Consider the following 127,258-nt stretch of genomic DNA (forward strand, 5'->3'; position numbering starts at 1 on the left):
TTCAAAACATAAAGAGTTTTATTTAAAGATGGGTTCCCTTATTTTCATTTATGAAAATGCAAATTTTAATACTTATATGAATAGAAAGTAGAGGTGTTCTTATGACTTGGAAAAATACCAGTTTGTCTCACATGTCCATAATTGATTCATAATTAGCTAAATTAGAAGAGAAATACCAGAAGAATTCCAATGAGTGACCGATCAAGAAAGATCAAAAAGATTTTTTTTTTTTTTATCCAGACTGTACACTGACATTTATGATTGGTTAAAACTCTTAATTATATGCAATAAGAACATAATGATATGATTAAGAATACATGATAATTCATTAGAAACACCAATTAATCAAATAGTTTGCTTAATTTGACACTAAAAAATAAGGAAACCCCTCTTTAATTGAAGATATTTTATGATATTATAATCAGACCACTAAGTCTTACCTAGTTTGATGTTTTTTTCTTTAATATTTTCTGGTTGGATTTTTTGTGATAGAACCTGAATATAAACAAATTGTGAAAGATCACTAAATAATACTAGGTTGAAAAAAGACATATTTTGAGTTTTCATAAAGAATCGTCTTTTTCAGCATTTTTTCTGGGGCTATTTAGGGGGATAACATCATGCAGTGTACAATGAGGGAAACAGAACCAGAATAAGTATTCTCTTTACTGTCTCCAATGTCAAAGGATCACCTTTGCTTCACTGTTGCATTATAAAACTCTTTAATACATATTATATTGCTTAGTTTTAACGGGATGAAAGAGTTGAATGATATTTGTGCAAATCAGAGTGCTAAATATCATTATTGAGTAAAGTGTTTTATAAGACAATAGTGAAGCAAAATGAGAATGAGTCGGCAATTTTTAGTTAGAAATGCCGCCATCTTGTCTTGCTGGAGCTGTGTTTCATTTCTGGTTAACTCTTTCTGGAATTGCAGGAACCAAAGGCATCAGGCGAAGAATTGGAATGTCCCAAATAGAAGTTAAATGCGTCCTCGATACACATTCAAAGACTAGAAAACCTCTTTACAATCTCTTTAATACTCCTTTAAACCAAACCAAACCAAATATGTAAATTGACTTGTTTTGTCTCTGGGACATTATCTTTAATTAATAAAAAATATTTTTCTTACAAAATCTGGTACTTTACAACCATCAACAGATGTTGAGGGGCTGGGTGTGGGGGTGGTGGGAGGTGTCGGGCTTGTTACACTTGTTGTTGATTGGTTGACATTTCTGTGAACAATCCGATTCTCAGGTGTGATCTTGTCAGCATTATGTGATGTACTGTCAGCTTTATGTGGCTTGCTGTCAGCTTTATGTGGCTTGCTGTCAGCTTTATGTGGCTGGGAATACATTGCACTTGATGGGGGTGCCGATGGTTCTATTCTTGGAGGTAGCTTTGGTTTAAGTTTTTCTGAAATGATCCAATTCGAAGTTATATTAGGGCATCTAGGAATCCTTTATTAAAAGTAACTCAATTCTGATTTTTACTGGGTTTAGTATGATTGTTTATAACATCTGATGATAAATTGTAGTTCTCATTAGGTTTTACATCATTGTTTATAATATCTGATGGTATAATGTTATAATCACCGGGTTTAGTATAATTGTTTATAATATCTGATGATATAAAGATATACCCACTGGTTTAGTATAATCATGATATAAAGATATACTCACTGGTTTAGTATAATCATTTATAATATCTGATGATATAAAGATATACTCTCTGGGTTTAGTATACTCACTGGTTTAGTATAATTGTTTATAATATCTGATGATATAAAGATATACTCACTGGTTTAGTATAATCATTTATAATATCTGATGATATAAAGATATACTCACTGGTTTAGTATAATTATTTATAATATCTAATGATATAAAGATATACTCTCTGGGTTTAGTATACTCACTGGTTTAGTATAATTGTTTATAATACCTGATGATATAAAGATATACTCTCTGGGTTTAGTATACTCACTGGTTTAGTATAATTGTTTATAATATCTGATGATATAAAGATATACTCTCTGGGTTTAGTATACTCACTGGTTTAGTATAATTGTTTATAATACCTGATGATATAAAGATATACTCTCTGGGTTTAGTATAATTGTTTATAATATCTGATGATATAAAGATATACTCACTGGTTTAGTATAATTATTTATAATATCTGATGCTATAAAGTTCTACTCACCAGGTTTGGTATAATTGTTTATAATATCTGATGATATAAAGATATACTCACTGGTTTGGTATAATTATTTATAATATCTAATGCTATAAAGTTCTACTCACCGGGTTTGGTATAATTGTTTATAATATCTGATGATATAAAGATATACTCACTGGTTTGGTATAATTATTTATAATATCTGATGCTATAAAGTTCTACTCACCGGGTTTGGTATAATTGTTTGTAGTATCTGATGATAAGTTATAATAATCATCTTCTCTAGGTACCTCATCTAATTCATTATCTGAAGTTTAAAATCATAATTTAATATTAAAAAAGGTTGATTTAACAAAAAATAATTTCTGCCCTAGGTCTGTTCTAATGACCTTATTTGTAACCAATCAAAGCATGTCATGTAAAACCTCTTTCTTGATTCCAACGACAAATTGTGGGATATAAGCCACAGGTGTAAAACTCTACTTTGGGTTTCCCTATTCCATAATTCCTCATTTGTAGAAGATTTTTCATGACAGATTCCACCTTTTTCACAAACTTCCAGGCCAGTGCATAAGCCCTAAACATATTATTAGCAAACATGCTTAAGGTAACTTACTAGTAGTAACAGCTGTTAATAAAAGACAAGGTAACCCATCAGTAGTTCTGTTATAGTGATATATCAAATGTGGTATGGATAACATATATGGCCCATCATCAATATAGTATACAAGTTTATTCATGTATGTCTGAAATATTTATTTATATAATATATAAGGGCTATCGTCAGCTATACAGAGGTTTATGACAATATTTTGGAGAAAAGAAATTAAAAAGGAAAACACAGCACATAATCAAATACAGAGCCTTTGATCAAACATAATAAATCATATAAATAACATATGTGATAATATACAGAGCGCATGATCATATAATAGCATGTATGATAATATACAGATCACATGATCAAATACAGAGCACACAATCAATTATATAGCACATATGATCAATTATATAGCACATATGATCCAATATATAGCACATATGATCAAATATATAGCGCATATGATCAAATACATAGCACGTATAATCTTATACAAAGCACATTATCAAATAGAGCGAAAAGTTGCAAAAGAATGAAAAATGTTTGCAATGTGAGAATGCATTCTTGACATATTTACCTTAGTTTTGATAACATAGTTCATGACCATCATATCATGACATAAACTTAATACATTTGAACCATCCCCTTTCCTACTATTACGAATCAAAAACAAGCCTTCACTCAAGCCGAAATACTCTAACAGCTTGGTACATCCCTGAACAACAAAAACACAGTTTCTGTTTTAAAGGGATAGTAAAGATGTTTTCTAAATTTTTTATATGTATCAGGGACACTGATAACATTACTTTCCACTATTCCTATTTTCAATCAGACGTCTGTGGTTACTGCAATTTCACTAAAACTAAGTGTTCCATGATATTAGTAATCGCGAAGGGTCTTATGTGATAAAGCATATTTTGCGGTTAGTGACGTTATAAAACACTTAGTTTTAGTGGAATTACAGGAACCACAGATGTCTGAGTGGAAGTTGGAATGGTGCAAATTGATGCTATCAGTGTTCCTGATACGTAAAATTGTAGAAAACCTCTTTACAATGAATTTATTACTAACAATTAATAACAAAAGGATATGAATTGAATATGACTAACACATTAAACACCCCTTATTTTACAAATAAGCTTTTCCAATCATTTGTATGCATTGTCATATTGATAGAAAGATTGCATGTGCAGGAGAGTTCAATCGAAAGTTGAGGGCTGTCAAGTAGATGAGTGAAATGTTACATATATTGTCTTATAATTCACGTAATCAGTTCACTTTCCATAATAAAAATCTGAAAAAATAATAATTTCTGGTTCTACTTAGAACACCTGACTCCACTATGTGACTGGGTTTGCCAAGAGTTCTTGAAGCTATATTTATTTTGTATTTTCAATGAAAAATGACAGTACAAACCTCTCTGTTTAATTCTGAATGATTCCATAGTTTAGCTTTTTTAGCAGAATCTGATAGCTTGTAATTTTCTGTAAATATTATAAATCAATGAAATTAAAGATGGGTTCCCTTATTTTTATTTATGAAAATGAAAATGCTAATACTTATATGAATAGAAAGTAGAGGTGTTCTTATGACTTGCACCATGGGGGCAAATGATGACGGACAACCCCATGCAGTGTGCAATGAGGGATAATTTGCCAGAACAGCAGCATTAGCCTACTCTTTTTCAAATTGATTTCGGGACGCCCTGCTTTGTGAACGGCTTACTACTACACTCTTCTCTGCTCTGCCTGCAGAGCTAAAAGGAATAAATGCTTTCTGAAGAGACTAAAAGGGTAACTAAGCGATTGCGACATAATATAAAAAAACAAATACCATCTCACCTAAATATTTAACACATTCATTTCGATGATATTTCAATGCTATATCATATGGTGTTTCCAAGTCTAAGGTTCTCGGGAAAGGTAAATGGCTTATATCTAATAAAATCTACAAATATACAAATTATATATTTCTTATAATAACATCTACTAATATATACAAATTTTCAATTTCTTATAATAAGATCTACAAATATATACAAAATATCATAACATCTACAAATTTCTTATAATAACATCTACAATATACAAAATATCAATTTCTTATTATAACATCTACAAATATACAAAATATCAATTTCTTATTATAACATCTACAAATATACAAAATATCAATTTCTTATTATAACATCTACAAATATACAAAATATCAATTTCTTATAACATCTACAAATATACAAAATATCAATTTCTTATAACATCTACAAATATACAAAATATCAATTTCTTGTAGTAACATCTACAATAGAGCTGCCACTTTTGCCACAACCTCGACGTTTGTCCACCCATTAAGTAAGTTTGGTTGTTATCCTTAATGATATGAGCTCTTTGTTACAAACTATTTATCAATTATTTCTACAGTAAAAGATCCACCTACCTTGAGAGAATTTATATTACCAGCCATAGCTGCTTCATGTATAGCTATCCATCCATTGACTGGACTTTTGGCTAGGGGGTCAGCTTTTCCTTCAGAAAACAGAATAGCTATTACATTTGGATGGTCTTTTAATGCTGCTCTCTGAAATAGATAAACATTACTAGCAAAACATGATTTAATGATGGTGCTCTAACATTATGGAATCTAGTCCTTGATCCAGTAGCTTGACATTTGTAATACTGACATCACAATATTCTGGCCTAGCTGTAACGCTGTGTGTCCATTGACATCTGTAATACTGACATCACAATATTCTGGCCTACCTACCTGTAACGCTGTGTGTCCATTGACATCTGTAATACTGACATCACAATATTCTGGCCTAACTACCTGTAACGCTGTGTGTCCATTGACATCTTTAATACTGACATCACAATATTCTGGCCTACCTGTAATGCTGTGTGTCCATTGACATCTTTAATACTGACATCACAATATTCTGGCCTACCTGTAATGCTGTGTGTCCATTGACATCTTTAATACTGACATCACATCCATGTTTTATCAACATATGTACAATATCATGGTAACCATTTTCTGCTGCATCATGTAAGGCTGTAGCACCTGCAACATATTTAGACCTCTTTCATTGCAAGGGCAACAAGCTAGTCACCAGACAGGTGATATTTTGATAGCTGGAGTAGAGTCAGAAAATACCAGCCCTGTTTTATGGGGATTTTCCAAACCTCCAAATATAATCTTTAATTTCCTTTACTATGACTGTAAATTAGTGTTGGGCATCACTAAAACTTTTCTTTTCATATCACTCTGTGACCCTTGCACTTTTGGATGTGTAAGCAGTTTTAAAGGGCCGACGAGAGATTAGTTTCGTTAAAAAAAAAACTTTGATAGAACCACAGACATGACATGACTACAAAAATATCAATTGTTCCAAGAACATCAGGGTTTTGCGGATTTGATGAAAATATATAGGTTAAAAACCCCTGCACCTTTTTTCAGTCTCTACACCATCCTACATCTGACCACAAATTTTGTGTTGTTCCACATTTATCTGCTTCGAATAAGTCTGGCCTTGGTAGGTGCAGAGCACTGAGCATATCTTGCTTTCTATTCCTATACGATTTTAAACTTTGAAAGGTAGGAAAATATATGTGAGATTTCTTCTTATGATTGACATGTAGGTTTAGATTGAAAATGAACATAATTCAAACTTAGAAAAACGTAGAAATTATTTCCATTTGGATGTGAAATTGACAACCATGGCCATGTATAGACCTTATTATAGCCTCGTTTTTGAGATACTGAAAGAGAGGTTCATAATGCAAATTATGTCATCCATTGTTAAGATGGTGACATCATATGAATGAATAGCCAAATTGATGTCACTGAAGACCCTATCAACAGTGAGAAAATGGGCTTAAAACTGCCTTTAAGAAATATGTGAAGGTAAAATTCATGTAAAAAGTATCATTAAATAGCTTCATCAATTCCAAATTTAATGATGTAAAAAATAATTAGTTTCAAGTTAGTGGGATTCAAGAAGGAGGCTTTAAAGACGTTAAGGTGGTGATTATATACAGTGACATATCGTTACCTTTGTTTATTTGCATTATCAGCCTATCAGTGCGAGATTCAATATGGCCGACGCGTGAATAAGGTCTATTCGGATCTGAAATTGACAACCATGTCCATGTATTGCTCATGTGCCCATACTCCCATGCTTTGTGTAAATGACTTTGTGTGGTTGTATCAAAACTACCAATACAATGAAATGAACATACCTCTGGTATTTTTGGCATCAATATTTGGACTATCAGGATGACTTAAAATTTCTTTCACAATATTTGGATTTCCTGGAGAAATAGAATAAAATATTTTAAGTGAATGGCATCAAAAAGTTAGAAACCTTAAATTGGTACACCCCATTTCTAATTAACCCTTTAAAGATGGGTTTCCTTATTTTTATTTATGAAAATGAAAATGCTAATATGACAGGAAAAAATACCACTTTATCTCACATGTCCATAATTAATTCATAATTAGCTAAATTAGAATTACCAGCAGAATTTGAGTGAGTAACCGATCAAGAAAGGTCAAAAAGTATTTCTTTGTTTATCCAGACTGTACATGCATAGACATTTATGATTGGTTAAAACTCTTAATTATATGCAATAAGAACAGAATGATATGATTAAGAATACATGATAATTCGATAGAAACACCAATTAATCAAATAGTTTGCTTAAACAAATAAATAAGGAAACCCATCTTTAAAAAAAATTCAGTTTGATCAATTAGATACATAGAAGTAAAAGGAGTACTTTTTCAGGTATAATTTACAACGTTCTGATTATGAAATCTTTGCAAACTGCCCCTTTTGATAAAGGAATATACCTTCTAATACAGATCTATGTAAAAGATTTGTAAAGCCACTTCTTCTAGCCTTTAATGGTGGTGATGAACCTTTACAGAAACTAGTCAATCTTGTTGGTAAACCATGAGCATTCTGACTGTGATATTCAACAAAACAATCTAAACCTATTAATAGAAATATCAAACAGAACCTGAAACATGTTGTTACTCAGTGTTCGTTTCATGTTTTTATAGTGTTTATTGAAACATGTTGTTACTCAGTGTTCGTTTCATATTTTCATAGTGTTTACTGAAAAATGGGGCTGACATGGAAAAAGCGTCCAGTCGTTCGGATGAGACAATAAACTGAGGCCCCGTGGGCTACAGGCTGAGCACATTAAAGATCCATCGACAGTTGGAAATCGAGAAAAGAGCAGGCTAATGCCTCTGTCCTGGCAAAATTTCCCCCATTGCACCCTGCATGGCGTTGCCCGTCTTCATTAGCCCACATGGTGCAGAAATGTAAGACGTAAAACTCCATTTCATTTTCATTTTCGTTTTTCAAACATTTGGCAAATTCAACACACCTACAAATGTGCGAAGACATTATGATAAAAACATTCAGCAAGGAACTGGATAATCTTACCATGAACAGCCTCACCGTTGTCAATTTGAAAATAACACTCTTTCTTTTCTTCTAGAATATAGTGTTTAATTTCACATTTAACTAAAAGAGATAGGGAGTAGTTTTTAGAGCCCTCTCTTATCAGAAATAAACCATCTGTATTAGCCTTTGACTTTGATAGTCTCACCATACCTGTAATAAATCAAATCAAATTTTGCCTTTAGGATACTGTCAGAGGACTAGTTTTTACAGAGCATTTCAGCTCTAATTTTTCTTTTTTGACATGACCAGCAGGGCAGCTCAAATGTCCACTTTACAACATTAAAGGGATTGTAAAGAGGGTTTTCTAAATTTTGTAATTTGCACCATTCCAATTTCAATCAGACGTCTGTGGTACCTGAAGCTCAACTAAAACTAAATGTTGAATAAACTAAATGTTGAATGCTGCCATCAAACACTTAGTTTTTTGTTGCATTGCAGGAACCACAGATGTCTGACTGAAAATTGGAATGTTGCAAATAAATTTCTATCAATGCTGTCAGTAGAGAGTTAGTTATCACACTAGAAGATAGTCTTTAGAGAGTTAGTTATCGCACTAGAAGATAGTCTTTAGAGAGTTAGTTATCACTGTAGAAGATAGTCTTTAGAGAGTTAGTTATCACTGTAGAAGATAGTCTTTAGAGAGTTAGTTATCACTGTAGAAGATAGTCTTTAGAGAGTTAGTTATCACTGTAGAAGATAGTCTTTAGAGAGTTAGTTATCACTGTAGAAGATAGTCTTTAGAAAGTTAGTTATCACTGTAGAAGATAGTCTTTAGAAAGTTAGTTATCACTGTAGAAGATAGTCTTTAGAGAGTTAGTTATCACTGTAGAAGATAGTCTTTAGAAAGTTAGTTATCACTGTAGAAGATAGTCTTTAGAAAGTTAGTTATCACACTAGAAGATAGTCTTTAGAAAGTTAGTTATCACTGTAGAAGATAGTCTTTAGAGAGTTAGTTATCACTGTAGAAGATAGTCTTTAGAAAGTTAGTTATCACTGTAGAAGATAGTCTTTAGAAAGTTAGTTATCACTGTAGAAGATAGTCTTTAGAAAGTTAGTTATCACACTAGAAAATAGTCTTTAGAATAAAACATTTTCCTCAATTTTAACCTGTGTGCTGCAAGCTGTGCACATTAAAGATCTCTCGACAATTGGAAACTGATGAAAATAGGCCAATGCAGCTGTCCTAGCAAAATTTCACACTTCATGACGTTGGCCGTCTTCCTTAACCCATTTAGGTGCAGAAGAGTAGGACGTAAAACTCCATTCATTTCAATTCCTCAATTATAACACTTGCTCACAATAGGAAAGATCAAAGGATTTCCTGCTATAAGTTTAAGGTCTTTTTATATGTTTTTTATGGATTAGATAAAAGAAAATGGTTGAATAATAAATGGTATTTGAATAGAGTAAAGTACAAGATAAAATAACTATAACAGGAAGAAACTTATATTTCACCATTAAAGTAACATAATACAACTGTGAAACAACTGGGGAAACAATGTGACAAATATCTAGTGAAGAAATCATTATCACAAATAGACCAACAAATCATGCCCAACCCAGTTCCTCAGATAACATATCATCACAAATAGGCCCAGACAACTCATGTCATTTTTGATGGAAGTTGAACCCCAGCCAATTTTTGGGTTACTAGTTTTTGTGAAGTTTCACCATGAAAAAAGCCAACTTTGTTTAAACTTATTGTTAACTGTAAACAATGAGTGAGGTCAGAACTCAGTGTTAGTGTTGGATTAGTGCATATGTGTAGCACTAGTGTAACACTAACTGCGAGTTCTGACCTTGATGCAAAGTGTTGGGTGACACTGAGATAACACTACACTTTGAGGTATTTGGGGAACAATTTAACACTAGTTTTAATCTAGTGCTACTCTAGTGTTCCACTTATTCCAACTCAGTGTTTTTTAGAACACTGGCTTAGCAAAAGTTTCCATATCCTTTTAACACTAACCCCTAGAGGTTTACACAATGAAGAGATCAGAGCTCAAGATTACATTAGTGTAGTGTTATCGTTTGGTGTTTAGCTGGTTTTTTGTACGTGTTACACTGATGCTAGTGTTATGGTGACTGGATTAGCACTAACTCAAATAATAACACTAACACTCAGTTCTGACCTCATTCATTGACAGTGCCAGTAGGGGTACAGATTACCTAGAACCACAAATTGAACCCACATTTATCCATTTTGAAAGTTGTCAGCTGGTGTAGAGACAGACAAATTAGGCCCTGTTTTTAGGGAGTTTAAACCTATATAATTCGGATCCGCCAAACCCAAATATATTCGGAAAGATCGATAGTTTTGTAATTCAGTCATACCATCATAAACCCCTGGCACCATTTATGTAATGTCTGCGGTTTCATCAAAGTTTTTTTTTGAAGACACTGGTTACAAAGTTACGTGATACTAACAAAAGAAACTTACAATGATGCCCAACCCTAATTTACAATCATCGTAAATGTAATTTAATATTATGTTACAAAAAAATACATCTTCAGTGATGTAGGAAATCCCCATAATACAGGACCTAGTTTTTCTGACTCTGTCAAATTATCAGAATAGAGGCAGATGTTTTGGACTAGTAGAAATGTAAGTTGACAGACTAGGTCTAGGTCTACTAGGTTTAGGAAATGAGGAAGCCATTTAAATATCCTGATTCAATAAGCAATGAAAATAAGGATGAAAAAAGGACCAGAAAAAGTAATCAACAAATGAGGAAGATAATGTAACAGATAGATGTATAGAACACACTAATAGACCTACCTTCCTTTAGAAGATTTTCTGCATTTTCTCTTGATACCTTTCCATGGTACCATTGAACCCGATCATCAAATTCTCCCTCTAATATCTTGTCTACTGCTAACAGTGAGTCAAGTGATGCTTCTTCCAGCAGCTTAATGACGGTTCCCTGTTCCACAGCTTCTCTGTTGGCATAATCTGGTATGTCGTCTAAATAGCTATAATCAGGTTCTGTCATTTTGTTTAATTTTCATTCAATTTCCACCATGAAAACACTTCAGATATTTGACTGTTTCACTTCCTGAATCGTGATTCTCCATTTTCTGTTTTTGTCACGTGACGTTCCCACTAGTAATAAGTAGGTCACTATATTTTTGTAAACATAAAGTTACTGCATGAAAATATCCAAAACATTATACTGTCAGAGCAGAGGTTTACTTACCTTTACTTGTCTAACACTGCGCTGTAAACAACAACAAAACTCATACGCTTTTTGGAGGGATTTCACGAGTAAAAATAAAATAAATAAAAATAGATAAAGTGCAAGTAGAGTTTATCGTATGATGATTGGCTACTATAAATAGGTTTTCTAAATAAACTTTTAACTACCGAACACTAGCAAAACACCACCAATAGACAATCATATTACTGACTAAATTTTGCACTATGTTTCCTTTTCTAAACGTCTGTGGGACATAAGATGAAGTATTTGCTGAATAAAATTCATTTTCATAATTTCATCCTGAGTAAATTAATCACACGTAGAGTTTATGTTATTCAGTCCCACCCGTAAAATGATCCATCCTTAGAAAGACTATTTCGCATTATTGTAGTGAAAATGGCAACCACTGAAGAAATGGATATTGACAAGGAGGTCGAAAAGGATTCCAATAATAAACCAGATAAAATGTTTACATTGAAGAAATGGAATTTAGTGGCTATGTGGAGTTGGGACGTTGAGTGTGATACGTGTGCTATTTGTAGGGTGCAAGTGATGGGTAATTTCTTTTTCCTTTTGTTGCGACATTTCTAAAAAACTTAGTCCGAAATATTGCATCTTGCTTCATACTCAATAGATATAATATTTTTTTGAAAACAGTGCTAAAAATTATGCTTTTAAACAACTCTTACCTTAAAATTACGTTTCAGATGTCTATTGAAAACAAACTTATTGATTTTAACCTGTAACATATTTATCATGTATGAGGACAACAAAATATAGTTTGATTAATAAATGGATAGAAAATGTTATTGTTAAGACAGGCACGAATTAATATGGTTGCATATCTTGATGTTGACCATTATAGTAGTGGTAGGTGTGGTTCGTTAAGCAGACCAAGCTTTCTCTTTTCGAAACACCTGTTGGTACTTCTCTTTTGGAAGATTTTGCCATACTTTGGACAAGATTTATTATTGAATTGTTTTGCTTTTACGGATTTTTATGACTTAAATATAATTTTTAATTTTTAGATGCCTGTTTACGTTGTCAGTCTGAAAATAAACAAGATGATTGTGTTGGTAAGTACGAGGTTCTACTTGTTTAGTCTTAATATACACAATTAGAGTCAGGGCTGGGTATGGATTACCAAATTGAATCGATTATCGACACCATGATACCGGTCAATAATCTATTAATAATCGAAATATTTCAACCAAGAAACCCTGTAAATACTAAATTAAAAACATACCAAATTTTTTATTCCATTTATTTTCTTTTTTTTGTTATAGAAGTGCAAATACTTTTTCTGTGATCAGTTATTATAGTTATTGTGTATTAATTATGATTTGTTAATGGGTACACAGGGGAAAAATGTAACTTTGATATATGATCCATTATGAAATTTGATAATCAATTATCCAATTTATAAATTCGTAGCAGTGCTAATCGATTATTTTGATTATTTTACTCAGCCCTATACAAATAGACTAAATACTTGTCACAAAAACTGTATCAAAAGGAACACGCACTGGAGTCTGTATTATGAGAAACTGGAAGGAGATAAACATGTATATGGGAACAAGAAAATAAATATTCATGAGGTCACATGTTTTTCAATTTGACCAATCAACACGCTTGCATTTGGCCATTTTTACATTTTGTTTTGTAAATGTGAGCACATGCATGAGAGTCATGGCAGCCCGTTCTATATCTCAAATAAAGCTACTTGGATAAAGAGAACCACAGTAACATCTATTTATTGATAAGGGTGCTTGGTTTTTATGATAATTTAAATAATTATTATTTGCTTTTTATTATATTTCAGTTGTATGGGGTGAATGTAACCATTCCTTTCATAATTGCTGTATGTCTTTATGGGTGAAACAAAATAACAGATGTCCACTGTGTCAACAAGAATGGGTGGTACAGAGAATTGGTAAATAGTTTTAAAAAATTGGAAGGAGCTGACATGAATTTAATGGAGTTGGACTCTTTTTTTCTTGATGGACGGAACCAAAGGCTTGACCTATTGGTTCAAGTGGATATCACGATATATTAACCATTAATATATCAGGATATATCACGATATGGATGTATATCACGATATGGATGTTTGTCACAATATTTCCTAACTATGGTTTTCACTGATGGTTTAAAACAGAATGATGGTGTTTTTTTTTATCTACATGTAAATATTTTATATGTAAGAAAAACAATAAATATTGGTAAATTTTGTGGTGCTTAGGACATTTTGATTAAAATTAGCCAGTTAGTCTTCTTCTCTTATTATCACATCTTGTGATATCTGAATTCACTTCCTAAAGTAAAATAAAACTGATGCCATGGTTGGTGTTTATCTGATTGAACTTGATATTTAGTTGTTATATTTGGGCCATGCCCCTATTTTCCCCTGAAGAAATACAAAATGAAAAATGAATTCTACTTTCACTTCCAAAAACGTGATAGATGTATTCTCTGGCTTCTCGCATAAGAAAATTTTCACACCCCATCATGACTAGTGCCCCCAACCCCCCTCAAATCTTCTCTCTGCCATGGATGTTTGCTCTTATACATGAATATAGTTATTGATTCATGAATAGTGATAATTATATCTATTACTACAATTTCTTTCTTTTGTTGTATACATGTTTATAAAAAAAAATTTGGGAAACATTTTTTTTATTGATGTCTTTCATTATTCTCGGGGAATACTGTAAATCTTGGCCATTGCTTTTAGCTCAATGTTAGCTGTCTGTATTACTTTTCAGAAGTAAAACACAACATAGAATAAAAGTATTGCCAAATGTGACCACCATCTTTAGTCCTTATAAACATTTCCCCATGCAACTTTTAGTCTTAAAAGTCAGAAATGTCATTGCTTTCTATGATGATATACACCTTCAAAGGTTATCTGTACCGAAATAATTTTTAAGGAGGTGATGGTGTTAGATGGTGAGAACATTGTCTCTTTGTTTTTACACTCGATTCCTCACTCGATAAAACCTAACCTAGCTCTTACACAATTCCCTCACTGATAAAACCTAACCTAGCTCTTACACCATTCCTCACTCGATAAAACCTAACCTAGATCTTACACCATTCCTCACTCGATAAAACCTGTCCTAGCTCTTACACCATTCCTCACTCGATAAAACCTGTCCTAGCTCTTACACCATTCCTCACTCGATAAAACCTGTCCTAGCTCTTACACCATTCCTCACTCGATAAAACGTAACCTAGCTCTTACACCATTCCTCACTCGATAAAACCTGTCCTAGCTCTTACACCATTCCTCACTCGATAAAACCTGTCCTAGCTCTTACACCATTCCTCACTCGATAAAACCTAACCTAGCTCTTACACCATTCCTCACTCGATAAAACCTGTCCTAGCTCTTACACCATTCCTCACTCGATAAAACGTAACCTAGCTCTTGCACTTATATCTCCCTTGAAAACCGTACCTAGCTTTTACACAATATCTCCCTTGAAAACCTTGCCTAACTTTTACACTATTCCTCACTCGAAAACCTTACCTAGCTCTAATAGTTATTCCTCACTCGAAAACCTTACCTAGCTCTAATAGTTATTCCTCACTCGAAAACCTTACATAGCTCTAACAGTTATTCCTCACTCGAAAACCTTACCTAGCTCTAATAGTTATTCCTCACTCGAAAACCTTACCTAGCTCTAATAGTTATTTCTCTCTTGAAAACCTTACCTAGCTCTAACAGTTATTTCTCACTCGAAAACCTTACCTAGCTCTAACAGTTATTTCTCTCTTGAAAACCTTACCTAGCTCTAACAGTTACTTCTCACTTGAAAACTCTTACCCAGCTCTAACAGTTATTCCTCAGTTGAAAACCTTACCTAGCTCTAACAGTTATTTCTCACTTGAAAACTCTTACCCAGCTCTAACAGTTATTCCTCAGTTGAAAACCTTACCTAGCTCTAACAGTTATTTCTCAGTTGAAAACCTTACTTAGCTCTAACAGTTATTCCTCAGTTGAAAACCTTACCTAGCTCTAACAGTTATTTCTCACTTGAAAACTCTTACCCAGCTCTAACAGTTATTCCTCAGTTGAAAACTCTTACCCAGCTCTAACAGTTATTTCTCTCTTGAAAACCTTACCTAGCTCTGACAGTTATTTCTCACTTGAAAACTCTTACCCAGCTCTAACAGTTATTCCTCAGTTGAAAACCTTACCTAGCTCTAACAGTTATTTCTCACTTGAAAACTCTTACCCAGCTCTAACAGTTATTCCTCAGTTGAAAACCTTACCTAGCTCTGACAGTTATTTCTCTCTTGAAAACCTTACCTAGCTCTAACAGTTATTCCTCAGTTGAAAACCTTACCTAGCTCTGACAGTTATTTCTCTCTTGAAAACCTTACCTAGCTCTAACAGTTATTCCTCAGTTGAAAATCTTACCTAGCTCTAACAGTTATTTCTCTCTTGAAAACCTTACCTAGCTCTAACAGTTATTTCTCTCTTGAAAACCTTACCTAGCTCTAACAGTTATTTCTCTCTTGAAAACCTTACCTAGCTCTAACAGTTATTTCTCACTTGAAAACTCTTACCCAGCTCTAACAGTTATTCCTCAGTTGAAAACCTTACCTAGCTCTGAAAGTTATTTCTCTCTTGAAAACCTTACCTAGCTCTGACAGTTATTCCTCAGTTGAAAACCTTACCTAGCTCTGACAGTTATTTCTCTCTTGAAAACCCTACCTAGCTCTAACAGTTTTTCCTCACTTGAAAACCCTTACCTAGCTCTTACAGTTATTCCTCACTTGAAAACCTTACCTAGCTCTGAAAGTTATTTCTCTCTTGAAAACCTTACCTAGCTCTAACAGTTATTCAATCATAATGTCCACCAACCATGAACTTTCTTCAACCAAGTATAAAACCTACCACCTTGAAATCTGACTCAACCTTATATGGATAATGAATATACCTTCGGATTTTTTTTAACCTTGGTTCCCCCTGTCAGTATTGCTGATTGGAGGGGTAGATATGGAAGAGGAGACGCACAGAATGGCGTTGCCTGTATTATGTCTTTAGTCTTTACTAATATGAAAATCATGCAAATAGCTATCAGAGATTGGAATAAAGGCAGATGTTTTGGTCTAAAAAGGGATTTGTTGGCCAACAAATAATATCTAGGTATTCAAAACTGTGTATGTAAAACATGTATTTGTGATTTGAATGTTAGACTATCCGCCGTTGTTATTGTGTTGTTATTTTAGAACCAGGAAACACCGATCAACATGCCCCACCCCCTCACTTCCTTTGTTTTCTCCCACGTTGACCTATATTTTGAATCTGTTTGAGAGAAGATTACATACTGACAGAACAGCTTGATGCACTGCGATGTATAAATTCTGTTTTCTCTTACTCGCATAACCCTTGACAAAAGCAAAGTTATCATTATCCTTCACACCAGTGTGCACCCCTCCCCTCCTCCCCCCCCCCCTCACCTAGAAAATAGTCTTTAATCCCCGATTGCACATCCACTTAACTCTAACAATCTAAAAATATGTTTCAGAATGCACTGTGATTTAATGGGCCTCTTCATATTGAATCTTAACCTCAAAGGAGGCCCCCCAAACCCCCACCCCCTCACACCCTTCTTCCATGCGGGGGGTGTCTGATCCCTACTTGTACCTCTCCCTGCGGGAGACTGAACCCACCACTGCTTCACACGTAATTTATCTGAATCTGGAGGGATGCAATCATAGTCAGGTCTTGGCACTTAAACCTTGGTGTATAGGATATTATAGTCCATGGGAGGTAACCACTTTTTATGCACAGGATTCAGACCACATTTAATTGTAGGCATAGTAATAGTATCAGCGACTGCATCTCAAAGTTTAAAATTGTGAACAAATATAATTTTCACTTCAAATCAAAACAAAATCTAAAGTTCATTTATTTTTCTTTATTGACTGGATAACCCAGGCTACATAATTTCAATTATTTTAATGAGGATATAGACTTGATTAATTTAATGATACCCTTTCGACTGTTATTTCCTCTGAAGGTGTTTCCTTTGATAGTACGGAAATTTCATAATGTAAAAAAACTTTTGGAGATACATTTGCTTACCTTGAAAAAGTTAACTGAAACACTAAGCAAAAAGAAATATATTAAAGAGTTATTTTTGAATATGTGAAATCTGTTCACTTTTCATAGACTAAGTTCGACTAGTGACCCATATTTGCACCATAGTGCGAACTCCCATGATTATTAAGGTTTGATAAACTGCATATTTTTGGGTCATTCACAGGGCCTAGATTACATGTTGTGGCCTTTTGAGCTCAGGTGTGCTCCACCCAAAATTTTTATTATGGAACTAGTGACAATAGTTTTTAAAATTTCTACAATAATATAAAGCTTTTGGCGACTCAATCTAGCCTAGACAGTACTGTCTATTCTCAGTAATCACAATGTCAAGCTTCTAGGGTAGTAGGCCTACTAGTTTGGGATGAAGTCTGCTTAGGAGGAGAAATCCATATCGCAAACGTTGATAACGGGCGACTACGACTACGAACTTGTGTCTTATACCTTGGCTGAAATATTCGCCTATCTTGTGTCACGGCAGTTTATTAATGCCGCCATTTGATTGGACTGTACGCAAAGAAATACACCCAATCAGAGGCCTCAGCAGAAAGTATGCTGAACATAGCCTATAGGCCTAACTTTTTTTATAAGCCATAATTGTTTACAGTCTATGCAAACGGCTCTGATTGGATGTATTCGCTTGCGTATAATCCATTAAAAAAGCTACAGTCCATGATAGGAAGGTAGCTATTGCAGTCAAGGTATAAGACGAAGTGAAAATGAGTCATAAATAAGACACTTTTTCGGACTAGTAAAACTATAAGTTGAAACAAGAGTTGTCTCCCCTTATTAAAGTTTCCCACAATGCTTGAGGAATGAAAATTTTGTTTTGTTGTGGAACTAATGATTGGGAAAACGATTAAAATTAATAGCCTTTCTGAAATCATTTTAGTGTCTGGATTACTGTTTTGTGTAGAGGAATAGTTATTTTTTAAATGGGCCAAATTTTGACTCTTTCATTATTTACTAGCGGTGTAAATTAAAAACTAACTTTGCCTGTCTAAACAAAAATTCGTCTGGATGTCAAAATGGCTACTACATCGGTGAATGTCAGTCTGGATGATATAGATTTGTCTAGCCTAAGGGTACGTCATAATTTAATTTCCAGCTTTATGCTTAGCCATCAGATTTAATTGATTAGTGACTTCGACTTTGTTTTATCTTAGTGGATTTCGGTCGGGTCCAAAACGAATAATTCTTATTCCCTTTCTCGTGGGTTTGGTCTGTCAGTGTCACTAAATTTTGACCTAGTTTTTAAAAAGTTTTTTTTTCAGATTGAAGGGAGTGTTTGAGAGAAAGGATGTTGACTGTACTTTCTTGACATTCCAATCAATTATTCAGATAACTTGTCTTATTACGACTCGAATCCCTCTTAATTCGTTTAAAATGACAGACTGACTTGCTATTATCTAACAAGCTTTTGTTTAAGTTTGCTTAGTCAACTCTACATATTCTAACTAAGCCTACTAATTTGTCATCATTTTAGTAAAGTAAAGTTTTTGCTCGGCAGTCATGATCATCCAGATCGCCAATGAACAAACAGGCGTCCGCACCTTGTGACTGAACTATTCTCGGTACATGCAATAAAAATACAAAGGTCAATGAAAGTGTAAATGGAGATTTTTTTTATGAACATAAGCTTACACAGACACTAAATATGTAAAATGACTTTCTATGTACCAGTACCGTTACCTGGGATCCATAATTTTCATTCCTCTATTGTCCTTTTGTTTCTAGTCTGTTATTTATCATCTAGTGCCATTTTATAATAATGGTAAAAATGAAGGTGGGCCAATGTGAAAAAGCGTCTTGTCAATCAGATGATTACGGACATATAAACATTGCTTGAGAGTAGGCTACTGCCACCCTGGAAGAGATTTCCTCAGTGCACACTCCTTATGTTGCTCATGTTCCTTAGCTCAATCATAAACAAAATCATGTAAAACTCTATTTCATTTCTAATTTTTTGTTTTTTTTTCTAGGATCCAGCAGGCATATTTGATTTAATAGAAGTTGTAGGAAATGGGACCTATGGACAAGTCTATAAAGTAAGTAGATGAGATCTTGTGTGAAGTTCTAAAAATATGGACCTGAAATTACAAAATTTCCAACAATTTGTCTATGAGAATTTCCCTTCTTGATATTTGTAGAAATGTAACTGAATATCCTAGGATCTGCGATTCTTTCTCCCATTGAACACAAATCTACAGGTTTTTTTATCTATATGTAACATGGTGCAAATTGAGATAGTTTTAGATCTGCTGCACTGTCAATTAAAAAAAAATTTGTGTTCAATTATATTTAAACTTATTGATAGTAATTCTTAAATTGTAGGGTCGACATACGAAGACTGGCCAGCTGGCAGCCATTAAGGTTATGAATGTAACTGAGGTGAGAAATATTTTTATTATAGGTTGAGCTGGTGGTAGACATTTTTCTTACTTTCTTACGACAATGAGCTCCGAATTGAATTTTTACTGTCATATTCAAATAAAATATTGAATGGCAATTATGTTTTGGAATGACTTAGAAATAAAAGAAGTGATGTATTTATGTTTAAAAAATGGACACTTCCCTGCCAGAAATTCACTGTGAAAATGACCCACTTTTCAAAATGACAGTTCTATTCCTTAGTTTCGAAATTAACTTTGCAGGAATTTTTTTTTTTTTTATCGGTTGATATTTTCATCTTCCCGAAGACAACCCTCACCAGTATTTTAAAGTTGACATTTCAATTCTTTTAAAAAATCAATGACAAAATGCAATTCGGTAAACATTGTGGTTGTCAAAGTGGTTCAGTTCAAATCAAATCTTCCCTGGTCTACTAAAAATTTATTTTTGTGTGAATCCAGAGATTGTCAGGTGTGATTTTTCTTGGTCTGTTCTAAAAATATTTAATTCAAAATCTGCTTAAAATGATGCTGAAGATTCGAGGAACCAGAAAAGCACTAAAGTCATGTCATAAAATGCACAGAGCAAAGTTGAATGAAAAATTTTTGGCACTATCACAACCAGGACTTGAAAAAAGCGTCTAGACTCAGACATTGTCCGACACAATTTGGCAAATGTCTGGTACAATTTGGCAAATGTCTGGTACAATCAATTTTGAGCGAGACATTTTGTTATTTCACGCCTTGATTACAACATTATCTAAATCATGAAGAAATGAAAATTTATCTTTGAAGTTGTCAGCCACATTATACCTGTCTTCTATTGTGATCATTATCAGAAACATTCTACCAAAAGTTGCCTATGAGCTGATAGTAAATTGTAAAGGAAGGAAATTGTTGATTGTCTCAAAATTGATAATTCAAAGAGTTTTCCTTGTGTTTTATAGGAAGAAGAGGAAGAGATTAAACTAGAGATAAATGTGCTCAAAAAGGTAAGAATTGTTCTTATATTCAGACTTTGTCCCCAATGGACCTCCCGCTATTCCACTGTCATTTGTGCAAAGATATCCATGGCACTTTTCAGATTTTAACTTAAAAAACTTATGGTGCTCCAAAACCTCAAGCCTTTATATTTACCGGCATGCTTAGCTCCCAAATTGAGATAATCTAAAGCCCTGTGTATATTCTTTCAGTATTCTCATCATCGGAATATAGCTACTTACTATGGTGCTTTTATTAAAAAAGGTCCTCCTGGCAAAGATGACCAACTCTGGGTAAGCGCCTTTTGATAATGCTGGGAAAAGTGTACATAAAGAATTTTATTTGGCAATTTGTCAGCAGACACCTACCTCACTTCTATTTTGTGCTTCTCATTACATATAAAGTGCAGTCGTGGCTCATTGGGTTAGAAGCTTGAGCACTTTATAATCTTGAGGCCATTGGTCATGTTGTGGCAGAAGTTGGGATAAGGCTTTTGGGTTTTTTGACCCTGTTTTCTTATGTCAGGATCTTTGATGAAAGTAATGAAGCTTACATGGAAAATTTTTGAGTCTCTTGATATGGACAATAAATTTAGACTGCATAAATACTTATAGTTATAGTTGTAAATCGAAAAAAGAGCAGGCTATTTTGACAGAATTTCCTTAATGCACACAGCATGGTAATAATCATTTTTGTGAAATTATCAGAAAATGTAGAAAATAAATCTGTCATCATTTTAATGTCTATTTCTCTTGAAATTCTTTGTTTTGTATTGTTGCACAAAGCATCTTTCAAAATTGAAATCAAGTGCCAGGTTTGTCTGCTATTAATGAAGTACTTGACCTGCTCATTCATAAGTGACAACAGTTCTTGATATACTAAATGTAGGACTATGTGTCCTTCTTAATTATAAATAGAATACATTTACTGATTCTCAAAAATAAATTGTTTATGGTATAATTTCAGTTGGTTATGGAATTTTGTGGAGCTGGTTCTGTTACAGATTTAGTTAAAGGTAAGGCTCTTATATCTTAGAACTTCTGGTTTTCATACATATTAATGTTAATTCATTCAGTCACCTGTATTTTAACGGCATGCTTCAAGAAACGTCCAACAATTTTTACCTGTTGAAGCAGCCATTTGGTTTCTACCCTTGATTTAGATGAAATATGACACCCATTCAAGACATCTTAACTTAAGATAATTAAATCCATACAAGCAAGACAATTCAAAATCTTGTCCAAAGCAAGGCAAAATCAAGAGTTAAATTTGTATAGTTGTTGACTCCTTTAAAGAGAAGTAAATGTACCATCAGGTGTTTTGAAACGAGTAAGCTGGTCTGCTGGATGCTCAACACCCTTAATTGTCAAAATCGTGAGATAAAATCAGATCAGATACCATATAGCGACCATAAAATTTCCGAAAATGAAGTTTGATATTTCCTTGAATGCAAAATATACCTTTGAAATTATAAATTGGCAAATATGTGATAAATAAATGAAAAGGCAATGATTATTCATTATATGTAAGTGTAAACTCCTACTTCAAAATGCTGAAGGTCCAGGATTTAATCCCGGCATAGGCTGAGATCAACCCGGTTTCCCCCTGTCAGTGATGCAGGTAAGAGGGGCTGACATGGAAAAAGCGTCTAGTCATTCAGATGGGACAATAAACTGAGGCTCTGTGCTCTATAGGCTGTGCACATAAAGATCCCTTGACAGTTGGAAATCAAAAAAGAGCAGGCTAATGCCACCAAAATATCTCTCATTGCACCCTTCATGTCATCTTCATTAGCCCACATGGTGCAGAAAAGTAGGACGTAAAACTCTATTCATTTCATTTCATTTCAAAATAATGAAATAATTGTTATTGTAGCTACAAAGGGGAATTGTTTAAAAGAAGAATGGATAGCCTATGTTTGTAGAGAGATATTGAGGGTATGTGTAATTTCTTACTATTTTTTGTTTAATACAAAAACTGGCTATTTCTCTAGAATTATTTGATTGACTAAGATATAAGATAACTATAATAAGATATTACATTATGTTAATTTATAGGGTTTGGCTCATCTCCATGGTAATCATGTTATACATCGTGATATTAAGATATAAAAATCTATTATTTTATAGGGTTTGGCTCATCTCCATGGTAATCGTGTTATACATCGTGATATTAAGATATAAAGTTCTATTATTTTATAGGGTTTGGCTCATCTCCATGGTAATCGTGTTATACATCGTGATATTAAGGGTCAGAATGTTTTATTAACTGATAATGCTGAAGTTAAACTAGGTAAGTCCAGTCGAGTGCAGCTTGTTTACTGTTGCTCTTCAATCTTTTGTTAATAAACCCAGGCCCGGTGTGCTACAGGCTGTGCACGTTAAAGATCCCTAAACAGTTAGAAATCGAAAAGGAATAGGCAAATGCTGCTGTCCCTCATTGCACCCTGCATGGAATTGCCCGTCTTCATTAGCCCACATGGTGCAGAAAAGAAAGACGTAAAACTCCTTTCATTTCATTTTTCATTTTAATGTTTTGTTCAAGTCTGTGTAGTAGGGTATTATAGGCAATAATGATGGGATCTAGTATTAAGAAGTTTAAGATTAATTATTTTACTGCTCTCTCTCGGATTTAAAAAGATATTTTTCCACTAATTTAAATACTTATTTGAATATTTAAGTTGATTTTGGTGTTAGTGCCCAGTTAGATAAAACAATAGGGAGAAGAAATACTTTTATTGGGACGCCATATTGGTAAGTTACTTTTGTAATATAGACATGATAATATCAGATAAAAATAAATTGTAGTTAATGAACTCAATTTTAAATGATGTGAAATAAAAAACTGAAGGGGGAAAATACTGGGATATTCATTCAGCATCAACAAGGTAAACAATAAAACCAATTCCGTACTGTGTAAACATTAATACTTGCCTCTAACATTGTGTTGTGGCAGTGGAATCGCCCAGTCGGTAGCACGTTGTCGTCTGCTAGGTGATAGGTGCCGTGGGTTCAAATCCTCTTCAAGGTAAGAAAAATTCTGATGTCTGTGACAGTGCTTTCGAGGGTTGGCCCGGTGTCGGCTCTCACCCCTTAATACCTGACATTGCCCGTGCCAGGCTATATGAATACCTCCTTGAAGGAGTTGTCGTCTGCAAGGTAATAGGTGCCGTGGGTTCAAATCCTCCTCAAGGTAAGAAAAATTCTGATATCTGTGACAGTGCTTTCGAGGGTTGGCCCTGGTGTCGGCTTTCACCCCCTAATACCTCGATTTTTGATCTTCATAAATTTTTCTTTTGGTATAATATGTAATATTATATTTTAAGGATGGCTCCTGAAGTAATAGCTTGTGATGAAAATCCTGATGCAACATATGATAACAGAGTAAGTTTAAATTTCATGTTAAAGTACTTCTAATAAAAACCCAAAAATTTAATTCAATTATTATTTAAACTCTTTCAATTCAGCTTTGCCTGTCAATTATTAAAGGGATACTACCACTTAGAATGGACATAAAATTTAAACTCTCCAACTTGGTCAATAAGAGTTTAGATTCATCAGTTGGACTTACCATGACTAAATAATATAATTTCTATATAAGACAATATATCCATTAAACTATCCTAAGAAGTAATATAGCTTGAAGTGAGTGTGTCATAAAGTTTTAAGCGTTGATTTTGTATACAATTCAATTGTTCAGGTGTGCAAGTAACATGAAAAGTATATTAATATTAATATATACCGTACTTTCAGAGTGATCTATGGTCATTAGGTATAACTGCAATAGAAATGGCTGAAGGAAAGCCACGTAAGTTAATCAAATATATTCTTAAAATTTATTATCATCAAGAGATGAATTAAATTCCATTGCATAGAATGGCTGAACTTGTTTGAAAAATGATGAAAGTGGGAAGTCAACTTTAAAGCAATGAAGAATGTGAATCATAAAAATATCATAATGAAGTTATATCTATTGTTAATTATTAATGATTTTGTATGTTTATTTCAGCACTCTGTGATATGCACCCTATGAGGGCCCTGTTCCTTATACCTAGAAACCCACCTCCACGACTCAAAAATCCCACAAAATGGTAAGATGATTATCTTATTTGTAGGATTTCAACCGCACACTTACACGTCATAGAAACATTACTACTCCTTTCTATCTTTACATATTAAATGATGTTAACATCAAAATCTGATAAAAATTTCACAATAGTAAAAGGCTGTATGAATGTTTCAAATATCATGGTGGTGCTTGATTAAAGAGTTTTGTACTAGTTCCATCTGTTCTAATTCTGACCCCCATCGAATAGTATGAAAGCAGTTATGTCACTTTTTATTTGATCTATTTTCGGCCCATTTTGAATTCTGTCTGCATCTACTATTTTTGTCTATTCCATCTTGTTGTATTGACTGTGCTGTTGATTCCAAAAAATCCCTAACATAAACAATTCACCAGTTGAGCAGCCCCGTAGAAAGATTAAAACCTCTATCTCTTCAGCAACTAAAAATGATTTATAACTAATGTCCATTAAATGGAGATGCATATATATTGATAATTGTTTGGTTTATGATTCCTTGTTTAAACTTAAAAAGAAAGTGATTGTTGATTTTTCGTGTACAATTAAAGGATTTAAATTCAAATTGAGAATAGGTTTGTTTATGATAAACCTAGTTTTATGTTAGATTTTAGGTACTGAATCAAAACCTATTTTCGTTATTTTGCAGGTCGAGTAAGTTTCACAATTTCGTTGAATCTTGTTTAATAAAAGATTATACTCAACGCCACAACACTGAACAATTACTCAAACATCCATTCATACGTGATCAACCTACAGAACGACAAGTTCGAATTCAACTTAAAGATCATATTGATAGACATAAGAAGAATAAAAAGAGTAAGTTTTATATTTTTTAGATATTATTGCTAGAATTTTGGACGTGGATATAAATTATATCATTTCAGTTGATGATCATGATACAGAGTATAAATTATGAATATAAATTATAATATTTCAGTTGATCATGATACAGAGTATAAAATATGAATATTAATTATATCATTTCAGTTGATGATCATGATACAGAGTATAAATTATGAATATAAATTATATTATTTCAGTTGATGATCATGATACAGAGTATAAATTATGAATATAAATTATATTATTTCAGTTGATGATCATGATACAGAGTATAAATTATGAATATAAATTATATTATTTCAGTTGATGATCATGATACAGAGTATAAATTATGAATATAAATTATATTATTTCAGTTGATGATCATGATACAGAGTATGAATATGAAGGAAGTGATAATGATGAAGATGAAGAAAATACAATGCCAGGAGAACCAAGGTAATCTAATATTTCCATGTCAATGTTTGAGTTAAATATGCAGTATATATTTCTATGTAAAACATTTTGAATGTTGTCAGGGACCAACCTTATCTTAATTTAAATCCTTAATAAAATATGTAAGATGTAACCATGTGCCACTTAAGGCTCAATTGCAAATTTAAAAACCACTTGGAAAGCTTTTGACAAGTTGTAGTGAGGCCAAATGCTTTTTTACAGATAAGCTATCAATGCGAAGGTGTATTTTTAATATCATTCCAAATTTTTTTCCAATCTTTTTCAGTTCTATATTACAAATACCTGGTGAATCAACACTTAAACGAAACTTCCAACAGATTCAAGAAAGAGAGGGCAGACGTAATCAACAAGCTAAAAGTCGTCCTCTCTCACACCATCAACAACAACAACAACAGCAACATCATCAGCATCATCAACACCAACAAATCCAACATCATCTTCCACAGCCCCATCAACAACAACAACAACAACGCCCACCATCTAGTCATTTTCAACAACCATCACAAAGCCACAATTTGCCAAAGCAATTTCCCATGCAGTCACGACTCATAGGTTCGTTAGCATTTTTTTTTATGGTTGCAAATTGTTATATGAAATTTCTGGTGAATTAATTATTGTCTGAAAAATTTCAATGTGAAGAAAAATGGCTATCTGAAAAAGAAATTGCTATCTGAAAAAGAAATTGCTATCTGAAAAAGAAATTGCTATCTAAAAAGAAAATTACCATATATGAAAGACTTTCAAAAAAAAAATTTACTTATTTTTATATACTTATATATACTTGAAAATGAGATCTTTTCACAATATAAAACTAACATTTGGTGTATCTGCAATTAAATAACACTTCTTTAAAAAAAATTCCGATTTTGTCTCAAAATGTAGACATGAGAATAAGTTCTACTTGTCCAACTTCAGTAGGGATGCAGGCTGACAATAGGTCAGTTGTCTGAAGATCGTATAACCTAAAACTCTTGCAACATGTTTCTGTTTTAATATTACTATATATGAAATGTATGCCTGGAATGTATACAATATATACTATTCATAATGCTAGTTTTAATATATTCTGATTTTAAAGCTAGTCAACCAATTAACATCCCTCAACTCTTAATGAACTCTTCCAAACATGTGCTTTTCCTAGTGATACGATTGTTCAGAAGAGTTCATTTGTTAATAAAGGTTGTTTTTTTGTCGCCAGTCAATCACAGATATAAGTGCACATCCCAGTCTGTTTCAAAACAAAAACATAAGCAGTTTACTTTATGGTTAGGTAGTATTCAACCAAGTATAATACCTCATTCGATACTTCTCATGATTACGGTGTTTACAGTTCAATGTTGTGAAATTCCGTTCTCTCTTATTTACTATTTGTAAAGTCATGAAAATGGAACTTCAAATGAGGATGACAAAAGTGTATAAAATGCAACCTCTTCGTCCACTATAACTATAAAAGTTATGAATAATGCCAGAACGGTAAACACCATTTTCACAGCAGGTATCCAATGCAGCATAAGACTAGTCTTTAAAGTTTCCATTAATATGTATACTACCAAAAAAAAAGTAGACTGACCAAATTTCTATTTGAAATCAGATCTGAATGTGCATAAATTTCTTTTCTCGACTAATAATCTTTGTCTGACTATACAGTCTAAATATAATGGGATCAAACTTTCGTTCTGTTTTTATATAGTCTTTTATTTTCAATATAACCACTTTAGTTAGGATCTAACAACTAACCTCTTGAACATTCCACAAATGAACTTTTTAATCAAACTCAATGATGACCAATCAAATTTCTTCCCTCTCAAGTTCTGGCATTTTGTGAGGTTAGATCTAAAGTTTAATTTGATGAACATTCAAGAGGACTGTCCTTAGACCCTAACTGAAGTAGCTATATTAAAAATAAAAGCTAATAAAAAAAACGGAACAAAAATTTGCTCTAATTTTATCTAGACTGTCTGACTATATAACTGGCTACGGGTTTTAACCAAAGCACAACTTTTAACCAAAATATTTAACAAAACTCATTAGTTTCTCTTCTATTTTTCTTTCATAATCTCACAATCGGCTGTATTTGTACACCACCTCTTTCTAACTGAATCTAACCAAAACTTCCACTACTAATAATACTACTGCTATATTGGACCTACCATCAACTTATATAGTTCTTCCAGATGCTAATAATCCAAGTTCTGGTGCTATACATGCTAGTGCTGTTCATTCTGATAAACCTACTGGAATGTTTTCTGGACAAGCTCACAAACCAGAGGTAGGTATACATTGTTATAAATATGGGATTGTAAACAGGTTTTCTGAAAAATTTATGTGTATCAGGGACACTGGTAAAATAAATAGCGCCATTCCAATTTTCAGACAACTGTGGTTCCTGCAATTACACTCAAACTAAGTGTTTGATAGATAATTGCACATGATTTATGTGATAAATTTCGCAATTAGAGATACCATCAAACACTTATTTTTTGCATGAATTGCAGGAACCACAGACTGATTGAAAATTGGAATGGTCCAATTTTACAAATTTAGAAAACCTCTTTACCACCCCTTTAACATCATCTTCACAATGTCATAGTATTACGAAGAACTTTATCTAATACCTTGACATAATTAGGCACCATTCTTGTACCAGGTAGTTAACCAGAGTTCCTATTGTCTGTTCCATTTTGATATAGGGCTGACCATTGTCTGTTTTAAGACTGGTTGTTTCGTCTTTGCATTTGAAGGAAGTAGGAAAAGTACTATTTCCATAGAATTGAAGCTAGTAATGAACCATTGCTGTACATAATGAGGTTAATATTATAGAACATTGAAGTCTTCGATGTCATTTGTTAAGTTACCATAATGGTAGTTGTGGGTTTTTATCTAAGTCAGCACGCAAAAATCTGTTGACCTTTAATTATCTTTTCTCATTATTCCAATCGACCTAGCTGTAAATTGGTACTGGTAATCCAGGACAGATCAATTCTGACATATTTGGCCAAATATCAGTTGGTAGACAAGATTGTCCAGACAGAAGTTGTTATTCTTATGAATTAGGAATTGTTTTGCACCTGAAATAAGTCTTGAACAACCAGGCTATTATTTTGTTGACGTTTGGTTATTCAGGATTTAGAACAGTTAGCAGCACATCTACGTAAAATGGGTGGAGAAGAACGACAAGCTAGAACTGTGTATGTTGAAGATGATGATGATGATGAAGATGATGAGGAAGATGATGATCTGATCCATAGAGATGGAACATTACCTGCTTCAGAACCTCCACGTCCATTGTATGTTCTTATTTTGTTGATTAAGATTGTCTTGTTGCTTGATAGAATTAAAAATCAAATGTATTATAGATGTGAACTCTGCGAAAGGATTTTTCTGCCCCCAAGTTGTTAGCGTTCACTTGTTTGGAAGAAGGAGGATGCGAATTCTAAAATGAAAGTAGAATTCACACAAAAAACGAAAACAAGATCTGTTAATAATGCAAAACACAATGCCACAACAGTGATCATTTGTGTTTTTCTTCAAGACTACAATATATCCAATCAGAACATGGTATTGATATTTTCTGTTTTCCAGACACCATGATATCCCACCTTGATACCCATGTAAGAGTAACAAATATGAAATTGTTTTTGTTGGCATTAAGTAATTCAAATGAATTTTTGTTCTGAGATTAATCAAGATTATGTTTTATTTTACAGACCTGTTAGCTTTAATCAAGATACTCTTCAAACTCTTTCATCCATGGTAATACATGAAGGTAAGCAACTCTGTCTTTACTTCACAGAAATGTCTGTAGAATAGTGCTCAAACGGTTACTGATTTGTACCATTCTGATATACTTAACTAGCAACTTTTAGCTGATATTTTTTAGATTTTTGAGTGTTTATATCGATCTGAACTATGAACTATATTTCTAAACTATTCTATACCTCTGAATAGAAATAGTAAAACAGAACCTTAAAAAACATGTTGTTTTTACTCAGAGTTTCTCGTTATGCGATCTTCAGTTATCTGTTTGGTCAGTTATTGAAATTTTGTACATAGCCCATGAAGAGTAGTTTTATTCTAAAAAATCATAAATAAATAATTTGATGCCTATTTTTTCCAGATATGCCTAACACCCAAGTGCCAATTAGCTCTAATCTTTCAAGACTTTCTGAAGAGGATGGTGATAGTACTCTGAAAGCTCCTAGAAAGGTAGGATCAATTAGTATTTCCTATTTACCATTGCAGGGATCCCTTGGATCTATTAAAGGAAATGACTTCCAAAGCATCTTAAAATGGTAACAGCTCTCCTGCTCTAGACTGGAGACTATGTCCCCCTATGACCTTCTATTTCCTACATATTCATTTTGTTACTTACTGGGATAACTTTTGATAACTTTCGGTTTGAAAAAATGAAATATTGTGATATAATAAAAAATAATTTACCATGAAATTTTTGTTTTGATAATGTCATCTGCACAATCCCAAGTTTATAATTGAAACATCACAAAATTGTAATTGACTATCTGTTTATTAAAATATTTAACATCAACATTTAAAAGGTTTCAAATTGTTATATTGTTTTAAGTTTGCTCGTGGAGGAATCATAATTTAATTCTTAAATATTTAGAAAGCCTAGTAGTAAAATTATGTACCACGGTTCTTACGAGTTAACATAAATGATCATCAATAAAGACACATGCTTCATTTAACATGTGATAAATATAAAATGATTGACAGATGGAACTAATTATTGAACACGTTACCGTTTTATCCAATGAAATTGAAGCTCATGCATGTCATGATTTTTTTGGACTAGTTTGTAGCATATTTAAGCTCCACCTTCTTTCCTCTAAGATTCTATTTGCCTTCAATGTTAAATTATCCAAGTATGGTACAACAACAAAATGCTGATAATAAGTCATGGTTTTCCTCAAACACATATTTTGAGCAAATTATACATTAAAGATATGGAAGGAAAAAATGCAATTAATGTTACAATAAAAAGTTGCTCAGTGTAACTAACCTTCACTGTTATCTTTAACATATTATTTGGACCAATGTATGTCTGTCTCCCCTTTCCTCTTGAATCAACAATTTTTAACCTTCTTGACCTTTGTATGGTAGCTAGACAAAGATTGCTTTGAAAGGGAAGTTTGGGTCTTGAATATATGTAAATAAACTTCAGAAGTACTAGAACTGAACAAAAATCGCATAATCCCTTCAAAAATACCTCAAACTAGGAATTTCACTTTCTCTTTCTATATATATATATGTTTTTTCTATATATGGATTTGAAGGTTCATATTTCAACGGTGAGCTATGAACACCATTACTGATTAGCTTAGCTCAAAAATTCACGCTTTTGAGTTATGATTGGTGGAAGGAATGGTGAATTGGTTGAATTTTTCAAGAATTTTAGTGCATGATTTTTTTCATTGATTATTTAAATTTGTGACATGGATATTGTTATGCTGTCTGTAGGCTTAGATAACAGATTCATTTCAACTGCTCTTCAGAAGATGAAAAAATGAACATGGCATGGCACCTGCCACAAATCATGACATTTTCAGATATTCCATCCGTATATGCTTTCCGAGAACTGATAGGGCTAGATTTATTGATAATACAGGACATGGTGTAAAGCAGTGAAATTTCACACAAAACTGTTCTGTTCTAATTTTTCTGCAAGTGTTAAGATGAAACCTTTTTATACGCCCACATCTCTCTATGTTCGGCACCACTGTCCGTCCGTCAACATTTGCTTGTAAACGCTCTAAAAACTAGATTTTTTTTATGGAATCAAATGAAATTCGGTATGTGAATACATATTCATTAAACGAAGATCAAGTTCGAATTTGAGCTATTTTCGACCGTTAGAAGCAGAGTTATTGCGCTTGCCCCAAAATCTTGAATATTTACCATCCTCATGCCATGGTGGGCATATATGGCTGTCGTCCACCATCTTTATTTTAGCTATGTAAAAACTGCATCTTTGCCTTAGTGAGAAACAGTGACATCATCTCAAATAAAAAAAATTTCCATGATTCCAACTCACTTGAAAACTAATCAATTTTTCATTAAAAATAATGAGTTAGTTTGTGACATTGATATGTAAGATAAGACGTTACTAGGTTACAGAAGCAAACATGACATCACTCTATTATATCAAGTTACAAAGGTAAACAATAAATCTGATATGTCAACATTTCTAGTTTACAATCACAAAGATTGTACAAAGACAGCCGTTGACTAATCCCCAATATATGGCACAAAGCACATTTCTAGGATTTCTAAAATGTATTAAAATTGAATTTTCAAAGTGATTTGTTTGTTCAGAATGATTGTTCTGGCTTGATACAAATACATCTGTTAATTTTGAATTTTAGATAAGCCCTCCACTTACCATTGATTTTTAAAACGTCCTTAACTTATTTATTTCTACCATGTTTCACTATAGCAAGTAATCCTTTATCAAGTTTATGAATGTTGAAATTGGACTATTAACTTAAATTGTACCCTGGTTTAGAGTATATTTTATTCTTCGCAGTGTTCAGAGGATTCAATACTCTGACTGAAAAAAGCAAAATGTTTTAGCATTTTTAGATTTTTTAACAGAATTGGAATATCAGCCTTAAAATATTACTGCCAGTCTTAAAATGTCTTTTGCATTGATAAAAATATATTTTTTGTAATTTTACAGACAAACAGTAGGGATAACATGGGTAGCTCTCTTGTCTTTGTCTTGGTCTGATTAATAAAAAATTATCATAGTAACTATGTTATGTGGTATTATTAGTAAACAGTTAGTCCAACAAACCACATCTGTCATCTCATTAACAATATACTTCAATAATATAACTACACCTGCTCATCTTTCTATAGTTCTTTTAAAGTGATACTACGTCTTAGAATGAACATAAAATTTAATTCTCAAGAATGGTCAATATGAGTATATATTCATCAATGAACTTACCTGGTGTCATAAAGTTACAACAGAATACCTGTAAAATCTAGAAAAATGGCAAATTCATAAAACAAAGTAATTATTCAAATATTCATAATATTAAGCATTTTTCAATAGTTATGGAGATTTATGGATAATTACTAAGTTTTTTGGATTTATCGGATTATATAAGGATCCTGTTATGTTATATATGACACTAGGTATAACCTCTGATGAATATATACTCTTATTGGCCAAGTTTAAATTCTTATATTTTATGTTCATTCTAAGACATAGTATTCCAGTTTAAAAACATTCTAAAGTATTAGAAATAGAAAATGTATAGAAGTTATTAATGATATAACAGGTCTAAATCATTATAGGGTGTCTATTGTTCCTGTAAATATAAAAATGTTAAACTGAATGAAATTACTATTGCATAAGCTTCCAGTAATATCTTAAGAGCCATGGCGATAGTGCTATCATCAAACACTTGCAAAACACACAGACGTTTGACTTAAATTCAGAATGGAAGTGAAGCCATTACTGTCCCTGATACATATAAAAATTGTAGAAAACCTCTTTACAATCCCTTTGATGACGTTACTACTAATCATTGATGATTGGAATTCAAAGGATTATTGCCACTCAAAGACTAATAAGGTTTCAGCCTCAGACTAATTAAAATTAGACCAAACTTTTCTTCCATTTTTATTAGCGTTTATTTTTAATATAGCCACTTCATTTAGGGTCTAAAGATGGCCTTCTTGATGATACTGCCAGCCAATCAAATTCTTGCTATCTCCAACATTGGGACTTTGTGACACAAACAAAAGGTGCATTCAGTGTCAAATGATTCTCAGAATACACATTTTGTTTGAGTTATTAAATGTTCAAGAAGGCTGTCTTTAGACCCTAACTGAAGTGGCTATATTGAATATAAAAGTTAATAAAAAAACAGAACAAAGTTTGGTCTCAGTCTTATCTTGAATGATAATATAATATATGAAGTCAGTGAGATAAAGTATTATTGATTATCAGTAATTATTAACCTACTAAAATAATAAATACAGTAATAAAACTTGTTATTAATATTTATATTGTTATTATCTAGTTAAACGGAAGTTGAATCATAACTTCGATATTATGTTAAAGGCACAGGTTTGCCTTTTTGGAGGGTTGAATTTGGTCTTGAATTTATATGTAAATAGCCTTCAGAAGTAATTGAAATGTATGAAAACTGCCTTCAAAAATCTCTTTACTAGAAATTTCACTTTCTATTTCTGTTTGTGTCTGTTTAATGCATGGCAGAGTCTCAAGAAAAGACGACTTGTCTTTTTAACTTTGAAATGTGGATAATTTATTTTGGACGCACATGAATTTGAAGGCTCAAATTTCAATTAATTACTGATTAGCTTTGACAGCTATTTTTAACTTAGTAATTTTGTAACATGCTTAGAAGCTCTGTCAATAATTACTTAGTTTAATAGATATATCATCTTATATAGAGATTTTATTCTTAAATCATGGCACCTGGTAAGTTCAACTGATGAATATATACTCTTATTGACCAAGTTTGAGACTTTAAATGTTATGTTCATTCTAAGCAGTAGTATCCCTTTAAGTAACATTTCTGAACAAAAAAATTGTAGTGGAATTACTTTAATCCATTATTCACCATTAAATGCTATATCTATTTTAAAACATTTCCAATAAAATGAAATTTTACTCTGTAGAATTAAACATTTTTAAAGATGGGTTCCCTTATTTCTATTTAAGAAAATGAAAATGCTAATACTTATATGAATAGAAAGTAGAGGTGTTCTTATGACTTGGAAAAATACCAGTTTGTCTCACATGTCCATAATTAATTCATAATTAGCTAAATTAGAAGAGAATTACCAGCAGAATTCCAATGAGTGACCTATCAAGAAAGGTCAAAAATTCTTATTTTGTGTATCCAGACTATACATACATGGACATTGGTTAAAACTTATATGAATAAGAACATAATAATATGATTAAGAATACATGAAAATTCATTAGAAACACCAATTAATCAAATAGTTTGCTTAATTTGAAACTAAAAAACACAGAAACCCATCTTTAAGTCTTTATATTTCAAATTATTGACTATTCGTGTTGATTTTTCATAAGATACAATTCGTTTTTACTAAAAATTTCTGCTAGAATTTGTCATCATCCAAGATGTCTGCGATGAAATTATAATAGTTGAATTGCCGGAAAAACCCTGCAGAATTTCAGAATAATGTCTTGATGAGTATTTAAGAGAAAATGAGACGAGGCATTATGTTGAGTAATTTGCTGAAAGTGACTAGTCAGTGAGGGGAGCTAGCCTGCAAGTGGTAGTGAAGAAGTGAAAACATTGGTCATTATAAAACAGGTCAATATGACAAATACAGATAGTGAAAATAAATCAATATTCTCCTTTCCAACATGTAGTTATCACTGCCAGTCGTGTCATACACTATTATACTGGAACTAGCTACTTGCAGAACTATTCCATTCAGCAGCAGGAATTCCTGACAATCAATATGGCGTAGTTGACTTGGGAATTACAACGCTGTTGGAATTCAAACTTGGAGTTGAATTTAAGAATGATATTGGATTTCTTTGGCATTAGTATTAAGTTTCTGAAGCGTCAGGATTGTTAGATAGTGGAATCGGAAAATATTTTGGTAAAATTCCTGGAAGTGCTAAGAAAATCAATGAGACAGACAATTGTTGATAGTAGGTTAAATTGGTGCCAGTGTAAAATAACTGTGAAACGGTACTAGTATAATGACTATGTTGCTAGGATGGTATGGATCAATAGCCAATAAGTAGCTAATAGTAATAATAAGATGATATATCATTGATATGTAATACTTGTCATAATATATACTGTTATTACCAATAGTTATTATTATGATACATCATCTTCATTATTGACAATATACTGTCCATCACTCTGGACACTGTTTATATGGTCAACGATCTCAAATATGTGTTTTTAAGATACCACAGATGTTTTAAACTTCGATTAGATTCTGTGTATTTTGTCTGATTTGATCTTTCTGTAGGATTTATCAGTGACCTTGGATAATATACGTAGTAAGGTTGAATGTTGTTATTCTACTTAAAGAGAAAATGCTATAAAGAATATCTAATGCTGAGAGTTGTTATTCTAATTTGTGTTTCCGATATTAACTAAGTCATCTGGTAGCTGTTTTGGATTTTGATTTCTTATAGACTTTGGTTCTTGGGAATGAACAAAGTATTTGTGACCTTGGCAAACCATTTTTGATATCTTGTTGCTATTATTGTTAAATTGCACACAGTAAAAAAAAAAATCACCATAAAGCAGAGAATTTTATGCGTTTCATTCTTGCTGAATTGGATAAAATTCTGTCATCAGGAAACTATTTGGATTGATATAAGATTCTGAAATATAGACTTGGAGCAAACAAGCATTGATGTAGAGGTGTTATATTTTGACTAAATTGTGTTTGGGATATTGAACCCATTATCAAGAAAGCTGATTTTGACATTGGAATCAAAAAAAAATTAGACTTCAAACCAACAACCATTAATGTAGAGTTGCAAATGCAAAAAGTGTTGTATTTTGAATTGTGTTTTGGGATATTAAACCCTTCATCAGGCAACCTAAATTTTATTTTGAGTTAAAAAAAAAAAACTTTGAACTAGCTAATTCAACCTAGTTATGACAACATGGTGTTATAAATGATATATTTGTATTAAAGAGTAATATATTAAAGTAACAATATGTTATATAATTCTATATCTAGTGATACCTCATTATTTGACTATTATAAAATCATAGATAATTATTATTATATTTTAGTAGAGGTATGCTATATTTTCATTATTAAAAGTGATAATTTTTTTTTCCATGTCATTCTTCCCCCAATCAATCAGTATGAAAACAGATTTACCCATGTTTTCCTTCTCCACCATTTTGAATTCTGTCCAACCTACAACCTACTATTTTTTCAGAATCCTGTTTTAACTTTTTTTATTGAAAGGTTCTGTTGATTCCATGAAGCCCGAATGTGCAGAACTCACAAATCCAGCAACCCTAGGGATCACTTAATATTTGGCAATTGGACACCATTATTTGGGTCTGAAACAATAGCTTTTACAATCGTGTAATCTTGATTTTTAGGTCCTTACAGGTCTTCTTCTTTTCTCCAGTCTCAAACACTTTGCAAGAACTTTAACCAGTGATTGATTTTCCATAAAGCTGTGTGTATATATCTTATTAATTGCTAAATGTATTTCAAAAGACTTAATAAGTATGTTATTGCCCCATCATTATGTTCTCTGTATTTATATTTCAGAATAAGTCTGATCCTTCGTTTCTTGATAATGGTGATAAATATCGTGATCGGCGAAATGATGGTGGCTCTAGAAATAAACCTCCAGTTGCACACATCCACAGAACACAATCAAATTCTTCTGCACCTGGTGCTCTTGGTAAGTATTTCTCTTGTTTAAAATTCCTTGTTATATGAATTATGAATTTTTTAGGTAAAGGGAATATTATCCACGAATATCTTGATGTTAATTGAAAAATCAGCTTCAGAGTAGGCCGATGAAAATATATAGGTGCATATTTTGAAAATTGTATTTAACGGAGGGCAATTTGTTGTCCATCTGTCCAAAGTTCTTGTAGCATTCGTCCAATTTGGTTTGTAGACACAATAGAGCCCCGGTTCCCAACCTGGGGTGTTTTCACCCCCTGAAGGTGTGGGACTAGGGTGTCAGGGGTGTGGCCAACTGTTTCGTAGGAGAAGAATTTTTTTTGAGTTGAGAGAGCACCTCACATCATCACATGCTGCAAATGTGGATGAAACAAATTTTTGGGGATGTGAAAGGTCCAGGTTATTGCTCCAGGGGTGTGAAGGCTGAAAAAGGCTGGGAACAACTGCAATAGAGGCTTGTTTGTATCCTAATGAAACTTGATATGCATGTATATATTGATGAGATCTCATGAGAAAATTTGTTTTTTAGTTTATAAAAACACTTGTCATTTTTGACAACTGCTAGTGGGTGTATGTTACCTTGTCTGGCAAGCTATCTTACAAAATTAGCTTGATGCTTTTCAACTCTCAGGTTTGATCCTCTACTGTGTACAGTAACCTAAAGGTTTATTTGGTAATATTTTCATTATCATCTTTAAGCTTATTTGATGTTTTCAGGTATGCAGTCTCCTAGACATAGTACTAGTAGTAATGTATTACCTGATCTTCTACCCCCTCACACGCCCCCACAGCCACGATCTCCCGCCTCTACCCCACAACGTCCTCAAGATAAAACAACATCAGACGAGGTAAATATAGTATTTCTATATATTGGTACGGCAATATTAGTTGGTTAGTAGTTGGTTTAGAATAGTTAAAGGTATACTATCTCTTAGGATGACCAAAAAATTGAAATTTTAAAACTTGGTTAAAATGAGTCTATGTTCATCAGTGGACTTACCTAGTGTCATAACTATACAAAAGAATCCTTCTATAAGCTAATAAATCCATATAACTAAGTAATAATTCATTAAACTAAGTAATTTTGAAACATGCTTAGAAGCTTTATTAATTATTGATTTTAATAGATATATCGTGTTATATAGAGATTCTATTCTTTAGTCATGGCACCTGGTAAGTTTAACTAATGAATATATACACTTATTGACCAAGTTTAAGACTTGAAATTTTATGTCCATTCTAAGAGGTAGTATCCTTTTAAAATGGTTTATCAAATAGTTTCTGAGATATTGTTAATGATGTGACTCTGAACAATCAAGCTTGTCTCTTGTGATATTATTCCTCATTGTGGTTGGCCTGACTTCATGAAATTTAGAATAGAAATGAAATGAGTTTTTATCCTAAATTACCCTAACCTTAGTCATGCATGGAGTTTCTCTACAACATAAATGTCATGGAAACATTGACTAATTATTCTCGCTCCTGTTCAATGAGTTAACCCCCAATTTGCTACACTTCCTGATGAAAATTGTGTATCAAAAACATGTCCTGGCAGCATGATTTGAGCTCTTATTATCAAAAAGTTATGCTAAGTTGTGTCATTTTCCTCTTAAAATTTATTGTATGTGATAAGTTGACTAAAAATACAAATGTGAACTCAGCATTGTGTAAAGTAGTGTCAGATTTTAGCATTATGAGTAAACTGATAGAAAAAAAGGAGAATTTAGAATCAGATTTGCTATTATTGTGAAAGATGCTTTAGCACTTTGAATGTAATTATATTAATGAATTTGTTGTTTGAATTTTCACAGCACTCAATAACCTAGAGATTTTAAACAATATTCTAATATATTAACATTTATTGACCACTTTGAATATAACCAATTTAAACCATATAACATTAATAATAACAATATAACATTAATAACATTAATAATAACAATATAACATTTATGAGCATGAATTGATGAATACTGCATCATTTTAACTGGCTTACTTTGATTCTCTTTTTACTTCAAAAAAATACTAGAAAACTGATTTGATGTTCGTGGGTTTGCTGTTAGAAATATCAATATCATAACCTTGGTTAATAATAAAAATAAAAAGGTAGAAATATGATTGGTTGATTTTATCAAGATGACAAAATTGTATCCAATCAGATTCCTTGATATTATATTGTTAAAGCGAGAATGTGCAGATAATTGGAATAAAGATCAAGCAAATTAAATTCATTAAAACTAGAATTACTCCCTTTATTTGCATTAAAGAGATTGTAAAGAGGTTTTCTAAATTTTGTTAGTGTATCTGGAACACCGATAGCATCAATTTGTACCATTCCTATTTTTAATCAGACATATGTGGTTCCTGCAATTCCACTAAAACGAAGTGTTTGACGATGTCACTAATTGCAAAATATGCTTTATCACACATTCGCGATTAGTGACGTCATAAAATGCTTAGTTTCAGTGAAATTGCAGGAACCACAGATGTCTGATTGTAAATTGGAATGGTGCAAATTGATGCTATCAGTGTCCCTGATACATATAAAAAATTTAGAAAAACCTCTTTACAATCCGTTTAATGAAAAAACCCAAGAATTAATTTACAATGTTTACAAAAATTGATAAATTTGTGTTCAATGGGAGACTTAAGTTCATTCAATAATTCTTGATAATCTGGCACATACTTCCCCTTTAACAGAACCAAAAGTTTTATGACCTTTTTTGACATCAGGCCCATGAGCATGATGTGAATTGAATTGTTTTTATTGATTTCCCTTTTTATGAATATTTACATTGTTTTTTAACAGGTTTTGAATTGTATTATGGTTTGCTAAATACTAACATAGCTTGCTTAAACTAACCTTCTAATATTAATTTAGTTCTATGTTGCTCTTAGAATTATATTCTATGCGTTTCTGGCTTCTATTGTATATAAGTTTATAAAATTTGAAAGGAGGGTTTCTGCAAATCTTTGCCGTGTATAAGAGCCTTGGGAAACTGCTAAGAATAATCAGTTGCCTTTAAAAAGCATTTTTTTTCATTATTTAATCAACCAAAACTTCCATCCTCAGATGATATAGATAATACCTTGAGTCTGTTTTCCTAATAATGGTGATTAGCTTATATATCAGATGGACTGAAATAGAAAGATCTTCTAGTCGTTTCTGTGGCACTTTTAACCTAGGCACTTTGGGCGTTTTATGGAAGTTTAAATCTCCCTCATTGCACACTCTTATTAAGATATCAAAAACAAGTAGGCAAGTGCCACTGTCCTGCTAAAATCTTCCTTTTTATTACTAACTGCATCATTAAGATTTTCTTTTGTGAATAACAGATAAATCTGAATAATATTTTCATATCCCAAGGAATATAACTCTTATACCATATTTGTTAATGTAAGTTTATTGTTGATATTAGGACAACAGTTGGCATTTTCAGAGGTTGCTAGGGGCATTAAATAAATAAATTAGTATTCGTATAATCCCTTAAAAATTACTCTTACGTCTTGACGACAAGGTCTATAATAGAAAATAGGATGGGAAATGCCCCTTTGAAAGATGATAATTAATGGAAGCCTAAAAGCCTATATAATTCTAAGAGCAATATTTGGGGATTAGTTTTATGTTATTATACTGGTTTCACTGTGACAACACACCTGCTTACGATTCCAACACAATACTCCAAAATATCATGTTTCTCTACTTTATTGGTCAAATAGCCACTGTCATTTCATTACACGATCATTATGCTTGCAGCCAATCTGTTTATCATATAGCATAATTTATATCAAGCTTTGTATAAGTATATATATATCTGCTTCAAATTGCCTAAGTCATGTTTTTTTGTCGTTATCCATAATGGACATTATGTTGACACCCTAAAAGCAGACTGTTATCAAGTGCGCTATTCTGCGTTAAATGAATGGTACCTTTGTAATGTAAATTTTCTCTTTTGGGAAGTCAGTTCAAAATTTCTAATTTTGTATTTTTTTGGTTAAAATCAATTCACTCTGTTTGCGATGGAAGTTTTTTTATTTTTTGAAAATTTTGGTTTTTTTTTTCGAACATGATAGGTCACAAATTTGATCAGTATTCAATTTTTCATCAGTTTTCAATTTACAAATTTCCAACATCTTCTTCCAAAGTCATTTCACAATATTTCTTGATGTTTTAGTTAAAATTTTTTTTGTTTCTTGGGAAGGCAGTTTTTTTTTCAAACTATTTGTGCACTACTTTATAAGGGGATTAGATTTGGAGGCACGTTATTTTATTGTTGAAGGGTATCATTTGGACGTTTGGGTATATCATCAATTGAATATATGTACGTGTATATCAACAATTGAATATATATACTGGTATATGGACAATTGTATTAAATCATACCAATATTTCATGGCTTCATTATAACTATATATAGCCTATATATGACCAATAAACTCTGAGAAACATGATAATAATGGAGGCTTAAACAAATGACCTTTTATTTTTATTCATTTTCCTTTGAATTTTGGAATTTTTGATTTGGTTTATTCTAACATTTCAAGTATCGACAGGCTGTCGGTAAACAGTCCTCGATGCGGCATCAGAGGTCCTTCTCTGCGTTTGGATTCGGAGCAGGTGGTTCAACTGTTGGTTCAATTTCCCAGCAATCCCGTCGAGGTTCACAGATCAACGTTAATGTCACGCCATCACAAACAGTTGTCGAGGGGACAGACACGCCTGAGATTAGAAAATACAAGAAGCGTTTTGGTTCAGACATTTTGTGTGCTGCATTATGGGGTAAGTTTGATCGTTTAAATAGTAAAAATATAGTAAAATGAATTTTTTAGTATTTCGTAGAAATGAATGAAATTGGCGGGAAAAGTTGGTCAGATATACGTATCTGCAATTATCTGTGTATCCCTTACATGAAAAAAAAGAAATTAAAGATTGTTATTTCCAAACTGACTTATTGATTTTGCAAATTGAGAAAGATTTTAGAACTATTTCTGATGGTTTAATTCCTATTTATAATTTTACAGGTGTTAACTTGTTGATTGGAACAGAAAATGGCTTGATGTTGTTAGATAGAAGTGGGCAAGGAAAAGGTAGTTATTTTCATTAAAAATTTCAAAATTATTACATATTGTATTAGAGACTGAGGTTATGAATATTCATGATGTCACATGATTTTCAAGCTGACCAATCTACTGCTTCTACATAGAGTTTGTTTTATAATTATGAACACACAAAATATTATGAATATTATATGAGTTTTGGCTACTCCTCTCAAATGATAATGGTCAATTTGATGGGTTAAAATTCCACTTCATACAAAGCTATTTGGATAAAGTGAATCTCATCTTGATAAAGGGGCCTCTGATGCCAAGTTATCAAGTCATCGAAGATAAAGTGAACACTCTGTTTTATTTCAGTGTATACCTTGATATCTCGAAGACGATTCCATCAAATGGAAGTTTTAGAAGGTCAAAATATATTGGTGACTATATCTGGCAAGAAAAATAAGATTCGTGTATATTATTTATCATGGTTAAAAAGCAAGATCTTTAAGAGTGAAGGGGTGAGTAAACATTTGTAATTTAGAAAAATATTCCACATAGCTATGAACTGGCTTCCATTGATTGATTTCTACCTGTGAAGTGCATCTTTTACTAGTATTATTATTAGATATGGTTATTTTTCAGAATGATAAGAAAAATGGTTGGGTAAATGTTGGTGAACTGGAAAATTGTGTGCATTTTAAAATAGGTGAGATAAATACACATTGTCGTCATAATTTACTTTTCGAATCCAGCCATCCATAGCACTTTTCAAAAATCAAAGATAATATCTGGTTGAACTATTGACAAAAAATTATTGTCTGTTAATCCAAAAATTTACAATCTTTTGTCTCCATATTGAAAAACATATTATATATCCAAAGGTATGATATTTTGGCATGAATTGCATATGTTAACCATTGTAAATTAGGGCACTGTGTACAATTCAGTATATTCTAAAGTCACCACAGTGTAAAAAGGAAAACAATTTGAATTTGAATTTCAAACTATCATTTTATCTTTTTTCCAGTGAAATATGAAAGAATCAAGTTTTTGGTAATAGCTTTACAAGAGAGTATTGAAATATATGCTTGGGCTCCCAAACCATACCATAAATTTATGGCATTTAAGGTAATATAGAGTGTCTTCTTCAATTGAGAACTTCAAAACATCCAATCAATCACCTGTTTCTAAATGAAGATCTTTACCATCCTAGGCCTGTACATTTGGGAGCACTATGCGTTCGATACCTCTCGTGATTACCATGTTCACAGGGTTAATGTTGTGAACTTCCATTCGATAGTAGGTTTTTCTCGTATTTACTACTTTAGGAAGTCGTGATAGAAAAATTTACCACCCATTTTCACAATTTCTACGGCCTTCACCTGGACCTCATGGAAAAATGACTAACATTATTTCGTCGTCCATCTTTAGTTACAAAGTCGTCAACATCGTCCGAACAGTCTCCAGTTTTGCGCACGATGTTCGCACTTCGAGAAAGTCGTAAACACGAGTGGTATCGAAGGTAGCATAAAACTCTCCTTCAGATCTTAATTTTGTTTGTGCCATGTCTCTGGACCAGAATGCTCCTTTTCCACTTTCCAAATGAAGATCTGTACCAACCTAGGCTTGTACATTCAGGAGAAGTCAAACTTTGTGGGATACTTTTAGCAATTGTATATCTTACTGCCTGGAATGATGAGGCAAGAGAAGTTGTTAAATTTTCGCAATGAATCCACCATTTTTTTTATCCAATATACTGACATCATGTTTGATTTTAATTATTTTTATCTTGTATTTCAGTCTTTCCCCGAATTAACATATAAACCAATCGTGGTTGATTTGACAGTGGAGGAAGGTCAAAGGTTAAAGGTTATTTATGGTTCATTAAAAGGTTTCCATGCTATTGACCTTGACAGTTCACAGGTGTTTGACCTCTACATTCCTTCCCATGTAAGTATATGAATATTTCGTTGAATATGATTTTTTACAAAATGATGTATTCGTAATGTGATATATCACATTTCTCTGTTATTATTGGCACTACATGAAACTGTGGATATTTTTGACTACCAATGACTTTCTTTTTGTCTGATGGAATTGAGAGCGCTTTGGAATTTCACTGAGCTTCTTTAATTGTGCAAGCTATAACATATTTAAGGACAGGTTACCTGAAGTCATTTACTTGGTTTTGTCAAAACAATGGTAGTTGTGGGTTTTAATTTTAGTTGGTGTGGAGAAATCTGGTGGCCCTGAATAAGTCACCTTTGCCCATAATTCTAGTTGACTTAGCAGTAAATATGGGAAAGAGGTTTGGCCAAAGAACAGCTGGTAGAAAGGATATAATTTGTTATCGTTTATAAGAACAGCTGATAGGGAAATGGATAATGCTTTTTATCAGCCATATATAAGTATTCATAAAAGAAATAACTAAATGTTGGATGTGAAAATTTTCAAACTGTTATTCTCTGTTTCAGACACAAGGAAATATTATACCACATACTGTAGTTATATTACCAAATACTAATGGTCTTCATTTATTACTCTGTTATGATAGTAAGTATAGTACCATTAACTTATTGTATCATACAGTCTCTTGACTTAGACAGTCTTAAAACAACTATTTTAATTCAACTTTAGTTTAGTGGCTTTAAATGTGATTTGAACGCTTCGTTGAAATAAAATTAGTGGACCTATTAAGTCAAGGAAGTGATTTAAAATGTTTGTGTGTGTCATTTCCATGTAAAAATCATATGTTGTTGTAGATGCTGCAATCAACTTGCGGAATATGGATAAGTCTCAGTCCAACTGAGAGCACAAACAATTAAAAAATCACAAACACCTTCTATTACAAGTAAAATTGGCTATAATGGTCAGTCTATGTGCAATTATCCAGTCTAACGTAGGGCTTTGTTCTCTAAAACTTAAATTAGATAAAATACGGTAATGTGATTGGATAACAAAACTAAAACTTAAAATCAACCCACGTGACACTTGACAGGTGTCAATATAGGAAGGAACATAACTCAAGTTATGAGATTTAGGGTACTATTACTAGTTACTATTCAATATAAGGCACTGGCACAGGGTTAAAGTTATGTTTACAATAATTGTGATGCTAATATGCAATGGTATGACGTGGTTCAACTATCTGGAAATTCATAAAACAGCACGACTTTATTGGGAACAGAAATGTGAATGACTATATAATATAAATACTAACTGTAGTTTATTATATTTTTTAGATGAAGGTGTTTATGTTGATACCAATGGTAAAGTAACTAAGAATGTGGTATTACAGTGGGGTGAATTACCTACATCTGTTGGTAAGTAAACTGTTTGCTGCTCACCAGGTATTCTGCCCTTTTAGGCAGGCGACATCATCGTTTGTAAGATCTATGATGAAACTATGAATTGAGACAAGTCTGCTACAGACTACTTACATAAAGAGTCCCTCAAAATTTTCAAAGAATAAAGAGTAGGCAAATGCTCTTATCCTATCGAAATTTCACCATTGCACACTGCATGGCATTGCAAATTTGTGTTCTACCCTTTCTGGAGCAAATAGTAAGATGTCATTCCAGTTTATTAGTAATAATAAGTCTGCTTCATGTGCTCAAAACTTTCAAAAAATAAAGTGAATGCTAAATGGAAGCTGTTGAAATTTCCCCTATTGCACACTGCATGACATTGGAAATTTTTAATTTACCCTATCTGGAGCAAAAAGTAAATTCCAGTTTATTTCAGTAAAGCAATAATAAGTCTGCTTCATGTGCTCAAAACTATCAAAAAAATGGAGTATACTAAAGCCAAAGCTGTTGAAATTTTCCTCATTGCACATTGCATGGCAATGCATATTTTGATTAACTCAGAAGTAGAAAGTAGGCGAGATAACTCCATATTATATAAGTAAAGTATATTGTATATTTCAGCTTATATTAGTACTGGTCAGATAATGGGCTGGGGTAATAAAGCTATTGAAATAAGATCTGCTGAAACAGGACATTTAGATGGAGTTTTTATGCATAAAAAGGCACAGAAATTGAAATTTTTGTGTGAACGAAATGATAAGGTAAGATTTTGACATTAAAGAGTTTTATGGTAATTTCTAGAAAGGTCCAGGGTTCAATCCTGGGTCGAGAAGATACCTTCGGATTTCTCCACCTGATTTCCCCGTCAATGATGTAGGTGATAGGGGCTGACATGGAAAAAGTGTTGTTCAGATGGGACAATAATTTGAGGCCCTTTGTGCTACATGCTATGCATGTTAAATATCTCTCAGCAGTTGGAATTCGGAAAGAGTAGACAAATGCTCCTGTCCTGGCAAAATTTCCCTCAGTCCGTAGCTTATGGCATTGCCTTTTTCATTAGCCAATAAGGTGCTGAAAAGTTGTACATAAAATTTCGTTTGTATTTTTGGATGGAAACAAAAAAAAAATATCAGAATCAAAGTTAAAAATTGTATACTGGTTTTAATTAAATTGGAAAATAAAATGAAATGAATTTTACGTCCTACTTGTGGGCTAATGAAGACGGGCAACGCCATGCAAGGTGCAATGAGGGAAATTTTGCCATGACAGCGGCATTAGCCTGTTCTTTTTCGATTTTCAACTGTCGAGGGATCTTTAACGTGCATAGCCTGTAGCACACGGGGCCTCAGTTTATTGTCCCATCCAAACGACTATACACTTTTTCCATGTCACCCCCTCTTACCTGCATCACTGACAGGGGGAAACCAGGTTGAAAAATTCGAAAGTATTATCTCGACCTATGCCGGGATTTAACCCTGGACCTTCAGGTTACCGAGGAAGCGTCTAACTCACTGAGCCAACGTGGCTCCCTTAATTAAGTTGGAGAGAAAAGTTCTGATCCTCTTGTGCCATTACTTTTTAAAAATTATTTATTTATTATTTATTTTTCAGGTGTTTTTCTCATCTGTAAGATCTGGATCATCATGTCAAATCTATTTCATGACCTTAAGTAAGCCAGGATTAGCTAATTGGTGATGTCTTAATCCAGCGTTAGCTAATCGGTGATTGTCCTAATTTATCATTTATACAGTGTATTATAGACCTATTTTAACCCTGGCTGTCACAATACTCATATCTGCTGCTATAGTTACACTGCTTCCTTATAATCTCATCATTATGTACAGTTCTTATTGAAGGTGGTCAACTGGTCAAAACACCCGACTTTTATATCGAATCTGGATAACCCTTTGATAGTCATGTTTATACTGTGTAATGTCATGTCCTGTCAGCCCTAGAAGGTCATGTCATTCCTATGAGGTTATGTAAGTCCTATAAGTTAATGTCATGTCAGTCCTATGAGGTTATGTTTTGTCATGTCAGTCCTATGAGGTTATGTTTTGTCATGTCAGTCCTATGAGGTCATGTTTTGTCATGTCTTTCCTATGAGTTCATGTCATGTCATTCCTATGAGGTCATGTCATGTTAGTCTTATGAGGTGATGCCATATCATTTTAGCCCTTTTGTTGACAAAAGATGAGATCAAAGGACTTGTAGTTAAAATAATGGAAAAATACGACATATCAAAATTCAAAAGAAACTTTTTTTATGAAATAATGAAATAAAAATAAAATAGAATACATTGAAAGGGGTTGAAAGCTGAAAGCTGGCCTCTCTTGAAAGCATTTGTTGTAAAATCCTCATTGAGGCTCATACTTGCATTACAAATCCAACCCTATCATTGACTGACTATCAAGGGGTGCATATGGAAAACTCCTGCTACTTTCATTAATCCAGATTCAGATCAACTGAAAATATCATTGACTGTCTATAGTAGTGTATCTATTTATACAGCATTGGGTAACTGCTAGCTATTGTGTGCTTCAAATTAAATTATAGCATTGTTTTGTTAGGACTGAAAATCAAGTCTGTAAAATTATTATTATTGTAATTAACAAATACTGGATTTTATATTTTAAAACAGTTGTTTTATAGGAATGTTGTGGTCTACTTATCAGTTTGGCTCAATTTCAGCCTACTGTAACACTTATCAAAATTTAAATCTGATGTTTGCTTTGTCTACAAATATATGAGTTTAATAACAAAGGGGTTATTGTATTTTACCCATGCACATATTAATGAAAATATGACATCATGAATGTCTTCAGGTATATGATTGTAGGTAAACTATAAGTCAGATTGGCAAGTTGAAAAGTGATACAGGTAGCTGAGATAAAGGGCTATCAGATGATAAAGCTGATATTTAGACCACTATGTTCTCTGTACACAGTTATTATATTGATAAAAATGTACTTGATCAAAAGTATGTCATACCCAAACAATTTTCGAATTGTCAATTTTTTTATGTACATTAATATCAATTTTATTTAAGATTTTTCTACTTTTGATCAAAAATAAATTTGACTCTAATTTTAGCTTGAGTTGACCAAATACTAATGAAAACTAATTTTAACATTTAGCTAGTCAATTTTAATGTTATTTTATCTAGTTGTCTTCTTTGGATAATATACTTCTTTAAAAATGAAATCAAAATTTGTTGTAAAAGTTTCTGTGTCCACTGTTATAAACTCCTTGTCAATGGCTGAACAACATGTTTGTCTTTTTGGTGCCATGTAAACAAAGATTTCAATTTGGTCACATTCATAGATATTTTTGTTAATTAATTTTATCATAATTAAGCTGGAATGTCTGATTTCAGGATGGAATGTCTGATTTCAGGATGGAACGTCTGATTTCATCATGGAATGTCAGATTTCGTTAGGGAATGTCAGATTTCATTATGGAATGTCAGATTTCACGACGGAATGTCAGATTTCACGACGGAATGTCAGATTTCATGACGGTATGTCTGATTTCACGACGTAATGTCTGATTTCACGACGGAATGTCTGATTTCACGATGGAATGTCTGATTTCATGACGGAATTTCAGATTTCATGATGGACTGTCAGATTTCATGATTGAATGTCAGATTTCATTTTGAAATTTAGAAGACTATGTCCTTTGATTGTTTTATCTATTCTGATCAGAAAAAGTTCAGCAAAAATATTTATGTACCTACAGGTCAAGCTCCAAACAGTTATACAATTAGTCCACTTTATTTCTAGGAATTGGACTGTGTGTGTTTGTTTGGAATTGGACCTCTATGAGTACAAATGTCTTTGCCTCTACTATAGATTTTTTCAGTGTATTTGTAAACATACCTTTTAAGTCATGAGTCAGCACTTTGTAACATGGCTTGTGTTGAATACTTTCAAAGAAATTTAAAAGCCTTCAAATGATTTGGAAAAAGGTTTCCAAGATGTACGCTGATTCAGGTACAGAGTGTTCATATGGTTTAATAGCATTCCCCATTTGTATCTTGCAAGGCTTCTGTTGTAATGTCATGTATAGTTAAACTTCTGATGGAAAATTAAAATGAGGCAAAAAAAAAAAACCATATATGGGCCTGATACACATAAAATATAAATGACAAAACCCCTATAATTGTCAATCTTAAAGAAACAATTTTTAAATTTTCAGTCTTATTTTCATCACAAGTATTCTATATAAGCCATGTTTCACGAATGCTGAATTCTACGTGTAATTATTTTAAAACAGAACAGCTGTGATCATTATTATATCATTTCTCTCCAATATTTTTTATTTATAGCTTGTATTTTTTTATTATTATTATTATTATAATTTGGATATCATCAAAAGTGTTCTGCTGTCTAAATAAGTAATATTTTTGGCTATGTTTCTTATTCTGTTGTCTAAACCTAGTTCCCTGACAGTGATGTCAAATATATCATAGCAAAGAAAGAAATTTTGATGGTTACACGTTGATGTTGAATCAGGGCTGTTGATTTGGCTCTATTTGCTGGTCATGACCGACAGGGTTGCTCAAACGACTGACGATCAATATCCTCTATCGGACATCAAGTATGGGTTATGACATTCAATGTCAGTCAAATGCAAAATTTAATGACAACTCTCTAATGAAATACGAAGCCATCAATCACTGCTTGGCATTACAACTTGTAATCAATTGAGATCATCTGTCAATAAACCGAGGCCCTGTGTGCTACAGGCTGTGCACATTAAAAATCCCTCGACAGTTGGAAATCGAAAAAGATCAGGTGAATACCACTGTCCTGGCAGAATTTCCCTCTTTGTGCCCTGCATGGCATTGCCCATCTTCATTAGACCACATGGTACAGAAAAGTAAGACGTAAAACACCATTTCATTTCATTTTTTTGTGTTCTATGCTAGTTAGACATCAGTGAAAGTCCATAGATTTAGGTCAAGCAAAATGTTTCTTGAATTTGCTATGATTTACTTGATACATTAATGGTTACATTGTCAGTTATAAAAATAACATATTTTCTGTGTATAACATTGTAAATGGAATAGTCAAGGTGACAAAAGCATTTTAAAATATCTTTTTATACTAATTTTTATGCAAAAAAAACCCCAAAAGGTCATTGATTTCCTTTGATATTTATTTGGTCTTTTTTTTGAAGTTGATAATTATGTCAAAGTCTGTTTGGTCTGTAAACAAAGACTTAGTTTGTATTAAGTCTGGAAACATAGACTTTGTTTGTATTAAGTCTAGAAATAAGGACTTAGTTTGTATTAAGTCTAGAAATAAGGACTTAGTTTGTATTAAGTCTGGAAATAAGGACTTAGTTTGTATAAAGTCTGGAAATAAGGACTTAGTTTGTATTAAGTCTGGAAACATGGACTTAGTTTGTCTTAATTTATAAATAATACAATTATTTCATAAATTTTTCTTTTGTTTTATTACATTTCTCATTTCCCTGTTTGTGACTGTATATTGTTGACTTTGTAGTCATTTTGTTTCTAATAGTTTGTATATTGGACAGAATCCACAGTTTTCAGTTCATTTTTAATGAATCTTAGAATGCTTCTTAGGTGGCAATTTACAATATCAAGCTATTACCAACTTCATACTTATGCCTTGACTGCAATAGCCACTATTCTTGGATCAAGGAATGCAGTAATTTGATTGGATTGTATGCCAGCGAATACAGCCAATCAGAGCCCATGACAGAAAAGGTGTGAATATTATGTATTTGTGTTCACAAACTTTCTGTCAAGGTCTCTGATTGGCTGGTAAAATTAAGCCTCACAGGTTGTATTACCCATTATTACCTTGAACAAACCCTGGAAAGTTCATATAAAAAACACCCTCCCCTCAATCACCAAACCTAGACCAAAATGGACTACTGTTTGGGATTGGAATAGGGAGAACATATAATTTCGCAGAAGAGGAATTAAGGACAGGATAGTAGAAAAAAAACCATCAGTAACATTCTGGAGAAAAATACTATTGGGCTTATTTAGATTATAGCAGACTGTGTAAGTATTCCAATATTAATCCTGATCTGATATTTCTTCCTCATCTTTTAATAATCTTGATCTCTTCCATCCCCAATACTAATCCTGATCTAATATCTTTTATCTGTATTCCTGGATCTAATATTTCTCTAATCTCGTTTAATAATCCTGATCTATTAGCTCTCTAAGCTCGTTTATTAATCCTGATCTATTAACTCTCTAAGCTCGTTTAATAATCCTGATCTATTAACTCTCTAAGCTCGTTTAATAATCCTGATCTATTAACTCTCTAAGCTCGTTTAATAATCCTGATCTATTAACTCTCTAAGCTCGTTTAATAATCCTGATCTAATATCTATTTTTTTATTCCTGTTCCTGATTCAATATCTATTATCTGTATGTCTGATCTAATATCTCTGTAATTTATATTCCTGATCCTGATCCAATATCTCTTATCTGTATTCCTGATCCTGATCTAATATTATTAATCCTGATCTTATGTATCTCTTTCATCTCAATTTCTAATCTTCATCTTATATCTATTCTGTCATTAATATTCTGATCTAATATATCTCCAATCTTTTTAACTGATCCTGATCTGATATATCTCCTATCTCTATAACTGATCCTGCTCTGACATATCTCCTATCTCTATAACCGATCCTGATCTGATATATCTCCTATCTCTATGACTGATCCTGATCTGATATATCTCCCGTCTCTATTACTGATCCTGATCTGATATATCTCTATGACTGATCCTGATCTGATATATCTATCTCTATAACCGATCCTGATCTGATATATCTCCTATCTCTATGACTGATCCTGATCTGATATATCTCCTATCTCTATAACTGATCCTGATCTGATATATCTATCTCTATAACTGATCCTGATCTGATATATCTCCCGATCTGTATGCCTGATTCTGATTTAATATTCCGATCTCTTTTGCTGATCCCGATGTTATAATTCTTCCCATCTCTATTACTGATTCTAATTTAATATTCCGAAATTTATTATTTAACCTGGTCTAATCTAATATTCCCGTCCATCTGTATTATCTCCTGATTTAACGCCACTCTTATATCTCTATTAGGCTATTAATCTTGACCTATGCCTTCCCATCTCTATCCCCTAAGTAGTAGGACTACTGATCGACCTGAACGGGAACATCTCTTCTATCATTATGACTGATCCTTTTCAGTGATCAATTGTGCGGCACCTTTTAAAGTGAAAGGTAGTGGTTGGAAAAGGTTTGGGCGAAACACTGGTATTTTTCAGATTCCAGGACTAACATGAGATTGTGCATACATGCTTTCTTAGGGCCAATTACTTTACTATGCAGTTTCCTGGTTGGCAATCAATCTTTGAGATCCCTGGTAATTGACACAATATTGATTAATAATGATAACGCATCTTATTTTAGCTGGAAAATTCCACAATCTACTTCACTAAGATAGCAGGCCTAAATTTATTCACCCTAAACAAATATTGGATATAATATCCTGTTTGATTCAGTATGGTTTGTCTTCGGGTTAAAAAAAAAATAGGCCAATGAATTCTGTTTCAGCGGATAACGTTCAACCAGGGACACTTTTGTATATAAAAACTCAAATGTATTGTCTTGAAACAAGTAACATTTTATCGTAGAGCAGTTGGAATTTCCTGATATACATTCTTAATCTACGTAGAAATTAAGCGAACTTTGACAGGTCACTACAGGCTATAAAAACCTACATGTACTATAGTACAAGATAAGCCGCCATCAGGGTCATTTTGATAATGAAAGAAACACGACCTTATCACTGCAGTGTTGGTATCTAATCTGTTCGGTTCTTAGAGTTCAGAATATAGGCTATGTTTCATTCAGACGAGTTTTAGAATCTGACAAAGATTTGCATTAACAGAGGTTAGTAGTAAATGTGTTAAAATAATAATCGTAGCGAATAATGTTATATTATATATAGGCCACAAGCTGATCTGTCAAGTTCTATTTTTAGTGTACAATAGTATATAATCACGGTGCGACTAATGACTCTACTGAGTATTAATACATCACATTTGACCATCCCGTTTCTGTAGGCCCCATGAAACACTGCAGAGCATTCATATCGAAACATGCTGACTGCATTTTGGGCACCGTTACGAACTGTCTTTTAAGAGCACTTGTTCTTTTATTTGTAGCCAAAGATGAGTTCTGGAAAGAAAAGGATTGCTGTAATTGGTAGTGGGGCTAGTGGTCTCACTGCTATCAAGTGTTGTCTTGATGAAGGTTTAGAACCAGTTTGTTTTGAGGTGGCTGATAATATCGGCGGTCTGTGGAGATTTAATACCAATATTAAAGATGGATTGGGTTGTGTGATGAAATCCACTGTCATTAACACCAGTAAGGAAATGATGTGCTACAGTGATTTTCCCATACCGAAAGAGTACCCCATCTTTATGCATAATCGCGACGTATTTGCATACTTTAACCAATATGCTGATGCTTTTGATTTAAAGAAATATATCAAATTTCAAACGGAGGTGATCAGTGTAAAGAAATCAGACGATTTTGAGAAGACTGGTCGATGGGACGTGAGCTATAAAGATGTTAACACTGGTTCTACAGATATTGATGTCTTTGACGGAGTTTTAATTTGTACCGGACACCATGCTACGAAAAATGAACCCAAATTTTCTGGATTAGAAGAATTTAAAGGAAAAGTACTTCATACACACGACTATCGTGATTTCCATGGTTTTGAAGAAAAGAAAGTTGTTATCGTTGGAATTGGTAATTCTGGAGGCGATGCTGCTGTTGAACTCAGTAGAATTTGTAAACAGGTAAATATTTGAATCTGTAAACATGTAAACAATAGTACAGGTAAACATAATCATAAGGGGTACCCTCATCAAATTTCGGTTCGCAGAATCTTATAGCTACTGGATGTTAAAAACGGTCGAATTTATAATGTGGACATTCTTCGTCTTGCTGCATGTGGTAGGCCTACATTAAAACCTTATTGCAGGCAAACCTGAAGTACTTTTTCTTTCTCAAAAGTAATGCAGATATCCGTATATATATATATTAATTGTTATAATGAATAATCTAGAGGTTAGAAATATTTTCAGGTATATTTGAGTACCAGGCGTGGGAGTTGGGTGATCAACAGAATAGTTGACAATGGAATGCCTGCAGATATGGCAATATCCAGTAGATTGGCTGCAAAGATATTTAACACTCTACCAAAATCTGTGGTTGATAGCCTATTCGCTAAGCACCTAAACAAACGTTTCGATCATGTTGCTTATAGTCTGAAACCAGATTATGGTGCGACTTCTCAACATCCTATGGTCAATGATGAATTACCCAACCGCATTATATCGGGTTCTATTAAGATTAAAACGGACATTAAAAGATTCACAGAACGCGGAGTGGAATTCTTAGATGGTACAATTGAAGACGATATAGACATCGTGGTACTGGCAACTGGCTATATTTTTGGTTTCCCATTCGTGGAGAAATCCGTAATAGACGTTAAAGACAACCGTGTCGAGCTTTATAAATATATGTTTCCACCGGAACTAAGCCATCATACTTTAGCAGTTATTGGGTGTATACAGCCCTTGGGTGCCGTCATGCCAATATCTGAAATGCAGTGCCGACTAGCTACGAGAGTGTTTAAAGTAAGGATGATTTCTCATGCGTGTTCGAATATTTTCAACTTCTTACCTTTGATCTAGCTGATCGATATAAAAAACCACTTTGTAGTAATAATTTTCTTTTTCACTGATACGCCAGTGTTCAATTTGAACAATCACGAATCGCGTTGCAAATTTTTTGTTAAGAATTTCGCCTTTTTTAGCGCCAAATAAAATTTCATTGAATCTAATTGGTCCAGAATTAAATATTCGACCAATCAAAGGTATCGAAGAGTCGTCTTGCTTGTTAGATATATATATTATGTTATATTCCAGGGGGACGTAAAGCTACCATCTAAAGGTGATATGTGGGAAGATATCAGAAATAAACAAGTTGCTATGATGAGAAGATATGTTAAATCATTACGACATACCATACAAGTTGATTATGCGCCGTTTATGGATGAATTGGCCGAGCTGAATGGTAATAGCGTGCAATTGAGTAAGTCGTATTTTCTTTATGACATAGAAATGGAGTTACGTCGCACTGGTTTGCTCGTCTGCGGACGAACATGTGGAGATCTTGAACGTACATTGTCTGCAGCACACGGGTATGCCATCCGAGCGCATCTGCTTCTCCTGTCGCTCCCTTTCAGTGGCGCAGATACCATAAGGACTGGTTGAACCAAGTCCACTGGTTCCCAAAGCCAATGTCCCCTGTGTCTTGCATAAATAAATAAAATCTCTTCTTTTACATTTCAGTGGAATTGATGAAAACCGACCCCAAGTTGGGATTGACCTGTTTCTTCGGACCATGCACACCATACCAATACCGACTGTTCGGACCAGGGAAATGGGACAAGGCACGTGAATGTATCATGACACAATGGGATAGAACTCTATTTCCACTCAAGACCCGATCCATTCCACCAGCCAAGAAATCAAATACCTTTTTCTACATAAAGCTGGCCTTTATATTTCTATTTTTAGCATTTATATTAAATCAACTAGATTTATTGTAATATTAATGACCAATGCCGTATTATTTACCATCCAAAAGAGTTTCCAGCGACCCGTATACCTTCTCAGAATAGTTGTCTGACGTCAGATACTTTACAATTAGATGGAATCATACCCGACATCACATTGATCTAGGAATATTTTCTTTGTTATTTGGCTAGTCCCAATTGTCTAAAGCCTTACAAATTCCATCTTTGGGTATATTTTGACTGTACTTTGTTATGTATCTACGCGTCGTACGTAAAGATATCATTATGGACTTATGCTTATGTTGGTAAATCGAATTTCTCGATTATTTTTATGTGAATGGGAAATCCCGCATCAAAATGCTAACGATAGTCCAGGCAATGCTAGTATACACTATATTATCATCCTTATGAAATATAGTTTTAACTGGGGGTTATTTTCTTGCAATTCTGAAAAAAGTGATTCTAAGACTATCATTAATATTTTAAGACGATATTCAAAATCACAAAAAAATAATCAGTCAATTTCTATTTAAGCAACGAGAGAGAAAGTCTTATAATCTTATCATTGTCTATATTTTTGTATTTTTGTATTCATTTACCATATTTGTTAATGTCAATGAAGATAAATCAATATCCTACTCTAAAGCATTTAGGATTTATTAGCGATAAGAGGAGACAATACATAGGTTATACCTCGACATCTCGTTTTCGTTCGTTTCATGAAATTTTCACCATTCCAAATTTAAGTATCATGTTAAAAATCAAAGAAATTTCAAGATGAATGCAGGCAAATTGCAATATTAAACGTTTGTAAAGAAGTTTATAAAAAAAAAATTTCATTTGCATCCTAAACACTTGGTTTTACTGGAATTGCAAGAACCACAGAGGTCTGACTGAAATTTGAAATGATGCAATTCGATGATATTGGTGTCCTAGATACGCTTAATTTGTTAGAAAATCTCTTTACAATACCTTTAATGTCAACTGATTTGAGGAGTGGTTTCAACTACGATCTATCTTAATTTTCATCAGATTTGTGAGTCTGTAAAACTGTCCCACCGCTGAATATTGATTTATTGAAGAGTAATAGTGTTATATGTATCAATTAGATAAATAATTTAATAGAAATGACAGATGCAAGTGATCGTTGTTATACAATCATTTCAATCAGAATACACCTGTTATCGCTTCAGTGAGATTGTGTGTGGCTGACCCACCTTCTAAGAGGCCTAGATACTAAAAGCTATTCTTCTGTTATTTCAAACGATTTTGATTCCATTATTTGTCATGTCTTTTAACGACAACAATGCCAGAAAAGGTGCACCGGCATACAATCTTCTAATTATCTTGTGTGATTTACTGGATTTACTGCTCCTTTCCCTCATTTCATACTGCATGGCGTTGTCTTTAATCATTATCGAAATCAAGAGCAGCTCGTAAGACGTAACACTCCATTTTTAGTTCAATTTGGGTTCTTTTCTTTCCTACACTTGATTGTGATTTCATAGGTAGCATAGATAAATTGAATGCCCTTATTTCAACCCTCCTCCTCTAGTGCTTTCGCGAGCCCGCCAATCAGTATCGCCTGCCGTCCCAGTCCGAAAGATGCTCTAACATAGATCTTTGCCAAAGTTTCCCAATAACCATCAACAACAACTATCAGAGGCCTGAGAAGATAGTAAGTTTCGGACTACTTCCACCAAATATTAACACTAAACAATTAAGATCACGTGCAGAAATGCACGGACAGAGAAATCGAACAGACTTAGTACAAGGCCGAATATTGGTTCGTGCGTGTTGTCTATTAACCAATCGGAAGTGTAGTATTAAAAATTTTATGAATTCATTTGTAGAAGACTGAAAACATCCGGTTAGAAAAAAGTATGAAATTATCTGATAAATTTATTTTCAATATGTGTAAAATGACAAAAGAAAAGTCCGTACCTAGATGGTTGAGATTTGAGAATAGTGAATCCACTGTTACAGGCAGGTAAGTGAATGTTTTATTGGCATTTAACTGCATGGGCGATCAGGCTGTTGCATAACACATACTGGTAGCATGTTTATAATTACTGTGATGTTTGACTGGTATCAATTTATTATTACTCTGATGTTTGACTGGTATCAATTTATAATTACTCTGATGTTTGACTGGTATCAATTTATTATTACTCTGATGTTTGACTGGTATCAATTTATTATCACTTTATTATTACTGTGATGTTTGACTGGTATCAAATTATTATCACTTTATTATTACTGTGATGTTTGACTGGTATCAATTTATTATTACTCTGATGTTTGACTGTATCAATTTATAATTACTGTGATGTTTGACTGGTATCAATTTATTATTACTCTGATGTTTGACTGGTATCAATTTATTATTACTCTGATGTTTGACTGGTATCAATTTATTATTACTGTGATGTTTGACTGGTATCAATTTATTATTACTGTGATGTTTGACTGGTATCAATTTATTATTACTCTGATGTTTGACTGGTATCAATTTATTATTACTCTGATGTTTGACTGGTATCAATTTATTATTACTCTGATGTTTGACTGTATCAATTTATAATTACTGTGATGTTTGACTGGTATCAATTTATTTTTACTCTGATGTTTGACTGGTATCAATTTATTATTACTCTGATGTTTGACTGGTATCAATTTATTATTTCTCTGATGTTTGACTGGTATCAATTTATTATTACTCTGATGTTTGACTGGTATCAATTTATTATTACTATGATGTTTGACTGGTATCAATTTATAATTACTCTGATGTTTGACTGGTATCAATTTATTATTACTGTGATGTTTGACTGGTATCAATTTATTATTACTATGATGTGTTACTGGTATCAATTTATTATTACTCTGATGTTTGACTGGTATCAATTTATTTTTTTTTTTTACTACTATGATGTTTGGCTGTTATCAATTTTATTAGTTCGTCAACTTGGCCTTTCGAATAATCAACATGGATAATGCTGTTTATTTGGTATATTTATTATTTATTCAAAAGATAAACATAAAGAGATAATATTGATCATCGTCTAGCTTGAAGTAATTTTCTTTTTTAAAATGAAACTGTTGGGACCAGCTGCAGTATTAGATAAAATACTATTATTGTATGGAATTTTAACGACACGCGGTTTTTATCCTGAGCTCACGTACGTGTAGCCATTTAGGAAGTTTCAACTAAATCTTTAGTGCGAAGGGGCTCGGAACGCCAAAATTTTCAAAAAAGCTTACGCTATCTACCATTCTTCTTTTAAGGTAGTTATCTCGAAGTAAGGTGGCACAATTATATACATGTAAACCAAATTTGATATACCTCACTTAATAACTGAGACTCTTCTCTTATTTAGGTTTTATGGAAAGGGGGCGGGGGGGGGGGGGGGATTGATTCTTCCAAATGTACAGGCCTAGGATGAAACAAATACTTTTAAAAATGGAAAAATGGGTCTGGAATTGTTTTTTTCTTCTAATCTGATCTGAAATTAGATAGAATAATATATCGCCCAAAGGCGCTTAAGTTTGCTATGAACCACATTATAAAGTGGTTGTATATTGTCGTCGCCCCTGTCCGTCTGTCTGTCGGTTCGTCCGTCCCTCAGTCCACAATTTGGTTGTGAACACAATAGAAGCTAAAGTTTTTATCTGATAGTTCATGAAGTTCTTGGTCAAGTTCGAATTTGATAAATTTTCGGTGAACGTTTTTTGATTCATTGCCTTTGGATCTTGTTAGAGATAAGTCACTCCTTGGCAGGATTCTTATGGATCTTAGATAAAGTATAGACCTATTAATGTCTCTCGCGACAATAAGGTTTTGGCAGATTGGTAGTCATATTGCTTTTGTTTATGATAATTGGCCTTGACCAGATTGCCAAGAATTGTGTTGATCATAGAAGGTAATCCTCCCAATTCAAAATAGCACTAAATGAACCCATATCAATCTGTTTGATAACAATGGTATCATACTTCTTGAATTGGTTCAAGGCTTCACGCTCCAATCTAGTGCGATTAGGCATTTAATGCGTGAACTATTAAAACAAGATTTTCTCATCCCTTCTTTCATTTCATACTGCAAGGTTCTATGTAGACCGAAACATCTGCTTGTATTCCAGCCTCTGATAGCTATTTTTAAAGTTGTCGGCTGGTGTAGAGACAGAAAGAAATAAGTCCTGTTTATTGGAAATTGCCCCAATTAAGAACAAAAAATAAGATGTAAAACTTCATTTTGGTTCTTTTCTTTTCAAGCGTGATAAAATTTATTCAGATGCAGCATAGCCAATTTGAATACCCGACCGTCCTCCTTCAGTGCTTTCGATAAGCTGTCCACCAGTGTCGCCTCTTTCCGTTTTATTCCTCAACGTGTTCATTTTACCCGCCGCCAACAAAGATCGTTGCCAAGAACAGCTACCAGAGACCTGAATAGATAGTAAGTTTCGGACTACTTCCACCTAACATGAACTCTTATCAATTGCGTTCACGTGCAGAAATGCAGAGACAGAGTGCAGAGTACAAGGCTGAAGATTGGCACGTGCTAAAAAAAAAATATAAAACTCATTAGAAGAAGCCTCAAAACACCCAGTTAAAAAAACATTTACATACGAAGAATGCAAGAAAAAATTCTATGATAAATTATTTTTTTCAGAATTGCATGTTCACTATTTGTGAATAACAAAAAACAAAAAAAAAATCCGCTCTATGTTCACCTTTGTTGGAGAATATTGAATCCATTGTAAGAAGCAGGTAAGTGGCTGGTAACATTTTTTCTTTTACTGTGATGTTTGACTGGTATCAATTTATTATTACTGTGATGTTTGACTGGTATAAGTTTATTATTACTCTGATGTTTGACTGGTGTCAATTTATTATTACTCTGATATTTGACTGGTATCAATTTATTATTACTCTGATGTTTGACTGGTATCAATTTATTATTACTGTGATGTTTGACTGGTATAAGTTTATTATTACTGTGATGTTTGACTGGTATCAATTTATTATTACTATGATGTTTGACTGGTATCAATTTATTATTACTCTGATGTTTGACTGGTATCAATTTATTATTACTGTGATGTTTGACTGGTTTCAATTTATTATTACTCTGATGTTTGACTGGTATCAATTTATTATTACTCTGATGTTTGACTGGTATCAATTTATTATTACTGTGATGTTTGACTGGTATCAATTTATTATTACTCTGATGTTGACGGGTATCAATTTATAATTACTCTGATGTTTGACTGGTATCAAGGTTATTGTGGTATTTGACTTATGAGTTGCCATAGAGACAGGGCAAGTTCACTTTTAGGGAAACCTGATTCTACTCTGCGACTGAGCTTGTCAAATTGGCCTTTCAAATAATCGGCATGGCTAATGCTGTTTCTTTTTGTATACATATATTTATTATTTATTGAACAGATTAACATGTCCTCAATTTTATTAAAGAGATAATATTGATCATCGTCTAGCTTGAAGTAATTTTCTTTTTTAAAATGAAACTGTTGGGACCAGCTGCAGTATTAGATAAAATACTATTATTGTATGGAATTTTAACGACACGCGGTTTTTATCTGAGCTCACGTACGTGTAGCTAATTAGAAAGTTTTTTCAGCTTTTGCTTTGAGAATCGTTGACATTTTTTCTATTTTCAATTGACATCTTCTGTAACGCCAACGCCCAGACTTCTCCTTATATCTTTCGTCGACGCGGTGCATGGACAATGAGGGTCTGGATGATAGAGGCTAATCCCGACACAAAGTGCCATTGTTTCTTTGTCTGCCTGGAAATAGTTCTTGAAGTTGTGGGGCACAGAGCGCGCAAGTGTTAAAAATAACTTTAAGATATGCACCATTCCTTTTCCGACAAATTGAGTTTTACGATAGTTAGCGCGAAGGAAAGGTGGCATAATTATAATATAATTTGGTATACCCTACTTAATGACCATAAACACTTTTTAATGCAACCTATGGGGTTTAGAGTTCGGCTGGATTTCATGATGCAGGTCGAAAGAGATGGAAAGGTGCTTGTAGTTGGGGTTTGACAACAATCCAAGTCCCCATGTGCTACAGGCTATGCACATTCAAGAAATCGAAAAGGTGTAATTTGGTTAATGCTAGCCTGGGGCAATCTACATATTAGCACACTGACAATCTGAATTTGTGGTATAAAAGTAGAGCGTTAACGTTCAATACTTCAGTTCAATTCTGTATATTGTTGATTTTTAGCTTATATAAGCACGTCAAGGGCGTAGAACTCAATTAATATTCCAATTTCCGCATCATTTCTACTATATAATGTCACTGTCCTCCAGAGTAATTGTCTTTAATTCCCTAGAATTAATCCTATAGAGTTTGTTATAAAACCACGTAAACATGTCACGACAGTAATTCTGTGTAGATTCAGTCATTGGTACGTTATACGGCCGATATTTTACAGCAGCTGATGATGCTAATCAAGACAAGCAGCACATGCAGTGTACAGTGAAGGGAATTTTAACAGGGCAGCGTTATAACCCTACTTTCTTAAATTATTAACTCATTTTAGTGTCTTTTCCACTTCAAATAGGCTTGTCAGAAAAATAGGACGTAAAATTTCATTTCATTATCGATAAGGCCTACATATCCGTGACAGGGAAACTTGGTTGGAAGTCGCTTAACGCCTGTGTAACGTTCTGAGTTTCCATGGTTATCAGTAATTTCTTAGAATTAATCCCGGAGTTGATGTTATAAAACCATGTTGATTGGAATCAAGGACAGTCGACATGGATGCCGTCAGTTCTCCTGGCAATCAATCATGGCTTAAAAGGTCATTCATCGATCAAAACTGGTCATTTTGGTTAGAGAGAAATGACAGGCGGGTATTAAGATATTCATAATCATTAGTAAACAAACCTCTGCTGTCTAATTAATCACAGCGTCTCATTTTGATTAGAGCATCTGCTAGAGTAGGGGAAAGGACATCTGGGCATATCTGCTCATTAGGCCTATGAAATCTATGAAATTAATGGATAGTGGTTCTACGAAATATCATTATTTTACTCCAAATATTAAACATTCCATTTGGAACCGGACGTAGGTGTTAATTCTGAAAAATGGCCTCACCCGTTCCTCAACAGAATATATCGGCACTATCCCATGCGTATATAATCACGTCCGAGGAACGGTTAGGGTTAGATTTATCGGGCTAAGAAGAAATATATGATCTCAAATTATGCTTTATTAATCTGTTATAACTTGTTATGCACTATGTAGTTCAATGCACTTTTCTCACAATGCAACTCATGATACATTTCTATTCACTGATAATCAATACGGTACCGCGGTATAATAGAAACCCATTTCATTTATATTCTATGGTGTATTGTTTTCATCATATTGAATCTCAGCTGACCTTTTGTGAGTCCGTTATACAACATGTTTCATTAATTCTTCCAGTCTATTTTTAAACTGTAATATGCTCGCCGTGTTCTATAATAAACGGACCTTCTATTTGCTGTGATCGCTTCTTCAACTCGCCAGCATCATTGCATTGATTCTGTAGAAGATTGTAATGATAATTCCATGATTATTGACCAAGTTTTGTAGCACGCCAAAGTTTCCCCTCTTTTCTATTGATTTTACGCTGAGAAGAGATACTTAAATTTTCGCCGGCCAGCGTTATATATTATATTATATTATACAGACGAAGACTTGGATCTTAGGAATCACTTTACGGTAAGAATGGGAATTGTTTAATTTTGTTAGTCAATAGTAGGTCATGTTACCTTATTTTCTTAAATTTCATTGCATGTTTTATTGACGGCTCAATTACCATATTTACCATATAAAATTCGAAACGTCTGTTGGAAATTTTCTGCAAGACGAGCCCGGTATACCGGTTACTAATTTTTACATGACAAGGTCAAATTGGATTTACAATAATCGTTATATTATCCATATAACAATATAGAGTACGTGACCTTAAATTCACTTATAAATGTAATAATTAGAAATGAGTTTTACGTCCTACTCTTCTCCTCTAGATTGAGCTTCGGGACTGCAATGGCCCAATAGTGTGCATTACATGCAGTTTTAAGTTTTTAAGGCCTTTGTCTAGAATTCATGACATAGAGCCTACAGATTTAAAATTCACGACATATAGATTCATGTCATACACATTCATGCAGGCTCTAACTATCTCAAATTCATGACATACAGATAAAGACTTTATCTAGAATTCATGACATATAGATTGAAGCTTTATCTAGAATTCATAACAAACAGATTGAAGCTTTATCTAGAATTCATGACAAACAGATTGAAGCTTTATCTAGAATTCATGACATATAGATTGAAGCTTTATCTAGAATTCATAACATACAGATAAAGACTTTATCTAGAATTCATGACATATAGATTGAAGCTTTATCTAGAATTCATGACAAACAGATTGAAGCATTATCTAGAATTCATGACAAACAGATTGAAGCATTATCTAGAATTCATGACATATAGATTGAAGCTTTATCTAGAATTCATGACAAACATATTGAAGCTTTATCTAGAATTCATGACATACAGACTCAGGCTATATTCCTTACACATCTAGGCCTATGAATCATGCTATCATTTTCAAAATGAATTCAGATTATAGCAATAAGGCACGAAATCGTACAAAGTTGCATTGTGCTCTAAGGAATCTCTTGACTAAATTATTGTAGGCTATGTTAGTATTTGGATTAGAAAAAAAATGTCTTTTAAATTGTGGCTGTTTTTATTTATTTTCGTATTACATCTAAAAGTCGATCGGTCCTATTCGTTGTTAAAGAAAATTGGTCTATTTAGTCGACTGGATCCCGATAATTAACAGCTCTCACGCCCAGCTTGGCATTTCCTTTTTGCTTTGAAGGTGTGGAAAAATAATTGATCTCCGTATAATCAAGGGAATCGAAAGGGCGTTCCCTGAACAATGGCGGACTTGATGATTTGTTATAAGCTTAATCATTTTCTCTGGATTAGTCCTACTACTCAGGAGAAATTCATCAATGATTACAGTTTTTAATGACCCTTGTCTGTGGACATCTGTCATGTCAAAATAAAGCTATAATATGACTTAAAGTATCCACAGTTAATGCCTTTGGCTTTCTATTGGCTTTGTAAAACGGTTTTCTAAATTTGTTTTTGTGTATCGGGGACACTGATAGCATTTTAGGCTACTTAGTTTTGGTAGAATTTCAGAAACCACAGACGTCTGATAAATTGTCCCCGATACACTTTTCACAACCCCTTAAAAGCCTAACCATAGAGTTATAGTTAATATTTAACTCTATGGGCCTAACTTATGCCCGTGAATTGTAGGCCTACTTCCGTCACTATGTAAGAGTTATCTGCCCTTGTAAGTAAAATGTCAACATTATTTGCTCTACTTTTAAAAGTGCAAATAATCTGATAAGATAAGACTTTATCCAGAATAGATCTATGCTATCACACAGAAAGCGTATCATTCAGACTGAGAAAATGAATTATGAAATGAACTGTAGGCCTACCTTGCTTTCTCTGTGCATGACTCTGCCTTGACGACGACATCCTGTCGTCACTGACGTCTTAAAATGTTAAAATAGTTAAAAGCAGGTTTCGAACTAAGAATATCGCGTGAGTCTTGAAATAGAATCTTCTTACATGTTTATTTGGGCATTATTTACTATCCTGTTTCATTATAGCCTTTCTTTCACAGTATTGATTGATTCAAGTTCATTTCTAGTCTTATACAACATGCCACCTGATTAAAATAAGTCTTATATACCGGTAACGTCTAAGTAGCGTAATATTTTCATAACACGAAGGAAGGCTTGGTTAATTTCCGTATAGCATGCAAGCAACGCATATCGAGAAGTTAACCCGAGTCCATAGATAGTGATTTGTGTAGATACCAATATTATTAAAGGGATTTTAAGAAGGTTTTTCTAAACTCAAACGCCTGACTGAAAATCAGAATGATGCAAATCTTAATCGATGTTATCAGTGTTTGCAATGCACAAATGATTTTAGAAAACATCTTAACAATCCCTTCAATTACTTCAGGTAAACAAACTAAACGAAACGCAATCTTGTAGTTATCCTTAAATAAGTCAATAATCAATTCGACTTTGTATAAGAGGTTTATTTTTGTCTCCATTGTGAAATTCATTAAAGTTGGATTCCTTTTTAGGCCATTAGTCTCGAAACGGGAAGATAAGTTAATCAATGATAGTGTTCACAGTACATCGACGAAATTTGAGCCTTCAAATCCATGTGTGTCCAGGATAATTATCCTCGTTTGAACGTTAAAAGACAGGTCGTCTTTTTAACTCACCATCATTATATGTCAAACTGTAGTGAAACTCTTAGTTTGAGGTATTTTTGAAAGAATTATGCGATTTTTTACATTTCCAAGACCAAAATGAACCCCGAAAATGGTCCATAACTTTAACACTGCTTTAAACCTGTGCCAGTGCCAGTGCCTTCTGTTTAATAGTAGCTTATTATCTTTAACCCACCCTTACCTCAAGCTAGACGTATTGAATAGGCTACATGAAATTATGTTAGAAATATTTTAACAGAACCCAAAAAAAAGTTTCACGCTCTGCGATCTTCAGACAGCTGACCTATTTTGATGTAGTTAGGAAATAGATATTGAAATCAGTAATACTTTGACTTATCATAGTGTTTGTTACGACAATAGTTTGGAGAGGTTCGATTTTTCCACTTTCTATAGGGTTCGTTTTGACTTTATTATAGAGTGAATTAAAAAAAAAAAACACTGTAAAAACTTGAAATCCAACGCTTTTGCAATACATTAGTATAGCAGCAAGTGAACAATTCATATTAGAGTTTGTTTTGACCAAAATTTTGGTCTGATTTTTTCTTTAAGATAGGTCCGTTATGACCAAAATTGTTGGGTCTATTGTGCCATGGATCCGTTTTGACGATAACCGGTGTTTATGGACTTATTTTGAGCCATCCAGTTGGTTCTCCGAATTTTAATTGGCTCGTGCTGTGATTGAAGCATCCTTCCAAAAAGATCATATAACAGAATATCGATTTTTCATTCTTGCATATTTATACTTTAATGATAGCCTATTTTATTTATATTTCAGATATTGGATTTCGGCACGTTTCTTTCTGTTACCCGCGCGGTCTTGGTGAAAGATCGTCAACAGAATAGAAGTGACTGTGTCAACAAAGAGACAACCACCTCGGCATTGATTGATCGCATCCATTGTTTGGGAATGATGATGTACTATTAGTGATATTGTGATATTGATCTCATTCAAATAAAATTCTGTTTTATACCAAAGAAAAGCGGCAGTACTCTTGTCCATATTCGTCGTCAATAACCAAAAGTTTCTGTTTTTAATTAATCCAAACAACGAATTGCACAAATGGCCATTGAAAGAAATGTCAAAGTAAATGGCTCAATGGATATCTTACAGACCAGTGAAGATATTGGAAATGGTCTGTCTACTGCAAAGAATGGGCATATAAGTAATGATATGAATGAAGCCAATAACCACGTGTTCGACACAACGACTGGCGAGGAACAACATCTATCCAAACGAAACGGTTCTTCCAACGGTACAAGCAAGAACGGGGTTGCCAACAAAATACCCAGTATTTCAGAAATCAAGGCAGCTATCCCCAACCATTGTTTTAAATCAACTATCAAACAGTCTATGTATTACGTTTTCAAAGACATTATCCTTATAATAGCGTTATACTGTTTTGGACATTGGGTCTTACAGTGCAATTCCATAATACTCAAGACGGCACTGTCGCCAGTATATTGGTTCTTACAAGGTACGCTGTTATTCGCGGTATTTGTATTGGGACATGATTGTAATCATGGCTCGTTTTCTAGCTATGCATTATTGAACGATTGCCTTGGTACTGTTCTACATTCATTTGTAATGACGCCGTATTACCCCTGGAAAATTTCGCATCGTCATCACCACAACAATACTGGTAATATGGACAAAGATGAGATATTTTATCCCATTAGGAAGAAAGACAACAATAAGAACTCTTTTGCATTATTTTTTGGTCTTGGATTCGGCTGGTTGGCGTATCTGTGGCGCGGATTCGGACCACGGCAAATGAATCATTGGATACCACGACATGCGATCTTCGCTAAACATGTCGTAGGGTGTATATTGTCTATAGGCGTTGTGGGTATATGGGTCGGTATATTAGGATATTATGTGCAACTGATGGGTATGGTGAGTTTGGTATACCATTATATGATACCGGTCTTTATATGTGGATGTTATATCGTCATGGTAACGTTTCTACACCATAGTGATATCAACCTTCCATGGTACAGCGACGACAACTGGGACAGTGTTAAAGGCAAACTAAGCTCAGTCGACAGAGACTATGGGATTTTTCACGACGTTATCCATACTATAGGAACGCACCAAGTTCACCATTTGTTTCCCATAATTCCTCATTATAATCTACGCGAAGCAACGACGCACTTCCGGAAGGCATTCCCGCAATTAGTGCATATCAACGATAAAAGCATTTTTCCAGCATTTACTGAAATGTTCTTTAAATATTCCAGTCAGTGTATAGTAGAAAATGATGCCAAAATTCATTACTATAAATAATTAAATATGGCATTAAGTATATGGAGTAGGGCATAAAAAATATTAAAACAGAACCTGAAACATGTTGTTACTCAGAGTAACATGATATTTATTTCTTTTCATTCTTGTTTCATATTTATTCTTTTAAACGATCGTATATTTTTAGCATCTATTTGCAATATTTTCAAATTCAAAAATGGCTTTTTGTGCAACATAATCTATTGCAGTCGTTATAGAGACAATTTAAGATCGGCCTAGGTCGATGTAATTACTGACGATAAATCGGAAAGCATCTGGAATTGCACTAACTAATGGCTAACAATGGCACCGGGAAATAGATGCAATGCAATTTTACGTCATACTTTTCTGCTTGAAAACAATCTGGTTATTCGTTTGATTTGGTCATTTAATGGCGAGTCACGTCAAACACTTAGTCCTTAGTGGAATTGCAGGAACCACAGACGTCTGATTAACAATTGGAATGTTACAAATTGATGCTACCAGCGACCTCAAAACATATAATAACAAATTGAGAAAAACCTCTTTACAATCCCTTTAAGTTCACATCTGAGATGTCTGCAATAAACAGACATGGTTAAAAAGCAACGAAATTTGTGCTCATCTGTCATTTGATTATCTGTGTCATTTATGAGCATGAATGCAGCGTCCTGTTCGTGTTCAATTGAAATAAATGTCATAATACGAGTGTTCAATGGTCGGACCATTAACTGTTATCAATGACGCAATTAACTATATTCCTTTTTAAAATATGTAATATTCTTAAGATTTTTTCTTTACTGAAAGTATACAGAAAAGTAGGACCTAAAACTCCATTCATTTCATTTCATTGTTACTGAAAGTATAATATTATTGACAGTTTTATGACCCAACCTTGGTTTTACAATGTTCTGGGTTAGAAAAAATTGATGAAAAAAATAAAATTTCTCACACGTTTCGATAATTGATTTTTTTTCAAAAGTTTTATTTAATTAATGTTTTTATTAATTAATATTTTTGTGTTTTGGACGGAATTGGACGGAATACAACGTATTCCACAGTTGTTATCATTTTTTAAATTACTGGACTTTCGTCCTTTAAGTTGTTAATTATTTCTTATTCCACTTCTTTGCACTTTTCTTTAGAACTTACATTTTCTCTTGAATAAAATAGTTAAAAGATTGCTATTTGTTTTCTCTTATATTGATATATTAGTTAGGCGTATCTATAAAATGGGAGATGTCTCATCGAGCCCCCATGATATATAGGATCCGGGGGCTGCCAGAGGTACCCCAAAAGCCAACGGATTTCAGATGGCCCTAGACGAATTTTGATCATTTAGAGGGCTTAATTTTCACTTCAAATTAAAACCTTTCACAGGCCCGAGGGGGTGGGGTAGGCATGGTCCATTGGCCCTCCGTCTAAATACGCTATTAGTCTCATTTATGACGACGAACAATTTTGTTGAAAGTCCTTTAGTCAAACAAAAAATGGCACCGAAAAAAAGAGAAGATACACAAATGGGGAGGAGGGGGTAATATAGCATAAAACTCTATCCCAAATCTAGAGTGACAGGAGGTTTTCCGTAAGAGTAAGCAATTTCAAAATTGTTTGTAAACTGGTTTCAAGGGAGGCAATCTTTATTCATAGTAATAATAGAAGTGCTATATTTTAACAAACAATATCACACAGGGCTTATCTTTATAAGACACTATATTTTGTCCGCTAACAATTTCTTGTATTGGGTGGTGGGGAGGGGGGAGACCTTAACCTTCGTCAATTAATCATGAAGATTGATTTTAAATATCAGCTTTAAAACAACCATCCTTGGATCCTAAGCTGGTATAGTGCATAGAAATATAATTGTTACCAAAATTATTGGTTATATAATGTTTGAACATTTCGTAAGCGTACTTATTCCACCTTACCCTGTCTCGTTTTGATTTGTATTAATTTCGGTACATTTGGTATATCTTTGTTTTTCTCGGTGTTTAGTCAAACCTAGCTATACCGGAAGTAGCCGAATGTTGTTTACCTTGGAATGTCAACACTTGTTAGAGGAAAGGAATATACATGTTTTCACTCTAAAATCTTATTATTATAAGCTTCAAGACACCGGTACGAATAATTTTAGATATCTGTAGTGAGATAGAACATATTTTTATTATGATCACGGACATGGCAAGATTTAGTCAGAGAAAACCCTGATCTTTGATTTTATCCCTGGCCTATCTCTACACAGTTGTGACAGGGACTGGGACTACAGGACAGGCTCCGACAGCTGATGACTTTGAAGCCTTACAGGAGATGACCTCTTTTGTTGCAGATAACACACTCCTTGAGAGTTTTGAACCTCTCGTCATTTTAATTCTTTACTTTTGTATTGGAGAACTTGAGAAAAAAAAACCATATAGATTGATAGCAGTCATGTTATTGTCTTTGAATGGTAGATCTGGATGATATACTGGGAAATTTAATCTTCTTCTGCATGCTTATAACCTCAAGCATACATAGTGGGTCACCCTTCTCCAAGCCTTAAATAAATATACCAAATGCTATAAAACATTTATGATATCTAATATATTCAGTACTAATAGGAATTCACACACAAATGACACCTGGATATTAATTGCTTATATCATAGTCTAAAGCTTGGAATGATTTTTTTAATCTTGCTACTGTCCACAATGGTCCTGGTCGATGTTCAACATAAATTCTTGTCTATTTTTCAGATATAATTATGATGATGGGTTGAATGAAATTAAAATGATGGAAGATTCTATCTCAGCAGAACCTGATTCAGGGACAAAACCTTTGAAAGTGAAAAAGAAGGCATTTACTGCAAAACTTGCCGAAAAGAAGAAAGGCTCACAAGTATCCATTGGAAACCAAAGTTTTGTCAAAGAAGCAGACACAGCAGTAGGCCAAATAAAGGAAGATGCGCAAGAAAAACTTGGTCAACTCAAGGTTGACGCAGAACCTGATAAAGGAGTTATTCACGTATCGACTAAAGAAAGACGTAGGGTACCCACACCAAAAGATAGACTCAAAAAATCTCCTGACGCTCGTGAAAATGATTCCAAAATACCAGATCAGAAAAATGAGCCCATATCTATAGATACTTTACAAAATGGTGTCAAATTAAAATATAATGGCACTAAGCCATTGAAACTGGACACAGAGAAACCCTTTTCACTGAAGTCTATTCAAGACATGCCTTTTATACCACAGCCACCTAGCACTCCATGTAAAACTCCTAGGAAATCAGACTTTAACCATTCATTTGATGAAACTGTGATACATAAACGAACTGTGATAGGACCTAGTGACAGTGCAGAAGAGGAACGTCATCAAAGCAAAGTGCTACATCAGAGATCTGATTCTTTACCAGAAGTCTCATCTGAATGTAAATCTCATGTCTCATATAAATCATCTCCACCATTCCCAGTACTGTCTATAAAGGAAGCTAGATCGAGGTTAGTAAGTCTTTGATTTCTTCTGGTTTTTATACGCCCACATCTCTCTATGTGGACGTATATTGTCCGCGCCCCTGTCCGTCTGTCCATCCGTCAACATTTGCTTGTTAACGCTCTAAAAACTAGATTTTTTGATGGAATCAAATGAAATTCGGTATGTGTATACATATATAACACTAAGATCAATTTCGAATTTGAGCTATTTTCGACCGTTAGAAGCAGGGTTATGAAAAAAATTTGCATGTGATACAGACTGTTTGTATAGTCGGCTGCACTAGTTCATTAAATCTGAAAAGGAGAGTATGCATACCAGAACACAGAATTGCGAAGCTCCTGCAAATTATTGGATTTTCAAAAATTGTTTTCATTATATTCGTTTGTAAGTATGCTTTTAGAGTACCGGTATACAAACGCACTTCAAAATATTCCCAGTGGGTAAAAGAACAGTTATACAAAACAGCTTTGTCTTCATTAAAGCACAGGACAAGTTGATACAATTGTTAAAACTAACAAAACATTACTAAGCTAACCAACACTTGTAAATGAATAGTCCTTGCTTCTGACCTAGGCCCGTGCTTTTTATGAGTTAAATTCTCATTTCACTTGTGCATAAGCTTACTCTCCCTTTTGATTTAACCAAACAGTCGTCTCATGTAAGATGAATTCATATTGATTTCAGAAGTTTAAGTATAGGAAAAGTTGACAATGCTGTTTTATTTATGGGTGCTGAAGAATTAGAACGTTATTTTCCTAATAGACAACTTCATGTATGGATTGGTTCCTGGAACATGGGAGAACATAAGGTGAGTAAATTGTAAATAACATTCATTTTTTTGGAACATGGGAGAAACTAAGGTGTTGAGCATTTCTATTTTTTCTATGTGAACATAAGAGAAAACTGTGTAATCAATTTAATTTTCATGAGAACATGAGAGAAACTAAGGTGTTGAGTATTTCTATTTTTTCTATGTGAACATATGAGAAAACTGTAATCAATTTAATTTTGAAGAGAACATGAGATATGTTAAGGTATAAATTTCAATTACTCTAGTTATGACAACATGAGATATGTATTTAACTTACTTTATTTGGAACATCTGAGAAATTTAATGTGTTGAATTAATTTATTTTGTTAAACATTAGAGGAATGTAAATGTTTATTTTTATGAGAACATGAGAGAAATCAAGGTGTGTTTTTAAATCGGTTTTAAGGAGCACAGGGGAAATTTATGTCTGACTGAATTTAAGGGATTATTTTTTTGGGAACATAAGTGAAAGGAAAAACATACAAAAACTATCACTTGTGTTAAAAAATGTATGGTTTTCATATTATGATGTTGATTTTTTTTTCCATTAATGTTATCTTTCTTTGTTGTTATTGGAAAACCAATGATTTATGCAAATAAAAAAATCAAGTTGTAGAGAATTTTATGCTGTGCTCCAAAAAATCTTCATCAAACCTACTCAAAAAATGTCTTAGCAAAGTCGTTTTCTTTCTTCAATGTGATACAAGTCTTGAAGTGTAAATTTTGTATATTTTCAGACATTATCATCACCAATGACAGATTTTCTATTACCAGAATCATGTAAATATGTACAGAATATGTATGTTGTTGGTACACAAGAGAACGCTATGAATAGGTTAGTATATTAATAATTGTATTTAAAAGTGTGAAGTTTAATCTCATTCTCATGTGTATGTATTACTAATTATGTCATATTGTTAGTGTTTTTTACACTGTACAATGTTTATGACTACCTCAACAGTTAGTTAATTGTTTGTTTTATGCTGATGATTTTCAAGGAAAGCTGAAAAATAGCTCTAGCAGGTGTTAATGTAAATATTTATAGAAACTCATTGGAATTCTTTTGGGATACAAAAATTATCAACTTTACAAATAATTAACACTCACGAAAGAGAAAAACAGAAAATAAAAAAACATAGATTATTCAAATTCTCAAGATTGATAAAAAAAAATATTTTGAAATTGTGTAAATTTCGGCAAAAACTAAGAACTTGAAGACTGAAATTGTGACAATTACATTTTCATTTTTCAGAAAAGAGTGGGAGGTGTTACTACAAGATACATTAGGTCCAATGTTTGTATTATTTCATTCTGTATCTCATGGTTCTCTTCATTTAGCAGTATTTATTCATCGTGATCTCATCTGGTTTTGTTCAGGTAAATTTCTCATATCTTCATAATTCTATTTTAGCCCTAAGCTCATAAGAGTCTAAAGACTATGTTGAATCAAAGTTCCATTAAAATAAGTAATATGATTTATATTGCTAGCGAAGTAGGGCATGTTTACCCTTCCACTGTGTGTTTTGAACTGTCCACCCATCATCCGTTCAGCGACTTCACATATAATTATTTGCAACTAGAATACGTGCCAATTGTAATTAGTTGCGATGAAGATTAGTGAATGCATCTAAGACAGACATTTCTGACAAAGTTTTATGTCGAAAATCAATATGAAATATTAGACAATGAAAAAAAACAAATATTTTTTTTTTTTTCTATTATTTCTTCTATTTTGTATCATTACTTCTATTTTTTATAATTTCTTCTATTTTATATAATTTCTTCTATTTTGTTTCTTCTATTATGTATAATTACTTCTGTTATGTATAATTTCTTCTATTATGTATAATTTCTTCTATTTTGTATAATTTCTTCTATTATGTATAATTCCTTCTATTTTGTATAATTTCTTCTATTTTGTATAATTTCTTCTATTATGTATTATTTCTTCTATTTTGTATAATTACTTCTATTTTGTATAATTTCTTCTATTTTTTTTATAATTACTTCTATTTTGTATAATTACTTCTATTTTGTATAATTTCTTCTATTTTGTACCAAGTAGAACAGATGAAAGTTATTGATGAAGTCTTTTATTTGGTGCCTAAAATCATGCATTTTTACAATTTAAAACTTTAAATACTACTCCATATGTTTTCTTTTCTTTCTAGTGCCAGAAGAAGATCTTGTATCAACTAGAGCAATGACTATGGTTAAAACGAAAGGAGCTATTGCCATTTCTTTGTCATTTTTTGGTACTTCTATGTTGTTTATTAATTGTCATCTTACATGTAAGTATCTTATGATAATAATATTACAAAAAGTAAGCTTAACCAGTAACAGCATACTAGGAAATGTAGTCTCTGGATATCTTCATGACTAGTCTTCGACCTTTGAATCTTATGTTAGTATCATTTCTACCTGGTTTTAGAAGGATACAAACATATATGATGTATTTTCATCAATATACAATAATACATCTGTACTATGCTTGTGAAGGATGCTGGGAGAGATTGATTATTCTATGTTCATCTTCACGCTAAGCTTGCAAAATTGCTACCTGTAAAATCTCGATAATACTATTTCATTAAAAAAAAATTCTGGCAAGAAACTAATTTCATTAATTGTACTTTAGCTTTTTTTCAACTGAAATGGAATTTGAGTTGCTGTTATTTTTCTTAGGATATTGTTGTTTTATTTCTATTATATCTTAGATTTTTCTGGAATTACGGAATCTCCATTTATCAAACACAAAATTTTTTTTCTTCTTAATTCAGGAGTGATTTCCCTTTAGTCAATAAATTATCTGTTAAAGCGCTTGTAAGTCTTTGAGAAAAAATTTATTTGGTTTTACCCATGTTTTCTAAGAAAATTCCATATTTAGTTTCAGGATATCTCTATGTAAATTTGAAGACGTCTGGCTATCTTTGTTTTTATTTTCAGCTGATCAGTCGAAGAAAAGAGACAGAATATTAGATTATGAGAAGATTATATCTGGACTAAAACTACCCAAATCATCTCGATCATCTAAAGGTTGGTATTGAGTTATTTTCCATAAAGCACTGAATTTATTTATTAAACGCCTAATTTTGACTGTGTTTATTTAAGTTACAGATGTAACAGCTAATTTCGACTGTGTTTATTTAAGTTATAGATGTAACAGCTAATTTTGACTATGTTTATTTATATTATAGATGTAACAGCTAATTTTAACTGTGTTTATTTATAGTAATTTTGACTGTGTTTATTTATATTATAGATGTAACAGCTAATTTCAACTGTGTTTATTTATGTTATAGATGTAACAGGTACGGAGTAATTTTAACTGTGTTTATTTATATTACAGATGTAACAGCTAATTTTGACTGTGTTTATTTATATTCTAGATGTAACAGCTAATTTTGACTGTGTTTCTTTATATTATATATGTAACAGCTAATTTTGACTGTGTTTATTTATATTATAGATGTAACAGCTAATTTTGACTGTTTATTGCATATTATATAGATTTACCAGCTACAGAATGACTGTGTTAATCTATATTATAGATGTAACAGCTAATTTTGACTGTGTTTATTTATAGTAATTTTGACTGTGTTTATTTATATTATAGATGTAACATCTAATTTTGACTGTGTTTATCTATATTATAGATGTAACAGCTACAGAATGACTGTGTTTATCTATATTACAGATGTAACAGCTACAGAGTAATTTTGACTGTGTTTATTTATATTATAGATGTAACAGCTACAGAATGATTGTGTTTATCTATATTATAGATGTAACAGCTACAGAGTAATTTTGACTGTGTTTATTTATATTATAGATGTAACAGCTAATTTCGACTGTGTTTGATTAATATTATAGATGTAACGGCTAATTTCGACTGTGTTTGATTAATATTATAGATGTAACAGCTAATTTCAACTGTGTTTGATTAATATTATAGATGTAACGGCTAATTTCGACTGTGTTTGATTAATATTATAGATGTAACAGCTAATTTCGACTGTGTTTGATTAATATTATAGATGTAACGGCTAATTTCGACTGTGTTTATTGGTGTGGTGATTTAAATTTCCGTATTGAAAGAAAGAAGATAACAGTTGAACAGAAGGTATCTGAGATAACAGAAAGAAGTATACAGAATTATGATGACTTGATTAAAGCTGATCAACTAACTCATATATTAACTGAGGGTAAGCGCATCTCATGTTTAACCCTTCGAACCCTGAGTGCAAATGAAATATAACGTCATATACCCTGAACTCCAAGTAATGAAAGTAAAAGCGTATGACGTTAACGGTGTATGACGTCACTTAGCAACGGCCGGTATACTGGCTGCTCGGGTATACATTGCGTTAGTGTTTGGCCGGTAAACCAGCGGCTAGGGTTGAAAGGGTTAAAGGGATAAACTTGTCTAATATTTAGCTGACTTGTAAAAAATGTTCAGTTTTAGTTACCCTACATTTGCGTGGTCCAGTTAGTTAATGTGCTAGAATTTAAAGTCATGAGGATGGTTTTGCTTAAATGGTGGTTGTCTGATCTCAGTCGACATGTGAAAATCGGGTGATCTCCCTTTCTTTATTCCAATCTTCTCAGTTGTAAATTGATACCATTAACTAAATCTACTTAAAATAAAATTAGGAATTTGTTTCTTTTTTGTTTTCTTTCATTCGTCTCCATTGTAATTCAAATAAGTTTCCTACCCTGGTACTGTTCAAATAACATGACTTTTAACCAATCATGTAGATAGCATTATCAATTGTGGGATGTAGGCTCTACATGATATATTTTATGGTAAGTTTGTGAATTAAAATAAGTTTTGCACAGGTTGGAATTTTGGATGGATGAAATTTGATGTGAAATAAATTTGGTTACCTTATGTATTTAAAGACACTAAGTGTATGGTATACCAATGTATCTTATAGGTAGAATATTTCATGGTTTTCAAGAAGGAAGAATAACATTTCCACCAACTTATAAATATGATGTCAGTAGTAATCAGTTTGATACTTCTAATAAAAGTAGAATTCCTTCTTATACGGTAAGAATATTATCTTATATTCTGTTTCTATTCATATTTCACCTATCATTATGAATCTATCAATCAATCAGAAGTTATATAGGAATTTATTTTATATTTTTCTGAATTTGAATTTTATTTCAAATTATTAGGAATTTTATTATCACCTGTATTATTATGAATTTGATTTTAATTGAAATTATCCCATATATTTATGGATCCATCTCATTTTATTATGAAGCTTTCTCATACCTTATGAATTATCCCATACCATTATAGATTTATCTGAATCCATTATGGATTGATCTGAATCCATTATGGATTTATCTAAATCCATTATGAATTTATCTGCAACCATTATTGATTTATCTGAAACCATTATGGTGATATCTTTGTTATTATAAACTCCTCTGAATTTATCCCATACCATTATAGATTTATCTGAAACCATCATGGATTTATCTGAATCCATTATGGATTTATCTGAAACCATCATGGATTTATCTGAAACCATTATGGATTTATCTAAAATTATTATGGTGATATCTTTGTTATTATAAACTCCTCTGAATTTATCCCATACCATTATAGATTTATCTGAAACCATCATGGATTTATCTGAAACCATTATGGATTTATCTGAAACCATTATGGTGATATCTTTGTTATTATAAACTCCTTTGAATTTACCTCATACCATTATTATGGTTTTCTCATGGTTGCTATTAATATTTATTTATCTCATACCATTATAAGATTTATCTTTATTGTTACAGGATAGAATACTGTTCAGATCTAAGAAGAGAAATCATATATCCTGTTTAGATTATAATTCAGTTATGTCTGTAAAAGTATCTGATCATAAACCAGTGTATGGTATTTACCAAATGGCGCTGAAACCAAGCAAAGAAATGTAAGTATATTATCTGTAATAGTTATCTTAATGACTATATATATCCTGGTCAATTCTGAGCTGCTTTGAAAAGGACCTGTTATTTATTTGTCATGTTTTTTTAAACAAAATTATCCTGCTCTAAATGAATATATTTCATAAAAAACATTTGCATTACCAGTAAATAGAGCTTTTTCTTAGCTATCTGTAGTACCTTTCAAAAGGAAAATCTGACATGTGGTTTATCTAAGTTAAATTTACTAGTTGAAGTGTAGAGAGTGATAACTTTCAAGGCCGTTTTGAAAATTATATACAGTTAAACCAGGGTGTCATGGGAAAATAAACACACTTGGCATATTTAAACAGCCATTATGTCTGCCAGCGCATATTTATTTAATTGCAGACTAACCATAGGTCAGATTAATGAAAAAATAATGAAAAGTATTACTGATATCTGAAATTTGCTACCAGTATATATTAGCTAGTAAAGCAAATATTTAGACAAATATATTTTCAAAGTTGTTCAACCTATAAAGCTGTTATTTAGTGAATTGATGTCAAAATTTCTACATTTATGAGGTCATAATATTGTAGTCATAGCTTTGATACTTTTGGAAAAATCCTGAATTGAAAGTGTTATCGATTTGTTTGGAACACCCGATATACATTTAAATCTAAAATATTTCACTCAAGTCCAATGGAATTGTCAAATACTTGATAATAGTTAAATATTTTCTTTAGTAGACCATCCGCTGCCGGCCATTTTGATAAAGAGGTGTATTTAAAAGGTAAGTTATTTCAGTTATGCGTTCTTAAGTTCTATAAGTTTTCATAAATAAATACACTTTAGCATACATAGTCATGTCAATATTTGCATAACTAGCTGATGATATTCATTAATATATTATAGCTATCTACGGTGACTCACATACAACATATTTCACTTTTGATTTTGAATTAAAAATGTTAATTTTCACCTAGATGATAATTATTTTCACCTAGGTGATAATTCCTGTAATTTTTAATTAAAAACTTAAATTTTCACCTAGAAGATAATTATTTTCACCAAGGTGATAATTCATAGAATCTTGTAAAGAATGGCGAAAAAAGTTTTTAATTCAAAATTCTGGAATTATCACCTAGGTGAAATTTAAAGTTTTTAATTCAAAATAAAAAGTAGAAAATGTTGCATGTGAGCCACTGTAGCTTTCTGTGTCAAATTCCAATTATCATATGAAATTGTATTAAATGCAACAGTTTGATTTGAATTGTTCATAGAAAAATTATAGCTCTCGACTAGAATATAATCATACACAAGAATGTAGATAATATACATGTATACATGTTGAACAATATAAGCTGGGTTGCCCCAATTGTAGAATGGCACTAGGTGTTTAGAAAAGTGAACACTGGCTGCCTCACTAGTGACATCTTTCTATAACTGTTTGATAAATCTTTAATACATTAAGGACATTTCTAACTTAAATGGGCCCAGACCATTATATAGCATCAATATAATGTTTGGATTTCTTTTACTAAGAGTCAAATATTCTTTAATAAATTTATAGACTAAAAATGGTTTCGTTTCTCAAAATAACCATATATCAAGCATGTTAAAGGGACAGGTGCGCCATTCTTTTTGACCAATTATACTTCAGTCTCAGAAACAGGGAATTTTTTAGCTGAGTTAATCTGTAATAGTGTTCACAGCTCACTGTTGAAATTTGAGCCTTCAAATCCATGTGTGTCCAAAATTATCCGCATTTGAAACTTAAAATGATGACTCGTCAAGATAAGGTACTCTGTGATATATAGAAAAGATATATATAGAAATAGTGAGTAAAATTCCTAGTTCGAAGTATTTTTAAAGGAATTATGTGATTTTCGTACATTTCTAGTACTTCTGAAGACTATTTACATATATTCAACACTCAAATCAACCCCCTAAAATGGCGCAACCATCCCTTTAATATCTGTTCACTTAGCTAGAAACAGCAATTGAAGTAGTGGCTTCAAATACTTTTTATTACAGTTGACTGTAAAATAGATTGAAACAAGTGTTTCTGAATTCAAAGTGTTTGATTTTTGAAACATTTTTTTGAAACAAAAACAATCTTTTGACTGAAGCAGCATACAACGGACTATATTTTTAAATATCAAAATAATATTTTCATGGAAAACCGTTTTACCCATCTAGGATGCCCCCTTCAATACCCCTAGATTTCCACAGTGAGTGATTATTGATTATTGTTACTTTGCAGCAAACCAGAAGTTAGCGTCACAACAAAATCATACAGGAAATCAGAAAAATAGCTCTATATGTTCCATCCAGTAAACTTTTATTGTACCAATAGTGTTTTTAACTCTATAACCAATGTTTCAATTTGAAATATACTGAGTCACTTTTTTTTTGTGAATCTCTCTTGTCAATCATTATCATACATCTCCATTTAATAAGATACACCGTCTTGTATTTGATACATTTATAATGATACATATTGTTGTGATACTTCTACTTACTGTATAATTGTGAATATAATGCGCATCCCTTCTTACTCCCAAGTATTTCTGGAAAAATTTAATATTCAGATACTTCTCTTTGTATTTAGATACATCATGTATTTAGATATATTTCCTCGTAATCAGAAACATTGAGTATTTAGATGCATTTCGGCATAATCAGATACATCATGTATTCAGATACATTGTGTATTTAGATACATTTCCTCGTAATCAGATACATCGTGTATTCATATACATCTCCTCATATTTAGATACACGTTCTTGTATTTAGATACACTTCTTTGTATTTAAATACATTTCTTATTGTTACAATAACTAAAACAATAAACAATGTCCCACTCTATTTATGAAATATTAGGAATAATTGTGTGGATTATTTATGATATGCACTGGCTATTTTGCATTATCACGATGCGTGTTCCCTATGGCTGCTAACAACGGTAAGGATAAGATAAGACACAATAGGCGAGCTAGTTTTTTTTCTTTTGTTAAGAATGATATTAAGTAATTTAGGTAGGGATGGTGATATGTTTTTTAATGCCCATTTTTGTACCGCCGCAGTGAGAAACAGCCACGGCCTTAGGGATAAGTTTAAAGGTATCTAATATGATTAGGTTTTATTTGCTCAAGTTAGAATACCAGGGAAATATTTAATTAGTAGTAATACTTGTACCTGAATAAGAAAGATAGTGAACCATTTACAGACCAAGTTTTATGAACTTCAATTGAAGATGTAAGGCCCACAAGATTTACAAAACGTTCTCTTGAAAAAGGTCAAAAATTGTTCCAAAAATGTTACGAAATGTTATTGAAAATCGGTAGGAAACTTACAACAAAATCATTTGACTGTGATAACAGTTGTTTACTCTTAAACTAGAAAATGGAATCTGTCATTGTTTTAAACATAGAACTATATACATTAATGAAATTATAGGGTCAAAGTAAAAATGAAGTTAAAGAGCCAGTTGTCTATATTGATGCCGTCCATAAATATTTATATTTCCTTGTTGAAATTGTGCCAATTGGAGTGATATAGTCATCTTGATATTTGCTTTATCAGCTGACAGAAATCAACTTCATCTATATGTGGCACTTTCTATAATTTATATCCAATGTCAATATCCAATGTTACGTAGTACCTTTACTACCAATAACAGCAATACGACAAATCAATGATTTGAAAAATAGAGAACTAGACAAATGGGCAATACAACAAATAGACAATATGACAAATAGACAATATGACAAATCAGCAATACAACAAATAGACAATATGACAAATCGACAATATGACAAATCAGCAATACAACAAATAGACAATATGACAAATCGACAAAATGACAAATCAGCAATACAACAAATAGACAATATGACAAATAGACAATATGACAAATCAGCAATACGACAAATCAGCAATACAACAAATAGACAATATGACAAATCGACAATATGACAAATCAGCAATACAACAAATAGACAATATGACAAATAGACAATATGACAAATCGACAATACCACAAATAGACAATACAACAAATAGACAATATGACAAATCGACAGTGTGACAAATCAACAATACCACAAATAGACAATACAACAAATAGACAATGTGACAAATTGACAATATGACAAATCGACAATAGGACAAATCGTCAATACACTTTGGAAGTATGAACAGTAAAAACAATTTCACAAGAAAATTTCATTTAACTGTATCAGCTGGAAAAGCAAATATTTAGGTGAATATATCCTTTCAAACAGAAGTAACTTTTATTTTTAGTAGGAAATAAAGCAGCAAATTTGTTTTTAGCTCTGTTTATTTATTTGTTTGTGCTCTAGATATTCTAGATATATTGGATTTAGTTTGTTATTTTATGAATTTGTTGAAAATGAAGGTTATTTATTAAGTATATTATTTATATTGTATATTATCATGTAATAAATACAGATGTTCTCAAAACAGTATGTTTTCTAAACAAATAATGAGTTTTAAATTGTGTTATTTTAGGGTTGTTAATGGATATGGAAGTAAAACAAATGAAATGCATTATACCCCAATCTGATTCAGTAATGTATGACACACCAATTTGATTCAGGAATACTTGATACACCAATCTGATTCAGCAATACTTATTACACCAATCTGATTCAACAATACATGATACACCAATTTGATTCAGCAATACTTGATATACCAATCTGATTCAACAATACATGATACACCAATCTGATTCAACAATACATGATATACCAATCTGATTCAGCAATACATAATACACCAATCCGATTCAACAATACATGATACACCAATCTGATTCAACAATACATGATATACCAATCTGATTCAACAATACTTGATACACCAATCTGATTCAACAATACATGATATACCAATCTGATTCAACAATACATGATATACCAATCTGATTCAACAATACATGATATACCAATCTGATTCAACAATACATGATACACGAATCTGATTCAACAATACATAATATACCAATCTGATTCAACAATACATGATACACCAATCTGATTCAGCAATACATGATATACCAATCTGATTCAACAATACATGATACACGAATCTGATTGACCAATACATGATATACCAATTTGATTCAACAATACATGATATACCAATCTGATTCAACAATACATGATACACCAATCTGATTCAACAAAACATGATATACCAATCTGATTCAACAATACATGATATACGAATCTGATTCACCAATACATGCAAAAATTACATCTAGTGTGATTATTGAAGAGGAAGTTTGGAAAATATGCAAGCTAGACAATTATAAATGAAAACAAATTTATTTATAATGGATCTAGGAATAAATAAATAATTTACAATAAATAATATTCGACTTGGAATTCGGCGATTCAGTGTAAATTCGATGTTTATTTTCGATCGAATTCAATGGGCTGACACAAATCGTTGGCAGATCTGGCTTTGACATTTTCAATCATCTGTTTGAAATCACCAAATTTTTCCAATGAAAATATGTGTTTGTCGTCTTTGCCGGTAACAACTGATTCTACTTCCCGTCTGGCTGACAGTGATGATTTCAGGCCAATACCCAGGGCCCATACATTGGTTTTTGGTTGCAGCCACCTAGCAACGGTGTATCTCAGATCCAGTCCACAGTTGGATTGTCCGTCAGTGACCAACAGGGTGTCTTTAACGGTATAATCTCTCATACCTAAAATATATAAAATACTTTGGTGAAAAATCTGCTTTGGACTTTATTGCGGTTTATGTAGACGGGCAACGGCATTTGGTACGGTTCCAATTGTTGTATGATCTTTAACATACGCAGAGTGCAGCACCTGCTGTGTGTACAGTTGTTTTGTTCCGACCTAAACGAAACTGACGTGCTTAACTGATATGCTTGACCTTTGGACTCTTTACTCATCAAACAATGCTTCCAATGTGACTGAAAGCTGCAATCTTGCCGGTCATAGATACATCACGGTGGATAAAAATATGATCAAATCTAGAAAATAACTATCGTCTGGACAATCGGGTTCTTAAGTTCTTGTACCTACCATTTTCAGGAACAAAAACTTCATCTGCGGCTACTTTAGTTGCGTTACCAGTACATGTGTTACCAGCGTAATGACGTAAGTCGGTAACCTTCTGTTTCAAACTGGTTGGATCTTGAGAATCACTAAATTTGTGGATAATGGTGACATTGGTAGCAAACTGGATGATGGCAAGACGGTTGTTGGCCTCGGCATATCCAAATCCTCCACAGAAAAGATCTATCATCACTTTCAGACCATCCTTCATGAACTCAAAATCTTCATCAAGTATACTTCCACTTGAGTCCAAGATGATCAAAATGTCCCTTGGTTTGTTGGGGTTACTACCGTTGGTAAGGAATCCATTTTGAAATTGTTCTTCAACGCTAGAATTAACCTTTACTGAAATTAGAATACGAAGCAGCCAATACAGTTGAAGAAGTGTTCTAGTTATTTATGGATAATACCACCATACCGCCATTGGGTATTTGCGATAATACTGTCATAATCTGATCAATTTTTCGAAAATATGAAGAAGCTCAGGCGTTGGACCATTCGGCAATCCTCTGAAGTTTTCAAAGCTCTGAATTAGAGCGCTAGCACAACTTTCGCGGCAGACCGTTTGGGGTTGGGCGGAATGGAATGGTCTTTTGAACCCCATTTAAGGATATACCAGATTCAGTAATGTAGCATTTGTTACATCGTGTATTACTTTTCTTGAACGTTATGTGGATCGTTCATATTTCAAAAAGAAAAGTTCACTTACTAGAATATTTACTGACATCAATAGTTTGTTTCAGCTCATCTTCTCCTGGGCAACCACAACCACTCTCCAGTATGGTTCGTGTTCGCTGAATTTTACCAAATCCAATCGGTTTCGACCATTCAGACCATTCTGATACCACGCACTTTTTAACATCTTCGGGTCTGATCAGTGGATTTTCTAAGCTCAGTTTGCTACACAAGGGGTTAAGTTGCTTCTCTGCAGCGTTGTTGACCTACAAAATGTTTAATCGACAAGATAACATTGTAGGTTATGCTGATAAACACAGTCGCAAAATGGCGAACGATATTGTCGAAGAGTGTTTCAGCTATGAATGGAGAGATATTTTCCGATTTGATTTTAACCTACATGTATCTATTGAAAAATCGACGCCACTTTTGTCTGCAATTTAAGTCCAACGAGGAAGGGTTTGCATTGAGGGCATTGCTTCCGCATTGCTTTTCGTCAAACGACTAGTGGCTCAACAAGAAGTTTGAGGGCCCGTGAACTTTAGTCGGCTGTAGCCCTTCCCCCGGGAATTTGTTTTAAATAAATGCTCTCTTGCATTTCTTTCTGAGGACGGAGGCCTCAGCATGGATGGGCCTCGTGGACTTCGTTCAACTATTCCCTATCGTAGTTGGGTCACTGCACACGACCAGCTCCCAAACACAATGCATCCCTTTAAGGTCAAAGCAGTAGTCAACACAAACCTCATCAATGGTCTTTGCTAAAACTTCTTGTAAGTTACTCAGTGCGTCTCGGTACTGGTTCCTCAAATCCTCCATAGCATTTTTGCACGATATAGATTTCATTATCTGATCACCACGACAATAACTGGTTTGCCTTTTAGATATTGATTTTAAATCTATGGCCGTGACTAGGTATAACAAACAGGACCATAGTACTAATTTATATATCTTCTCCATTATCATCTGCAAATACAAAATGTACATATTACCGTGTCATCTATTCTTTTTGTTTGTTTTTGTCGTGTCATCTATTCTATTATTTTGATATTACCGTGTCATCTATTATTTTTGTTTGTTTTTGTCGTGTCATCAATTCTATTATTTTGATATTACTGTGTCATCTATTCTATTTGTTTGTTTTTGTCGTGTCATCTATTCTATTATTTTGATATTACCGTGTCATCTATTCTATTATTTTGATATGACTGTATCATCTATTTTATTGTTTTCGCATTACCGTGTCATTTATTCTCTTATTTTTCATATCACCGTGTCTTCTATTCTATTGTTATGATAGAATGATATATGCCGAGTCCGTTATTTAAATGTAAAGAGTCGTTGATCATTTTGCCATCTATTCTGTTATATTTGATCATGATCTCTGTCATCTGCTTCATTGATATGAAGAGACTTTAACTTCCGCCTATACGTTATCTATTCTATGATGTTTTAGTTCGACCCGTTATTGTGGATCAATGATATCATTGTTTATATAATCTATGTCATCTATTCCGTTGATATGACGAGTCACTCATCTTGATCTATGCCATCTATTCATTGCTGTCTTTTCCATTGTTTTGCTAATGACGGGTCATAGACCTTGGCCTGTGTCATAAATTCCCGATTCATAAGTCATCTATTCCATAGTTATGAAATGAGACATTGGTCTTAAATATTGTGGCTATTGTGGACAGATTGTAACGAACGACGAAAGGCAGCGCTATAGGTTTATCTTTTTTTCATTTCTGGTAGTATCTGCAATACCTGTTGCTGAAAACGCCTCGGTTGATATTCGAAATCTATATGTCACAGTTATTCTATATGAAACAAACATAGTAATCATGTCAGCGTGACCCTACATCCCAATTAAAACATACGAATAATTCACTCCAACGGTAATCAGAGCTGCTTAGAATTAAAGTTGGTTTCAATTTGTTTTTTTAATCCTCAACGCAAACAAGCCAAGTATTATTGAAGTCATTGACGTTGCAATTACCATTTTACGTAACTTTTCAATTTTTGACTAGAGTCTGCAATCTGCAACTTTCAGGGTCCGAAATTCGATTCAAGCATTTGCATTCATGTTGACTTAAAAAGCACTTATATGGCTAAATCTCAGCCTGTCATAAAATGAGTCAAATCATGATAGCCAACAATCTAAACGATATTTCAAAATTTTGATAAAAAAAGATATTACAGATAGTCAAGAATATAACAATATTTAAAAATTGTGATATTAAGAGTTATAACACGATAGTCAAGAATATAAACGATTTTTACGAATTATGATAAATAACATGATAGTCAATAATTTAGAAAAATTATTTAAGAATTATAAATATAAAGAGCTATAACATGATAGTCAAGAATATAAACGATATTTACGAATTATGATAAATAACATGATAGTCAAGAATATAAACGATATTTACGATATCTGATAAATAACATGATAGTCAAGAATTTTAAAAACGATATTTGTGATATTAAGACAATTGATATTAAAAGCTATGTTTGACAATTATTCTAACATGATATAACAAAATTCAAAAATAGAAACGATATTTTACAATTGTGATGTAAGGAATCACAACGTTATATGAAAAAAATAACAAAAATAATGTAGCATGGAATATTCATTAGAGAAAACCACTTACGTTAGACAGAGATACGATTAGGTCCAACTTACGACACCTTCAAAGACCGAATAAGTGAAGAAGTTCTTATATATTCAGAAAGCATATAACATGCCACCCTTTATACCACAATGATGTCATTTTTACAGGTGTAGTTTGTTGAATTTCTAATTTGTAGACATAGATAGACTCGATTAACTTTTAAGAAAATTAAGAAGGAAGTGGCCTGTTAATCAAGGTAGATAAAGGCAAAAATGTACAAAACAAATAAAAAAGAAGCCTTTGTACCTGTGTGTTTGGTTTATGTCATTGAAGAAGTGGGCGCGTGCACCCTTTTCTACAATACCGTGAAAGAGAAAAAGATTTCTATGTTTTTATTGTAAGTTAAGATGAGTGTTAGAAGGATAAAAGAATATATTAAAACTATATATCCTATTCTTAATCTTTTTTTTTTTCCTCAACAAATACCTTTTACAGATTTATAAACTAAAATGGAATTAAATAAGCATCGTGTCAAACTATCTCTTTAAGATTCTGATAAGATGCATTAAGAAGACACCCACATAATCCAACTGGAATAAGACGGGATATAAAACCCTGATTAAAAAAACAACACCACAGGGACATATGCCCACATTATTAAATGAATACGTCTCTGATCTTAACCACAGTCAAAATTAGGCAAATTATCATTTACTCTCCTGCAATTCGACAGTAAAGCGGCGGTTCTATCCATACGGTCCAAATGACCTTATTTGGTTATAACTAATAGTTACCTAGATTAGAAAGTAATATTTTGTCGGGAAAGTCAACATTTTGTTCTATTTAAGTCGATTTATTTGTGTGGATCATGCCAGTCTTTGCACATGTGTAGATCATGTTGCTCTATTTGTGTATATGATGCCAGTCGTTCTATTTGTGTGGGTTATGTCAGTCATTCTTTTTGTACATCAAGTCAGTCGTTCTATTTGAGTAGATCATGCCAGTCGTTAGTTTTGTACATCAAGTCGTTCTATTTGTGTAGATCATGTCAGGCGTTCTAATTGTACATTACTTCCGTTGTTCTATTTGTACACTATATCCGTCGGTTCTATTTGTGCATCATGTCAGTCGTTCTAGATCATGCCGATCGTTGCATTCCATGTCAGTTCTTTTTGTGTAGATCAAGCCAGTTCTGTAAGTGTAGATCATACCAATTGTTCTACATTTTTAGATCATGTCGGTAGATCTTGTTAGTCGGTCTACATGTACTTGTGCGCCATGCCACCCATTCTGTTTGTATAGCTGTTTTAGGTGTCAGTATATCTACAACCAACTGAAGTAGATTCTGGTGTGTCTTATTAACTTTTCAAAGTGTTGTTATACTCGTTGACATTCCTTACAGACTCGGTCATTGGAATAGGTTTTAGATACCTCTGAAATCACAATGCAAATATTATATATACCAACATCAATACGGACGTCCGAACCTACTCCTTAAGTCACGAAGTTCCGTTATCAACTCGTAACATAACTTAAATTTATTAAATTTGGAAATTTCACCGCCCTTGTTTCACAAATTTTGGAAAGAACTAAGATCCGCCCAGCTTAAGACCAGTCTACGCTTATATTCTTACTGTATACGGTCATCTGAAATAGTTCAAATTCATGTCTTCCTTTATTCTTAGTGTTACGGTTGGGGGGGGGGGGGGGGAGTTTCGACGTATATCCTCGTCATCGACAGGTATAGTCTGGGCGTCAGAGCAATATAACAGTAAGTTATTAGAATAACTATATCCCTTTAAAGAAACAGATGCGCCATTTTTTTTTTATCAATTATACTTTAATTGTTTTTAGCTAAACCAGTCAGTAATAGTGTTCACAGCTCACCGTAGAAATTTGAGTCTTCAAATCCATGTGTCCAGAATTATCCGCGTTTGAAAGTTAAAATGACGACTCGCCATTTTAAGATACTCTGTGATACATGGAAAAGACAAATATAGCTATAGAACGTTAAATTTCTAGTTTGAGGTATTTTGACAGAATTATGCGATTTTCGTACATTTCAAGTGCTTCCTAAGGCTATTTACATATATTTCAAACCCATATCAAACCCCTGCTAATGGCCTTTCGGTCCCTTTAAAGACACCGATAAACACACTTATTTAAACTTTCTTCCGATCCGAAAGTGCATCAGTTTTGTCTTGCTTAATACAGCAAATCTTGGGATTCTTTCTCAAAGAAAGTTTAAGTCGGAATTTAATCTGTTGGATAGGGTGTGAAGGAGGCATTTTTTAACATCACAATCCGCAATCCTTACAGCCTTTTGTAAACAGGGTAAAAGAAATGGGATAAAGACTTAAATTGTCACGAAACTTTTTTTCTTTTATGACTCAGCAATGAGAAGTATTTTTGTTATGTAAATAGAGTGTTATTACTATCACCAAAACAAAGTGTTTTTCTACCTTTTTAAAACCATAGAATAGAGTTGGCATGTTTAATATACCTTTTTTCAAGTAGGAATTAATATTTTCAAGGAATTTAAAAGACGTTTTATGACTTCGTGTGTGTATTGACGACATTTAAAAATTTTGTTATTATACATGTAGGCCTACTCATTGGATTTCCCGTCCGACGCCTGATCAAGATAGAACCAAAGCCTACACATACATAAACACTGAAAAAATACATTTTTATTTCTTAAAGGGACAGGTGCGCCATTTTTTTGCCAATCACACTTAAGTCTCAGCAACTGGAATTTTTTTAGTTATGCCAATCAGAAATAGTGTTCACAACTCACCGTTGAAATTTGAGCCTTCAAATCCAAGTGTGTCCAGAATTATCCGCGTTTGAATGTTAATTAATGACGACTTGTCAATTTAAGATACTCTGTGATATATAGAAAAGACGTATATAGAAATAGTGAGTAAAATTCATATTTGAAGTATTTTTGAAAGAATTATGCGATTTTTGTACATTTCTAGTACTTCTGAAGACTATTTACATATGTTCAAAGACTCAAATCAACCCCCCAAAATGGCGCATCTGTCCCTTTGAACATTTTCCATTACTAGTATGGTTTTTATGACCCGAGATTTCTTCACTCTCAGATTGGTTTCCCATTTATATTTGATACTTGGGTAGGCCTACACAAATATCCTTACTTATTACAGATACGTCTAAACGAAACGAAGAGAAAAGAAAACTCCTTCAGCTTCACCCTCAGATCTGGAATTCTGATCCATTTTTTTCTACTTTGAGATATTGGCCGTTCGTCTCATTTTGGTACTGGCCATTCAGCATTTCATCCCGATTAAAATTTTGTTCCTTGCATAACATATTGTTAGTATTAATCTTTTTCAATGTATGCCTAACATTACCTATTGGCGTGGAAGACGTTTATGTGTGTTATATAGTAGGACAGATGTTTGTGCTTCTTTCATAGAATTCCGTGGGCGTTTTTTATTTTACCTTGCTTAGTAAGTTATCGATTACTATACTTTAGATTGCTGATGTGTCAATCTATAAGCAATTCATTTTGGTATCATTTAGTTGTGGACGTGTCATGACTGTAGAATGATAAGGCCTGTATCGTATGTATTACAACACATTGCGGTATTTAGACAAACCCTTTCCTTCAGGAAATAGCTTTTACCTACACATTCAAACTATGCCCGCTGTTGGTACCGTGTTATTAATTTATTTAAGCTTGCCCTTCGACTACCTCGAACGGCAGTAACATTATAAGTAAATCAATCTTCGATACTTCTTGGATATATTTCGAGTCAGTGGACTTTTTTTTCGGAAAACTGCATTCCACAATAATGTCAATCATTTGTCTTTAAACCACGCCCCTTACATCTGCAAAGTAGAGATATCGAGTGCCAGTTTTAAAGATGGCCGACATTAACAACATGGCAAGTGGTTCCAATAAACTTTCTTTGAAAACTCGAGGAATATTATATCTGTGCTGTGTTGTTGTTAGTTTAATGGTGATTGAACAGATATTTCAAGGATGTCACTCGTTAGAAGACAAAGAAGTTCATCCACCAACCGTGCTTATTGCCTTTTTAGTCCGAAATAAGGCTCATACTTTGCCATGGTTTTTGGGTCATATTGAAAAGCTCGACTATCCAAAGAACAGAATTACACTGTGGTAAGTACGATTAAAAGTACACATGTGTCTAGATGTCAATTAGTTAATACAGCTAATTTTCAGTAATGTGTCTCTTTTCAGAATGAAATTTTGACAACTGGTGCTGTACGATTAAATAAGATATTGTCAATATTAATGATGACAATAATAGCATTCGTCTGGACAGTCTGATATGTTATGCAGATATTACATAATTATGATAGTTTCATTTTAATATCGGCAAGGTCTGCATGAAATTTGATGAAAAGTTCTATTGAAAATGCCTGATTCAGTGGAGATAAAATAATTGTTGTCATTGAATCCATTTTCATCAATGTTATTCAAGGAGATTTTCTATATCTTGAAATTCTAAGGGACACTTTTTGGCACTTATTTCTCGTACCTGAAATTTGCGAAAATTTGATCAGAACACTTACTTTCCCACCAATGTGAAATCAGAATCAGGAATGGTTGAATAGAAGTCATTGGTTTTTAAATTAGTAAAGTACCATACCAGTGATGTATTTACTATCTGGATCTTGACTTTTCTCATCAGACAGTCAGTAAATTAGGCAAATGTCAAAAAGAGGGTCATACTTCAACTTAATGAATATGAGCTTGATTTAATGCCAATAGCTGGAGAAAATGAATTTTTGAAGAGCTTTTTTTGCAATTATGCCTTGTAAAAATTTTTTTATTTTTGCATAATTAAGCTGATTTCACTAATAACTTATTATCGTTACTGTATCTTTCTGTCAAAGTATAAGCTAATTGAAAATGATATGCACTTATAGGCCTTGCTGTTACTTTTATTTTGGATGATTGTAAAGAAATTTTCTAAACTTTTTATGTGCATCAGAGACATTGATTGCATTGATTACCACCATTCCAATTATCAGTCGGACGTCTTTGGGACTTGCAATTCCACTCAACTAAGCATTTCATGATGTAGCTATCACAAAGGCTTTTAGAATTTATTAGCAACTTTTGCTATAGTGATGTTATATACTTTTAAACATTTTAAGCTTAATGACAGAATATTGAAATGATGCAAATAGAGGCCATAAATGACCCTGATACACATAAAAATGCTTTAAAACTTCTCTCTTCTTTAATAAGCTTATGCATATTGTAGGTGACCTCTTGAAATCGCATATAACGATATATGATTCAAAATTACTTTTCAAGAAAAATGCAAAAAGACTATTTAACCGTATTTTGCTAAAATACGTTTTTTACCATTTCTTTTACCGCTATACGTGGTTTTCATTCCTTGAAAATTTAAACCTCGTAAAACACTTTGAGTTCTTCGACCTATTAAACCAATAACTCGTATAATAGTACAGTATATGAGGTTTTTCATTCTCATCCCAGAAAAAGGAATATTGAACCTCGTACAATATAATATTTTACACTGTTTTTATACGTGTTAGTTGGTTGTTTTTGGGGTATTTACAATCAAGCTAAGAATAAGAGGTTTTGATCATAAGATCCACGCTTTTACAAGCGTTTGAATGGTACCAAAATGTCAAAATGACCAAATATGGCATATACGAGGTTTCAAGCGGTTACCCATGATATATTCTCATAGGCAAGTTTATTTTTTCTTTTTACAAAATGCAATGTGTTACTACTACATATATTGTTAAAAATATGGTTATAATTTTTATTTTCTAGGATAAGAAGTGATCATAATAAAGATAATTCATCAGAGATTTTAGAGGAATGGTTGGCTGGGGTTCAACATCAATATCATAATGTTGATGTCATTATTAATAGTAAGAGAAAAGGTAAGGAGTATCCATACTTCTATTATTTCTGTGAAAATGATCCTCGAAATTTTACCATAGCTCCCCCGTGGATTTGACCTCAGTCAAAAGTCTTTTAAACTTAGCCATTTTATAGCAACAATTTGCACCTTTTCTATTATTATTCAGGCGTCTGTGGTTCCTGTAATTCCACTAAAACTAGGTGTTTGATAAAGTCACTAATCGCAAAGTCCTTATGTGATAAGCATATTTTGCGATTGGGGACGTCATCAGATAACTTATTTTTTGTGGAATTGCAGGAACCATAGATGTTTGACTGAAAATTGGAATGGTGCAAATTGATGCTATCAGTACATACAACATTTAGAAAACCTCTTGACACTCCATTTAAAGCCAGTCGTGATAAGTTTTGCCATGGCTTTAGCAAGATCATTGTTAGTGAAACAATCGGCATTCCTTAAGATATAAAATGTCTTCTTGAAGGAAGTGATTAACTGAAGGAAAGTTGCTGTTATGATAAAATTTATTGTAATAATGGCAGGAAGACAATATCTGAGTATGACTTCTGGTCCTTGTAATCAGGAAATGTGGGGTAAATACACTAAATATGGATTCAAATAAACAACACTGATTGGTTTGTTTACTGCGAGTACCGGTAGTAATAGGGGATAGTACCAAGAAACTTGGGGTTCCAAGTGAACCAATTCAGATCCAGAGTGGCAGCAGATGTTACAGAAAAGTTATTAAGCCTTGCCTCAACAAGCTAACACCTAATTTAGTCAGTGAAACTCTGACCAAATCTGCAGGCTCTTGTATTTCCCTGTATTTACCTGTCAGATAGAAGTTGATCATTAAGATTCACAACCTTTACAAGTTATTATTTTTGTAACAATACCCCAAAGCCCCACATATTTTAGAAAAAAAATATGCTGTCCCAATGTCAGAATTAAAATTACAATTTTGGGCTATGCTTTCAATAATGTGACTAACAGAGAAGTTAAAATCCTTTAATCAAAATTGATTCATAGAATTTTTTTTTTCAAACTCATTTTTTCAATTTGAAAGGCTACTCTGATGAAAGATCTACTAATGATTGGACGAAGAAAAGATTTAAACATGTTATTAAGTTGAGACAACAAGCTTTAGAAATGGCCAGACAAAAATGGGCAGATTATTTTATGGTAAGTTGAATACTGAAAATTATTTCTTCTTCCATTCAGTTATTTTGATTATTCATACAGAGCAGATCAGCTTGTACAATATTAGCTACAGAATAAAGTGCCTTATTCAAAGATTTTTCTCTTTCGCGATTCATATTGTTTTGTAAGTTTTCATTTAGATTTTTTATTTATTTCAGATGTTAGATTCTGATGTTATTATAGAAAATAACAGAACGCTTCATTTACTTATGCAACAAGAAAAGTAAGTTGTATTTTGATACAGATATGACTTATGCCACTTGATTATCAATGATAGGTTTTGTGAGTGTTTTGAACCATAAAATATAGAGTTTCTTTTTAGTTGAGGGAAATGATCAAAATAAAAAATTCTTAGATCTTAAAGAGCAACAAATAGCCATTCATTGAGCAGTGTTTTAAATGGTGGCATCTCAGATAAATGGATACATTAAAAAGAAACAACTCTATTTTACAAGGATAACACTTAGGTTCACAAAGGATCCTTTTGACCTGCTGGTCCTTGGTCACACGTCTTGGCATTATCTTCCCTGGATTATCAGTACACATTTACAGCTGGGTTGACTAGAATTATGAGTGCAGATGACTCTTTCATACCAAGATTCGAACATAAGACAATACACTTGAAGCTATTTTAGTTCTGATAGTGATTATCTCTGTGCTGTATACAAATATATTTGTTTCAGAACCATCATAGCACCAATGATGAATGCCAGTATTATTGGTTACTATTCTAACTTCTGGGGTGGCATGGATAAAAAGGTATGTATTGTTGGACAAATAAAATAAATGGATACGCCACAGTGCTCAGTTACCTCCTGGTAGTGTTGTTCTCAGGAGAGGAAAAGCAATTAGGCTTTTTTTTTCATGGGACAAAAAGTATTATAAGTGTGCATTTTGAAAATTCCACAGAAGTTAAAGGGACAGATGCACCATTTTTTTGACCAATGGTAACTTAGTCTCAAAAATGGGAATTATTTTAGCTTAGCCAATCAGTAATAGTGTTTCACCATTGAAATTTGAGCCTTGAAATCCATGTGTGTTGGATTTATCTGTGTTTGAATGTTAAAAATGACGACTTTTAAAGGAATTATGCGGTTTTCTTACACTTCTAGTACTTTTGAAGACTATATACATATAATCAACACTCAAATCAATTCCCCAAATGGTGCAACTGTCCCTTAAAAATAGACAAATTTGTTGTTTGTTTTAGGGTTACTATGTTAGAACTAAAGAATATATACAGATGGTAGATTTAAAGATCAGAGGGTGTTATAAAGTACCAATGGTTCATTCCATATTTTTAGTAGACTTAAGACGAAGTGCTACAGATTTTCTAGCCTATTCCCCATCACCACCTAAATATAAGGGACCTTATGACGACATTATCATATTCGCTCATTCTGTTAAAGCAGCAGGTAAGTCTTAAAGCTAATCTGATGAAAATGCAGATTTGATGTTTAGTTTCATGTTTTTTCCTCATTTTACTGCACTTGCCATCAATAATCTTACCAGATTCTTTTTTAAATCGTGTTCTGTAGAATTTTGATACCATGAATTATATTAGAAGTCTGTGGTTCTTGCAACTCCAATAAAACTAATCATTTTATGACATAACTATGGCAAAAGTTGCCTTTGCAATAGTAACATCATAAGAATCTCAGTTTTAGTGCAAAGCAAGATCTATAGACCTGTGACTGAAAATAGGAATGGTGCCTTAGGATTTTCAAATTCGTTTCTCCATGTCATTTAGGCTGATTGAAATGGCTGATCAAGGCCCTGTGTGTTTTTCCCAAGCAGAATAGTAGAGCCTAAAAGCCTATTTTATTTTTCGAATCTCACTGAATTGACATCTCTTGTATCTAAACTTTCTCTCTATTTGTAGGTATATCAATGTTTGTTTTAAATACACAGTATTTCGGTAAAGTTATGGTACCATTAGACTGGCAGTACTCACTAAGTGATGAAAGAGATCAGTTTACTTATGTTAAATTAGAAGCAATGGGTAAGTCATCTTGAATTACTGACCAATAATACCTTTGTCTCAGAAACGGAAATTTTTTAGCTAAACCAATCAGTAAGAGTGTTCACAGCACATTATCGAAATTTGAGCCTTCAAATCAATGTGTATCCAGAATTATCCGCATTTAAAAGTTAAAAAGACAAGTCATCCTTTTTATGAGAATGCCATGTATAGAAAAGACATCTATAGAAGTAGGAAAAGAAAATTCCTAGTTTGAGATATTTTTGTAAGAATTATGTGATTTTCGTACATTTCTAGTACTTCTGAAGACTATTTACATATACTCAAGACTCAAATCAACCCTCTAAAATGGCGCACCCATCCATTTAAATCATTCCTGGTGTTTTTAAGCTGATGATTTTTTTAACTTCATTTGCCAGTTTTTGAAGAACAGTCTGATTTTTAATTAAATATTTCAGTTGATGGTCCACAATTATACAGATCTCCACATGTTTATGTACCACCTACACCACAGAGTAAACTAGGCTTTGATGAGGTAGGTTATCTTATATTTTGTAGATTTATATAGTTAAATTATTATATAGACAATATTTTTTGTAGATTTACATGTTAATTTATTATCTAACAATAACAATAAATAGTCCTGCACTCTCAAAATATATTTTGCAACTTCAATTGAAAAATAATAACTACAAAATATCCAGCAGAGATTTATGTAATTACTTATTTTATAGATTTATATGATTAATTTATTTTAGATTTATATTATTCATTTATTCTAGATTTATATGATTAATTTATTCTAGATTTATATGATTAATTTATTCTAGATTTATATGATTAATTTATTATAGATTTTTATTATTAATTTATTATAGATTTATATGATTAATTTATTCTAGATTTTTATTATTAATTTATTTTAGATTTATATTATTAATTTATTATAGATTTATATGATTAATTTATTCTAGATTTTTATTATTAATTTATTATAGATTTATATGATTAATTTATTCTAGATTTTTATTATTAATTTATTTTAGATTTATATTATTAATTTATTATAGATTTATATGATTAATTTATTCTAGATTTATATGATTAATTTATTCTAGATTTATATGATTAATTTATTCTAGATTTATATGATTAATTTATTCTAGATTTATATGATTAATTTATTCTAGATTTATATGATTAATTTATTCTAGATTTATATGATTAATTTATTCTAGATTTATATGATTAATTTATTCCAGATTTATATGATTAATTTATTCTAGATTTATATGATTAATTTATTCTAGATTTATATGATTAATTTATTCTAGATTTATATGATTAATTTATTCTAGATTTATATGATTAATTTATTAAGAAGACCAGAAAGAAGAGAGAGAATGGTACATAGTTTATATGATTTGGGTATTGACGCCAAATTATTTGATGCAATAGATGGAAAGTGAGTAGTGTAATATATAAACTAGAAAAAATGTCCATGAATATAATTTGGGGACTAAACTATTCTTTTGGCACTTGGTGACTGACCTCAAGAATCAATTCAAGCTTTTAAGTCCAGGTAATATCTTTGGATTTTTCAACCTGGTGTTCGTTCTCAGTTATGCAGGTCAGAGGATCTGACTGGGAAACATTTTTTTTTTTATTATTGTTATTTTGTCTGGAATGCTCAGTTGTTTTTTTGATTTTGGTAGAAAATTAACTTATTTTATTTATTTTAATGGAAGTTGTTTTTGATTCAAACCTTAATTTAAGTTTTTTTATTTTGACAGAAATCTAAATGATACGTTTTTAGATGAATTAGGTATTGATATGTTACCAGGATTTGCTGATCCTTATCAGGGAAGGTTAGTATCATCAAAACCACATCAACTCAGAAAGGGGTCAAAAGTTGGCAAACCAGTGTAAAGTGACCTAAGGTGCCTTGAAATTGAAATGAAAGAACAAAAAATAATTTACAAGATGTCCCCCAAATAATATTAGTTAGTTTGGTTCTGAAAAAGCACAAGAAATCATGCAGGATAAAAACCTGTGGACATTTAAGGGAATGACATATGGATTGTCCTGATGAGAGTTTCATATCTGAAACGCATAGCAGCAGCATGACATAAAAATAAAAAGTTTTAAGTGATTCCACATCCTTGTGTTAATTTTCTGAATTTTTTTTTTTGATTTTAGGGCCTTAACTATGGGTGAGATTGGCTGTTTTCTAAGCCATTATACCATTTGGGAAGAGGTTAGTATTCTTTAATGTTGTATCAAAGTTAAAAGTAAAGCTTTTGTGTTGCAAAGATTAATTAAAGGGACAGTCGGGCCATTTTTGGACGTTCCTTTAAAAATGTTGAATATATGTATTCAGAAATACTTGAAATATATGAAAATTGCATAATCTTATAAAAATACTTCGAACTAGGAATTTTACTCACTATTTCTATATATATCTTTTCTATATATCACAGAGTATCTTAAACTGACAAGTCGTCATTCTAGATACACATGGCTTTGAAGGCTCAAATTTTGATGGTGAGCTGTGAAAACTATTACTGATTGGCTAAGCTAAAGAATTCCTGTATCTGAGACTAAGGTACAATTGATCCAAAAAAATGGGGCATTTGTCCCTTTAAATCAAAGAAGAGTGAGAGAGATGATGCATTTACCAAATTTTCTTCATTGAAAACTTCCAAAATTTTTGTTTTGAAATTCTCAATAAGGATTTGTGCAGGATGTAATACTCCACTTCATTTCAGGTTATAGCCAAGAAATATGAGAAGATTCTGATATTTGAAGATGATGTGAGATTTGAGCCATATTTTAAAAGAAAACTTTATCATTTAATGGATGAAGTAGATAAATTAGTACCCAATTGGGATCTAGTGTAAGTATTATATTGAATAACTGTTATTAATTTTATTTATTTGAAGGGACAGATGCGCCATTTTTGGGGTTGATTAATGTCTTGAAAATATGTACATGTATATAGTCTTCAGAAGTACTAGAAATGTACGAAAATCACATAATTCCTTTAAAAATATCTCGAATTAGGAATTTATTTTCTTATTTCTAATGCGTTTTTAGACTCATCTTTTAAACTCTCAAATCTGGACACACATGGATTTGAATGCTGAAATTTTGGCCGTGAGCTGTGAACACTATTACTGATAAGCTTAACTAAATATTCCCGTTTCTGAAACTAGGTACAATTGATTAAAGAAATAGCGCATCTGTCCCCTCAATTATATAATAAAGTATTTTGGTCTAGATTTTCTAAACATTTACTTTTACCGTACAATTATTAAGAAATGATATCAAATTTAATTTGTATAATGGATAGTGAAAAACTTTCAGGCATTCTTGTCCAATGTCCGTGGTTTCTGAATTGCTGTTCCAGTCAATTTTCCTAGACTTATCTCAAAAGTTAGACAATAAACCAAATTGGTTCCAATAAAAGTAATAAATGTGTTGACCCTTACTTAAGTTACTTATTTTCCCTTGTAGATATCTAGGTCGAAAGCGGCTAGATAGAGATAGTGAAAAAATGGTAGAGAATAGTGAAACCTTGATATGGCCGAGTTATTCTTACTGGACTTTAAGTTATATGTTATCTCATAGAGGGGCTGTTAAGTTAATGTCTCATAAACCATTACATAGGATGATACCAGTAGATGAATATTTACCTATATTATTTAATAAACATCCCACGTAAGTTAAATATTTATTTATATTATTTAATTAACACCCAACCAATGTTTAATATTTATACTTATATTATTTGATAAACATCCCACGTGAGATAAATATTTATTTATATTATTTAATTAACAACCAACCAATGTTTAATACGTACCTATATTATTTAATAAACATCCCACGTGAGATAAATATTTATTTATATTATTTAATTAACACCCAACCAATGTTTAATACGTACCTATATTATTTAATAAACATCCCACGTAAGTTAAATATTTATTTATATTATTTAATTAACAACCAGCCAATGTTTAATAATTACCTATATTATTTAATAAACATCCAACATAAGTTAAATATTTATTTATATTATTTAATTAACAACCAGCCAATGTTTAATATTTACCTATATTATTTAATAAACATCCAACATAAGTTAAATATTTATTTATATTATTTAATTAACAACCAGCCAATGTTTAATATTTACCTATATTATTTAATAAACATCCAACGTAAGTTAAATATTTATTTATATTATTTAATTAACACCCAACCAATGTTTAATATTTATACTTATATTATTTATTAAACATCCCAACTAATTGAAATATTTATTTTTATTATTTGATTAATTGAAGTTCAGTATTTTTCAATATCATTATGTAAGTTCAATGCATGTTAGAGATGAATAATCAAAATACATAAAAACAACGTAAGTTAAATATTAAGTTCTGTTATTAATAAACTCTCCAGTCCCAAATAAGCAATATTATAATCTAAGTCAATGTAAGTTTGATGTTCGATATTTACTTATATTATTTAACGTACATTAAATCTAAGTTGAATATTTGTTTGTTTTGAATTCCATATTATTTAATGAACACCTGTCAGTTTAACACCTGAATAAGTATTTATCAAATATCAAACATAAGTTTTTTGTCTATTTTATGAAATATTACCCAACAGAATTTATAAATTTTTCTAATATTTTATGGTAGATATTTTACCTATTACTTTACACCACATGTATGTTATATCCATGTTTGTTTTTTGTTAAACATCCAACAGAATGATTTAAAAATGATTCAAACTAGGAATTTTACTCACTATTTCTATATATCACAGAGTATCTTAAAATGACGAGTCGTCATTTTAACATTCAAACGCTGATAATTCTGGACACATGGATTTGAAGGCTCAAATTTCCACAGTGAGCTATGAACACTATTACTCATCTACAAAATTCCTGTTTCTGAGACTAAAGAATGATTGGCCCAAATAATGACGCATCTGTTCCTGTAAGCTAAAAAAAATCAATTTATATACCCGTTGATTCTTGGTATGCGATGGCATATAATAGAATTTTAAAATAACAATAAATCATTATTTTAGGAAAGACTGGATGATACAATTTGAACCAAGAAATTTAGTTGGTTTATCAGCAGAACCATTGCTACTTTATCCTACCCATTATACTGGTGAAACTAACTATTTCTCTGATACTGAAGAATCCACAGTCATAGAGACTGAAGAAATTGAAGATGTCGTCCCTAAAAAAGAAAAGTTACATACAAATGTTGAGTTTGCTTCCAAAGACGAGTTATAAATGTACAAATTTTTAGAGATTTCTGGCGTGTGTTTGTGTCTGGGACACTTTCAGCTCTTTTTGCAGCCCTCTGTATTTTTGGTCCGACATTTGAGGTTTCTGCAATTCCAGAAAAAAGTGACAAGGTTTTAGTGTTTGCAATAGTGACATCATTTTGGTTCAATACCTTGGTTTAACAGAGACAAAAATTGGGTAAAAAAATTAGAATGGCGCTTATAGAATCGTTTATTGTTCCTGATACACATATCAAGACTGGAAACCACTTTTGAAACCTTGAACAATAATATACACTAATTTTTACAGTTGGTGAAAGTGATTCTTAGATCGTTTTTGATTAAGGTTTAGGGCAATTGTTTGTTTTGATAATTTTTGGGGGAAATGTGCATCTTTTTGTCTGTTTGCAAGTTTGTAAAATTATTTTGGGGTTTATATTTTGAAAAGTTCCAGGGGAATTTTCTGGGATTTTTTCTTTTTTTTACACAAATAACCACATACTAACGCATTTTTTCTCTTTTGTTAGTTTATGCTGTAAAATGTCCCTTAATGCAAGACATATAAATATTCCTATGCCCTTAGTTGGGCAATAGAAGCACAATTTTAAAGTCGTTCAATAGTAAGAACACTATTTTGTTTATGCTTGATGAAAGATTCCTGTACGTGAATTGAAACATTGCTGAAAATTAATGGTAATATTTCTACAATTACATCTTCTTCTTAATAACAATTAAATCTTAATTTCACAGTTGTTTGATTTTAACTAACTGTGACAAAAGCATAGTACTTGCTAGTTGATTATATGTATATGGGTGTATGTTTGTGATTTGAGGGTAGGTCTATAGTGAAGCAAGTATTAAGTCAAAGAGCAAGACAGATATATTTACAGTATTATCCCTTATTGTGTTCCAATTTGAATTCCTATCAAACTATTTATATAGCCAATCTATTAGACCTGTTAGAGTTAACATAAATTAACTTATAAAGTATATAACTTATAAAGTATAACATTTATAAAGTATATAACTTATAAAGTATAACATTTATAAAGTATATAACTTATAAAGTTACTTTTATAAAGTATATAACTTATAAAGTATAACATTTATAAAGTATATAACTTATATAGTTACTTTTAAAAAGCAATAACTTATGAAGTTGCATTTATAAAGTATATAACTTATAAAATTGCATTTATTAAGTATATAACTTATAAAGTTACTTTTATAAAGTATATAACTTATAAAGTTACTTTTATAAAGTATATAACTTATAAAGTTACTTTTATAAAGTGTATAACTTATAAAGTTACTTTTATAAAGTATATAACTTATAAAGTTACTTTTATAAAGCAATAAAGTATATAACTTATATAAAGTTACTTTTATAAATATTTGTGATTTTGTTAAAATGTCGTGTGCCAAACTTTGATATTTGTATATTTTTTTATACGCCCTCGTGAAATTAGCGTATATTGACGATTTCCATGTCCATCCGTCAGTCTACAATTGCTCATTAACACTCTAAAACGCACAATTCTTGATGAAGTTTAGTGTGAGTGTTTGTTACTGTACTGCTAAATATTTTTATTCAAAATCAAAGCTGCCAGTGGGCATATAATACTTTGCCTGGCAAGCTATCTTTTTCATTATGCAATATTACTGCTTTATATAGATTTATTTAATTTCCATATGTTCCAGCCTATTTTACCAGGTATTTCCTAGAACCATTGATGTAGTGCATAATATTCCCTTAGCATTTATCTTAGTGAAACTTCTATCTTTAGTTATAACCTTAGTCATTGGCACTTTTGTGTCTATAGTATCCTTATCATTATGTTAATTGTTTGATCTCATGCTATTAAAGATTTGACCAAAATCTTATTTATTGTGTTCATGTTGAATGGGTTTTTGGGGACAAAAGTTGAAGGTTTTAAGCACAAGCACTGTTTGTTTTTAGCACAAAGTTAGCATTGTTTCGTTTTTTTCGGCACCAGCAAACCAATTTTTTCTGTAACTTGTCCATATATAAGTTACTTGCCAACTGCAAATATATTTTAGAATACACTTTGTTTACAAATGTTTGAACTAACAAAACTAATGTAATCTTGTCACAATCTGCATATACTAATCAATATGACCACCATATGTAATATGTCAATGGATACAGTAGAAAATGTAAGTAGCAAATACACAAGGTATATGGGTCTAATGGAACTTTTCAGTGGATAGTTTGGCTGTTACTTGATAATCTAGATGAATTGATGAGACCTTGGGACAAGTTGGAAGTTACATACACAATACTGTGAGTTGAAAGTTTCCATCCCATTTATTGATTGATCTAAAACTTAAAGCTTATGAATTTTTATTAAAGGGACAGATGTGCCTTTTTTGGTGTTGATTTGAGTCTTGAATATATGTAAATAGTACTAAAAATGTACAAAAATCACAAATCTTTTTAAGAATCTCAAGCTAGGAATTTCGGTTCGTTTTTCTATAGATGTCTTTTCTATATATTTCTATATGTAGCCCTGTCTCAAGGATAGACGACTCTCAAATGCAGATAATTCTGGACACATGGAATAAAAGGGTCAAATTTCAACTGTGAATACTGTTACTGTTTGGCTAAGCTAAAAAAATCCCTGAGACCTTGTGTGTTGGCATCGATTATCCCCCTACTAAACCGGACAAGTCAACACCTCATCAATTTGCATACACACATAGGAAAGAAATCCCAAAAAGAATAAGAACAAATTTGAAAATAACAATTTCATTTTTATTAAATTCTTTTTTTTCGTCTTAATTTAGCTCTTCTCAACAAGTTATCTCTTAATAAAACCTGTTTTTCTCTAAATGATCTCTTATTTCTCCTCTGATTGGCTTTAGGACGCAACATCAAAAAGTTCTTAGACTTTCTCTTTTCTTTATTAGTCGTGCTGGCGTATGGGTTTGATCTTTCTTTGTGGTATGTTGCCTTTTCTTTCTCTTCTTTGTTAGCCTAAAATTATAAGAATATGTTAATGAGGTTATTTACAATTTTACTTGTTCATGAGAGCTCCATCTTAGTAGATTTTGCCTTCTTTGCTTAGTCAGTCCAAACATTAGCCCCATTTCCAAATAAGTTGTGCTTAGAACCTGAAGATATGCATGACATCTTTATATGACAACTATTTTTACCTATTCTAGGTGCCATCTTGAATGAAAAATCTGTTGTGTTTGTCATTTTGCTACTTTGAAATAAATGAAATGAAATGGAGTTTTACATCCTACTTTTCTGCACCATGTGCGCTTATGTAGACGGGAAATTTTGCCAGGACAGCGGCATTAGCCTGCTCTTTTATGATTTCCAACAGTCGAGGGATCTTTAACGTGCACAGACTGTAGCACATAGGGCCTCGATTTATTGTCCCATCCAAACGACCTTACGCTTTTCCGTGTCAGCCCTTCTTGTCTGCATCACTGACAGGGGGAAAACTTTTCTACTTTGAAGTGGGAAATGAAAAAAATTCAATTCAAATTCGAAAACACTATTTGAAAAAAAATAGAAATAACTCTGAAATATCCATACATTTTGAGACTCAATTTCATCTTTTCTCTCATATTTCTGTCGTTTGCCTCTCTGTAAATTTTCAATGGCTGACAGATTAGGTAATTCTCCATTTGATGTTGTCAATTTTCGTTTCTTGCCAGGTCTGTCACGTAACTGCTTCATCATTTGACGTTTGTGAATTTGTTTGAATTCTGCCTGAGTTAAGATTCGAGTCGCCATTATTTCTTGTGCTTTTAATCTGGGAGCTTGATCCATCTCTGTTCCTTCATCTTTAATGTCATCATCTTCATCATTTTTAGCAGTTGATTTAGCTTCATCATCCTCAGCAACATCATCATCATTGACACTATCAATATCTTCATTGACATCATCGTCATCATCTGATTCACTCTCATCATCATCAGCATCTTTGTAACTTAAAGCTTCAACACCAGGGATGTAATCCAAAGTTTGGACTTCTCCATATACCTTTGTAGTCACTTCTCTGATGGCTTCATTAGGTTTTCCTCGATCTTTCCTTCTTAGTTTTTCTGGATCTGATTCCCTAAAGAGCTGTAGCAACGATCTAGCAGCACTGACCACTGATTTGATTTTATGTGATTTATACTGGACCAAATCTTGCAACAACTCTTCTGTCATTGACAGAGGACATCTTGAACATATTTCTCTGGTTGCGTTCAAACCCACAGCAATGGCATCACTCAGATTGCGTTCAGTTATGAAATTATTAGCAATGGTCTTTAAGAGATCCTCCATTATATCAGGCGGTACCAAAGGATGACTGGACTGGGCAGCAAATAACAACAATTTGGTGACTTCTTTCTGCCGAGGGTTGAGAAATTTTTGAAGAAAGGAATAAAAGTTGCAAATGATTAATTGATGGATGCCAATGAGCCTGGAAATCAAATCTATCATCATTAACTTTACCTCAAACCTCTCATTTGTTGTTTGTAATTTACTAAATAATTTCTCTGCAAATTCTTGGGGATCATGTAATAAATGTAAGGCAGAAAAGTTGAAATTTTCAGCCTTGCTGCTTTGTCTGCTTTTCTTAGCAAGTTTAAGTTGTTTGTCAATCTTTCGCAATCGTTTGCGAGTCTTTTTACCAATTTTCAAATTTGCTTTGGCCTTTTTGATGTCTGGCTTAATAGCTCGTGTTTCTGCACCTTCAGCATCACTGCCATCTTCATCATCTTCTTCATCATCATCTTCATTATGGCCGATAAAAAAATTCAAAGCTGGGACAAGAATTTTAGTAACTTTCGACAAACATCCATTGGAAATGACATTTACTACTTTTGGAGTGTTCCATATATTTCTCTTGTATAAATCTATCATAACATCTAAAGACATTTTGGCAGCCGTATGATTGTTGTCACGTAACATGGTGTACATGAAATTTTGAAGTGTCGAGTTCAGTTTGGCATCTCTGTGCTTCAAATTCACAGTTTTAATGTCAGTTATGATATAATTATACAACGTTTTCCTAAGAACTTTATCCTGGCACCGAAAAAGTTTGAAAAATAGTTCCAAAATCTTGGTGGCAGGTATCAAATTTTTACTTCGCATCAGAATAAGAGCTTTGACAATTGTCATTCGCATGCCAGGTTCCAGGGCAACGCCTTGACTTTGTAAGAGTTCACATAGTTCTTGTGGATACGATTCCAAATCTTGTCTATAGCACTGTGCAACTTGGGCCAGAAATGTTATCAAATCATTCAGTGTTTTCACAAATTTAGATGGCTGAAGACGAAAAACTTCCATATGAGATTGATAATGCCGATATTGCTGAAGAAATTCATCCCTGTACGAATCACTATCACGTTTTATCAAATTCTGAAGCTGTGGCAAATTTGACGGCAGTTTATTATTTGATGTCTTCCGAGACATTTTGAAAATTTAATAGGCAGAGATCATAAACTGACTTATTTCTGTCAAAATGTAAACACGTTTTTCTGAACACGTGAGATAACTCACTGAAGAATATCTTGCAAAAACGTAACCAATGAATTTCGATTTAGATGCCATTTTGTAACCATAAATGATCCGAAATATTAATATAATCATCAGACTGGTCCTAATTCGTCTGTTGTCACATTCAAAGCAAAGTATAAGTGAGATATTTATAATGAAGGATTTACATACTAATTACATTATATACATGAAAATACTGAAATTCTCTTTCCATAATATTGTAGTTTTTTGCCAAATTTACATAATTAGGCGCACCCGTTTTCAAAAAGGTCACAGTAGTTTCGATTGGTGAGTCGATAAATTCTACAATACCTACATAACATCTGGATGATAGAGAATAAAGGTCAAGGTTGATGCATAGAGGTTATGGTTATATTATTCCGTTTTCATTCACACGTCTATCAACATGCCAGTTATTGAAAAGATACTGCAAGGAATTGTCAGGTACAACAATGTCACTAAACCTGCAGCTCTAAAACAGCTCATAGAGGTCAACAAGAATGTCCAGGTAAGATTTAGTTGTTCAGCACTAGTCTGTCAGTAAGTCGGTGTCTAGGAACTGGTGCTACTCTTTATTCAATTTCGGTCAAATAGTAAATACACAACATAGCATTATTATGCCCGTTTCAGAAATGTTTTTTTAATTATCCTTATGCAATTTCTTGGTCATTAAATATAGCTTAATTCCTTACTAAAGGGTAATTGCATAAAAATGGAACTTGATAAAATTGTATTAACAAATAAAATTCATTTGATTAATACCAGATAATATGCACTTGTCATTTTTTTTTTGGGATCCAAAGTCCAAAATCTTATTATTTGTAGTACATTAAAGGGATTCTAAAGAGGTAGTCTTAGTTTTGTTTGTATATCAGGGACACTGATAGTATCCATTTGCACCATTCCAATTTTCAATCAGACATCTGTGGTTCCTGTAATTCCAGTAAAACTAAGTGCATGATGAAATCACTGATCGCCAAATATGCTTTACCACATAAGACTCTTAACTTTTAGTGAAGTCTTTTTTCATAGTTTTAGTGGAATTGGAGGAACCAAAGTCTGCTTAAAATTGGAATGGTGCAAATTGATACTATCAGTGTTACTGATAACTGGTACACATGAAAGATTTAGACATACTCTTGACAATCCCTTTAATGTTGAGTCATTTTCAACTCTTTGCCAAGAGTGTGCTGTGCTTAAATGATAAAGTGACATCTCTCCTTTATGACTACTCTCAAAGTAGGCTACTATGTGGTGTTGTTCATTTTAGGGCTTGATCAAAGTCATTATAATGCACAGGTTTTGAAACTTTTTTTTCATTTTTCAATCTCATTTTCACAGATGAAAATACAGACTAATCAATGATGTTTTTTTCAATATATATCAGTAAGAAACTAGCAAAAAAAAAAAAAAAAACTATCTTGGCAGGCTACATAATTGCGCTTGATACAAAAATTAAATCCAATCCAAATACAATCCAATCATTCATTTACAAACTTTCATGATAAAAGAAAAGTATAAGTACAAAGTTTGTACAAGCTTGATAATGTAAAGATGCCTAGGGATTCGAAGCGATGAAAATTGACCGGCTATTTTATGATCTACAATTTATGAATTGTGATTAACAAAAACTCGTTTGACACACTGTAAATGTTTGAGTGATAATCTTTGGGTTTTGTCTTTGCTGTTTCCCTTTAATCATGTACAACATTTTGTACAATTCATTGCACTAATGTATTCATAAAGATAATATTGTTATAGCCTATTAATGGATGGCTTCATGATGAATATTACTATATTATCAATTTCAACGACTAATTAATGCAAATATTAGATCCACCACATTTCAATAGGGTATGATTTGATCTATTATTAAGGAAATTCAAATTATTATTTGAATGTGATCCATTCTAATTTGTTGCTATTACCATGTGTTAATTTGATTAGTCTGTAGACTAAGTACTGTACTATCAATATCAATTGATGTTGATGTGATAAAATAACTTATTAATTTGAAATTTAAATTCAGAAGATCACACAGCGTGAAACTCTGAGTAACAACATGTTTCCAGTTATGTTTTAATATTTTTGATTTGAAAATTAATCAAAAATACAGGTCAAATGATAATTATATGGTTAAAATACTTTGAGAAGATATCTTTTCATTTTGCATTGCTAATGTTATGATAATAAGCATATAATCTGTACATACTAGAAAATTGAGAAATGCAAACACTTCTGGAAGACAATTTTGACTGTTTGTTCAATTAAAGATGTAAGTGAAATAACACTGAATTTTGAAAAATGTTTCTACCAATGAAGCTAATTTTTTTTTTATGAAAAAATATCTAAAACTAGATATCATACTTGTAGTTTGATATCAGTATGGTCCTATATGTCAATTTTCTTTCAGCCAAAAGCCATTGTCATATCCTGCATTGATGCCCGTGTATTGCCAGCAAAGTTCTTAGACAATGAAATTGGGGATCATTTTATGGTGCGTAATGTTGGGAACATGATTCCAGATGCTGATACATTAAATACAGATACAGTCTCTACTGAAGCTGGAGCGCTAGAATTCTGCTGTGTTCAAAAAAATGTCAAACATGTCATTGTCTGTGGTCATTCTGATTGTAAAGTAAGTATTTTATTACTTCTTAAAGTAATCCTAGTCCAGATATCCAGGCCACACTTTGTGTGACATACATGCCAGAAGGCATCTATTCATGTTCACACTGGTGCAATAAGAAACTACGTATGGTTCTTACATGGAACAAGCTGCTAGTGATGAACGAGTGAATAGTGTGTACTTGATCTTGGTACATGTATTTTCTATGCAGCATTCAACCTTATCAAATTTCTTCAGTTGAACCAATAAACTGAGGCCCTGCATGCTACAGGCTGTGCGTGCTCTCCTGGCTAAATTTCCCTCATTGCACACTGCATGATGTTGCCCGTCTTCATTAGCCCACATTATTGCATTATTGCATCTATTTCAGACAGTGAGTATGTTATATGAAAAATGTGTCGCTGAAGAATTCTCAAAATCTCCTACAACTTTTCTAGAAATGTGGCTGAAACTTCATGGTAGAAACACATTAAAGGCATTTAACCAGTTACAGGAACATAATAATTTCATGGGACCACTCAAATTTGACATTGAAAATTATAAAAGCTTTGAAGCTTATATTGACCCAGAAAATAAATTCAGTATCGTAGATAAATTTTCTCAGGTAAGAGATTTTTTATTGTGTTTGGTAATTTCATGTATGCCTTACTTATGTGTTGATAGTGGTCCTGGATTTCTGAAGCCATGGGTGGTGCTTCTGGCCATTCAGTTCAGTGTATTTAAGAGTTGAGGAAAACCTGTTAGTAGTATTTTTTCTTATATCAATGCCTAGTTACAATCTTTGAAACTTCTGATGTTATCATGTAAAACAGATCCAGCTACTTTTCGATTTGATTAAGATGCATATCTAGATGTATTGTTTCTTGTTTCAACAAAAAAAACCCAAGATCTGTGTTTTAATCAGTTTGGTTACTTATTCAAAGTCAATTATTTTTTTTATATTCTTCAGGTGAATTGTCTTCAACAATTACATCACATATCCACTTATCCTTTCTTAAAGTTAAAACTAATGACAGGGCAGTTGTTTTTACATGCATTCTGGTTTGATGTACACTCTGCTGATGTTTATATGTTTAGTCGCAGCAGGAAACAGTTTATACCAGTATCTGACGATACCTATGACCATTTATTAGAAGACTGTCATAAACAGAAATAACCAGATCTTAATAGTTAGAGCTACAATTATTGATAATTTTATTTTTCAAATGGACGAGATATTTGTCATTAAAGCAGGATTCCAATTAACAAGAATTGTGTCAAATTCTTTCTCCTTTTGTACACAAATTTATCAATTTTGTTAACATTGTGAAATAAATTCTGGCTTTTCATTAAAGGGATTGTAAAGAGGTTTTCTAAAATTATTGTGTATCACCGACACTGATAGCATCAATTTACACAATTTATTTTTTTTAGAAAAACTCTTTACAATCCCTTTAATGTCAATGCAGGGAGTAATTCTTGCTTTTGTGAATGCATTTGCTTGTTATGTTTTTGAAAACTATCAGATTACGATAAGTTTTCGTCCCATGACATTCTATTTCAAAATATGCACATACTGCCACTTTAATTTTGAGATTGTGTAGATATGTATTTCAGACCAAACTTGGGCAGTAAGCTAATATTATCCAGCCCTTGTTTTTGATATAGATTGTGTTTTTTTAGTCTCAGTCACTGTGATTTTCAGATTTGAAGTTTCTTTCACAAAAACAGAATTTTAAAGCTTGTGATTGTCTGTGAGCTGTGCATATGGCTTATATTGTTTATTTGTTTTATGTATCAAAAGCAAATAGACCAATTACTCTTCAGTTGGAAAACTTGCTAAAAGCTATGTTGGGTGCTACTTGTTTTGTCAACAAAATATCTTTGTTTGGTTTGGCCCTAATTATTCATGATAACATAGAGTAAGTTAGCACAATTTCTTTCCAGAAATTGTGACTCTAAATGACCTATTTTCTAGGTTGAATTTGTTGGAATTTGCATCAACCCAATTGTGGTCAGTCCAAGATTATCACTTTATTAATTGGGCTTTAAAATTTCTAATCAGACTTTGACTCGGAAACCACAATGGCAGTTAGCATAATGGATTCTCAAGTATCAATTTTTCTTCATTGAACACTGCATGGTATTGCCCAATGAGTTCGTAAATGAAAACTTTGATTATAAGGATATAATTGTTGTCGCTTCTTGCCTTATTTCAATAAAAAGTGAAGAGTGTAGAGAAATCCTAAACTGCCAAACTGAAATCAACAAGTGTTATGGTAGCTAAAAATGTGTTCTAATGGTCCAAAGACTATGTACCTCTATCAGATTATTTTATTTCTGTCTGTTTTTCTTGTATGTGATATAATTATATTAAACCTATGAGATTTCTGTTGGCTGTTTTATAAGTTCTCAGAAATTGTGAATCTCTTTGGAAATATTCAGGCATGAATTCAATGTTATTTGTACATGTATATGTTCAAGCTATTTCAAACTTCGTACCTATGCTTTGACTGCAATAGCCACTTTTCTTGTATCACGAGATTCAGCGAATTGATTGGATTGTTCACAGGCCAAAGTAGCCAATCAGAGCCCTCGATAGAAAAGTTGTCGACATTGTGGCTTTGTGATCACAGACTTTTAGTCGAGGCCTCTGATTGGCTGTATTCGCTAGCGTACAATCAAATCGCATCATTTACAGACTTGCATGATACAAGAATGGTGACTATTGCAGTCAAGGTATAATACGAAGTTCGTAATAGCTTTGTAAGATGCTGTAAGTACTGCAAAAAGAATTTATTGGCAAGATTCATATAGGCCTCTATCGCTAACCTTAAAAGGTCCGCTAACACTTTATAGATTCAGCTTTTTTTTAAACTTTTGTATACGCTCATAATTAAGAATATTGTCGTCATACTTACTGTCTTAATGGACATTTTGCGACAATGGGATATAGAGTTATTGCCCTTGACATTAAACATTATACATGTACCTACTTCAAGGATATTGCAATATATAGTTTTATAGAAACAACTGTTAATCAAACTAGCATCTCGATGTTGAAAAGGGCCAAAACCTAACAGATTTTCTCTTATTAGCCAAGAAGTAATACATAAAACTCCATTTCATGTCTGATATGATCACTACGTCTATCACCAAGTCTTGCTATGTGATTTATCTTTAAGTAATATTAATGAAGCGTAAAAAAATCGCATATCTTACGATTAACTAACTGGGGATTATGTTATATATGACTGTATATATAAATAAGGGTAAAACCTGCACCGACTTGAATACTTTAAAGATGGGCTCATAGGCTATAATTTTCTTTTCGAGATTTTAGGCTTATCTAAAAATAAAAATCAAGCAATGAGATCACTCCAAATACTTCTTCTGTCAATGTGGACAAGCTTAAATACCTACTTTCCCAGCAGATAAAGATCAATTCTTTGTATAACTTTGAGAATCTAAATTTGGCAACTAATTTGTCTGCAGTCAACTTGATGATAACTATGGGATAATGTCAACGACGCCTCTGAAAGTTTTATTGTCAGTATTTCGATTTTGTAAAGAAATCGGAAATTTAATTCTTTCTCCCATTTATTTTTTTTAACTAATCATATCTTCAGGTCCATATCAGTTTTAAATATTGTCATGATTTATTAGAGTTATTTAAATTCATGTTATATACAACATACTCAACAAATGCCCATTCACCAAGCAAATCCCTACTATGTCAACAGGTGTATATCACTTTAAACTATGTAATATTATTGACCCAATAATCACTGTGATCATACTGATTAACATATAAATCATAGGTAATATGAACCTGTTCAAGTACGGTCATAGTTTTAAACGTGAAAAATGGCGGATACATTGGAAAATATTCACTATAATGCTAATTTAGAACATCAAATCAAAAAGATTCTGAACGCTACAGATGACGAATTTATCTATCGCGACTTTATAGATGGTAAAATAAGTAAGAAATTCAAAAGTTCAAAGAAGAAATCGAAAAAGGAGGATGCGTTCGATATGTGTGGATGGATACCACACGGGGCAGTGACTCTGAGAAAAATTGAACGATCTAATACTGACAGTGCTAGGGATCTGAACAGAGAGTTGATATCGTGGAAAGAACAATGTGGAATAAATCCATCAGATCGACATTATTTTCATTTTAAACATTATAAAGATACGAAAAAGTATATAGAACAGTATAGAAGGGAATGTGTTTGTTTACGAAATACGGTCATTCCGAAAAATAATGAATGTTTAGACATTAAAAGGATCCGCAAAGTGAATAAAAACAAGCATCTACGAACGACCACTACGTCTTCACCTACAAGGAATGGCGAATCGAAACCGGCCACGTTTAGTTACACCAATAGAGGTGCGTCCCTGTTGACCAAGCTATCGGATACGGTGTATAATAATGATTATAATGCCGATGAAGGTAAACATATGGACACACAAACCAACAAGCAGGTAGCCCAAAACACACCTCCAGAAAACCGGTAAGATTATTTACTTTTCTGAAAGTGATTCAACAGATGTTTGCTGACTTCTATTTGGGGATATTCCAGATTTGTACCATTTCAATACAGCTGAATGATAGTGACGTCATGATCTCTCAAAATTTCGTACAGGAAATTGGAATAGCATATAGAACCAAACTTATATACATTAAAAATCAAGAAAATCTCAGTTTAATCCCATTAAGGCCTACAAAATTCTAATTTTTATATAGCACTCTGAAGAGCAACAATCGTAAGTGATAAGAATCCCTCTGCGCACAAATTTGTCCTAATTCAGCCACCATATTGCCGTCTCTAAGAGTTGTGTATTGTATCTTAAACTTCTTGTTATAGTTATGCTCTAATTCAGAATACTAAGTCCAGTTAAAGGTATCAACTCTCCAAGAACAATAGATAAGTTAAAGGCATCAGTTCAATATTTAGAAAAGGTAAATGGATTTTTTTTTAAGTTAATTGATCATCCGTCGTGAAGTTCCTATTATTTAATAATAGTGAATTTTGATCGTTGTGTGTTCTTTGCAAAGAGATCAATAGTTTATAAAAAAAAGCTCTCAACAGTCTTTCGCTAAAAATGGCTGATAGGCAAATTGGTTACTGCACGTGACGCGTTTGTATGTCCACAAGCTACCAAGTATATATACGCCTATATAACTATTAGAAAGTCATTGTTCTCCGCACACCCATCTTTAACTCTCATGTGTCACGTACCGTTGAAATGAATCTGCCATATATCTATTCAGATATCAGACCGGTATTATTTTTAATTGGTCGAAGGCGTGGTTGGAAATATTGGTTGTATGGCGGATTCATTTCAAAGGCTCGTGAGCCTCCGGAGCTGAAGAAGCTGTTCATCAAGACAAAGCTTTGAACATTGGTATCTGTATTTCTGGAGCAAATCATATATTTTTACATTTACAGAGGAAGAAAGGGTAATTATGATGATGCTAATGCTATATTAGTTTATGCTATATTGATTAATGCTATATTGATTATTGTTAATGCTATATTGATATACTTTATTTACTTTAATGCTTTATCTTGCAGTAGTTTTATCTGATGCTGGTAATATTAATGCTAGTTATATTGATCCAATGCTGGAATATCCATTTAATGCTAGTTATATATTGATCTAATGCTAGTAATATTCATGTAATGCCAGTTATATTCATCTTATGCTAGTAGTTTTTATTTAATGCTAGTTATAGTGATCTAATGCTAGTAAAATTTATTTATTGCTGGTTATATTGATCTAATGCTAGTAAAATTTATTTATTGCTGGTTATATTGATCTAATGCTAGTTATATTTATTTAATGCTAGTTATATTTAATGTTATGTTCACCCAGTGCTATGAATAGGTGTTCTCTTAATTTCCAGTGTGATACTTCTATAAACGAATCGGAATATAGTGATGCATCCGAACAAAGCGATGACAACGCAGAGATTGCGATGCCTATGCTCTGCTTATCCGATTCCAATGAAGGCTCGACTAACGTTACCAGCAAAGAAGATGCAGCTTTGGCAACATTTAGCCCACAGAATGATCATTTGGATAACGAACTTAGTGATTCTTATAGTGACCCAATTAGTGATTCGTCTTGTGCTAAAGATAGTCCCAAACCCGACCTTTCCGTGAGCACAAGGCCAGAAAATGGTTTCCACAAACCTTTCTATCCGGATACTCGATTTGGTGACAAGAAAATTATAACATCTCCCGAATTTCCTGTGGTCAAATCCGTACCCTCTTTACCAATATCTGAAGTTAACAACAGTGGTGAAAAAGTTTGGAAACCGACGACCAGAAAAAGTCCGTTAAATAGAATGAATGAATTAGAAAAAGAACGACAAGTAGGCATCAACCACCCTTTTAAAAGCAAAAATCCTTTCCGAGATGTCAACAGTCAATCACGTCATGCGGAAAATAGGTTCGTCTCTGTTAGTGAAAACATCAACCCGCCCGGCAAGATAAGACCCGTATTAATCCAATCACAAACCAATACGTCTCAATTCCCACAACCGATGTGTTATAGTTTTAAGGCAGACAGTGCAAAAATACCCGAGAGGTTTGAAGGACAGAGAAAAATATTTCCACAAAAATCGTCTTCAGCTTCGGACGTTTTTCAGGTGAAAAATGACTTCAGCGATATTTCTCGATCTCCATCAACGCCTAAAAGCATCAGAAGAGAATCATCGTACCGACAGAAACTTTACTTCCCAACGGAGGAGTTCAAATCGCCACGACTAGAATATACAGTCAAAAAGGATACTCATGCTTATGCAGAAACGCCCATATCGATGCCTTCCATCTATATGTATAAACACGGCTTGCGAGTTGTCGTAAATAAGGACATAACGGTACAATCAGATAACACATCAAATCAGTTGCCAGCATTGAATGTCAAACCATCCACTGACAATACTACATCCTCTAAGAAGCAATTCCTTCAGATTAGCGAATACACACCAACTATGGATGGAAAGCATCATACAAGTTTGCCAGCCGTAGATTACGATTCTGATGATCAACCCACCAGCGACGCCGCACAGGAAACCCAAGCTAGGAAAGTGCTGCCTCGAAAATTGAAGGCACAAAAAGATAAATTCGCAAGCTACAACATCAGTGATAAAAAGATGAAGCAATTTGTCGAGATGAACAATTGTGAACAAAATTCTACGAAGAAAAAACTTCTAGATGATAGTCAGGGAGGACCATCCATTGCTAATGGGGTATATAAAGACATCACGAATGGAATTTTAGTCACAAATTCACTTATCTTATAAAATTTACAAATACAAGACTCGACATTGCCTCCAATGTACACATCACTATATGCAATTTGTTTTAATTTTCAAATACCAATGTTAATGCAATGTTCACCTTTTTAATATTTTGATGTTTAACGTTCATTATTGTTTTTCTTATCATTTTCTAATAATTCATGCAAGTCCATATTTCAATATATTCAGCGAAATTTGTCTGAATTTAATTAATTTGCTTTCAGGGGGACAAAAATGTATAGCTCCCCCTGAAAAAATTCTGTCCACCGAACAATTCCATTACTGCAACTCAATTATATACACCATTTCCCCTCCGGATATATTACTTGCAAACAATCAAGTCTGGCTACGGACCTGTTTGCTTTACCAACGTTTCATTGAGATGGGCTTGGTTTTAATGTAGGTTAAGTGTCAAACATTTTGTCTAAGTTGGTTCAATTGCACTAAGCAGCACCAACCACTTGGGTTTGCCACCACACTTTAGACTACACCTGATTTTCACTTTTTTCTAACACAAACACTCTTTCATTTGTTAATTATTCTACAAGTTAGGTACCATATATGCATTAAATTCAACGACCTTGTCAATTTTCATAAATTATTTTTCTGTTGTTATTATTATTATCTGTTACCCAAAGATAGTCCAAAACTGAAGTTCTATTTGAAAGATTTTATAGTAAATATAAGTAATTATCACCTTACGATTTAATACAGACCATATTTAGCAAGTAGTTCACCTGTAACCATGCTCATGATTTGTATATTACAGATGTGGTTTGATTCCAATGGTCGAGCCTATGTAAGCCTAGCAGCACGATATGAACCAATAAAGAAATAAACCTTTTCAGGTATATATTCAGAAATACTAAACTTATTCATAGACTTAGACGACGTGGACTTAGACTTAGACACGAGTTACGGTGTCCGTTGTGGTGTACGCTATGAGATACAGTAGAAAATAGAAGAAACGAATCGTGTCCGGACCGTGTCCACACCGTGTCCAGATCCGTACCTCGTTGGTTCACTTCTTCTATTGTGGTTCGTATCGATTATTCCGCACAGTACACAACACAGGACACCGTACATCGTTTATTCCGACCTCAAAGCATGTATTTTTATTTTATATTACAGATTAAGGATAACATCCATCACGGTTTTGGTTAGCATCGTTGAATGGAAAACCTCATTGCGTCAGATATATGCTGAGAGTGACCAGAAAGTAGAAAGACAATTATGCTCTCGGGCATATCGATGAAAAAACAGTTGGCGAAGGTGAATGCAGAATCGCTGGAACCCAAATTCACCCAGACACCCATTCAACATCTCAGGGACGTTCATTACAAAGATCCCCACCATTTGGCACAACTCGGCAGTTTTCCTAATGATGCAGAGCGTTAGCGGAACTTTCATAGTAGACATTTTGAATTGCCCTAACACACCACAATATAAAGAAGAATGCAAAAAGTTGCCGAATTCTTTCGCGGTGGACCGTTTGACGGAAACTGTGTTCTTGCAATTAGAATGTCTGCTGTGTTATATCTGTTTTCTGTATCCGGTTTTCCCGATTTCAGAATCTGACACTTGCTTTTCGCTAATGTGCTCAATATATGATGACGATTTAATTGTAATTCAGCCATTCAGATGGTCATGTCAGTTATACTGGTACATTGTAAAACCATAATCCAATGTGTCTTTGTGAGGAAACCATGTCGTTAAAATTCGAGTTGTATGTATAACACTATGGAATTCCGATGCCTACTAGTTCATGTGCTATTATTATAAAGGAAAATGTAGTTGCTGAGATTCGAATATTTGAACTGAAATTCAAGACGCTTTTATGAGAATTTTAAAGGTATAATACCCCTTAGGATGACCAAAACACAGAAATTTAGTGGAGTTACCTGGTGTCATAACTATAATCCAATATATCCATTAAACTAAGTAGTTTTGAATCACTCTTAGCAAAGGTTTTCAAAAATTATTTAGTTTAGTGGATATACTGTCTTATATATAGGGAATCTATTCTTTAATCATGGCGCCTGGTAGATCCAACTAATAAATATATACTCTTATTTACCAAGTTTGAGACTGTAAATTGTATGTCCATTCTAAGAGGTAGTATTCCTTTAGCAAAATTTTTTTATGTACATTATAGTTGTGATATATTCAGTCATATTTTTTTTAATTAAAATTCCACTCTGATATGTAAAAATTTTTTACTTAAAATTGTCCTTAAAATATGTATATGTTTTACCAATGCAAAGTCATTGTTAAGTCGCAAATAGACGAGGTACGGTGTCCGATGCGGAATAATCGATTCAAACGAAAATAGAAGAAGTGAACACAAGAGGTACGGGTCCGGACATCGTGCGGACACGATTCGTTCCTTCTATTTGCTACTCTATCGACAATCCCGCACCGTACACCGCACCGGACACCGCACCTCGTCTTTTCGCACCTTTTGACTACTATTAGTACTTTGAAGTCGATATGCCAATTCATGTTGAAATTATCAGTTAAATTATATTTACTCAAGGAAGTACGGCAGTAGGCTCTATAAATAGTATTCAAAATAGCACGTGCATGTTTTGATAGTTGACCTGATTTGTCCTTCACGTGACAAAATGTCGACGTTTGTTTTGCTGTGTGTTGGATGATATTTCTTAAAAGTCTTTGATACATTTGTTTACAATTGTGTATATGGATAATATTCATATTGGATTGATACTTCATAATTTTAACGGAATTATAAGTAAATGCCTTCACACTGGAACTTCCTTGAAAGTAAGTTTCTTGTCTTTTTGCGTCCCTTTACCGATACTGTTGATATGAATTGGAATACATGTATCAGCTTCGAAATAGTAATGAATGTCATGAATTTCCTTGGCGTCGATGAAACTATGAACATTGGTGATGTACGTTATCACTTTGGATCTTCCACAATATTGTCTCGGATATGTTGTAACACAAATGGCATTCATTTATTTGTGAAATTGCAGAATAGCTCTATTTTTTTGTATCATTGAACGCGTTCAAATATTAAAGTTAAAATTTGTGTATAACAATTGTTGTAGAACGTCTCCCGTCCATATACAGTGGAATTTACCAAACCCCCCTGCAGTGTCCAATGGGAGGAACTTTGCTAGGACAACGGCATTAGCCTATTCTTCTTCGATTTTCAGTACTGTAGCACACAAAGTCTCGGTTTAGCCTATTGTCCCATCCGAACAACTAGACCGTACTGAAAATTGAACCGACATGAAACGACAAAAACAACCAATGAAAACGGGGAACCGAGCAGGAAAAAGACAGGAAACGACCTCAAACTATTTTGCAATAAATCCTGAGAAGGCTAATTAGGCCAAACAAGTAATTAATTAAATCATGAAAAATTAAAGTGACCCATACTTGATATTTTTAATTACCTTCATCTCAATGCTTATTCCCCTGTTTCTTCTTTGTAACATACGTGTAAGCTATTTTTTAAAGAAATTTAGGGGGAGTAAGGCTACCGTTCATAATTTTCACAGCCAGTATCATGTCTTAAAGACGAAATTTAGCATATTTGTTGTCTTTTTGCGAGCTTAATGTAACATCAAGACAACACTATAGAACAATATTGTTACAATGTATTAACAATGTTATATACCAACCTGAATTAGGTGTGGGTTATGTGCGGTATATCACAGATAAAATGCACAGATAAAATAATTATGAAAGACGTCAATAAAATGCACATTTTCTTAAAATGAAGTACATGTTCGGTCTGATTATCATGCTTAGATTTCATCGCAAAATAGTTTCAGGTCGTTCTCGTCAGTCGTTTTCCTGCTCGGTTCCTGGTAGTTTCCTGGCCAGTTCATGTTTTAGTAAGTACAAGACTAGAAGCTTTTTGTATATGTCAGCCCCGTCGATCTCCATCACTGACGGGGGATACCGGGTTACAAAAATCCGAAGGTTTTATCTCGACCTATGCCTGGATTAAATTATGACCCTTCAGCTTAGCTTACTTTATAGATAATCCGAGAACCAAACATCGAAAGCTCCTTCTCGAAACCGATCAAATAAACGAAAACAAAAAAAGACTTTAGCTTGTTCGCTTGATATTATTTGCAAGTTGGTAAGACAAGGCTTTTCAATATCGAAATATTTTTAAAATTGACAACAAACTGGCGGCTGAAATAATGTTCGGCACGCAATGTTAGTCTTGATTACGGACTACATTGTTATTAAAATGATAGCCCTTTGACCACTTGTTGATTCTTTTGATCACTGCTGCACGTGCTAGATGATGTAGGTGATGTGAATTTCTTTTGTTACAGAACGATTCGATGTTAACGTTAGAAGAACACCTTTGATAAAGGTAAGCCATTTAAAACATTTCTAAACCGATTTGGTGACTTTTGACTGATAGCATTTCAGGCCCGTAACCTGACTTCTCGACTTACTTACAAAGCCCACAAGCCCCATGTCCATGTGGTGTCCTAATTGTAGACAATGTTCACATGTAATTTCAAGGAATGAGGGTAGGGTGGTAATTCTTTCAAGGCTACTGTCTTTGCAAGTTCGTTGGTGAATTTTAAAATCCTCTCCAGAAGTTCCCAAAATTCGTCCTGATGATTATTCTAAATCCGAAACATCCGAATCCTGAAAATTCGATATGCATATCAATATTTTAGTTTCACATAAACAGTATTATATTGCTATTCGTCTTGAATGTCATAATTTTGACAAAACCTTCTCTGAATTAACCTTTAACCACAAAGGTGGGGCAGAAATTGAGAATGGGGACATAAGGCTATAATTTCACCATGCAAAATATACCGAAATATCCTTTAAAATAAATTCTACAATAGACTATGGATAATACCTAAACGAGGATTTTATATCCGAAACTCACCTAAATAGAATGATACGAGTTCTTGTTAATTCATTATCATGAAGTTCAACTTCAATTGAATTGGTTTTTTTAATTGACAGTGATATGGTTGTTGGTGAAGGCTGAATTATGGTTTTGAAAGTCATGAAAGTCGTGAAAAAGTGTAAGTTATGTTATGATTCATGTTTTTTAAATTTAACTATGTTCCCCTGTCAAGGTAAAATGACTTGAATGGAAAGGGCGTCCAGTCGATCTGATGGGACATTCAGCCGAGGCCCCGTTTTGTACAATCCCGTTCCCTATTTAATAATGTAAATCGAAAATCGTGTAGGCAAATGCCACTGTCATGGTAAAAACACTGCTGTTGCGAAATGCGGAATGACCAAAAAAATCTATTTTGATTTATTTCATTTCATTTTTGCGGTGATATGGATGTTTGAACCTATGTGTTTTAAAGGAATGATACCTACTGAATGTCACAAATAACAGTTTTACAGAAGGTAAGCCAACTACACATATCTATACTATTGAAGTGCTTCCAAAAGCATATACCTCTTCGTACACGTATACAAGCTCTACAGGCTACAATTTTTTAACACACTGATGTCTGATGTTTGGTTTTGAATGGTTTTGTAGATGATGGTTAAAAAGAATAGTCATAGATAATGGTTAAGAAGAATAGTTATAGATAATGGTTAAGAAGAATAGTCATAGATAATGGTCAAGAAGAATAGTTATAGATAATGGTTAAGAAGAATAGTTATAGATAATGGTTAAGAAGAATAGTTAAAGATAATGGTCAAGAAGAATAGTTATAGATAATGGTTAAGAAGAATAGTTATAGATAATGGTTAAGAAGATAGTTATAGATAATGGTCAAGAAGAATAGTTATAGATAATGGTTAAGAAGATATTTATAGATAATGGTCAAGAAAAATAGTTATAGATAATGGTTAAGAAGATAGTTATAAATAATGATGAAGAAGAACAGTTAAAGATTATTGTTATGAATTGTTAAGAGGAAAAGTTACAGACAACGATTAAGAGGAATAGTTGTAGATAGTGGTTAAGTTATTGCTGGTAAGCGAGTTTTGTTTTAGACTAATGAAGCGCTTTGTTTCTTGATTGCAGGTTAAGATGGAACAGAAGATGCAAAATATATCTCATATTATACTGACTTTATCTGATACAAAACACAATAACATTATCTACATAGGTATCTAAAAAATATGTTTAACGGTTTTTGTTATTTTGTTCTATTGTACATTGATTTATATATTTTGTATTGAAAGGCTTGATCAACCAGCAGATTCAGGTCTAATAGATTACGTTTGTAGAAAATATGTTGTGATTTTCGTTTTACATGAACATTGTTTTTGTAAGGTTCAAATCAATCTCATTTGGACGATATTGGTGAATTAGATTTCTGGTTAAATTTCCGTGTATTTTCCAAGAATTGGAGTTCTTTTGTGACTAGTTGCTTTCTACGCAATCTTATTTCTATTCAAAGAGTATTGTATTGCAATTTTTAGTTTAATTTGTAATGTACAGACTTGGGTATTGTTCGCACGTTCGTTATGTCTATTCAACTGTGGAATATCTAGGTATGGAATATCAAACAGTCAATATCTAAATGTAATATTGTATTACTCTGTAGTATACCCTGAGATGTCTGGCAGATGACCTTACATTTTGTTTAAAGAGGCAATAAACCCCCATATCTAAAAACTCTCATTTGAAAATATTGAAATTATTAATGATCAATATTATTTTATAGAAAAATTAATGAAAATTAGTAACCAACCAAACGATAGATATCGAAATAAATCAACAAGAGAAAAAAACACGGCATCAAGTATACCTTTAAATCAAACAATTTCGTGATCTAAATGTTTAAATAAACTTTAACTATGAAAAGTGATATTATTTATCCATTTTACAGGGCGCTAAACAAATCAGTGTAAAATTTTATCAGCTGATGGGGCCGCGTGACATAATTCAATGTATAGTCTATGGAAATAAATCCATGTTCTGACCTAATTTGGACTTAAAAAAAAAAAAAAAAAAAAAAAAAAAAAAAAAATGTAAAAAATTATTTTCTGTTCTATGGCAGATATTTGAGTTCTGTTTTTTCTGACATGTGCAGATAGTCCATGTGAACATTGGTGCAAAATTTCAGCATTGTAGCTTTGTAAGTTTTCACGCAAAAAATTTATTTGTCTTTGAGCACTTCTTGTGCCCCAATATGCAGACTGCATATAGCTAGTTTGAAAACTTACAGATTTTGATTTGATTTCTTGTGTTTTTTGAAGTCCTTGGGGTCTAATTAGTAGGAAAAGATCAAAACTTGAGCCAAAAGTTTGTATTTGAAAAAGTTGTCTATAGGCCATATCTGCCTCTATGGTCAATATGCATTAAAAATGTAAAAAATTATTTTCTGTTCTATGGCAGATATTTGAGTTCTGTTTTTTCTGACATGTGCAGATAGTCCATGTGAACATTGGTGCAAAATTTCAGCATTGTAGCTTTGTAAGTTTTCACGCAAAAAATTTATTTGTCTTTGAGCACTTCTTGTGCCCCAATATGCAGACTGCATATAGCTAGTTTGAAAACTTACAGATTTTGATTTGATTTCTTGTGTTTTTTGAAGTCCTTGGGGTCTAATTAGTAGGAAAAGATCAAAACTTGAGCCAAAAGTTTGTATTTGAAAAAGTTGTCTATAGGCCATATCTGCCTCTATGGTCAATATGCATTAAAAATGTAAAAAATTATTTTCTGTTCTATGGCAGATATTTGAGTTCTGTTTTTTCTGACATGTGCAGATAGTCCATGTGAACATTGGTGCAAAATTTCAGCATTGTAGCTTTGTAAGTTTTCACGCAAAAAATTTATTTGTCTTTGAGCACTTCTTGTGCCCCAATATGCAGACTGCATATAGCTAGTTTGAAAACTTACAGATTTTGATTTGATTTCTTGTGTTTTTTGAAGTCCTTGGGGTCTAATTAGTAGGAAAAGATCAAAACTTGAGCCAAAAGTTTGTATTTGAAAAAGTTGTCTATAGGCCATATCTGCCTCTATGGTCAATATGCATTAAAAATGTAAAAAATTATTTTCTGTTCTATGGCAGATATTTGAGTTCTGTTTTTTCTGACATGTGCAGATAGTCCATGTGAACATTGGTGCAAAATTTCAGCATTGTAGCTTTGTAAGTTTTCACGCAAAAAATTTATTTGTCTTTGAGCACTTCTTGTGCCCCAATATGCAGACTGCATATAGCTAGTTTGAAAACTTACAGATTTTGATTTGATTTCTTGTGTTTTTTGAAGTCCTTGGGGTCTAATTTAGTAGGAAAAGATCAAAACTTGAGCCAAAAGTTTGTATTTGAAAAAGTTTGTCTATAGGCCATATCTGCCTCTATGGTCAATATGCATTAAAAATGTAAAAAATTATTTTCTGTTCTATGGCAGATATTTGAGTTCTGTATTTTCTGACATGTGCAGATAGTCCATGTGAACATTGGTGCAAAATTC

At 32.7% G+C, this 127,258-nt stretch overlaps 11 protein-coding genes across 11 annotated transcripts in view; 8 read left to right on the plus strand and 3 right to left on the minus strand.

Annotated features, from left to right (window-relative positions):
* The window catches only part of LOTGIDRAFT_71440 (hypothetical protein), a gene marked incomplete at both ends in the record, with an annotated part of 14,146 nt that extends 3,045 nt beyond the window's left edge, over positions 1-11,101 (minus strand). Inside the window, 12 exons of the mRNA XM_009054872.1 lie at positions 441-495; positions 1,160-1,335; positions 2,798-2,927; positions 3,360-3,497; positions 4,199-4,266; positions 4,624-4,729; positions 5,219-5,359; positions 5,727-5,842; positions 7,021-7,092; positions 7,634-7,777; positions 8,238-8,382; positions 11,024-11,101. Of these exons, the coding sequence (XP_009053120.1) occupies positions 441-495; positions 1,160-1,335; positions 2,798-2,927; positions 3,360-3,497; positions 4,199-4,266; positions 4,624-4,729; positions 5,219-5,359; positions 5,727-5,842; positions 7,021-7,092; positions 7,634-7,777; positions 8,238-8,382; positions 11,024-11,101 (1,369 nt within the window). The remainder of the gene's footprint in view (positions 1-440; positions 496-1,159; positions 1,336-2,797; positions 2,928-3,359; positions 3,498-4,198; positions 4,267-4,623; positions 4,730-5,218; positions 5,360-5,726; positions 5,843-7,020; positions 7,093-7,633; positions 7,778-8,237; positions 8,383-11,023) is intronic.
* Positions 11,102-11,675: 574 nt separating this feature from the next.
* Positions 11,676-14,133, plus strand: LOTGIDRAFT_231871 (hypothetical protein). Its single transcript, XM_009055052.1, has 3 exons — positions 11,676-12,011; positions 12,484-12,531; positions 13,278-14,133. The coding sequence occupies exons 1-3, from the start codon at positions 11,852-11,854 to the stop codon at positions 13,394-13,396; spliced, it is 327 nt and encodes a 108-aa protein (XP_009053300.1). The 5' UTR covers positions 11,676-11,851; the 3' UTR covers positions 13,397-14,133.
* A 4,250-nt stretch (positions 14,134-18,383) lies between these two features.
* On the plus strand, positions 18,384-47,815 carry LOTGIDRAFT_214738 (hypothetical protein; the record flags this gene model as incomplete). Its single annotated transcript, XM_009055053.1, has 30 exons — positions 18,384-18,655; positions 19,553-19,618; positions 19,905-19,961; positions 20,908-20,952; positions 21,154-21,234; positions 21,908-21,956; positions 22,817-22,878; positions 23,143-23,233; positions 23,622-23,694; positions 24,267-24,324; positions 24,694-24,748; positions 24,950-25,031; positions 25,672-25,841; positions 26,225-26,306; positions 26,590-26,909; positions 28,490-28,597; positions 29,494-29,615; positions 37,626-37,790; positions 38,335-38,400; positions 38,495-38,617; positions 42,339-42,549; positions 42,792-42,857; positions 43,185-43,334; positions 43,438-43,518; positions 43,840-43,940; positions 44,613-44,762; positions 45,287-45,365; positions 46,055-46,135; positions 46,742-46,881; positions 47,732-47,815. Exons 1-30 carry the CDS (start codon positions 18,599-18,601, stop codon positions 47,813-47,815), a joined length of 3,075 nt encoding a protein of 1,024 aa, XP_009053301.1. The 5' UTR covers positions 18,384-18,598.
* A 6,212-nt stretch (positions 47,816-54,027) lies between these two features.
* Positions 54,028-56,794, plus strand: LOTGIDRAFT_214741 (hypothetical protein; the record flags this gene model as incomplete). The annotated part of the gene is made up of 5 exons (XM_009055054.1): positions 54,028-54,057; positions 54,333-54,974; positions 55,263-55,817; positions 56,109-56,274; positions 56,535-56,794. Exons 2-5 carry the CDS (start codon positions 54,339-54,341, stop codon positions 56,792-56,794), a joined length of 1,617 nt encoding a protein of 538 aa, XP_009053302.1. The 5' UTR covers positions 54,028-54,057; positions 54,333-54,338.
* Positions 56,795-59,039: 2,245 nt separating this feature from the next.
* On the minus strand, positions 59,040-61,988 carry LOTGIDRAFT_116067 (hypothetical protein; the record flags this gene model as incomplete). Its single annotated transcript, XM_009055055.1, has 2 exons — positions 59,040-59,329; positions 61,559-61,988. Coding segments are annotated over 2 exons (720 nt in total), but the record flags the coding sequence as incomplete, so codon positions are not given.
* Positions 61,989-68,300: 6,312 nt separating this feature from the next.
* LOTGIDRAFT_116269 (hypothetical protein) lies at positions 68,301-69,413 on the plus strand (the record flags this gene model as incomplete). The annotated part of the gene is made up of 1 exon (XM_009055056.1): positions 68,301-69,413. One exon carries the CDS (start codon positions 68,301-68,303, stop codon positions 69,411-69,413), a length of 1,113 nt encoding a protein of 370 aa, XP_009053304.1.
* A 4,171-nt stretch (positions 69,414-73,584) lies between these two features.
* Positions 73,585-80,427, plus strand: LOTGIDRAFT_116088 (hypothetical protein; the record flags this gene model as incomplete). The annotated part of the gene is made up of 9 exons (XM_009055057.1): positions 73,585-73,668; positions 74,409-74,506; positions 74,924-75,048; positions 75,843-75,962; positions 76,615-76,704; positions 77,706-77,873; positions 78,606-78,721; positions 79,477-79,613; positions 80,334-80,427. 9 exons carry the CDS (start codon positions 73,585-73,587, stop codon positions 80,425-80,427), a joined length of 1,032 nt encoding a protein of 343 aa, XP_009053305.1.
* A 4,604-nt stretch (positions 80,428-85,031) lies between these two features.
* On the minus strand, positions 85,032-87,415 carry LOTGIDRAFT_160181 (hypothetical protein; the record flags this gene model as incomplete). Its single annotated transcript, XM_009055058.1, has 5 exons — positions 85,032-85,333; positions 85,680-86,057; positions 86,422-86,653; positions 87,129-87,233; positions 87,377-87,415. 5 exons carry the CDS (start codon positions 87,413-87,415, stop codon positions 85,032-85,034), a joined length of 1,056 nt encoding a protein of 351 aa, XP_009053306.1.
* A 5,491-nt stretch (positions 87,416-92,906) lies between these two features.
* LOTGIDRAFT_231876 (hypothetical protein) lies at positions 92,907-108,883 on the plus strand. The gene is made up of 15 exons (XM_009055059.1): positions 92,907-93,158; positions 94,815-94,927; positions 95,972-96,087; positions 96,264-96,328; positions 96,789-96,864; positions 97,316-97,520; positions 97,988-98,107; positions 98,545-98,621; positions 99,445-99,551; positions 99,880-99,954; positions 100,286-100,343; positions 100,855-100,982; positions 101,603-101,806; positions 103,193-103,316; positions 107,714-108,883. Exons 1-15 carry the CDS (start codon positions 92,917-92,919, stop codon positions 107,762-107,764), a joined length of 1,761 nt encoding a protein of 586 aa, XP_009053307.1. The 5' UTR covers positions 92,907-92,916; the 3' UTR covers positions 107,765-108,883.
* Positions 108,884-109,329: 446 nt separating this feature from the next.
* Positions 109,330-112,708, plus strand: LOTGIDRAFT_116181 (hypothetical protein; the record flags this gene model as incomplete). Its single annotated transcript, XM_009055060.1, has 4 exons — positions 109,330-109,431; positions 111,337-111,561; positions 111,923-112,156; positions 112,502-112,708. 4 exons carry the CDS (start codon positions 109,330-109,332, stop codon positions 112,706-112,708), a joined length of 768 nt encoding a protein of 255 aa, XP_009053308.1.
* Positions 112,709-115,398: 2,690 nt separating this feature from the next.
* Positions 115,399-119,687, plus strand: LOTGIDRAFT_160186 (hypothetical protein; the record flags this gene model as incomplete). Its single annotated transcript, XM_009055061.1, has 4 exons — positions 115,399-116,051; positions 116,422-116,500; positions 117,449-118,798; positions 119,619-119,687. The coding sequence occupies 4 exons, from the start codon at positions 115,399-115,401 to the stop codon at positions 119,685-119,687; spliced, it is 2,151 nt and encodes a 716-aa protein (XP_009053309.1).
* Positions 119,688-127,258: the final 7,571 nt, after the last annotated feature.

This window comes from Lottia gigantea (assembly GCF_000327385.1).
Source record: "Lottia gigantea unplaced genomic scaffold LOTGIsca_23, whole genome shotgun sequence".
NCBI lineage: Eukaryota > Metazoa > Mollusca > Gastropoda > Lottiidae > Lottia > Lottia gigantea.

Excerpts from the sequence above, each read along its gene's own strand:
- LOTGIDRAFT_231871 (XM_009055052.1), top strand. The coding sequence starts at position 11,852 with ATGGCAACCACTGAAGAAATGGATATTGACAAGGAGGTCGAAAAGGAT. Across the intron at positions 12,012-12,483 it reads TTGTAGGGTGCAAGTGATGG|ATGCCTGTTTACGTTGTCAG; the intron begins GTAATTTCTTTT and ends TTTAATTTTTAG. Across the intron at positions 12,532-13,277 it reads TAAACAAGATGATTGTGTTG|TTGTATGGGGTGAATGTAAC; the intron begins GTAAGTACGAGG and ends ATTATATTTCAG.
- LOTGIDRAFT_231876 (XM_009055059.1), top strand. The coding sequence starts at position 92,917 with ATGGCAAGTGGTTCCAATAAACTTTCTTTGAAAACTCGAGGAATATTA. Across the intron at positions 98,622-99,444 it reads GTAAACTAGGCTTTGATGAG|ATTTATATGATTAATTTATT; the intron begins GTAGGTTATCTT and ends AATTTATTCTAG. Across the intron at positions 99,552-99,879 it reads TTTGATGCAATAGATGGAAA|AAATCTAAATGATACGTTTT; the intron begins GTGAGTAGTGTA and ends TTATTTTGACAG.